Source organism: Thamnophis sirtalis, unplaced genomic scaffold (assembly GCF_051295495.1).
Source record: "Thamnophis sirtalis isolate CommonGarterSnake01/CBP01778 unplaced genomic scaffold, rThaSir2_p1.2 scaffold_15, whole genome shotgun sequence".
NCBI lineage: Eukaryota > Metazoa > Chordata > Lepidosauria > Squamata > Natricidae > Thamnophis > Thamnophis sirtalis.
Window position 1 is genome coordinate 17,596,038 of NW_028261395.1, and position 115,625 is coordinate 17,711,662.

Here is a 115,625-nt window from a genome sequence, read left to right on the forward strand (position 1 = left end):
TTAGTTCTTGGTTGTTTCTCTCTTTGATTAGTTTGCATCCATTGCTTCTTGTCCTGCCCTCAGCTTCTTTGGAGAATAGCTTGACTTCCTCTTCTTTGTGGCAGTCCCTCAAATATTAGAACAATGTTAACAGTGTTCTCTTTGTTACAGTAAACACACCTAAAATTCCCCAAATCACTCATCCTACCCTTAGTCTCCAGCCACCTAACCATCTTTGTTGCTCTTCTCTGCACTCTTTCTAGAGTCTCAACATTTTTTTGTACCATGATAACCAGAGTTGTACACACTATTCCAAGTGTGGTCTTACCAAGGCATTATAAAGCTGTAATATCACTTCTTAACAAAGAAGTCTTGATAAAGACCATCAGTTGGTGCGCCCTTCACCAGCTTTTTTTTTAAAAAAAATCATCATTTTTATAACACGACGTATTATTGGTACAGGACACTCTCAAAAATGGACAAGAGAATTTAAAATGTTTCCTGGAAATTTAATCAGACTGAGGGTACTGTTTTTCATCTTTGGAAGACATGCAAGAAAGAAAATATTGGGATCAAGTGAGTATTTTGATTCAGAAGATTTTGAAAGCGAATGTATAATTGAAAACTGATTTAGAGACTGGAGGCTAAAACATACAAAGAAGGTTTGCAGGAATTGGGTATGTCTAGTTTAATGAAAAGAAGAAGTTGGGTGGCATGATAGCAGTTTTCCAATATTTGAGGGGCTGCCCCAAAGAAGATGGGGTCAACCTATTCTCCAAAGCACCTGAAGGCAGGACAAGAAGCAACGGATGGTAACTAATCAAGGAAAGAAGCAACCTAGAAATAATGAGAAATCTCTTGATAGTGAGAACAATTAACATTGGAATTGCTTGCCTTCAGAAGTTGTGCTCCATCCCTGGAGGCTTTTAAGAAGAGATCAGACAGCCACATATCTGGAATAGTATAGAGCAGTGGGTTGCACTAGAAGACCTCCAAGGTCCCTCCAACTCTGTTGTTCTGTTATTCTGAACCTGTCCATCCACCTTAACCATAATCTTCCCCTTCTTCTAATTCTCTCAATCTTGCCAAGCATAGCTTTTTTATTTTTCCCGATACATATTAGATGCCCAAAATAGATGAGCTTCTGTTTCCCTCTCATCACCTTGAGGGACTAGTTGTTTCTTTCTGTTTAACATTAACCCAGATTTCCCGCTTTTTTGTTGTCTAATTAGCCCTTCTGTTTCTTTTTCACTTGTAGCTAATGAAGTGACATTGTGTACATATCAAAATGTGTTAAATGCATTTACCTCCAACTTTTATTCTAGCTGCCAACTGTTCTGTGCCTGCCAGACATATAACAAATTTGCTGTATGTTAGTTACATGGATGTAGGGACGATTTGCATCCTTGTCTAATTTTGTTGATTCTCATTATGAATTGCCCTGTTTCTCTTAAGCATAGTTCTTATAACAGCTTCTTGTACATTGCAAAAATTCGTCATAAGAATAATCACACATTTCGGCAAACCCTTTAGTCATAATGTATTCTGCAATCTTGCATGATCTATATAAATTGTGTAGTTATAGAGTAGAAAATAAAGCAAATGAAAACTTCCTTCTTAATTTCTCTTGCTCCCACCTTCCTTTTAATATTTTGGAATTTGCCTACCACCTACCATTAGTTACCATGGATTCTAGGCAGTTTATAATTTTACATTACTTACACTTACTGTGTTCCAAAAAAGATTGGGCCAGAAGGACAATCTATATATAGGCAAGTTGGCAAGCTATTTATGTTTTTTAATGTATTTACATTAAGTTAATTGCCATCGGAGAAGCTTCTTCCAACTTCTGTTTCCACTATCCTAACAAACATGTTCATTGAGATGAAGTCTAACTCATCGCAAATCTACCATACTGGCCATAGGAGGAAAAGAAAAGAAAAGAAAAGAAAAGAAAGGAAAGGAAAGGAAAGGAAAGGAAAGGAAAGGAAAGGAAAGGAAAGGAAAGGAAAAATGAAATAATGGCAAAAGCTATGCTGGGTTCTGGAGGCAGCAAGCCATTCCACTGATTAATGGTTCTCACCATCAGGAAATTATTTCTTAGTTCTAAGATCTAGGTTGGATCTTTCTCTGATAAGCTTTCATCTTTATCCTGCCCTCAGGTGCTTTGGAGAATGTCAATCTCTTATTCTTTGTAGCAGTCCCTTGATATTGTAATACAATTATCCTATCATCCTCAATCCTTCTCTTCATTAGACTACCTAGTTTCCTGAATTATTCATCATACATTTTAGCTTCCAGGGCCCTAATAATCTTTGTTGCTCTTCTCTGCACTCTTAACAGAATCTTAATATCATATATATATATATAGCTCAAATGGTTAACTCCCTGCCTGGGAGGCAATAGAGCACAGGTTCGAATCCCAGTAAGGATATGGCTAGCTGATGAGAGCTAAATAGCTTGAAATAGATCTATACTAGTCTTCCTTTATTTATTTATCAGCACAAATAAAAAACACAAATATAACAAAGGCAACAGTAAAAATATTGGGTTTCTGTCTGGATGGACTCTTGTGACGAGCCTAATGACAGAGAGTGGAAGTGTGACCTTCCTCCCACACTTGGGCATACCAGGGGTTGTGACTTTAAGTATATACCTCCCACCCTGGCTGGCTGATAAAAGGAGTCGTTCTCTGTAGCTCAAATGGTTAACTCCCTGCCTGGGGAGGCAATAGAGCACAGGTTCGAATCCCAGTAAGGATATGGCTAGCTGATGAGAGCTAAATAGCTTGAAATAGATCTTCCTTTATTTATTTATCAGCACAAATAAAAAACATATATATATATATATATATATATATATATATATATATATATATATATATATATATATATATATATATATATATATATATATATATATATATATATATATATATATATATATATATATGATATTTTTTTATTTGTGCTGATAAATAAATAAAGGGAGACTAGTATAGATCTATTTCAAGCTATTTAGCTCTCATCAGCTAGCCATACCCTTACTGGGATTTGAACCTGGGCTATATTACATCCTAGGCAAACTTCTTAGCCATTAGGCCACAGGCTCTTATCCGTTATCAGCGAAGCCAGGGTGAAAGGTATCTATTAGATTTTTTACAACCCCTGGTAAGCCCCAATTATGGGAGGAAGCTAACTGCTTCCATCATCTGTCTATCGGCTCGTCACAAGAGTCCATCACGACAGAAACCCAACATTTTTACTGTTGCCTTTGTTATATTTGTGGTTTTTTTATTTGTGCTGAAAAAAATCTTATATATATATATATATATATATATATATATATATATATATATATATATATATATATATATATATATATATATATATATATATATATATATATATATATATATATATATATATATATATATATATATATATTAAGAGCCAAGGTGGCGCAGTGGTTAAATGCAGCACTGCAGGCTACTGCTAGATCAGCAGGTCAGCGGTTCAAATCTCACCGGCTCAGGGTTGACTCAGCCTTCCATCCTTCCGAGGTGGGTAAAATGAGGACCCAGATTGTTGGGGGCAATATGCTGACTCTCTGTAAACCGCTTAGAGAGACCTGAAGGCCTATGAAGCGGTATATAAGTCTACTGCTATTGCTATATAGTGGTAGCCAAAACTGGATGTATTATTCCAAGTGTGGTCTTACCAAGACAATATAAAGTGGTACTCCGCCATGGTGATACAGCATTTAGAATTGCAATATTGCATGTTGACTCTGCCTACTGCCAGGAATTCAATCCTGATTGGCTCAAGGTTGACTCAGCCTTCCATCCTTCTGAGGTCGGTAAAATGAGAACCCAGATTATTGGGGGGCAATAGGGTGACTCTATAAAACCACTTAGAGAGTGCTGTAAAAGCACTGTGAAAGTGGTATATACAGTTAGTCTAAGTGCTAGTCCTACTAACACTTCACTTGACCTTGATATTCTCTCTCCCTATTGATGCAGTGTAGGACTGTGTTGGGTTTTTTGCCAGGTGCAGCACACTGCTGGCTCATATTTAAGTGATTGTCCACTAGGACTCTGAGATCTCTTTCACAGTTACTGCTGCTGAGCCATGTATCCCCTATTCTATACTTGGTTTCTCTTATCTACATGTAAAACTTTATTTTTCTCTACATTGAATTTCATTTTGTTAGGTAGGACCCAGTCTTCAAGTCTGTCAAGTTCCCTCTGGACATTGAACATATCTTCTAAAATGTTGGCTATTCCCCCCTAGTTTGGTGTCATACCATTACCATGTGTTATTCTTGGTTGTGGGTCTGACACCAAAAGAAGAAACCAAATCAACCCTATATGGAAACACTTTTTTCTCAGAAGTCAACTGAGAAAGTCACAAATGGGACTTTGCGACCAACATAAATACACGCTACTTGCCAAGCACCCAAATTTTGATCAGGTGCACTTATAACCACTGCTGCTGCAGTGGTTATAAGTGCAAGAACCAATCCCTTTTTTCAGTTCTGTTGTAACTTTGAATGGTCTTTAAACAAATGGTTGTAAGTTGAGGACCACCCATAGGAGGCAGTCATTCCTAAACTGAACTGAAGTTGGTTCTTTGATGAGAAGTGAAATGTTTTCAAGAGGGAAAAAAACCCGAAGAAAGTCCAGTTGTCTTTTGAAAAAAGCACCTTTGGGACAGTCGTTCCTAAGCAATTGTTCATGGAAGCAGAAATAATTAAGAATGAAAAAACAATGACAGAAATTTGCACATTTTTTTCTGAGCCCAGAATGTTCACAAGAGAAACTTTGTAGTTCTTCATCCAGACATTTCATTTTAACGTATGCTGATTAGTGTACATTCAAAGTGACAATAAAGTTTATTCTAGTCTAATCTAGTCTAGTCTACATTCTGTTCTACCCTACCCTACTCTATTCTATTCTATTCTATTCTATTCTAGGATTCTTACCAGCTGAGGGTAAGTAAATAAATAAATGGATTACTTTTGTAAAAGAAGAACATGCAGAGCCTGGGGGGCATGGAGTCAAAAGAGGATTCAGCCTAGAATCCTTCCATTATCACAAATGCTCCAAGTCCAGCCCTTCCTTGAATCTCATTGACTCTTATCTAGTGCCAATTTAGTGCTGACCATTAGTTAACTAGATTCTTGTGTATAAGCTTGAGCAATAAAACTTATTAACAGGAACTTAACCTACAGTCCTGATTCTTTGCACCTGACAACTTTTGTTTAATGCCAACAACCTGAACAATGCTATTTAACTTAAAGCTTAACAAAGACCTCGATTCTCCATTCTCTGGTACCTTTCCACTACACTGAATTCAGAAGCATCCCACATTAATTGAGGTCTCTTCAATTTACCCGTGAGCCAATATTGACCTTAATTAACTCCACACAATGCACTGAGAACATGTGTCTTCTAGCAAGTCCTGGTTAAATGATCTGATTGCATTAATTAGTGTACATTCATTATTGTGCCTATCACCAGGTGCCTTGCTATCTGCAGAAGTTTGAAAAGCACCTTCCTATTTTAATTATAGAAATCTGAGCCTTTGAAGTTAACATATTTTTAGCTATTATTACTATAAGGAAGAGCTGCGGTGGCACAGTGATTAGATTGCAGTAATGCAACTACTTCTGCTGATCATCAACTGCCTGCAGTTTGGCAGATCGAATCTCACCAGGCACAAGGCTGACTCAGCCCATCGTTCCAAGATGGGTAAAATGAGGACCCAGATTGTTGGGGGAAATACACTGACTCTGTAAACCGCTTAGAGAGGGCTGTAAACACTATGAAATGGTATATAAGTCTAAGTCCTATTGCTATTGCTTACTAAAAACACATCTCACTTCTAAGTATTTCTGCAAGAGAGCTGTTCAGAAAAGGCAGGGCAACAGGAGATCTATGAACAAATGTCCCTATACATTTGCAATGCGCTCTACATGGGGCAGCCCTTGAAGAGCAGTTGGAGACTTCAGCTCGTCCAGAATGCAGCCGCGTGAGTGATTGTGGGTGCACCTCAGTACACCCATGTTACACCTATCCTCCGCGAGCTGCACTGGTTACCGATTGGTCTCCGGATACGCTTCAAGGTGCTAGTCGTCACTTATAAAGCCCTTCATGGTATTGGACCTGGGTACTTGAGAGACCGCCTGCTGCCAATTACCTCCCAAAGACCCGTTAGATCTCACAGGGTTGGCCTCCTCCGGGCTCCGTCTACCAGCCAATGTCATCTGGCTACTACCCGGGGGAGGGCCTTCTCTGTGGCAGCTCCGGCCCTTTGGAACGAACTCCCCACAGAGATTTGGACCCTCACCTCTCTCCAGGCCTTCCGAAAAGCCGTTAAAACCTGGCTGTGTCGGTAGGCCTGGGGTCGATGAGTTCCCTTCCCCTCTCGAATCGTGTGGCTGTTGGTTGTTTTTTAAATGCCCTGTACTTTTGAAGTTTTTGTGTTTTTCCCTTCCCCTCCTTCGGGTTTGTGCGCCGCCCTGAGTCCTGCAGGGAATAGGGTGGCATATAAATAAAATGAAACTCAAACTCAAATTTCACAAGTGCATCAGTAAAGCTAATTTTGATTTCATTTAAGCCTTTGAACTACCAGCGCATACTCATTTATGTCGTTTATTCTGAATGACAATGTGCCACAGTGGTCAGATATAATTGTCACCCATTAAATGCACCCTTTGGTTATAGACTACATTTTTAATAGAAACAGTTCCATTAATGGCTTGATGAACACTAAATGTAGTAATTTATATACATAAATCAGTACTTAAATACTCTGGTGGATATGCATAATGTTTCTCATCGTGATCTTATTTTGTGTTTTTTGACAGAAGATGTCAGAATTCTGGCATTATTTTTTGAATGCTCTTTTCTCTGTTAAAATATTCATGTTTAGCATTAAAGGAAAACCACATTGTATGACTTGTGTTTGATTTTTTTTAATTTATATATTAAGTAGTGTACTGCCTCTTTTTCAAGAGATCAAAGTGGTGTGAGTAACATGTCTTACAACACATCTTACACCACAAGAGACATGGTGGCACAGTGGTTAGAATGCAGAATTGCAGACTGATTCTGCTCACTGCCAGGAGTTCGATCCTGACCGGCTCAAGATTGACTCAGCTTTCCATCCTTCTGAGGTTGATTAAATGAGGACTCAGATTGTTGGGGGCCATAGGCTGACTCTGTAAACTGCTTAGAGAGGGCTGTAAAGCACTATCAAACAGTATATAAGCCTAAATACTAAGTGCTACACCAGTTTCTTCCAGACAAAAATTCAGTAAGTTAGGTTGGGTTGAGGGAGGATACGTATAGCGTAAGAGGAAGACACTTGCTGTGACCAACCATGTTTCAACTTGCTGTGTACTTCCCATGTTGGAAACAGAAACCATAAACTGTTTCGCTGGGTCTCCATCCCATTTCTGTTGGAGGCACCATTTAAGGTGCTTTGAGGTTGACAGGATTAGCTGGTGACATCACCATTGCCCAGGGGATACTCATGGGACCTCCTTCAAGTCTCCACCAAGGAGTTGGAGTGAGTGATGGGAGTTGATCCTTCCAAGCAGCAACACTTGGGTCTTGCTAACCTCCAGCCCAGCACCCTAACCTTGTGAACCAACATGTTCCTGTTTCTCTGGGTATAATTACTTTTACCCAGTCCCCTGCCCCTCTGTATATGTTTTTTCTTCCATGATACTTGTAGGTTTTGGACGCATGAATTTGCTTGAATAACTCTGGCATCAGCATCTTAACTAATTGGACGTTATACTTTTTACCAACTCAACTCCTTCACTCTTTCAATATCTTTAGTTCTATGGATCCAAATTCTTAGAGCCGAGGTGGTGCAGTGGTTAAATGCAGCACTGCAGGCTACTTCAGCTGACTGCAGTTCTGCAGTTCGGCTGTTCAAATCTCACCGGCTCAGGGTTGACTCAGCCTTCCATCCTTCCGAGCTGGGTAAAATGAGGACCCGGATTGTTGTTGGGGGCAATATGCTGACTCTGTAAACCGCTTAGAGAGGGCTGAAAGCCCTATGAAGCGGTATATAAGTCTAACTGCTATTGCTATTGCTATTGCTTAGTGCTCATGTTTGTCCACGCTCTTGTGAGCAACATATTCATTACATGATAAAGGGAGGTGAAAGAATTTAGGGGATTTTTTGTAGATAAGAGTTTATCCAGAACGGTTTTAGGTAATGAATTAGTGAGTCATCTTTTGTTCATTCTCCACTTCAGGGAGAGCTTCAGCACTTAAATGGACTACAGAAGTTATTGAACAAGGCAATCAGTGCTTCGCAGTGTGACCTACTTGCTGGTTGCTATAGAAATCAGGTGTTTCACTGCTTGGGCTTCCTGAATGGCCCTCACAAGTTTTTGTTTATAGAACAATGAGGACAGATCAGATTAAAAATCACAGAACAAGTGCAACCAAAAGACAGGGACCATTAATGACGGGGTTGGGACTTTCTTGGCAGCTGACGAATGGATCAAAATGAAAGAAACTCCAACTCTCTCCTCCTCCAGTCCCTGCACTGTTGCGGAGGAGAGTCAGTTTTGAAGGGGTGTATTTTTGTCCAAGTGTCAGGGAAACCTCAGTTGAAAATAATCGGTCCTAAAATAATTTTCTTCTAAATATCAATACTTATTTTTCTGTGCAAAATATAAAGCCATTCTCTATTCTCTCTCTCTCTCTCCCTCTCCCTCCCTCTCAACTTATCCATCTACCATGTCTGTCTGTCTGCTCCTGGTATGATGAAAAGCTGTATAAAACAGATGGTTTGCATCCAAGACAGAAAGGGACTGAGTTACTTAGTACTAAATTCAGGGGTTTTCTGGAGAAGCATTTAAATTAAATAATGAAGGCAGAGTGTTAAATTATATGGAATATTTCTGCCCCAGCTATCAACTGTCCAGTTGGTGAATCCAGAAAAGAAATTCCTGGGACATTATTTTACCAAGAGTATAAAACTTTACTGGAAAAAAAACACATTGGCACTGTAGGAAGTTATCACCCAGCCCTCTCCCAGAAAAATGAAATGTCCTAGGAAATATTGAAAAGGCAAAATATTTCTCTGGATGTGAAAAGAAAGAAACATGTTTTAAAAGACAGAATAGCTTCCTGTAGCTTCCTGCCCATCCCCACTTTGTCAATGGGCCATTAAGAAGGCCAAGCTGATCCATTTTACATAATAAAGACTTCTCCACTTCAGCTCCAGGGGGATGGGATTAAAGCATGATAATATTGGCCCTTTACTCAACTGACCACATGGCATCTGAGAACTCAACCAAACCTGGATTCAAAACGCAGCCTAAAGAATTGTCCCTGCATGGCCCCATGGGGGTCTGACAACCAATCAGGATACAAGCTCAAGATCAAAGGCCAGAGAGGGGATAAAACCAGGGACTCAGCATCTCAGGCCTTCCTTCTCTTCTTCTCCACCAACATTGAAGCATGTGGTCACCTTTTTTGTTCAGAGCTCAAGCCATGTGGCCCAGTCCACCAGTAAACCATCTTTCCAAGCAGCCTCCATGTCTCCAGTGTCTTTTTCTCCACTTGGAGCCAAACCCAGAAGGACCATTTCTTTCATCAGCACAGAAGCAGCGAAACCAGTTCTGGTTTTCTGAATTAAGCTATCATGGTTTGGGTTGAAAGGCTACTTCCGAAAACCACAAGAAGTTGTTCTTGCTTGGTTGACGTTTCCATCTGCTACGGTAAGACTCCTCTCAGCCTACATATTCATTTCTAATTGACTAGCTTTTTATCTCGACTTTATTGTTTTTATAAGTAACTCAAGGTGGCCAACCTACCTAATACTACTTCCTCCTCACAACAGCAAACCTGTGAGGTGGGTTGGACTGAGAGAGCACGACTGGCCCAAAAGTTCAAAACCTTCAGCAGGTTTTTAAATATACACCTCTTAAAACTTGTTACAGAAAAGGTATTTTGAAAATAAGAGAATCATAGCATCCATAGCCAACCTGTTTGAGACCTCAAAAAACACCCCTCAATTGTGCCTTCTGTGTAAGCAGAACCCCACTCAAATAAATGCTAAATAATTTCATGTAATATCTGGTTCTAGAATGTTATTTTTGGTGCAGAATAGAGTTGGTCTGATGAGGTTTTCTCCCCAATGTTATAATAATCTGAGAAACTATCCACTAGGAAAAAAACATTCTGCAGAGGTCTTGCACAACATTCCACCAGAAGGTAGAATCAAAAAGTCAGAAGAGACATGGATGGCCACTAATCTAATCTTCTGCTCAGCGTAGGATCTGTGATGCAAGTTGCAGCTTAAAACGTTACTGACAGATGGTTTCTTGTCTTTGCTTCAGTTTTTCCAGAGGATCAGAGGCCACCACTTCCCTGAGCAGATGGTGCCACAGTTGAGTAACTTTTAATGTTTGGAAGTTTGTCCCAAAGTTAAGTGTTTCTCCCACTGTTCATCCAACTCTAGTTAATGGAGTTACTAAAGACAGAAAATTCACATTGACTATAATGTCTGGGGCCTACAATCTCATTTTTGTCTGGGTGTGTGTACCTGGAAAAATGCCAGGTGCACTGATGGCACTAAATAAATAAAATAAGACTTCTAGTCCAACCCCCTGCTCAAATAGTAGATCCTATACTAACCTTTTTGCCATCACATGGCAAAAGCGGGGGGAGAACAGAGGGGATGGCTCATGTGTGCCCTCCCTGCACATGCAACACCCCCATGCAAGTATGTGCGTGCAATTCCCTCCATGTACATATGCATGCACGACCACCACCCCATGTGCGTATGCATGTGCACCCTCCCACTTTCCCCCTGCTTTTGGTGCACGATGGCACAGTGGACCAGTTTTTCACCCTCTCCAGGTTCCAGAGGCTTTCGGGGAGCCTGGGGAGTGTGAAAACAGCCTTCCCCCACCCCAGCCCTCTGGAGACTGGAAACGGCTATTTTCTGACTTCCAGATTGCCCATAGGGAAGCCTCCTGAAGCCTCCGGAGGGAGAAAACTGGCCCAATGCAAAAAGCAGCTGAAAATGAAGGCCGAAATCAGCTGGCACACATGTGTGCTGGAGCTGACAGGGCAATGCCTCAAGTGCCCTAAGAAATGGCTCTGTGTGCCATAGGTTTGCCATCATGGTCCTATACCATTCTGGACCAATGGCTATCCAGTCTCATTTGAAAAGCCTCCAGGGATGGAGCACCCACAACTTCTGGAGGCAAGTTGTTCCACTGGTTAATTGTTCACACTGTCAGGAAATTTCCCCTAAGTTTTAGGTGGGATCTCTCTTTGATAAGCTTCCATCTGTTACTTCTTGATCTATCCTCATGTTATTTAGAGACTAGAAATCACAAACCACTGTTTGCATTCCTTTAATGTAGTATTGTTTGACACATTCCATCTTCCTCGTTAGTTCAGCTTTTATTCTTATAAGCCACCCTGTTGATAGGTTTGGTCTTTCTCAGATCATCTATGACAGGGGTGTCAAACTCACGTCATCACAACAGCATCACATGACATATTAGGACTTTTTCCCCCTTCCCTAAATCGGGTGTGAGTGTGGCCACACGTGATGCATCTGGCCTGCAGGCCACAAGTTTGACAGCCCTAATCTAAGACACGTTGAAGAGGAAATAAACCATTAAGAGACGAATTGATACATCAGTAAAAATCTAAAAATCTAATCAAACAACCCTTGTGGTTCTGAATGACCCTATTTAGACCTTAAGTGATAGTCTTGAAGAGAAGGGAGTTTTAGATGGAATGTTTTATTTAAAATGTACCTAACATGTTCCATCCTTTATCTTCTGTGCCCAAGGAGCAAATCTATTGCATGAGTTGGGTTGTCAAAGACCCTGAAATCAAAACTTGATGATGTGGTGCTTGCACAGAATTACAAATGCCAATAATTAGAAAGATGTTAACATTGCGGGTGAACTGATAGAGAGGGGCAGTAAGTCAATTCATCTTAAAAAAAAAATAGAATAGCTTATTATAACCAAAGATTCAATCCTAAGGCATGTGTGGGGCAGGGAGAAATAAAAGGGGAGGAACAGTCACTTCAAGGTGAAGGTGATCTGATCTGTGGGCCTACTGATCACCAGTTGAGTATCAGTTTCTCTGACTCAGTCTCCGACTTCACAAGCTTATCTTCAACTAGACACAAAGACGACCCCCCCCCATGCCATCACTCCACTAAACCCCTAATTCCCACAGCACTCTTGTGTCTAAGGATATTTACCCATTTAGTAGGACTGTATTGTTATTATCCTTCTCCACTTTCCTATTATCTTCTCCTATTTGGTATCTTATGATTTATCACTTTGTTGTTTGTATTTTATGATTTATTATTATCCTATGATTTACAATTTATGATTGATCGTTATTTGTATGTACACTGAGAGCTTGTGTGTACACCGAGAGCTTGTGTTTGTACGTATACTGTATGCTTGTATGTATGCTTCTGCAACAGAGACAAATTATTTGTGCATCCAATCACATTTGGCCAATAAAGAATTCTGTTCTGTTGTTCTACTCTACTCTACTCTATTCTAAATTCTATTCTACCCCACCCTACCCTACCTGTTGTGGCCCAGCAGGAGCCGTTGGAACTGTCACCAGACTCCAACAGCGAGGGGCCCTATGAGTGGCCCTGGAGGATGTGGAGGACCTTGGACTGGGTTCCGACTCTGAGCAGGGTGCAGAGAGACTAGTTGGCCACCAGGTGGTGCCTGAGCCTTGGATCAGTGGGGAGGAGACAAGGGAGGGTGATCCAAAAACCAACAGTGAGTTGTTCCGAGATGCACACCATTGAAGAGCTACTCAGCTGTCAAGAACAATTACGTAATTACAGGAGGTAATTACGCTCAGCTGATGGTCATTAGGCTCCTCTCCAGACTATAAAAAAGACTGCTTGTGCCACCCCTTTCTTGCAGAAGTCAATGCTTTGACTAAGGAGAAACTAACTTGGCAGGCTGGATTGCTGCCAAGATTTGTCGGACTTGCTGCCAAGGTCCTTATCTGTTTGTTTACTTGGCTTTCAGCCACCGAGAGTCTGGTCTTGCTGTTAAAGGACATTCTCATTAAGCGTGTCTCGGCTTTTGTTACTGGACAGAGGAGGGGGTCAGAACACCTACCCTACTCTGTATTCTAGCCTAGCCTAGCCATAGAGTTTAATCTGGTTGTTGAGCTAAAACTCACTCACAATCTATCAATTGCACAACATAGTTCAGCTAGCTAAGAATGTTTCCTGCAAATCAAAGCTACGCAGAACAGTTGATTGCCCCCAACAGCATGAGGTTGCAGTTCACTTTTATATCCATGTGAGTTTAAACGCTTTTCTTCTTCCCGCTTTTCCCATCTTCAAAAGTCATCTTTGCTTTATTCTCTCTGGCTTTGAAGAGTAGTTGTTGACATAATTGATGTGCCACCCTGAGAACTTCAGGCTGTCAGAAGGAGGGGTTGCCTCCTTCCTTTGTTGCTCTACCTTCATCCCTTCCAGCTGTGCACAGAGAAGACAATACTCAGCCATGACAGAAACATACCTGTCATTGGGTTACAACATTCCAATTGGATCAGATGTTAGAGAAATTCTGAGTGTGAATAGATGGAAAAGAGCTAAGGGCAACATCTTTCATCCTATTGATCACTGGAGTTAAATCAATTGAGATGGTTGGCTGGTTAGAGTGCTCCTATGCTTCTTCCTCATTCTCCATGAATCTCTACTACATATTGGAAGCAGATAATGAAAATAATTTGGATATTCCAAATCTCTCCTACGTCTCTCCTACAATCTCCAATGCAGCATTGCATTTGTTGGAAAATGCAGAAAAGTCAAACTATTTTATATTCCTATTTTAACAATCTTTCTGAACTTACTGGATTTTTTTTTCTCTTATAGTTACTTCATGCAGATCTCCATAAGTGTCAGCAAGCTATGGCAAACCAACTCCTTAAAGTTGCTGAGAAAACGGCTATAGTCTGCTATAGTCACTGCTGTTGTTTCTTTGCCAGAATCCTGACACTATCCTCTGAGTGAACAATTTATCATTTGCAAGTCTCCAATATTGTTTTGTCCAATTATTCATATGGCCAACAGCTGAATTTGATAGAGGTGGTGCTCCACCAATAGAACATAGCATCAAAAAGCTGGAAAGGACCTCAGAGGTCTTCTAGTCCAGTCCCCTGTTCAAGGTAAGAGACCTTATACCAGTGATGGCTAACCTTTATAATGCAATGCGGCCTTCCCCCTGCGCATGCACACATGACCCCAGTGCTCCCCCCGCCCCATGCATGTGTGACCCCCCCTCCACTCCCCCATGAATGTGTGACCACTGCCTGTTTTTGGTCCCAGGAGGCTTCAGTGAGGCCCATTTTGGGCCTAGCAGGCCTCCCTGAAGCCTCTTGGAAAAAAAGTGGGGCATGCTCCCATGATCCCCCACGGCCACACATGTGCATGCAACCCGCCACCCCACGCACATGCATGTGCATCTCCCACATGCGTGCAGACACCCAAAAATCAGTTGGCCATCTGGAAGCACATGCACGGTGGAGCTGAGCTGGGTGACAGCTCACGTGCCCAGAGAGAGGGCTCCGTGTGCCACCTGTGGCATGCATGCCATAGGTTCACCATCGTGGCCTTATACCATCTCAGTCAAATGATTGTCTGGTCTATTTTTGAAAACCTGCTGTGATGAAGCACCCACCACTCCAGGAGGCAAGTTGTTTCATTCATTAATTGTTCTCACTACCAGGAAGTTCCTCTTTATTTCCAGGTTGGATGTCCCTCTGACGAGTTCCCCCCCCCCCCACCAATTACTTCTTGATCTGCCTTCAACTGCTTTGGACAATGAGTCTTCTCTGTGACAGCCTCAACTACTGGAAGACATTTCTCTGGCACCCTTCATCCTTCTCTACTACCTACTGTAGTTCCCTCAACCCTACATCATATAATTTAGGCTCCAGATCCTTTATCATCTTTGTAGAAGAGCACAGTGGCTCGTATAGTTAAACGCTGGGTTGGAGGTCAGCAAACCTGCATTTGAGACCCAAGTGCTGCTGTGGGGTAGGGTGAGCTCCCATCTTTCACTCAAGCTCATTCGCTGGACACTGCTAATTTTGGTTTCATCCAGGCAGCATGAAATGATGGTTGTCCCTAATTCCCCAAATTGAAACATTTTTCACCAGTCCACATGTCAGAAACTATCCTCTCTGGCCAGGAATATTCAGCAAACACAACTCAGAATGATTTGTATCCTATGGGAAAACATCTGACACATTGCAAGAACAACTTTTTTTCCTCACCTTGGCAATGTGTTCACTTCATTAGTCCACAAAAATAGGGCTGTAAATTCTCAGAGGAGCATGTGTTTTGAAACCAACTTTACACAAAACAGTAGCACCCAGTCTTCCTAGCAGAGAAAATATCTATTTTAGACAAGATAATTATATAAACAGTGCATTTTTATGGAACTGAATAGCTATATTCAAGCTTCATACAATGTCAGATTATGAAAATTGCATCCCCAAAAAAAACAGCCACAATGAAAAGTTGTAAAACTCAAGCCAAATTATGCACTTTGGCACCATGGAGCCAAGGTGGTGCAGTGGTTAAATGCAGCACTGCAGGCTACTTCAGCTGACTGCAGTTCTGCAGTTCGGCGGTTCAAATCTCACTGGCTCAAGGTTGACTCAGCCTTCCATCCTTCCGAGGTGGGTGAAATGAGGACCCAGACTGTGGGGGCGATATGCTGACTCTGTAAACCGCTTAGAGAGGGCTGAAAGCCCTATGAAGCGGTCTATAAGTCTAACTGCTAACTGCTATGGCGTGATTCTTTTTTTTTCCCTATCTTTTTCTGTGGGTGTGGCTAGGTGGGAAAGAGGTCATGCGAGTGGGTGTGGCCAAACTGACATCACTCACAGCCATGTCCACTCAGTCACATGACCCATCCCACCGAGCCACACCCACAGCAAAAGATAGGGAAATTTTGAATTTCTACCTACCTACCTATTTTCCACCCAGGCCTGGCCTAATCTGTCAAAGGCCTCCCGCATGCCGCCCGCACTTCTTTTGCCAGTCGCACATGTTGCCCTGTTTCCCCTCCTTCAGCGGTCCCGGCCCTAGCCCCGCTTCCTTCCCCACTACCACCTCTTTCTTAGGGCTGCTTACCTCCCACTTGCAGTGGCTGGGCCAGACTCCAGAAGGCAAGCTGACCTCCGGTAGTTTTCGGTGGCCTCCAGAAAGCAGCTGGCCAAGAAATGGCGGCTGGGAAGAGAGAGCACATCCCATTGCCTGCTGCATCAGGGGGACTTCCCCAGGCAAGTCCGAGCAGAGCGACGCATCAGGCAAAGGGATGTGCATGAAAAACAGGGCGGTGACAGCAGGGGTGTTTTTGGAGACCTCCGGTAGTTTTCAGCAGCCTGTGGCCAGCCACCCCCACTAAGAAGTGTCTGGCAAAGAAGTGGCAGCTGGGGGGCTTTTCCCAGTCGCATCACTCTTTTTTTATTTTATTTTTGTACTGGTGTGCAAATACTCAACATGGAGACTTACACATAAATAGAACACAGAACAACAGAAGGGATCTTGGGAGTCTTCTAGTCCAACCCCCTGCTAGAGCAGGAGACCCTTTTCAGATACCATTTCAGACAAATGGTTGTCCAGCCTCTTTTTGAAAGCCTCCAGTGATGGAGCTCCCACAACCTCCGAAGTCAAGCCGTTCCTTTGATTAATTGCTATTACTATTAAGAAATTTCTGCTTAGTTGTAGGTTGCTTCTCTCCTGGATAGGTTTCCATCCATTGTTTCTTCTCTTGCCTTCAGGTGCTGTGATAAACAAGTTGGTCTCCTATTCCTTGTAGCAGTTCTTCAACTATTGAAACACTGCTATCATGTCACCCCTGGTCCTTCTTTTTACCAGACTATACATACCCAGTTCCTGCAATTGTTCTTTGTATGTTTCATGCATTCTCATCTCACTGTTGCCTTGAAGGTTAGGTTGTAATGATAAGCAGGACCACCCTTCACTGAATTGGAGAAATCAGGATGTAGGATTCAAAATGTTATCACAAATTCGTTCAGAATCGTTGATGCTTGTTAAAATTTAGCAGTGAATGTGCAAGCAGTTCTATTGTTGATGTGGGAGGGATATTTGTACTTTTCATTAGACTACACATACCCAATTCCTGTAACTGTTCTTCATATGTTTTAGCCTCCAGTCCCCTAATCATCCTTGTTGCTCTTCTCTGCACTCTTTCCAGAGTCTCAACATCTTTTTTATTTTGTGGTGACCACAACAGGATGCAGTATTCCAAGTGTTGTCTTACTAAGGCTTTGTAAAACCTTATAATTGATTTGACCACCAGATACTGCAGTATAAAATAGTATATGGTGGTCAAATCAAATTGGAAAGGCAATGCAAATTATTGAATCAAATGCCTCCAAATCAAGACCAGATCTACACTTAAAAGACTACATCTAATAATAAACGTAACTCGTTTTTCTAAACTGAATTAGAAATCTGAACCAATCTGAAGATTTCAGTCCAATTGTAGCTAATCAGCTTTAAAGCTTAAACATTTTCTTAAAGTATTCAAAGGTTTCATGTCCAGTGTAAACCTCTAAATACCCATATGGAAATAGGTCTAGTTAATAAGATTTTCTCCCAAGTAAGTGTGCATAGGATTATAACCTTTGGCTAAATGACGTACTGTGAAATTATTCTAATAATCCATGAAATACATAATTTACTAATTTTGCCAAAACTGTATTTTAGAGGAATATAAACTGAAATTACTGAAGAACCCTCTAAGGTGTAAAGACTCCAATCATCAATTCCTATGACAATTACAGATTGGTTTCCTGGGGAAAATAGTGCACATTCCATATTCTTCACTTTTTCAGAAAACAAAACTTTTGTCTGGTATGTGCCAGAGCACTGTCTTCTAAGTTGGCTTTGACCATTATTAGAAGATGCCCTGTTGTTGGGCTACAAGCCCCACTGGGCTACCTTCTCCAAAGTTCTTAGAAAAGCTAGTTTAGTAAAACCTGAAGGACCACAGAAAATTAAACTCCTGATTAATTTACAATAGACTGGGCAGGATGACACTCAGCTTCCATATCTGAAGGCCTTTCGGTTTTTATAGGCAGTTCAGCTTTCAGAGAAGTGGTAAATATGAGATTAAACAAGCCGTTGAAGAGATCATGCATGGCTTATGTGTTCCAGGCTCCAAAGATGTGTTGTAGACCCTTTTTTTCAGGTGGGGGTAATGTCCAATAAGTCTAAATACTCCCACTATCCAAAGAGGAAAGGGTATAGGCATTCCATGTTGTTTTCTCCTGTCAACGCATTTAAATGTTTAAATGCATCCAATTCTTCCTTAATATTCAGGGAAACCAGTTTTAAGGGCTACCATAGAGAGAGGGAAATAGAACATATTTTAGATCTACTTGTGACTATTTTTTTAAAAAAATATACCATCAAATTTAGCAATAACATTCAGTGGATGTGATTTTATATCATGTGTAACCACTTCCTGCAATGTTAGCTATGTTGTAGAATAGCACATTCCTTTTTCCAAACCAATATAAATAACTAGACCAATTTTACAAAAGTCTAAAATAAAGAAATGACATGAGAATCCAGTCTTGACACCAGAGAATGAAAATAATAGCATTTGTTTCTTTGTTTTTATAAATCCACTTAGGTAAATATTTTCAATCTGATAAGAGTTCCTTCTAAAGCAGGCAGTGTCTTCTCCAGATCTTGTAGCATATCAAATGGATTCATTGGATCTGTTCCACAGGAGGAAAACGCCCATCTTCTCTACGCATGGGGTCCAACCAAAGGGTTAAGAAAGAGCAGGAATCCTTAATCCCACCCACCCATACAACTCTACAAACATGGCTTCCATGTAAAAACTCACAAACAATATACTTCCATTTGTCAACATGTACAACATTCCCTGAACTTGTTTTTAGTATCAGCATAAACTTGCAGGCCTTCCTCTCTCATCTCCACACCCTTAATTATTTGGCATCGTGCAACTTCTTTTTTTTTTCTAGGCACTGAAACATTTGGAATGTAACATTCTAACTTCAAAATCCTGTAAAGAAAAAAGAAGGAGGAAAAAATAAAATAGAAACAATGGTCCTGATACGGACATCACTAAAAGGAGGTTGATGTTGCATGCCCTGGTCTTCACCCATCAGCATGCAGAAAAAGGCTGGAGGTGCATGTGTCTCCTTCAAACAAAACAATGTTGAAAAACAATTCTCAAAACTCAGAGCAAGATTTCATCCAGCATTTTAACCAAAGACATATAGCGGCTTTACGTTCTAGGTGAACTCAATGTTTTCTAAGCCTCAGACTTCCTTTCGTTTCCCTTTACAATTGTGGTACAAAGAGTGAAGATCGATTGGTCTTTGTGGATAGTTTTTATCTTGGGAAATAAAAGCCGGACTTCACTGCATCAATATCAGAAATCAGTGTCTTAGCCAGGAAAATCCCAAATATCTAATGAAAAATGGGGGGTGGGGGAGAGAGGGATGGAGAGAGAGAGAGAAATCCAATTTAGAGTAGATAACTGATTTCACATATTTCCCCAAATAACAACAGAAACCAATATTATCTCATTGAATCTTTCATGTCCACAAGGCACAAATGACCAAATTATCCTACCTTGGAGACATTAGGCAAAGACCTAGTTTTCTGGAGAAGGCTCTGATCCTTGGAAAAGTGGAAGGAGGAAGAGGAACAGGGAGGAGGAGGAGGAAGGTGGATGGAGTCAGTTTCAGTGGTGGTGAGTGCACTACAGAAGATCTGAAGGATCAAGCCAGGGGCAGATTGTCATGTAGAACAGGAGTCTAGGCATGCCAGAAACAAGTGCAGTCCCATCCTCTCTCCATGGAACTGATCCCTGGTGCCCAAAGGTTTGGTGGCCGCTGATGTAAAAAATCTGTCTATGTGGTTGCTAAGAGTCAACACGGACCTGATGGCACATAATTGATATTTCATGTTGTTTCATGGCACACAAAGTGATTTGAATTCAAAATGTTCCACTTTCAAATGCCCCATTTCAACTGGGTTAAAAAATAGAAAGTAATGGGTGTCAGATTCTAAAGGTCTATGGATGTTCTTCATGGTTATCCCAAAGGTGTTTTTTTTTCCAAAAGACAATTTGACTTCCCACTTTTTAAAACATTTCACTTCTCATCCAAGAAGCTTCCTGAGAATTGAAGAAACTTCTTGGATGAGAAGCGAAACATTTTCAAAGGAGAAAAAAATAAGAAAGTCCAGTTGCCTTTTTGGGGGAAAAAGCACCTTTGGGACCAGGTTCTAAAGAAAGACCTTCTGGCTGAACCTCTGTCCTGATAGTTCTGAAACTGGAGATGATATTTCTCCAACTTTAAATGATACAGTGGTGTGTTTCCATACTCCTCTGCAGTCTTCTTCTCAAGCTTTTAGAGATGAAAGGAGGGACTGTGATAGGTATGAAATAGAATTGAAGAATTGAGAGATGCCTTCTGGACAGGGCTTGTTATAAATGTATGCAAAACAAGCCGAATTCAGAATAACCTGTTTTCAAACCTCAAGCAGTATGTTTTAACCCCACCAGAAATATTCTGAGCTCAAAACACTTCTAGTAAGATCAGAAAAACCTTGAAACCTGTGTTCAATAATGGAATATTAAAGGGGCATTTAGTCAATTATTATGGTTGAGGGAACTATTTAAATAAGCTAACAATGGAAAGTGAAGTAGGAACATGTAAGGAAAATGGCAGATGTTTAAACAACCACTGTTTTAATAACTGTCCATTAATAAATGGATATATTGCTCAAAAAAGTATAGAATGGTTTTGTCAATTTCTATGCTGCAATTCCATTTCCCTGCAGACATTTGCAATCCCAGGTTTAGAGAGATAGAGACTTTAGTCTCACTCGTATGACAAATCTTCACAATTTATGGGTAACTCCTAATATTTATAAGGGACGCGGTGGCTCAGTGGCTAAGATGCTGAGTTTGTTGATCAGAAAGGTCAGAGGTTTGGCGGTTTGAATTCCTAGCGCTGCGTAACAGAGTGAGCTCCCATTACTTGTCCCAGCTTCTGCCAACCTAGCAGTTCAAAAGCAAATAAAAATGCAAGTAAAAAAATAGGAACCACCTTTGGTGGGAAGGTAACAACGTTCTGTCAGCCTTTGGCATTTAGTCATGACGGCCAAGTGGAAGTCTCCTAACCACAGAGATGTCTTCAGACAGCTCTTTGGTTTTGAAACAGAGATGAACACTGCCCCCTAGAGTCGGGAACGACTAGCACATATGTGTGAGGGGAACTTTTACTTTACCTTACCTAATAATGGGATTCAGCTAACTAACTCTCTGCAGACTTTGTCTGGGAAAGCTGAGATATTTAAAAACAAAAATGTAAACCAAAAGCTCAATCACCCAGAAGCTATGAAAAGAAACCCTTTCTGTTATTGAAATAATTGAAATCTGTGGATTTTTACACAGTCATACCTCTAGAAAAGGTTTAATATATGGAGTCTAATATATGGAAGTTTCCCAAAGCATCATGCAGCTCAGTTCTTTCAACCTGGCCTTTACTATGGCCAAGAATTCATCGGTAGCAAAAGAATGGCAGTATAAAAAAAAGGAAGAGTGGTATACTTCCTCATTCTACATTGCATTCCACTTTAGATAAAGCTCAGCATCTTTGAATGACATCATTACATCTCTAACTTGGTGCCCCTCTGTAAGAAATACACAAATTGCAGTGGTGCTCAGAGGTATTGTTCTACAATTGTTCTGGACAATCGTTCCATGTTCAGGACAAAACTTCACATCAAGTCCTCTTTCCAAGGCTTCTTTTATTCTCAAAATAATGTTAGAAAATGATCCCCCCCAAGCTCATTTGGCCCACAAAACAAGACACATTGTGAAGTTTTCAGCTCAAACTCATTTGTAATGAAATGTGTTGCAGACTGTCTCTTACAGATGAAGGGAATGAGGGTCAATTCTTGGCAAGTTGGGAAATGCTTTAAATATGTAGCCTGCAGTCACTCACCTGCAATAATGAAATTGCAACGAAGGCTCCTGCAACGATATAAATATTTCTGGGCAGCCAGGCTTCCAGGGCAGCGATGCAGCCCCTTGTGAAGATTCGTTCCTCCCAATATGATAAAGACTAGAAGAAGAAAAGGAGATGAGTGAGATGGAGGACCCAAAGGAAGATTAGTACTTGGATGGAGACCCACCAAACAAATTCCAGAGCAAGAGAAGTTTTTGTTTTATTTATTTAAATTATTTTTGTTGGTTGGTTGGTTGTTAGGTAGGTAGGTAGGTAAGTTGATTAGTTGATTGGTTGGTTGGTAGGTGATTGCTGGGTTGACTGGTTAGTTGGTTGTTAGGGTGATTGGTAGATAGGAAGGTAGGTAGGTATGTAGGTAAGTTGGTTGGTTAGTAGGTTAGTAGGTTGATTGGCTGGCTGGCTGATTGGGGTGTGAGTATGGGTAGGTAGGTAGATTGGTTGGTTGGTTGAAAAATTCCTGAAGAAGACAATGGCAAACCATGTCTGTACCGTTGCCAAAAATACAGGTAGTCCTTGACTTATGACCATAATTGGGATCAGAATTTTCATTGTTAAGCCAGGCAATTGTTAAGTGAGATTTCACAACCATTTTTGCCATGGCTGTTAAGCAAATCACTGCACTTAGGTGAAACATGAACTTATTAAGCGAATCTGGCTTCCCTCATTCACTTTGCTTGTCAGAAGACAGTTGGGAAGTTTGCAAAGGCCAATCCAATCACGTGACCCGGGATGCTACAACCATCATATATACACGCCAGTTGCCATCACCTGGATTTTGATCATGTGACCATAGGGATGCTGACATGGTTGTAAGTCTGAGGACCAATTGTAAGTTATCTTTTTCAGCCCCGTTGCAACTTCAAATGATCGCTAAATGAATGATTGTAAGTTGAGAATTAGCTGTACTACCTGGATGTGAAACAACCAACCAATGTGGTGACATTCATATTTTTTTCCAATAAAAAGAATACTCAAACAACAAGAACAGGAAATGATCTGCTTTGCTTAATAAAAAGCTTACAATGGTTTTCCTACAAAAGCTAGTTTTAGCCAAGTAAACCTCATATTTGGGCCCTTTGCCAGCAAGTGTCATCAACACGATGGATATGTGTGTTACTCAGCAAAACTCCTCCAAACTGTTACCAACAATCTATCAGATAGCCAGAAATGAGCTGAATTGAACTGAATGGATGTGGACACAAATAACCATCCATGGACATTTCTTTGGGCAATCTTGGAGAGTGTCTCTTTCTTCCACCAACATCATCACCCTAAATATTTTTTGACTCAACCAAACCATCCTGCAGAACCCAAACAGCAGAAAGAAAATTGGTGGTTGCCAGACAGAAAGCAAAACTGAGAACAATTGGATTTTGGTGTGGGATTTAACTAGGCACCATGCCAGCTTGCCGTGATAAATAAAGGGGAGCTGGAGGAAAATGCTTCCCATCAATCCATAAGGGACAAGACAAAAAACCTATTGTGTATTTCTCAAAATTAAACATGGGAGGGAGCATTCTGAAAGTTAGCTTGATCCTTACAAGGCATCCAAAGCTCTAAGCAAAATGGCAATTTACCCCAGTTCTGAGAATCACAAGGTTCAAGGAACAAATCTGTTAAAACACTACAGGCCTCTGATGCTGCTTCAGTTCACCAGCTGTACAAAAAAAACCACACCACACCAGCAGGGAGGTAAGAAGTCTTCCATGCTTTAGAGCTGCAGTGGCGCAGTGGTTAGAATGTAGTACTGCAGGCTACTTCTGCTGCCTGCCGGCTGCCTGTAATTCAGCAGTTCAAATCTCACTAGGCTCAAGATTGACTCAGCCTTCCATCCTTCTGAGGTCGGTAAAATGAGGACATTGTTGGGGAAAAGAGGCTGACTCTGTAAATCACTTCAAGAGCGATTTACAAAGCACTGTGAAGCGGTATAAAAGTCTGCTATTGCTACTTAAGTCTGTGCTGAACCCAAATGACTGAAAGATCTACCCATTGGCCAAGCTGCTGGTGATTTGGTAAAGGCTAACAAAATGAAAGTGCAAAAATGAAATCAACGCCTTTCCTACACGGGAATTAACATGTTTCACCAGCTAATCGTTTGCTTTATTCCATTTTTTCCCCCAAGATCCCCTTTCTTCTACAACAGGGGTTCCCAATCCATGAACCAGCACCAGTCCCTGGCAGGCCAGTCCATGCAAACAAGCAAAGTCTCATCTGTGGGACATAGGCAGCATATGAAACCATTCCCCGCTCCGGTCCACAGAAAAACCCTCACTCCAGGGAACCAGTCCCTGCCCCCCAAAAGTTTGTGGGCCACTGTCTACAGAACACTGGGATGGTGAAAGGATGTGAGAAATGAGGGAAGGGAGAATTAAGAAATACTCACCATATTTCTGACATCGTAGCCACACTGGGTATTCACCACATTTTGCTGAAGGGAGAGAAGAAAAGGAGTTGACATAACTTCTCACAACGCTTTAGGGAAGAGATTTATTTCACCTTTTCACCAAGGATTCTCAATGACACCGTTTTTGCTCCAATTTTCCAACATAGCAATCACCCTCTGATTGTTGGATGCAGTGAAGCTCTGTAATCCTTTGCAGTTAATCTAAATCAATTCTGTAAATTGATCAATCTGGTAAAAAGTTTAAGCATCAAACAGGCTTCTCTGGCATTGCAAATAAGGGAACATCCACATCGGTCATTCGTAGATGGCTGTACAGTTGTTAAATTCATACATCTGCAAATGTTAACATACTGACTAGGGAGCCCTCAAACAGCAAAACACAGGACAGGACAGGACGTTGGATCAACCAATCAACAGGTGTGACGAGCATCTGTACACAATGCCCAGTTGGGCCTTGGGAGGTGTTTGCATTGACCCATCTGTGGCCATCTGCAACCAATGCTAACCCTAACCCTTTGCAGTATAGGTATGTAGCAAGAGTTATGGGCAGTTGTGGGCAATTCTATCAATCAGCCTTTTACGCATGTGGCATGATCAATTCTTATGCCAGAGACCAAAGCTGAAACATGTTTAGTGTTCCTGGAAAATGATGATGTAGCATCCATTTATTTTCAATGTATCATTTGTGGATTTTTTGATTTAAAAAATACGGATAAGGAACAAGTAAAAAAATGTATGATAAAGAGAGCCAAAACACACACCCTGCACAGGTGCACAAGCCTCACTGAAGCTTCCAGGAGGCATATTGGGCCGTTTTTCTCTCTCCTGAAGCCTCTAGAGGGTTCAAGAGGCAAAAAACAGCCCAGCGTGCAAACCAGAAGTCCATTCCCAAACTTCTGGTTTGTGAGTTGGGCCATTTTTTGCCCTCCAGAGGCTTCCCTGAGGGCAGAAAATGGCCAAAAATCAAGGCCGAAAATCAGGTGGCTAGCGCACGCATGTGTGCTGGAGCTGACAGGGCAACACCTCCTGTGCCCTCAGAAATGGCTCCACATACCATCTGTGGCACACATGCCATAGGTTTGCCATCACAGGTCTAGAATATATAAAGGGGCATCAAATTTATGTTGACAATGATGGGATATTTTGTCATTATTTGGTGAACGCGTAAAAAAACCTGTAAAATTCTGGATTTTGATATATACCCTGAGTCAGAAGATTTTAAAGATTAATATGTAATTGAGGCCAGAAGTCTTCCTCTTGGGACTGATGGACAATCCATGTAAATAAAGCAATGGAACTTTGTTTTTATATATGATAACCACAACAAAGTTACTGTATGCACAAAGATAGATTTGGTATTGTCCACAATAGAGGAATGGTTGGTGAAGATGATGGAAATTGCTGAAATAGCTAAATTGACTTCTTTGATTAGAGAAAAGCTGTTGAGACCCTAGAAAAATGCAGAGAAGAACAACAAAGATGATTAGGGGATGGGAGGATAAAATATATGAAGAATGGTTGCAGGAATTATTAGGTCTTGTCTAATGAAAAGAAGGACCAGAGAGGACATGATAACAGTGCTCCAATATCTGAGGGGTTGTCACAAAGGAGAGGTGGTCAACCTATTTTCCAAAGCACCTGAAAGCAGGACAACAATTAATGGATGGAAACTAAGGAGAAATTTCCTGGCAGTGAGAACAATGAATCAGTGGAACAGAAGTTCCCTCCAGAAGTTGTGGATGCTCCATCACTGGAGGTTTTAAAAAGAGATTGGACAACCATTTGTCTGAAATGGGATAGGGTTTCCTGCCTGATCAAGGGTTCAGATTAGACTATTGAAAGTCTTCTAGTCCTTCTCTCCATGAACACCTTGCTTAGGCAGGAAACTCTATACCATTCCAGAAAAATGGTTGTCCAATCTGTCTGAAAACTTTCAATGTTAGAGCAATCCAGAATTTCTGGAGGCAAGTTGTTCCACTGATTCATTATTCTCACTGTCAGGAAATTTCTCCTTAGTTCTAGGTTGCTTCTCTCTTTGATTAGTTTCCATCCGTTGTGTCTTGTCTTGTCTTCAGGTGCTTTGGAGAATAAGTTGGGGCAAGGAGACAGGAAGTAGCTCACTGCAGGATCTGGGATACAACAGGAAAAGGGGACTCCGCATCTTTCCCGACTTTTGCTCGCACTGCTACAGTTGAAATAAATGTTGAGGTTCCAATCGTTTGGACTCTGAGCACCACAACATTGGTTCTGCAAGAGAGGAAACAAAAGAGAGAAAATGCATTTGAGCATCTGATATACACAACAACTACGGAGAGAGAGCATGAAGAAGGTAAGCAACATCAGACTGCTTTAGAACAGCATTCCACAGCAGAAGCTAGACAACAAAATCAACATAGCATCCTAGGAAAAGCAATGAATCAGAATACAGCTGGAAGGGACCATGGAGGTCTTCTAGTCCAGTTCCCTGATCAAGCATTTACCATTAAAAAACAGGTGGCTGTCCAATCTTTTCTTAAAAGCCTCCAGTGATGAAGCACCAGCAACTTTTGAAGGAAAGCTGTTCCATTGTCCTCACTGTTAGGATTTATAAAGTGGTACTAATACTGCACGTGATTTTGGTTCTGTGCTTCTGATTATACAATCAAGCACTATTAGCTTTTTTGCCTGCTGCCGCACATGTCTGGCTCATGTTTAAGTGATTGTTCACTAGGACTCTAAGGTCCCACTCACAGTTACTGTTTTTGAGTAAGCTATACTTGTACCTTTGGTTTTTCTTGTCTACATGTAAAACCTTGCTTCTGGTAGTATGACCTACCAGAAAAATGGGACTTATGACCTGGATCCAAATTTCAAGTGTCGCCCTGCCACCATAATAACATGGCCACACTTCAGATACTTAGCACATAGCCATATTTTTGGTCATTTGTAGTGTCCCCTGGTCACATGACCCCATGTTGTGATGGTTTTGTCTTCCTTCCAGTTTTGGATTTCCTTCCAGTTTTCTGCAAAACCGCACTCTTGCACACAATGGGTTTTGGCTAAACCACTGTAGCATTCACTTAGCACCACTTTATTTGCTTAATGACCTCTGTAAAGATTTTTAAATCACGTGACTGACCTGTTTTATGACCATCACAACTTACAACTATAATGGGTAGGCTTCATTATATTCGTAACTCAAGGATGTAATAATTTAATTTAATTTAAAACAAAATGTGATGTAGATCAGCCACAGTTAACCCAACAACCTACCATTTTTTGCAATGAATCAATGAGGTTCTGCAAGTCAATGTCATCTCTGTAGGCCTTAATGTTGTTTTTGAAGAAAGTTTCTACTCGGTCTTTCACCCAGTCCTGGAACAAGAACGCCAGAACAGCCAAGGCCAACTCCAGAATGAAAATAACGACAATGGTCCCACAGAACTACAGCAAAGAAAGAAGGAATGGAGAGAGAAAAAGAGACAACCAATTTTAGGAAGGGGAAGAATGCGTCCATCACAAACAGAAGGCCAGTTGAGGGATTCTTGGTGCTCTCTGAACTTGGTTGCAGATGTTTCATGACCCAAACTAGGTAACATCATCAGTGCTAGTCATCATCATGAACCTCAACTAGTTTACCTAGTTTGGGACATGAAACGTCTGCAAGAAGACAACCAAGCTCAAAGAGCACCAAGGATTCCTCATTTCAACTCTGAGCTACAAATATTCTCCTGTATTGGGAGCCAGTTGGTTTTCAACAGTGCTCCAGGGAATTCAAGATGATCTTTAGGAGATTTAACAGATTTAACAGATTAACAAAGTTGGAAGGGATCTTGTAGCTCATCTAGTCCAACCCACCACCACCCAAGCAGGAGACCCTACACAATTTCTGACAAACGGCAGTCAAATATCTTCTTGAAAGTCTCAAGTGATGAAGCTCCCACAATTTCTGAAGGCAACTTCTGTTCCATTGGTTGATTGTTCTCACTGTCAGAAAGTTTCTTGTTTCTAGGTTGAATCCCTTCTTGGTCAATTTCCATCCATTATTCCTTGTCGGGCCTTCAGGTGATTTTGAAAATGGCTTGACCCCCTCCTCTCTGTGGCAGCCCCTCAAATATTGGAACACTGTCTCCCCTGGCCTTTCTCTTCACTAGACGAGCCATGTCCGGTTCCTGTAACCATTCTTCATACGTTTTAGTCCACTAATCATCCTGGTTGCTCTTCTCTGCACTCTTTCTAGAGTCTCAACATCTTTTTTATAGTGTGGTGACCAAAACTAGACGCAGTACCCTAGCTGTGGTCTTACCAGGGCTTTATAGATGCCGCTCTGGGAGTACGCTCTATGGTTGTGGGCTGCAGAGTGTACAACCATAGAGCGTACTCTCAGAGCGGCATCTGTCCTCTGTTGCGGCTTCCAAAGCACAGAGGTAGGATACCGCTCTGGGAGTACACTCTACATAGAGCATACTTCCAGAGTGGCATCCGTCCTCCGTGCTTTGAAAGCCGCAAAAAAACCCAAGTGGTGGGCGGCGCCAGCAGTGGAGATGCCCTGGCTCTGTAGATACTGTAGAGTTAGCCAAGGGCATCATGAGCCTGCAAGTCGCGCGAGCGGGGAGCAGAAAAGCCACTTGCACAACCCCCCTCTCCAGCCATGCAGAGCCCAATTCACTCACCTAGGGGCATTCCGAAGACGCCCAGCCACGGAGGGCTGTGAACAGGTGCTTGCATTGCTTGGTGCTTTCCGGGTACCGCTAGGTCGGTCAGTGGCACTGTGCCTGGCTGGAAAGGGGGGTTGCCGGGCAGCTGCTCGCGAGCGTGGTCACCTCATGGCTGCTGTGTTGCTGCTGCGACAGCGCAACACAGCCATTCGACCCCGAGGCTCTGCCCGGCTCTTTGGGAGCCCGGTCACAAGGGAGAAGCCGCCCGGCAACCCAAAAACACTAAGCCCCCCCCCCCCCTTAATAAGCCTAAGGCCATATTTCGTGGGTCAAAAAAATATAAGATCCTGTCATATTTTGGGGAAAACATGGTGTGTTGAAAAATGAAATAAGACTGGTTTGGCATGATCTGTTTTTAACAAACCCGTGCTGGCTGCTAGTTATTACTTTACTCATTTCTAGGTGTTGGCAGATCTGTTTTTTAATTTTCTTTTCCAGTATTTTCCCTGGTATTGATGTTAGGCTGATTAGTACAGACCAATCTAACCTGAGTCTGGTTTTTTTTTTTCCCTTTTGGAAGGTGGGAACCACATCAGCTCTTTTCCAGTCCTCTGGAAAGGTCATCAGCAATTTAATGGGAAGATTATTCCATGGAATTGGCCAACCACATGGAAAGGATCAAACTGCTCCAATTAATTGAGGGTGTAGATAATTCCCGGCTGTGATATATCTTGGCTGTTCCCCATGATTTTTTTAAGATAATTTTTTAGTTTGGCTCTGGATTTTATAGATGGAAAAGGTTCCCCCAAAGACAAAATGTCTGAAAATCAAGAAAAAAAGGCATCTGTCTATTTTCACAAGGAAAATAAAAAACTCGCCATGACCTCTCCACCCCAGGAAAACCTCCTGCATGGTGGCATCAACTAACACCCCATGCTTTGCTTGTAGCAATCTTCAAAATCTATTAAGGTATCGTGCCATAATTCACAGCCTTGGACAACAAGGAAAGCTAGATAGAGAAAATTGCTTCTTTGAAAAAAATGGGAGCAGGTCTGTAATAACGCATATGTCAGATTGATTTGAGCCAGGAGACAAACTGAATTGGTAACAAAGAGAGAAACTGAGGCCTTTGAAGCTGCTTGCCATTCTTTTTTGTTTCTTCTACCTCGCGGTTGATCGGCCAATTAATGTGCATCCCAAAGAGGCAATATTGTTACAGTTAGGATTCAAATTTTGCTTCATTTTATGTTTTATCGCTGCAGAAGCTTCGCTTTCAGCAATTTCCAAGATATAAAATTGCAGTAAATAAATAAGTGGATAAATGCAACAGAAAAGTATAGCGTCATAGTGATGGCCAATCACTTTACCTATCAAAAAGAAGGCCTCTTCTCTGATATTCTGAAAAATTGGGATTGTGCTGAAATGGATAGATTAACCTTAAAAATTAAAGATAAAGAAGACTCGAAATATGGAATACATTTTATGAATGGATAGTGACAAGAGGTAGAAATGAGAGGGAAAATAAGTTTACGAATGTCAATAAATGTTAGTCTGACTATAGTAAGGGAAAATTGTAACTAGGCTAATGTAAGTAGAAATTTAATTAAAGTTCTTTTTTTTCTTTTTTGGTCATACCACTAGTTACCGTTATTATATTATTTTTATTGTTATTAGCCTGTGTGTTAAGATCTACTATCAACTTTTTTTGGCTCTGCTTTATTTGCAATTGTTATCTTGACATAGCACTGTCTTTTCAATTAAAATAATGAAAAATAATGAAAACGCCCCATTGGGACAGCCATGACCTGGGTGGCTGAGAATCTTCAGTTGGCTAATATTATTAGGAACATTCAAGGTATGAATTCAATTGCCCCAACAAGGCAAAAACAAAACCTCATGCTTAGGTTTGGTGGAAGGGTTTCTCAGTCATACTGAATTCTAAGAATTTGTTTAAAGAATGTAGGCTGAAACTACTTTCTCATGTAAGTGAGTTTGTGCTCAGACTTTGAAACCTGGTTTGATTCTGTACTTTATTTTCTCCTATAGAGACAACCACACAAAGAGCTTAATCTCTTTTCCAGAATAATTCGAAACAGAAACGAATATAGCAATAGCAGTAGACTTATATACCGCTTCATAGGGCTTTCAGCCCTCTCTAAGCGGTTTACAGAGAGTCAGCATATTGCCCCCAACAATCTGGGTCCTCATTTTACCCACCTCGGAAGGATGGAAGGCTGAGTCAACCCTGAGCCGGTGAGATTTGAACCGCTGAACTGCTGATCTAGCAGTAGCCTGCAGTGCTGCATTTAACCACTGCGCCACCTTGGCTCAATATGTATCATACCAGTGACATTAGCAGCAATCTAATTACATATACTTCCTTATATATTTGATCACCTGGTTCTTTCCAATTGTGCTGGGATTACAACCCCCAGTATTCCCAAAAGGAGAACCAAAGGTTGAGTAGTCTGAAAACTACTTTGAGAAAGTCATGTTCAATGAAAATTAAAATTTTCTAAGGCGTTGTTCAGAAGTTTCCAACTAAGTGACAGCCTTTCAGTAATGCTGTTAGAATTAGTATGCAAAGAAATAGATGGCCATTAGGTGGCAGGAATGTTGCTGCCATCTGATGGTGGTTTGGACTTTTGGATAGGGTAGTCCAGTTCTGCACAAGTGGTTCTCCCCCCGCCCCTGACAAAAATACATCAGAGTCCGGCAACTTACAAATTTCAAAAGGCAAATATTTTCACGCAGGGCTCCCACGCAGCCGGCAAACCCCAGAATGAACATCACCCCTCCAACGAACAAGATAAGGAACACAGGATCAAAGCCATGCAGGCGAGTCATTTTGGATAGGTCAGACAGCACACCCTAAAATGGAACACAAACAAACAAGGATGAAGTCCTGCTGAAGCTTCACATGTGACAAACAATGCAGACATTCCCAATGACAATCCAAAGTGCCATGAGCATGCCAGTGTTCTACAAAAGTACAGAAAATGTTTAACCTTCTGACCACAAGTGCAAAGTCCTATTTTCCAAGAGTTTCACTTCATTTACTATCTTTTTTTTTAAAAAAAATTGTTTTATTTAAAACAAATATAACATCCTTCTTTACATACTGTAGAAAGTGTATCAGTTGGTTACAAAAAGACTTTCGTGCATTTCTTCCACAGTCAACAAACATAATTCATATTAACTCAAGTATTTTAACTCAAATATTTATACATATCACCATTATATCTCCATTTTCATTTGACTATAATTGTTTAAGCGTCCTTCATCATAAAATATACCAAAATTTAATACATAACCACATACTGGCCTTTCAATTACTATTTCTAAAATCCTCCATTAACACTAAATCCTTATGTCCTATTCTAGCTAAACATCCATAATATTTAATAATAAAGTTTTCTAATCCTCTTTTCCAAATCACTGTTTAAAATTTACATCCAGTTTCCTTATGTTATACCCATACCTATATATATGTTGTTATTCTTATCGATCCTTTATTTGACTATATCCTGTATCATAATATTTTCCCCCTAATAATCAAAACTTTAACTGTATCTAGATTGGTTCTTTTTTTATTAACCTTGATGTATAATCCAAAGGGATTTCTAATCCTCCTTACATGGGTACCATTCAATATTCATATCCAATTATACTCATCATAACACTACACATTGTATACATTAGTAACATTACTAGTAACATTATCAATTATTTATTTAAACTATATCTATTGTCAATAAATTTCACTAGGTTTAACTAGTTTTAAATTCTATTCTTCCGTCTATCAACCTGTATCTTTCCAATAGCAAAACAGTCTCATATCTTCTGCCATTTGTAGTGCCAGTCCTCTAATCATCTTCTTGATCAACTTTGTATGGATTCCTCTTAGCAACTCCTTGCTTATAAGATCTCTCGTTTAATATTGATGCCCTTCTTCTGTTTCTTTAGTCAGCTTATCTTTCATTGTCAGTAGTGTTATCAATACTATTGCTAATAAAATTTCTCTCTTTAAATCCATAGATTCTTTGGGTTTTTTTTTCTTCTTTTGTATCTTGCCCTCTGGGATAAATTTCGCCTACATTTAATTCCTCTTTCAGTATTCCACTCTTTCCATTTTCAGAGACAAACCAATCACCATAAATATCAGCAGGTTTAATCTCTTTATATTCATTTTCCACTTCACTTTTTTGAGTTTTAACCACCACGTTTTGCATTTGATAAACATCCTCAACGTCTTCATCATATTTTGCTGTTATATGCTCTAAGTCTTCCAGCTTCTTCTCTATCCTCTCATATGTATTTGATAATTTCTGTATTTCTGAAAATATCTTTTGCAAGCTTAAGATTTGTGTTTGCTTTTGAAATTGTGCAATTCTCTCCAGCTAACAAACACAGCTGCTCTAGCTTGGAAGGTTAATAAAATGAAACATAGATTCACAAAAAGTTTTATTTTCACTTTTCTCTGGTTAAAGATATAAAGATATACTTCAAAGGGACATCTGTATGCTTCCCTTCTTATCACTCTCTATAACCAAGCAGTGCCAAGCCAAAACAATCTGTGAAAGGAAAAAAATGTTCCATTTCCAATACACAAATTCCAATACACAAACCTTCCAGCCTGCCAGTAGCAGTGTTATTGTTGCAAATTTCCTTATTTCTTTTGTATCTTTTTTGTATTTCAAGTTAGAAAAAAGAGTCCAATCTTTAAATGGGTTAGAAAAACACCCACAGCAATGAAAGAGGAAAACTTTAGTCCAACGCTCCGGCTATTGAGAAATAACAGCGATAGATTCCAGGCGACCAGGACCCCGAACATGACAACGGAGGGGTCCTTGCAAGCGATCAACATTCAGGCTTCCTGGGGAGGTAATTATTTGAGGAGGGGGCTGCCTTCGGGTGGCCCCTGGACGGCGTTACCTCCCTCGGTGATTTTTCCTTCGAACAGCTGGGCGGCGGCGGTGGCGGCGTTGCGCGAGCGGCGGCAGCTTCGGCCCCGCTGCCTCAGGAGGCTGCCCCGCTACCCTGGGAGGCTTGATTCGTGCCCTGAACAGAGGGTAGGGAACTGTATGGAAGTGCCTGTTTGGATTGGAGGACTGACTCTCTACCCTCACCGCAACTTTGGTGCTTTGTACTACGGCCCTACTGATTGCTCCCTTTCGAACAGCTGGGCGGCGGCGGTGGCGGCGTTACACGAGCGGCGGTGGCTTTGGCCCCGCTGTCTCAAGAGGCTGCCCCGCTACCCTGGGAGGCTTGATTTGTGCCCTGAACAGAGGGTAGGGAACTGTATGGAAGTGCCTGTTTGGCCTAGAGGACTAGCTCTTTACCCCCACCGCAACTTTGCTGCTTTGTACTGCGGCCCTGCTGATTGCTTCCTTTCCCCCTGGCACGGCATCTCCTTTGTGTTTTGCCGCTGCTTTCACTGGGCTCTGCAACGTTTTATTTATCATCTATCCACCTGGACTGTGATCCCAGGATTTCAACGACAAGCTCTTTGTTGTGTTGGGTACCATCTGTTGCTGCTGCTGCCTCAGGAGGGCCACGTTAGGCAAAATCGTCCACCGGATCATCTTGCATTGGACACCATTGCTCCGGAAAGGCAGCATATGTGGACCTCTGACTCCCTCCAGTGGCCATTACCGACACTTCCTCCATCTTTTGGCTGGTTTCATCATTTTTACCATCTTTATCATCTTTACCGCCTCTTTAATTACCATCTACTTACCCCTCCTATAATTACATCTATAATTACATCTGTTGGGCCTCTCCACATACGAACTAACTATACCCATCTGGTTAATACTACCCCTCGTCGTCCCAGGGAAACCATCTCAACTACCCAGACTTTGCCTTTACTGACATTATTGACAAATCGGACTTTAACATCTTTGACGATTTCTTTTAATCGCCTGGACTTTTGGGACCTTCCCAACTACATAAGAAGGGAAGAAAGGCTACTTCCCCTTCTATATATACTCTTTTATAAGATCTACGCACGCTGCGCAAACTTTTAAATGGTATGGTGAGTGCATGTGATTGTATGTGTGAATTGGATGATCCCACTTTTATTACCCTATGACTCTTGTATTTTATGTGTTTTTTAATTATTACGTGGGGACTGCTTGAGTGTATAAATGAGTGTGCTTGATTCGGAGGACCTGCCGGGAATTGCGGGGGCTATGGGGGTGGCTGAGGGGACTAAAGATACGGGAGAGGGTCGGGGTATTGCGGTCGTGACAGGGAGGGGCAGATACGGCGGGGACTTTAGGGCAGGCCATTACCGGGGAAGGAGGGTTCGCTACATCACAGAGATCCCTCCTTCCGGCCCTAGGAGCCCCACTCCAAGACCAGATGGCGCAAGTAATCAGGACCCTGGTCTCAGGCTGTTGTCGCTAAATGCCAGGTCTGTTGTACATAAAGCACCTCTCGTCCGGGACTTAATTTTGGACGAGAGGGCAGACCTGGCATGTATTACTGAGACCTGGCTGGGCCCAGAGGGAGGAGTCCCCCTTGTAGAACTGTGCCCAGAAGGTTTTCAGGTGCTGCATCAGCCGAGAGCCCAGGGAAGGGGTGGGGGTGTGGCCGCTGTTATCCGGGAGTCGTTAGTTCCTCGTAGGGTCCCTGCTCCGGAGATTGTCGGGTGTGAGTCTTTGCTGTTAAAGTTGGACCTCAAGGGTCAAGTGGGTTTGCTGCTAACGTACCTGCCTCCCAACAGCGTTGCAGCAGCCCTCCCCTCGCTCCTCGAGTCAGTAGCCGAGCTGGCAATTGAGTTCCCTAGGTTGATGGTCCTGGGGGACTTTAATTTGCCGTCGCTCGGTGAAAACTCTGATGGGGCGCAGGAGTTCATGGCTTCCATGACAGCCATGGGCTTGACTCAAGTAATCCGAGGCCCAACCCATTCAGCGGGACACATGCTTGACCTCGTATTTCTCTCGGAGCAGTGGATGTGTGATCTTGGTCTGAGGGGGAGTGACATCATACCCCTGTCGTGGTCAGACCATTGCCTACTGAGGCTCGACTTCCGGAGGCCAAACCCCCACTGTAGGGAGGAGGAACCGACCAGGTGGTTCCGCCCCAGGCGTCTTATGGAGCCAGTAAGGTTCCAGACAGAGCTTGGGGTTATTCCTGATACTTTCGCCCACAGTCCGGTAGAGACTCTGGCTGCTGCGTGGCATTCGGCAGCGTCAGAGGCCCTCGACCGGATTGCGCCACTGCGGCCCCTCCGAGGCGGCGGATCCCGGAGACCCCCTTGGTTCACCGAGGAGCTCCGGGAGATGAAGCGCCAGAGGAGATGCCTAGAGCACCGTTGGAGGTCCGATAAGTCCGCATCGAACCGAGCAATGGTAACCACCTGCACCAGGGAATATACTAGGGCACTTAGGGCAGCTAAAAGATCACACATAGCCTCCCTGGTCGCATCCGCTGAGTCTCGCCCAGCCGCCCTGTTTAGGATAACCCGCTCCCTATTGAACAAAAGGGAGGCGGGGGAACCCTTGCAGGGCAGAGCTGAAGAATATGCCCAATTCTTAGCGGACAAAATTGCTCGGTTTCGGACGGACTTGGACTCCTCACCCGCAGTTCCAGCCGAGACTCAGGGGGACCAAGTTCAACAGCTCTGGGTTGAGTTTCAGGAGGTTACCCCCGGGGATGTGGACAAGGCCATGAGAGCTGTGAGTTCCTCCACCTGTGCTCTGGATCCGTGTCCCTCATGGCTGGTTTCTAACTGCAGTGAGGTGACACGAGGCTGGATCCAGGCGGTTGTAACTGCCTCTCTTCGGGAGGGGAACTTCCCCGCCGCACTGAAAGCGGCGGTGGTGAGACCCCTCCTGAAGAAGCCATCCCTAGATCCAGCTGTCCTTAACAACTATCGCCCGGTCTCCAACCTCCCCTTTTTGGGGAAGGTTGTTGAGAAGGTGGTGGCCTTCCAGCTCCAACGGTCCTTGGAGGAAGCAGACTACCTAGACCCCTTCCAGTCAGGCTTCAGACCCGGTTACAGCACTGAAACCGCCTTGGTCGCATTGATGGATGATCTTTGGAGAGCCAGAGATGAAGGACATCCCTCCATCCTGGTCCTCCTTGACCTCTCAGCGGCTTTCGATACCATCGACCATGGTATCCTTCTGCAAAGACTGCGGGAGGTGGGAGTGGGAGGCACCGTGTTACGGTGGTTCTCCTCCTACCTCTCGGACAGGTCGCAGTCGGTGTTAGTGGGAGGGCAGAGATCGTCCCCAAGGCCCCTGAAATACGGGGTGCCGCAGGGTTCGGTCTTATCCCCCCTACTATTTAACATTTACATGAAACCGCTGGGAGAGATCATCCGTAGGCACGGGATTAGATACCATCAATACGCGGACGATACTCAATTGTATCTGTCCGCCCCGTGCCAAATCAATGAAGCGGTTGACGTAATGGACCGGGGGCTTGAAGCCGTCATGGAGTGGATGAGGATTAACAAGCTTGTGCTCAACCCAGAAAAGACCGAGTGGCTGTTGTGTTTTCCTCCCAAAAATTTGGCCACTAATCCAACACTCAGGCTGGGGGGTCAAATTTTATACCCCTCAGAGAGGGTTCGCAACTTGGGAGTCCTCCTGGATCCACAGCTGTCATTCGACCATCATATAGCGGCTGTGACCAGGGGGGCATTCGCCCAGGTACGCCTGGTGCGCCAGTTGCGACCCTACCTGAACCGGGAGGCCCTCACAACAGTCACTCGGGCCCTCGTGATTTCTAGGCTGGAATACTGCAACGTGCTCTACATGGGGCTGCCCTTGAGGAGCATCCGGCGACTTCAGCTAGTGCAGAACGCAGCCGCGCGAGTGATCGCGGGTGCACCCCGATTCACCCGCATTACACCTATCCTCCGCGAGCTGCGCTGGCTACCTGTCGATCTCCGGATGCGCTTCAAGGTGCTACTGATCACCCATAAAGCCCTACATGGCAGTGGATCTGGATACTTGAGAGACCGCCTTCTGCCAATTACCTCCCTACGACCTATAAGATCCCAGAGGTTAGGCCTCCTCCGCATTCCATCGGCCAGCCAGTGTCGGCTGGCAACCACAAGGAGGAGGGCCTTCTCAGCAGCGGCCCCGACCCTTTGGAACGAGCTCCCCGTAGAGATTCGCACCCTCTCCACCGTCCAGGCCTTCCGCACAGCCTTGAAGAACTGGCTCGCCCGTCAGGCCTGGGGATAAGGACCATTACCCCGCCCGAATGTTGTATGCATGTTGCTTATTATTTTATTATGTGTTGTCGTCTTAGTGTTGTATTCCCCCCCCCCCTGGTTTTCTGTGAGCCGCCCTGAGTCCCCTCAGGGAAAAGGGCGGCCTACAAATAAAATCAAATGATAAATGAAATGATAAATGATAGGTTACAGAGAACAATAAAAGAAAAAATACAAGAAGAAAACTTAATCCATTCATTTTAAAAGAGTTGCATAAATTCCATCTATGAAGATAGCATTAAAAAGTAAGATAACCACTGCCCAAAACCATTCCAAATTTAATTCTGCCGCTTGATTCTTCTGTTCTCCAATTTAGATTAATTTTAAGTTTTTTTATAGGCAGTCTCTTTTTAAAACAATAAAAGTCCCTCACCAGCTGGAAACACTTTTTCTTTCTGTATCCTTCCGTTTTGGAGCCGCCCCAAGTTCGTCAGCCTTGGCTCGATTTTTTGTCGCTGGCTTGAAGAACTTCTCTTGCATCGATCAGGGACTTTGCGATGTCCCTGAGATCAGCAAGATGTATTCTTCCTGTTCACCATCTCTTCAGAATGGTTTAGGTCCAATTGGAACCACCACCCCCAGCGGCAAAAGTATTGGCTGCGGTCTCGGAGCATTGAGACCACACGTCCGTATCATCGCAATGTTGGCTCCTCCTAGTTTACTCTCTTTATTTTTTTTTTTGTAAATGTGTTTTTATTTTCCATTTTCATTTTCATACAATCACATATATACTGTGCAGAACCGGGGCCATATAACATTAAACAATAAACACAGCCATTCCTCTTGTCAATAATACCCCCAAAAATAGAAACCCAATGTACCTCTTCGACCCTCCATACACCCTTTCTTTCGCCCCCCTCCAACTTTCCATCTTCCCTCTAGTTTACTCTCTTTAAATAGGTTTATGGGGATAGAGCAGGGAATGCAAATTGGTTCTATGGTGGAAGGGGAGAAATGGCAGGATGGGTGGCCAAAAATTGTATAGTTAGATGAATGAATCAATCAATCAATAGACCATCAATCCCATGAATTGCCCCCTTCAAAAAATCATCAATCTCTTTGTAATATGTATCAGGTTTCTATGATCAAACAGTCTGCATATTGTCCTTCCTTCCTTCTTTCCTTCCTTGCTTCCTTCCTTCCTTCCTTCCTTCCTTCCTTCCTTTTTCCTCCTTCTCCTGCTCCTCCTCCATCATCATTCATTTTACAAACATTTCTTAGCAAACTAGTGCTGCTAAGGACACTTTTCTCTTTCCAGGATTGTATTAGGGGTATGACAGAATTCTTATTACACTAAAAGGTTCACTTGTATTTATTAATCAAATTTGTATAGCCATCCATCTCACCCAAAGCAACCGAGGCTCATTTTAATGTTGGATTGTGAATGAATCCAATTCTGTAATGGAAAAATAGGACTCTGAATAAGAATACTCAAATGAAGGCCTAATGCAGGATTTTTAAATAGGCAAATGGATTTTCAGAATAAACGAGGAGAGAAAAGAAAATGTTACTTGCCAGATGCTGTTCCCAAAAGGAATGTGTTTTAACATTTTCCTTAGGCAAGGGGGCAGGTCTCATTTGCTTCAATATTTTAAACCTTTGGTCCAACAAAATGCAACTTATTATTTATTTTGAATTTTGAAGGGGGGCCTTTTAATTATTTGCCATGCACCCATAAAGCACAGTGCAATTCTTTTTTTCACTGAGATTTTTTTTTTTAATCCTTTCAGTCACTTTCCAAAAAGACACAAGAGAGATGGCCCTCATCTCTCACATAATTCTCTTGAGTTTTGCACAATGATGTTTTTCAAGAAACAAATTTACTGGAAACCAGGTCATTGTTCAACTAATAAATCCAGAGGTTTTTGATCAGTGTGGCCTTGATGACAAACCAAGTTTATCACTGGCCAAGGAGCCTCAGAAAGCTGAGAACAAGAAATCTGAGAATGAGGAAATATAAGAAGCCTCCACTAGATGGAGCAAAGGAGCTGAAGATGGCACAGAGTGATTTTATTGCTCTTTGGGGCAGGGTTTGCTGGTGTTCTGTAGAGGTTTCCTGCTTCTGTGACAACAAAGCCAAATAGCTGTTCACTTGATGGCTGTTCATTAACTAGCCCTTCTCAACAAAGAAGCCATCAATTCTCTAGAGTTGCTTGTTTTTAGAAACCATAAAGCATAAAAGCAATCATAAAACACTCAGTTAGAAAGAGCTGCTTAAGCTAAGACTGCAGAAACAACAGAGGAAAGGATTGTGAAGATGGCAGAACCACAGAAATGGTTGAATTAACTTCCCTGATCCGGGAGGGAACACAACTATTTTTTATAAAGGACTGGAAATCTTTTATGGAGTTTCTGCTGAACAGAGATACAAATCAAATTTCTGAATTTACTTTTTAATAAGGGATGAATAAAAGGAGAAGGGAACCATGTTATGTTATTTAGAAATGGAGAAACCTTTTCAAGTATATTTATAACTGCCATCAAGAAGATGAGACACAACTTTTTAAAGTTTCTTTTCTTCATTTTCTATTGTTTTCAACTCACTCCTTCCTTCCTTGCTCTTCCCTTCCTTTTCTATATTTTAATGTTGATCTTTTAACTTTGTGCGTGTGTGTGTGTGCGTGTAAAAGAATAAGCTACACGCACACTCCTCAGTGCAAAAACTACAGTGCAGGAAACAACCTAAAAAGATTAAGATAGATAACCTAGTCTACTTTCAGCTTGAACACACCCAATGAATTAGAGACTACCACCTGAGAAGCTTTTGGTAACATCCAAGTGGAGTCACCTTCTTCTGTATATGTCCTTTTAAGTATTTGAAGACCATGACCATGTTCTTCTTTAGTCTTCTCAAGGTTAAACATTTCCAATTCTTATGTATCGTATTTTTCAGAGTATAAGACGCACCCTTTTCCCTCAAAAAAGAAGGTGAAAATCTGGGTGCATCTTATACACTGAATACAGCATTTTTGGCCTCCTGAAACCCTGCCCCCTTCACAAAATGGCTGTGCATAGCCTTTAGGAGGCTTCCAGAGTGCACCTGGGGGCTGGGGAGGGCAAAAATGAGTGAAAAACGGGCCATTCCCCCCCAACCCCCAGGAGAACACACCCCCAAGCTCTCCCTACCCCCGGGCATGTGTGGCAGAGACCTGAAAATCAGATGGCCAGCAGGAGGCACACACATGCAAAGTGGAACTAAGCTGGGGCAACAGCTTGTGTGCCCGCAGCGAGGGCTGTGCGTGCCACATGTGGCACATGTGCCATAGGTTCACCATCACATGTTTAGATCCTATGATGGTTAAAAGGAATTCACTTGCTTACCTTTTCACTCCATGCCCAAAGACCAGCTCCAAGAAAGGCAACACCAGCTAACTAAAAAGAAAAAAGAAAAACATAACATAGATATTATTTTGTGCAACCGATACAAAACAGTCAGCAAGCACCAGTTACAGAAGGGGCAGAAGTAAAAGCTGCTCCGTGTGATTTCTCTGTAAATGTTTTAGGTCTATGATGCACGTTGGGGGACAAAAAGAACATGCCATAGCAAATTTGCATCAACGAGATCCACACTGGATGTGAGTTGTCTATTAGAGATAATGCAATCATTGTATGCTGGATAACTTGGCTCAAACCTCTGCAATTCCAACAGTGGTGACAAATAGCCAATATCCATACTGGAGGTTGGAAGGAAAAGGATGGAAACTGTTGTGGCCCACCAGCTGATCTGGCAGCAGATTTGGACAGCGAGGAGGTGGGGGAGGAACTTGGACCACTCCTGGAGTCTGCAGAAGGCTCTGATGAGGGCTCTGAGTCAGAGGCAGAGATGGGATCAGGACCATATGACAGTTGTCTGCTACCTTCGGAGTCGGAAATCAGTGGAGCAGAACAGCTGGAGCCTGTCCCCAGTGTGCACATGCACAGAGCTGCCAGATGAAGGGAACAGCTAAGGAACAAGGGTCCACTTGGGAATAACGCCACAGGTGTATGGTGAATGGCCCCTCCCATAGGGAATAAAGAGGAGCGAAAGAGGAGTGGAGTTTGCAGGAGACAATTAGTTCAATTCATTAGGGTGAAGATCTGTTCCTGACTTCTTGCCAAGTATTGTCTGCTACAGCATGGCATTCGGAAGATATCGGCCTGGCAGCTCTCCAAGCCTGATAAAGGTCTGTAGCTGTGAAATCTCTTGAAAGACTGTTGGCCAGGACTTTGCTGGAGAGGAATTCACTTTAAACTAAATAAAAGGGGTTTTATCAGGACGAGAAGTCGGCTTCGTGCTTTTGGCAAGCCTAGGTCAGAACAGAAATAAAACTCACCATTTTATAAAGATTGTACAAAGCTAGGGTGTGGAATATTCTGGGCAACCAATCTCAGAAAGACTACTCAACTGTACGGAAACAAGCAAGAGAAGTGAAGCCAGAGAAGAGAAGCAAGTAGTACGGCTGTATTACTATTATCCTTCTCATCTTCCCTATTACCTTCTCCTATTAGTATCTTACAGTTTATTATTTTGTTGCTTGTATGTACACCCGGGAGTTTTTGCACTGGAGACAAATTCCTTGTGTGCCCAATCACACTTGACCAATGAAAATTATTCTAATTCTATCCAAAGAAGAGCGAAGCTTGCTAATTGGAAATATGTGGGAAGGAAGGAAGATAGGCCAGGTTTCCTGCATCAAGTGGGAGTTATGAAAGGAAATTGTGACATTAAAAAAAGAAACATTGGATTAGCTAAAAAAAACGAAGGAGAACAAGGACTCCATCTGGTAGTTGGAGGCTTACAGGAAGAGAGGGAAGTCTCTGGGATGAGATAACAGATCATACCAAGTCAATTCTTCTGCTATCTTTTTTTAACAAAGGCCATTCTCACTTTCCAAAGGCCAGGGAGACAGCTGAGCTAGCAAGTCAGCATGGCCTTCCTGAGCCCTCTTATTTGCTGACTCCACAAAACTATTGGGAAAGAGAAATTCTGCAAGTAAGTTGTCCACATGCTTTCAACTCTTTTAACTTCAGACAAGAATATTCCTTGAGCAAAAAAAAAAAAAGGACTCTTCCAACCTAAGAACATTTCTGGAAGGGTCAGAACACTTTATGCATGAGAAGCAACTGATTCAAGCTTGAATATTGCAAGGTCAACAGGTCATAGCAATCCCAACAGATGAATTCTTTTGTCCTTTCTCCAGTAATCACTTTTCTGAAGGGTGACAGAAGGGGAGACATATTAATCCACAATGTGAAGAGAGAACTTTGAGTAACTGGTGGCAAAATTGTGTGGACCAGTCAAGGAACTAATTTATACTTTTACCAAAAAATAGTAATAATACATCCTTTGATTCCAAAATCTATTTGTTGAGGAGTGTGTTAAATTGAACCATTCTATCTCACGTACTTGTTTTCTGTAGAAGAGAATTTTCTTATCTATTCCCCATATAAGAGGAATAAATACGAGTCTACGGAAGAGAAAGTAATGTAGCAAAAGAGCAAAGGGGGGGAGGAGGAGGAATACAGACAGATAATAGGTAAATAGATAGGTAGGTGAATAGGTAGATAGACAGACAGCCGTACACAGAGACAGAGAGACATACTTTCAGATAGGACTGGGAACTATTGCATTAGAACCAATTTCCTCTGCTAACCAGAGTAGACACTGAGATGCGATACATGTTTTATTTTTCCATCACACTGGTAGATGCTCCACCCAGTCAGTTCAAAGGAAGTTTATTTTGAGCTCAAAACAATCAGCACAGCTGGGCACCATTTCTGCTAATTCACTGTTGCATAAAGTCAGAGAAGAAAACAGAATTTTCATGTGAAAATTTTGGAATCAAAAACGCTCCAGAGGAAGACCTTCATAAATTAAATGTCAGGTTTTTTTTTTAATATTCCTACTGTGCTTCTATATAAGATAGCAATGGGTAGAAACTAACCAAGGAGAGAAGCAACCTAGAACTAAGAAGAAATGTCGTAATGGTGAGAGCAATCAACCAATGGAACAGCTTGCCTTCAGAAGTTGTGAATGTTCCTTCCTTTCTTCCTTCAGACCCTTTGTTTTCCACTTTTCTCCTGACATGCAGATTAGTCAGGACATCATGAACGTGTGGAAGAGAGAGGAAAAAATGGAGTTCTAATTAGGTGCAGTTTCCAAACAAGGAAATCAAAATTTCTATTTACTAAGGTAAAGGTTCCCCTCGCATATACGTGCTAGTCGTTCCTGACTCTAGGGGGCGGTGTTCATCTCTGTTTCAAAGCCGAAGAGCCAGTGGCATCCAAAGACGTCTCTGTGGTCATGTGGCCAGCATGACTAAATGCCGAAGGCACCCGGAACGCTGTTCCCTTCCCACCAAAGGTGGTCCCTATTTTTCTACTTGTATTTTTGCATGTTTTCAAACTGCTAGGTTGGCAGAAGCTGGGACAAGTAATAGGAGCTCACTCTGTTATGTAGCGCTGGGGATTCAAACCGCCGAACTGCCGACCTTTCTGATCGACAAGCTCAGCATCTTAGCTATTGAGCCACTGCGTTCCTCTTCTATTTAATATGAAGTGAAAGGATACAATAAGTTCTGGCTTCTTTTTTTAGTCTAATTATAGTTTCTCATTAGCTGAAAGGATCCCTTCTCAAGATCCAGCTGGCTAAGGACCAGAATGCATTCAAGGTTTCTGCTTCAGCAAATGGACATGGCTGCTGTTTTCCTGCTAACAGATGTTTCTTGAGAGTACATGTATAATCATTTGGTTTTGCTTTGCCTGGGAAGATACAACATTATTTCTATTCTGTCTAGATGCACCTAGAGTACCGCATCCAGTTTTGGTCAGCACACTATAAAAAAGATGTTGAGGCTATAAGAAGAGTGCAGAGAAGAGCCACAAAGATGATTAGGGGGCTGAAGGCTAAAACATATGAAGATTGGTTGCAGGAACTGGGCATGTCTAGTGAAGTGAAGGACCAGAGGAGACATGAAAGCAGTGTCCCAATATTTGAGGGGCTGCCACAGAGAAGAAGGGATCAACATATTTTTGAAAGCACCTGAAGGCCAGACAAGGAACAATGGATGGAAACTGGTCAAGGAGAGATTCAACCTGGAAATAAGGAGAATTTTTTTGATAGTGAGAACAATCAATGCATGGAACAGAAGTTGCCTTTGGAAACTGGAAGCCAGCTGTTCTTAGGGTTTCTGCCGTACATGCACAGGGGCGGAGGGCACATGCACAGGGGGCACTCGCATTGCATTTTGGGGCCTCGTGCAGTGCCCCCATGCCCCATTTTGGCTTTCAGGTTGGTGCAAGAGGCCTTCCAGGCTTAAAACGGGACACGGAGGGACACGCTTTCAGCATGCAATGACAAAAAGGTTAGCCATCACTAGTCTAGTCTAATGAAAAAGTCACATGAAGTGCAAGTACCACTTTGTAAAGCCTTAGCAAACCACACCTGGAATACTGCATCCAGGTTTGGTCACATTATAAAAAAGATGTTGAGATTTTGGAAAAAATGCAGAGAAGGGCAACTAAGATGACTAAAGGCCTGAAGACAAAAACATATGAAGAACGGTTGCAGGAACTATGGCTAGTCTAAAGAAAAGAAGAATGAGAGGTGACATGATAGCAGTGTTGCGATATTTGAAGGGCTGCCACAAAGAAGAGGGGGTCAACTTGTTCTCCAGAACACCCAGAGGGCAGGACAAGAAGCAACCTTTGCATAACTTTATTTGGTGCACCAGCAGTACAATTTCCTGGATTAGGACCCCATAATTCAATCACCTATGCCCTGATCCCCTTCACCTACTGCAATGCACTCTACACTGGGATTCCCTTAAAGACCCCTCAAGAAGCTTGAGCAGGTTCAACAGAATGCAACAGCAAACCCTCAAAAAAAGACTTATCAAGCAATTTGAAGATGACTGCAATGTACGCAGAAGATCCAAGGTTATGCACATAAATTTATCTTTTCAAATTACAGAAGGCTGGAAGATAAGGACCCAGACCAGCATTAAATCTTGAAACTCTAGTGATATATGCAGAGTCAGTCCATTCCTCTGGATATCATTAATTAAGTTCCATGTATGGAAATTACAGGCAATGAACTTAAGTCCAATTCTTTGATTGGAAGATATTTAGGCCAACAAAAGGCTAACCGTTAGTTTACTACATTGATGTGGTTTATGAGATAGACATTTTTTATCATTCAGCAATTGCTCCCTGATAGAACACAAATATTTGTTGCAATAATTGGTCATCCAATTTTTACATCAGAGGATGCACCTAAACCAAGATTGAAAAATACTTCTCAAAGCAGAGATTATTTTAAATGATTTAGACAGCTACTGTGGCATCCCCTTTCACTGGGAACTGACCAGGATTTCCTAACAGCAACAAACATTTTCACAGCTGCACTGAAATATCATCCACATAACACTAGGTCAACAAACAGTTTTGTTGATACCATTGCATTACCCAGAAACCATTTCACCAAATACCATATTTTTTGGAGTATAAGACGTACCAAGGTTTTGAAGAGGCAAATTTTAAAAAAAGTAGGTAGGTAGGTAGGTAGAAGGATAGAGAGGGAGAGAAAGAGAGAGAAATACAGTAGGTAGGTAGGGAGAGAGAGAGAGTTGTTAGGTAGATAGGTAGATAAAAGAATATATATATAGAGAGAAAGAGAGAGTAATACAGTAGATAGGTAGGGAGAGAGAGAGAGTAGTTAGGTAGATAGGTAGATAAAAGAATATATATATAGAGAGAAAGAGAGAGTAATACAGTAGATAGGTAGGGAGAGAGAGAGTAGTTAGGTAGATAGGTAGATAAAGGGATAGAGAAAGAGAAATAGAGAGAGAAATACAGTAGATAGGTAGGGAGAGAGAGAGGGTGGGTGGGTGGGTAGGTAAGTAAAGGGATAGAAGAGAGAGAGAAATACAGTAGGTAGGGAGGGGGAGAGAGAGAGAGAGAGTTGTTAGGTAGGTAGGTAGATAAAAGAATATATATAGAGAGAGAAAGAGAGAGTAATACAGTAGATAGGTAGGGAGAGAGAAAGAGTAGTTAGGTAGATAGGTAGATAAAGGGATAGAGAGAGAGAAATAGAGAGAGAAATACAGTAGATAGGTAGGGAGAGAGAGAGTAGTTAGGTAGATCGGTAGATAAAGGGATAGAGAAAGAGAAATAGAGAGAGAAATACAGTAGATAGGTAGGGAGAGAGAGTGGGTGGGTGGGTAGGTAAGTAAAGGGATAGAAGAGAGAGAGAAATACAGTAGGTAGGGAGGGGGAGAGAGAGAGAGAGAGTTGTTAGGTAGGTAGGTAGATAAAAGAATATATATAGAGAGAGAAAGAGAGAGTAATACAGTAGATAGGTAGGGAGAGAGAAAGAGTAGTTAGGTAGATAGGTAGATAAAGGGATAGAGAGAGAGAAATAGAGAGAGAAATACAGTAGATAGGTAGGGAGAGAGAGAGTAGTTAGGTAGATCGGTAGATAAAGGGATAGAGAAAGAGAAATAGAGAGAGAAATACAGTAGATAGGTAGGGAGAGAGAGTGGGTGGGTGGGTAGGTAAGTAAAGGGATAGAAGAGAGAGAGAAATACAGTAGGTAGGGAGGGGGAGAGAGAGAGTTGTTAGGTAGGTAGGTAGATAAAAGAATATATATAGAGAGAGAAAGAGAGAGTAATACAGTAGATAGGTAGGGAGAGAGAGAGAGTAGTTAGGTAGATAGGTAGATAAAGGGATAGAGAGAGAGAAATAGAGAGAGAAATACAGTAGATAGGTAGGGAGAGAGAGAGGGTGGGTGGGTGGGTAGGTAGGTAAAGGGATAGAAGAGAGAGAGAAATACAGTAGGTAGGGAGAGAGAGAGAGAGAGAGAGAGAGAGAGAGTTGTTAGGTAGGTAGGTAGGTAGATAAAAGAATATATAGAGAGAGAGAAAGAGAGAGAGAGTAATACAGTAGATAGGTAAGGAAAGAGAGGGAGTAGTTAGGTAGATAGGTAGATAAAGGGAGAGAGAGAGAGAGAAATACAGTAGATAGGTAGGGAGAACGAGAGAGTAGTTAGGTAGATAGGTAGATAAAGAGATAGAGAGAGAGAAATAGAGAGAGAAATACAGTAGATAGATAGGGAGAGAAAGAGAGGGTAGGTAGGTAGGTAGGTAAGTAGGTAGGTAGGTAAAGGGATAGAAGAGAGAGAGAAATACAGTAGGTAGGTAGGGAGAGAGAGTATAGGTAAGTAGGTAGGTAGGTAGAGGGAGAGAGAGAGAGAAATTTAGTAGATAGGTAGGGAGAGAGAGAGTAGTTAGGTAGGTTGATAAAGAGAAGAGAGAGAGAAATACAGTAGGTAGTGAGAGAGAGAGAGAGAGAGAGTAGGTAGGTAGGTAGGTAGAGGGATAGAGAGAGAGAGAGAGAGAGAGAGAAATACAGTAGATGGGTAGGTGTTTCTGCTGGCACAGCACTTGATCAATGTAATTCTCATCAATCAGTTAAAGAGCTTTCCAAAAGGAAAAAAAAGGGTTTTGCACTCTGCAAACCTCATGAAAACGGCCCATTTTTCATGAAAATGGGCCCATTTCCCCCCTCAAAAAAGGCATGAATAGGTTGTGGGTGGGGCTTGCAGAGTGCTCCCAGGGGGGCAAAAACAAGCAAAAAAAGGCAATTTTTTGCAAAAACAGGACCATTTTTTGTCAAAAAAATTGCATGCATGGCAATTATGGATGCTTATAGAGTGGTTGTGGGGGCTGGGGGGAGAGGCAAAAAACGCCCTGGTTTTTTTGTTCATTTCTGCCCTCCCCAGCCCTCAGGAGCTCTCTGAAAGCCTCCATAAGGCGTTGGTGACGGGGCGGGGCTTTGGGAGGCAAAAAATGCTGTATTCGATGTATAAAACGCACCCAGATTTTCAGCCTCTTTTTTGAGGAAAAATGGTGTATCATACTCCGAAAAACATCGTACTTCTTTCCATACCTCACCTTTCTTTATTCTTTTTTCATGAAAGAGATGAGCACCAGCAAGAGGGATAGACTTGATTAGTGTAGCAATGAATGCATCATTGGAAGACCTGAAAGGTCAGGTTAGGAACAGGTCATCATAGAGAAAATACAACTATGTGGTTGCTTAATAGCAGTTAGACTTATATACCGCTTCATAGGGCTTTGAGCCCTCTCTAAGCGGTTTACAGAGTCGGCATATTGCCCGCACAATCTGGGTCCTCATTTTACCCACCTCGGAAGGATGGAAGGCTGAGTCAGCCCTGAGCCGGTGAGATTTGAACCACCAAACTGCAGAACTAGCAGTCAGCTGAAGTGGTTGCAGTACTGCACCCTAACCACTACGCCACCTCAGCTCTTCAGCCATAGTCTTAATTCTAATTCTTGTCCAAACACCTAACACAATGAAGATCCTTTGAGTTGAATTTGACTTGTGGATTCATAAACGCATACATGCAGGATTCTTAGAACAATGGGGGAGGGATTTCCTGTATACCAATGGCTGAGCTCCAAATATAATCTTTGGACATATTATGCAAACTTCTAACTTTCTTGAGAAGTCAATCTAGGAGAGATGGAAAGTAAGGGAAAATGATGACCAGCAACAAGATTGATGGACGCCATTACAGAAGTTGATAGGCACATCTTTGGAAGACTTGAAGGACCAGGTCCAGAACAGATTATCCTGGAGAAGATCCATCTGTATGATCACCAGAGGAGCACCCAAACAAAGGCTTTGCTTTTAACAGCTTATTCTTCGCACACAACTATGACTTGTGCAGCTTTCCTTCAGAAGCTGTGTTTCAGGAGTCTATGACAATTTGCTGCAGTCAAAGTGCCACAGACAACTCGCCATGGTCAACTTGCCGTGGCCAACTCACTGTGAGACAACTTGCTATAGCAAACAACTTGTTGCAGAACAAGAGTTACACTAATTATCAAAGAAATGGTGAAATGGAATCATTAAAGAAAGGATGCAAAAGAAGGGACAGAATGAAATGTGAATGATAAAAATTAAATTATTTTATTTATTTTAAATAATTGAATTGTTAAATTATCCCATGGCGAGTTGACCCATCATGAGTTGGCCATGGTGACTTGTCCCATGGTGGGTTGACCATGGCAAGTTGTCTCATTCTAGTGTCCTCAATGCTATTCATGACACACATAGAAGAGACTTCAGTTCAGTCTGAAACCTGATCTAAAGTGTCACTTATTGCACAGACAAAGATTAAACTGTATCCTTCTGAAAATCAAAGAAAAAAAAAAGAACAATGCCATAACCCTTTGAACTCTCTCTACGGAAATCAAGTAGCTATTCGAAAAGGCCAGACTGCTGCACTTGGGAGACAGGAAGTAACTGTAGATCTGCATACTCATAAAAGTGGAAACAACCTGGAATTGCTCAAATAGGTGGATGAAGGGACACAAATCCAATGGCCGCAACTTGTCCTTTCTGCTTAGGTGTTAAACAAGCCTTGTAAAGTACCAAGGGAACAAGATCCAACCTTTGATTGGTGCATTGAATATATACTATTTTTCTAAACAGTACAGTGGAATTCCTTTAGAGGTGCGGTTTTAAAATATATTTTGGATACATTATGTGAGGATTTTAGCTCTTTGGAAAAGCCTCCAATGCTGAGAAAGTAAAAGTAAGAAAGAAGATCATGTGTAGGAGATGACTAGGCTGAGCCCGAGGGATGGAGGGGTCAAATGCATCATCAGTCTTGAATCTCTTCATGCACACAAGAGATTATAGTCCAGCCCACCTTGAATTCCATTGACTCTTGTCTACCACCTATTTGCTTTGAGCATTAGCAATTATGATTCTTGTACAGAGCTTAAGTTATCAAAAAATCGATGTAGGAATAGAGGAAACATTATGTAAAGTCATGTGCAGTAAAATGCCATGATCTCAGTAGCTGGTTACCTTGAAAATACCTATGAGCTCACCTAATTAGTAGAAGCAGATGTGAGACCTTTCCTCTGAAAGGTTACGTACAGACATGTGCATTAGACGGCCATGAGCTCAGTGACCGATTACCTCAACTGTTTATTAGAGATAGGCTGTACCAGGGAGTTATGTGGACCTTCTACCTTGGCTGGGATGGTCTGCAAGATTGACAAGGGAAATAAGAGAGAATATACTAATAAGATGCTGTTGCTACCCTGCTTTTGCTTTGCTTGTTAAAACTGTATAAAAGCCAAATAAACTCTGAGTAAGGCAGACAGACATTTTGGACACCACTACTGTGAAGGATTTCTGAAACCTACAAACCTATATATTCATTTGAACTGCACCGTGGACTCCTGATTTCCTGTGCTTGACATGATGAACTATCAAGGTGGGAGCTACACAGATCTCAGGGGAAACCTTATTTCAGAGGGTAAAAAAATTAGACAGTCCAAAGTCTTAGTTATGGTATTGTTCTTTGTTCTTTAATTTGCAGAAGGATACAGTTTAATCTGTACAATTGCCATGGTGATGAATACACTTCGGGAAGACCTGAAGGGAGAAATCATCTTGGAGATCAACCTATGTGATTTCTAAGAGTTGACACTGACTTGATGGCAATTGAACAATTCAATCAATCAATCCCATATTTTCTCCCAGCTGGAAACCTGCAGCCTCTGTCCTTAAGGAAAATAATTCAAAACTAATAAAGGCACTGTTTTCAGCAAACTGTCCTTCACCAAGTATTGGAGGTTCCTGATCTGCTGGACTCCAGCTTCATGAGGACTCTGTCAGTCAACAAAACAAATCAGCAGAGATTCTCTTAAGAATTGTCATTTCCTTAGTGGAAGTCAGGAAAGAAGCTGGCAGAACTCATAACCCTGATGTAGAAACATGATTTAATGGCCACAGGGTGCTTACAGTATGCACAACACTTCAGTGGTGATTCCCAAAAATGCCTTCGAGACACACTCAAATTTAACACCTGTCCGCAACTCTTCTAAAGAGCTTTATCTTTCCTTGGAAAGTGCATGCTTCTCTTTGTCCTCGGCAGCTGTTGTGCTATCCTAAAAAAGCTAAGGTTGGCCAAGGTTAGCCAAGAAAACATGCCATAAAACTAACACTGAGACTGTCATAAGAGATCTCCTTTTGATGTATGACCTCCAGGACTGCCTAATTTTGCTCCCAGGAATATCAGATCTGGATTATATATCAGTAAAATTCTTCCGAAGCGCTGACCGTCTGGAGGGAATGCCATATAGAAAGCTATGCCACACATAGTTTCCGGTCATCTCCTTCCTCCCTGTTTACAATGGAAGTATGGGCTTTCTAAACTGCTTTTAAATCTATTTTAGGGCACCGGCTAGCTTTTGTGAATTTCCTGTCTCAAAATGAGAACCTTTGGCTGCTGATTTTCAATAATGCTGCCCCTGAAATTCAAATTTACAGATGCAGGAGGCCATCCTGCACGCCTGGATGTTCCTGGTGTTGCCCGTCCGACCTAGTGAGCCCCCTGATAAGGCTTCGTTGTTCATCTTGGCAGCCGTCTCCTGAGCAGCAGAGCGGCAGTAGTTGAAACTGGAAGGAAAGCGTGGAGGGAAAGATGGCGACTTCAAACAGCTGATCCGCAGCACTTTTACATCTCGGACGCCTCTTCCCTAGCCAGCCTGCTTGAACTTGTTCGCGCTGAAGGACTGGTGAGCCCTGACGAGCCCTAGTGACTGGTGAGCCTGGAGGGTTTTAACTTTAATCAACTTCTCCTTAAAGAAGGAAGCGTTGGAAGCTTATTGAGATCTTAAGCTTTGGCTGTGCTTGTTGCTGCCTCAGATGCCCCCCCCCCCTTGGTTCTATCTTGCTCACCCTGCTATTCGCTATCTGCCCCTACGGCTTTAGGAAAGACCTGGCCGTTTCGACTGACTGGTGTGCTTGCTAGGGTGGGGAAGAGGACGACCCTCTAAATCCCCTGAACTGAGCCCTGTGTCACTGCGGCCTTCTCTGGACATTGCCCTTTGCCTCCCGCTCCAGCCACTAGGGGAGTAGGATTGTGGCTGAGTTGGTGTGAGAGTAATGGGGGATGGCGACCATGGTGGCAGAGACTGGGCTCCAAAAACATCAGCACTTCCCTCCTCCTCTGCTAAAGTGGCTCAGGCTAGTTCCAAACCTTGGCCCCCTGGATTGGGGCACTTACTCATCCTTAAGACTGCCATCTATGAATTACTGGACTTTCTACTTTTTACATCTTGCCCTGCCTGCATACGGCCGCCTTGTATATCATCCATTTCTGATCGGGCGGCCAAGGACGTTTCCCCAGGACATAGGAGGGGAGAGAAACGGAGTATCTCTCCCCCCCCTTTTCATATTGTTACACATCTAATTGCGCAATTTCTTTAAATAGTATGATGAGTGTATGGGATTGGTTGTGATTGAATGAATGGCCCACTTTTACTATCATATTGTTGTAAATTTTTGTGTTTTTTAACTTTTACGTGGGGACTGTTTGGGGGAGTGCATGGGTATGTATGATTCGGAGGACCTGCCGGGAGATGCGGGGGCCATGGGGGTGGTTGAGGGGACCAGAGACACGGGAGAGGGTCGGGGTATTACGGTCGTAACAGGGAGGGGCAGATATGGCGGGGACTTTAGGGCTGGCCATTACCGGGGAAGGAGGGTTCGCTACATCACAGAGATCCCTCCTTCCGGCCCTATGAGTCCCACTCCGAGACCAGATGGCGCAAGTAGTCAGGACCCTGGACTCAGGCTGCTGTCGCTAAATGCCAGGTCTGTGGTACATAAAGCTCCTCTCGTCCGGGACTTAATTTTAGACGAGAGGGCAGACCTGGCATGTATTACTGAAACCTGGCTGGGCCCAGAGGGAGGAGTCCCCCTTGTAGAGCTGTGCCCAGAAGGATTTCAGGTGCTGCACCAGCCGAGAGCCCAGTGAAGGGGTGGGGGTGTGGCCGTTGTTATCCGGGAGTCGTTAGTTCCTCGTAGGGTCCCTGCTCCGGAGCTTGTCGGGTGTGAGTCCCTGCTGATAAAGTTGGACCTCAAGGGTCAAGTGGGTCTGCTGTTAACGTACCTGCCTCCCAACAGCGTTGCAGCAGCCCTCCCCTCGCTCCTCGAGTCGGTAGCCGAGCTGGCAATTGAGTTCCCTAGGTTGATGGTCCTGGGGGACTTTAATTTGCCTTCGCTCGGCGAAAACTCTGATGGGGCGCAGGAGTTCATGGTTTTCCATGACAGCCATGGGCTTGACCCAAGTAATTCGGGGCCCAACCCATTTGGCGGGTCACATGCTCGACCTCGTATTCCTCTCGGAGCAGTGGATTTGTGATCTTGGTCTGAGGGGTAACGACATCATACCCCTGTCGTGGTCAGACCATTACCTACTGAGGCTCGACTTCCGGAGACCAAACCCCCACTGTAGGGAGGAGGAACCGACCAGGTGGTTCCGCCCCAGGTGACTTATGGAACCGTTAAGGTTCCAGACAGAGCTTGGGGTTATTCCTGATACTTTTGCCCACAGTCCGGTAGAGACTCTGGTTGCTGCCTGGCACTCAGCAGCATCGGAGGCCCTCGACCGGATTGCGCCACTACGGCCCCTCCGAGGCGGCGGATCCCGGAGACCCCCTTGGTTCACCGAGGAACTCCGGGAGATGAAGCGCCGGAGGAGATGCCTAGAGCACCGATGGAGGTCTGATAAGTCCGAATCGAACCGAGCAATGGTAACCACCTGCACCAAGGAGTACACCAGGGCACTTAGGGCAGCGAAAAGATCTCACATAGCCACCTTGGTTGCGTCCGCTGAGTCCCGCCCAGCCGCCCTGTTTAGGATAACCCGCTCCCTATTAAATAAAAGGGAAGCGGGGGAACCCTTGCAGGGCAGAGCTGAGGATTATGCCCAATTCTTAGCGGACAAAATTGCTCGGTTTCGGTCGGACTTAGACTCCATCCCCGCAGTTCCAGCCGAGGCACAAGAGGATCAAGTAGAACATCTCTGGGTTGAGTTTCAGGATGTTACCCCCGGGGATGTGGACAAGGCCATGAGGGCTGTAAGTGCCTCCACCTGCGTACTGGACCCGTGTCCCTCATGGCTGGTTACTAACAGCAGTGAGGTGACACGAGGCTGGATCCAGGCGGTTGTGACCGCCTCTCTTCGGGAGGGGAACTTCCCCGCCGCACTGAAAGCGGCGGTGGTGAGCCCCCTCCTAAAGAAGCCATCTCTGGATCCAGCTGTTCTTAATAACTATCGCCCAGTCTCCAACCTTCCCTTCCTTGGGAAGGTGGTGGAGAAGGTGGTGGCCTTCCAGCTCCAACGGTCCTTGGAGGAAGCAAACTATCTCGACCCCTTCCAGTCAGGCTTCAGACCCAGTTACAGCACAGAAACCGCTTTGGTCGCATTGACCGATGATCTCTGGAGGGCCAGAGATGGAGGACATTCCTCCATCCTGGTCCTCCTTGACCTCTCAGCGGCTTTCGATACCATCGACCATGGTATCCTTCTGCGACGACTGCGGGAGGTGGGAGTGGGAGGCACCGTGTTGCGGTGGTTCTCCTCCTACCTCTCGGACAGGTCGCAGTCGGTGTTAGTGGGGGGGCAGAGATCGTCCCCTAGGCCCCTAACTTATGGGGTGCCTCAGGGCTCGGTCTTATCCCCCCTACTATTCAACATCTACATGAAACCGCTGGGAGAGATCATCCGCAGGCACGGGATCAGATACCATCAATATGCGGACGATACTCAATTGTATCTGTCCGCCCCGTGCCAACTCAATGAAGCGGCAGACGTGATGAACCGAGGCCTTGAAGCCGTTATGGACTGGATGAGGGTTAACAAGCTTGTGCTCAACCCAGAAAAGACCGAGTGGCTGTTGTGTTTCCCTCCCAAAGATTCCACCAATATTCCATCTCTCAGGCTGGGGGGTCAAATTCTATACCCCTCAGAGAGGGTTCGCAACTTGGGAGTCCTCCTGGATCCACAGCTATCGTTTGACCACCACTTGACGGCTGTGACCAGGGGGGCATTCGCCCAGGTTCGCCTGGTGCGCCAGTTGCGACCCTACCTGAATCGGGAGGCTCTCACAACGGTCACCCGGGCCCTTGTGACCTCTAGGCTGGAATACTGCAATGTGCTCTACATGGGGCTGCCCTTGAAGAGCATCCGGCGACTTCAGCTAGTACAGAACGCGGCCGCGTGAGTGATTGTGGGTGCACCTCGGTTCACCCACATAACACCTATCCTCCGCGAGCTGCGCTGGCTACCTGTCGAGCTCCGGATGCGCTTCAAGGTGTTACTAGTCACCCATAAAGCCCTACATGGTAGTGGATCTGGATACTTGAGAGACCGCCTTCTGCCAATTACCTCCCTGCGACCAATAAGATCACATAGATTAGGCCTCCTCCGTATCCCATCGGCCAGCCAATGCCGGCTGGCAACTACAAGGAGGAGGGCCTTCTCAGTAGTAGCCCCGACCCTTTGGAACGAGCTCCCCGTGGAGATTCGTACCCTCTCCACCGTCCAGGCCTTCCGCACAGCCCTTAAGAACTGGCTAGCCCGTCAGGCCTGGGGACAAGGATAGCCGCCCCTCCCGAATGATGAATGTATGTTGCTTACTATTTTATTATATGTTCTATGTCAATGTCTGTATTCCCCCTCCCTGATTTTATGTGAGCCGCCCTGAGTCCCCTCAGGGAAAAGGGCGGCCTACAAATATTAATAAAATCTAAATCTAAAATCTAAACAGAAACAAAAAGGCATCTTGTCTCACAAGGTTGCCCATCTTTTAAACAAACCATTCCCATTGCAGGGGGCCCCCAACTTACGACCACAATCAGGAGCCAAAAATTTCCATTGTTAAGCAAGGCAACTGTTCAGTTGAGTTTTGCCCTATTTTATGACCTTTTTGCAGCCGTCATTAAGTAAAATTGGGTGGCTGTTAAGCCAACCTTGCTTTCTGCATCAATTCTGCTTGTTGGAAGTTGGCTACAAAGGGTTATGAAGGGTGATCACATAGAGACAATGCAACGGTCAAAGTACATGCCAGTTGCCAAATTTTGATCACGTGACCATGGGGATGTTGCAATGGTCATAGGTGTGAAAACGATCAAAAGTCACTTTTTTAGTTCCATTGTATCTTCAAACAGTCACTAAACAAATGGTTGTAAGTCAAGGAACTACCTAGGTACTTTCCTAGGGGTATTGACCTTTAATTGCATAGGTCTATTATATAAGAAAAAGATCTCTCCATTAACAGTCGTATTTCTATATTCTGGCTAATACTCTGAATCAAAATGACGATAAAGTTATTCTACGTTGTAGTCTAATGTAGAATGGCAAGCCTTTCACAATTGCGGCCATCTTTGCCATTAATTACATTTAACAAAATATTATTAATTAGAATCTACGGCTAACATCTCCAAAACACTACTATCTTCTTAACTGCACCTTAGGAAATTATTTCGATGGACCCAAGAGAGCTGTCACCAAAGATGATATTTCTGCAACCACCTTAAAAAAGAAGGAAAATTCAATGCAATCTGTGAAGCATTTATATTCATGAAGAAGACTGCTAGCTAGGACTGTGGCACGAGTTATTTCTTGGCTGAGTGCATCTCTTTCCGTGTTTGCAGAATAATGACAGCAATAATAATATGATTTCAGAACAATGTTCTTGCAAGTTCAGATATGTATCATGGAAACATAGTAACACAGTTGACCAACCTCAGATGATTCCAAAAAAGCTAAGCGGAGCCAGCTCTGCTTAGTACATGGAAATACCAGAGTTGTAAGAAAGACTGGGATTTTTTTAATAAAAAATAACAAATGTATGAATCACTTGGAATCAAGTTCAACTTTAAAAAGTTGTTAATGTTTAACATGCCACAATAAAATTCAAAGTCTATACTATAAAAACTGAGCACAAGATCCTATTCGCTTATTTATTTACTAGGAACAAGCTATAGATTAAAAAAAATATGCAGGGCCAAAATATACCGGAAATCATACATTGTAATGGTGAAGCATCTGAATAGGGGCTTCAGATGGTTGACCTTTTCTGGTTCCAGAAGTAAATGAGAGTCAGAGATGCTTCATACTTGGATAAGACACCAGCTAGAAGGTTTTTTTTTTCCCTTGAAAACATTTTGCTTCTCATCCAATAAACTTCTTCGGTTCAGAACTTCCTGTGGATGATCTCACAAGAAAGCAAGGTCAACCATGGCTGAGAAAATGAAATCAGCACCTTAATGAAATCATAAGGAGGCAGGCTGAATGTGGGTGAGTCTTTATTTTCTCAGTGGCCAAGGTCAAACACACACACAGACTTGGGACTTACCCAGAAGATGATGTTGTAGCTGAAGAGGAGATATTTATACCAACAGCTGATTTCAGCAGAAGGATACCGGTAGTAGTGCATCTTTTAGAGGGCAGCAACTGTGCAGAACCAGAAAGAGAGAATTGCTGGTTAAACAAGAGAGAAGTTACTGGATTTAGCTAACGTAGCTATCCAAATAAGACAGTGTGGTGACGCTCACCTCCCACTTGAAAGGTTGAGAGTTTAGGTAGCAGTAGATATTTCCCTCCTAGGCGCAAAGAAAAAAAAACTGCTGTGAAATCCAGGTAGGTGTCAGTAAGGGCAGCCACCCAGTAAATGCTCAGATACATCCAGTTGCCTTGATTCTACTCCAGATTAAGGGAATCCAGGGTCATAAACAGAGTTGCATGTAGCTATCCAAAAAGTTCAAATTAGGAGAATATCCCCCCAAAAATCTTCAGACCACTGCATTCTAAAGCAAATTTCCAAGGGGTCACATTTATATATGAAATTTGAATGGTGTCCAAGAGATCTCTTTGCACTTGTTCTACTTTTTGGGGAGGAGGAGGGAGCCTATATTCTCCTTTTGGGAACATTGATTAAAGGCATCAGAAAGAAAAAAGAAAGAAAAGCTGAAGCGATGAAACAAAAACCTAGAAATAAACATGACTAGGACATCAAAAGCTGTTAAGCTTTTATTTTTTTCATGTAATTATTCACTACTATAATGAAAATTTATTGCGCAAAACACAACATCATGTAACATGATCACTCCCTACCCTAATGAAACAAAAAAAATTAAGAATAAATCTTTCAGAATAAAGAAATGACTTTGGTTAATAGAAGTATGGATTAAAATATTTCTGCTATTATCTATCCTAAGGTAACAAATCCAGGTAAACAAACTGCGTTTCTCCCTCCAGAATGCAAGGAAACTGAAGACCGAGATCAATGTTTCTGATAATTAAAATTATGTGCAATTTTATCAAAACTTCAGCTGTTAGCATTTCCCCTACTTGCAATCACATCTGCCTTATTTCTCATGCCAAATTTCAGATGGAAAGGATAACATGCCAACACCTTTTCTCCAAAAATATCTACCATACCAGAGGCTGAAAATCTGGGTGCGTCTTATACACTAAATACAGGATTTTTTACCTACCAAAGCCCCACTCCCTTCATCAAAATGGCCGTACATATCCTTTAAGAGCCTTGCAGAGTGCTCCTGGAGGGCAGAAATGAGTGAAAAATGGGCCAGGTTTTTTGCCCAATTTTGCCTCCCCAGCCCCCAGGACCACTCTATAAGCCTCCTAAAGGCTACGCATGCCCTTTTTTTGACAAAAAGTGGGCCGGTTTTTGCTGATTTTTTCCCCCCAGGAGCACTTTACAAGCCTCCTAAAGGCTATTCATGTCCCTTTTTTAAAAAATGGGCCATTTTTGGAAGGTCTGCAGAGTTCTTGCAAAAACTTTTTTTTAAAATTGCCTCTTCAAAACCTTGATGCAACTTCCGGTGGGCGGAGCCTGACAGGGGGTTGTTATTTTTAACAGCTCTGGAATCTTGGCATTGTTAAACTGTCTAAACAGCAATCTATCAAGCTGTTTAGCAATTTATTTACCCTCTCTTCGGGCTTAGAAGAGAGCGGTGAGAAGCTATGCATCAGGAGCTTTCCAACTAGCCCTTTCAGCCTAAATGCTGGGAGGAAGGGGGAGGGCACTGGCTGCAGCATGGCAGCTCTGAGCTGGAATTCATTCTGCCTTTTGTTGCAGAACGAAGGTTTTCGCTCATCCTCGGCACAAATGATTTACTGTGGTCTTCGAGCCGAGCTGAACCAATATTGGTGAACATCTAATTGTATGTATAAATCCTTAGCTCCGTCTGCAAAGAATTCCTTCTACTAATTACTTGTTGAAAGTTCTATGAAAAATGGCGCCGAGCTGTGTAGGAGGGGCGTGACTCGGGCAGAATTTTTGCGAAGTCTAAAAGTGATGTATTACCAAGAAGTGATTTATTATCAAACCAAATAGCAATTACTGCATAATTGGACTGCTTGGACTTTTTAACTGACTAAAGAAGATTAAACTTGAGATGGCTTCTAAGCAAAAATTTCCCCCACTCCTCCCCCCGCATCAAAAAGTGCCAGAAATTCACCAGTGCCTTCTGCTAAATTACAATCATTACTCCCTTCTACTTCTGCAGAGGACCCCTTGACAAGGGAAATTCTGCAGAAGGAATTAATCGATGCGTTAAAAAATCATGCTGTTATGATGGAAGCAAAACTTAAGGAAGAGATAGCTGCTTCTAACAAACAGATGTCTGAAGAACTTAGGGCATGTAACCAAATGATTAGCGGGGACTTTCTGATGGCTCTGAATTCGCTAGCTGGTTATGCATTTGGACTTGAAGAAAAGTTAGAAGATCTTAGTGATTCTAATACAAACTTGGTAATGAAGATGGAGGCGGTCCAGCAAAAGGTCAGCGATGCAGAAAATGAAATCATAATGCTACAGTATAGGCAAATGGAATTTGCTTTAAGGATAAGGGGCCTCCCTGAAAATACACAAGAGAACCTGAAACAGACTCTCTCTGAAGCCTTCGACCTGATGGCGGGAAGGTCAGGAAGGAATCTTGATTGGCAAATCGAAAAGGTTTACCACATTAATTCCGGGCTGGCAAAACAAAAACAATTACCAAGAGATATAGTGGTCTACTTCGCCACTAGAGATGTGAGAAATATGATATTGCAGGAATCCTATAAAAATAAGCTTCAAATCCAGGGTCAGGAGGTGACTGTCTTGAAGGAGATACTACCTAAAATGCTGAGATCTAAGAAAGACTATGCCTTTTTAGTTGAAGAGCTTAAAAATCACCAGATATAGTTTAGATGGGACACACCAGCCAGCATCGCATTTAGCTACCTTGGAAAAAGACATCGCCTCAATACAGTAGGGAAGGCACAAGATTTCTACACCAACGTACTGAAGGGTGGACAACCCCCTTCTTCTAGATCTGGACAAAGAGAACAAGAAGGATATGATGGAAAGCAAACCACTCAAATATTAACAAGGGGGGGATCAACTTGTTCTCTCAGAGGTACAAGAAGCTAAAGAACAAAGACAAGACCGCGTGGTTACTAGACGAATGGAACAGGAATTAAGAAAGCAACGTACACAAGCCACCGTTCATGAGCATACAGGTGTTACATCAGAAGCAGTGGGAGGAGCTAGGCCAAAGATTAAATTCCAAGATGTTCAGATGGCTCTTAAAAAGTTTCAGGGGGCTAATGATGGTAACTAAGTCTCTAATATGGAATGTTAAGCGATTGGATCAATTTAACAGAGGATAGAATACTCAATATTGAAGGGTATGATTTGGTATATGGTTGCTTATTTGCTATATATTAAAAAGGTGGATAAGAATTTTAAAAGTCATATTCTAAGGAATGCCTTACTGTGGTTGGGGAAAAAATCTATATAAAATTATATAGATAAAATGTATAATTATATAGATAAAATGTATAATTACTGACTGTACAGCAGTAGAGATTAACTTGACTTTGCATTTGATAACTGCAGCTAGATTGTTGGTGGCTCAATACTGGAAGAAGGAAGATTTGTCTACTATCCAAGAATGGACATTGAAAATCACAAACTTAGCAGAGATGGCTAAAATATTTGCATATCTCAAGGATAATTCAAACGAGAGATATAAACGAGACTGGGAAAAATGGATTGACTATATTCAAAATAAATATGGGTCTAGGAAATTTCAGATAGCTTATGATTAAGATCAGAAATGATACAAATTGTTTATAGTTAGCATAGCAAGGAGGAGCTAAGCTCAATTCAAAGATGTTATTAATTTTCTACGTTCTCTCTTAAGTATATTTTAAACTGTTTTTGTTGAAGATTTATACCTTGTATTGGTCCTGGGAAGTTAGGGTGGGGGAAGGTTGGGGGGGTTGGGGGAGGGTGGGAGGGAGTGGAGCTTACTAAGTTGGAGGAGGGGTGTTGGATGATTGTACATGTATACTGCTATTTTTTCTTTTTTATGTATATTGAAATGGAATTATAAATACCATCAACACAAAAGGGAGTTTGCCCAGAAGCTGAAATACACCAAGTGAATTAGAGGAAGAGTGGGAAGCAGAGGAGAGAAGAAAGATAGGAAAAGAGGGATAGGAGAAAGGGTAAATGGGGAAGGGGGAAGATGAGATGTATAAGGAAGAGTGGTAAGGGGAAAGAGAAGGAGAAAGGAAGGGGAAGTAGAGTAGAAAATGATGGAGGGAAGACAGGATGTAGAAAGGGGGAGGAGAGAGGGGGACGAAAGTGTTGGATAAGGTATAAATATGGTGTATGGAGAGCAGAAGAGCCAATAACTGGGTTTTTCTTTTTTTTTCTTTGGTAGTTGATGGTAAGATGAATTGATGTAATTACTTAATAATACAACATGATATTGACTATGTAATAGCATACATGTGATTATATGCTATGAAAATGGAAAATAAAAACTTTCTATATAAAAAAATAAAATAAAATAAAGTTTGAGGTTTAAAGAAGAAAAAAAACCTTGATGCGTCTTATACTCCGAAAAATACAGTATATACTTACTAAAACTCTGATTCCTGGAACCTTTAAGTGGCTGAAACATTATACCATTGGGCAAAATATTTTGAACCCAGGGACTTCAAATGGGCCAAAAATCCATATGGAATTGAAATTTGGCAAACGTTACCCAACATTTCATGACAAACATTATCATCATTTACGGCATAATGTACAAAATGTCCTAAAATGTTTTGTGCTGTGACGCTTGACAGTTCAACCTGGGCCTTTTTGAGGAAGAAATTTCTCTGATGTAGCCCAGGTTTTTGAGAGAAGGCAGCATATTGCAAATTCTGTCAATGTTGAAAGCCTTGAAGAATCTGATAAGGAAACATCTCTGAAAAGATGACCGAAGAGGCCACCGGTTGTCTAGTAATGAATTAAAATGATAGCCAAATTGAATGGATTATCTTGCAAAATTGGGAAGCTAATAAATAAATTGTCTGCAACACATACGCAACAACTTCCAGGCATGTGTGAAAGATCAGGAATTTTTATGACTTTGCTTTTAAGGTTCAGCATATTTCTTGCCTTAATTCCTGTGCATTTTTATTTTAAATTAGGATTCGTCATGAATCACATTGAGTGGTGATGTTATTGGGAAACACAGAGTTAACGTGAAGTGCAGGAAATCAGGAGTCAAGATGGTTCAAATGATTGCAAGTTTGTTGCATGCTAAACATTCTCTACAAGAATCTGAACAACTAACAGTCAAAGCAAATTGGCGGTAGGTAAGAGTCAATGGAATTCAAGGTGAGCTGGACTTATATCTCTTATGAGCACAAAAGGACTCAATGACATGCTTGACCGCTCCTTCAGGCTCAGCTTGATCACTTTCTAGTTATCTTTCTTATCTATTGGCAACTGTCTGGGAAGGTTGTAAATGATGATCATATGACCCCAGGATGCCATCATTATTGATACATGCAGATTGCCAAGCACCCAAATTTTAATCACGTGGTTGCAGAGATGCTTTATCTGTCATAAGTGCAAGTTCATAAGTCACTTTTTTTTCACTGCCACTGTTAATTTCCAAGTCACTGAACAAATAGTTGCAAATTGAAAAATACCTTTATAGTAAGAAACATACACACTGAAATGTCACTGTTCAAATGGATACAAGTTTATTTCGTGCTAGTTCTCTACAAGAATCTGAACTACTAACAGTGAAAATCTGGATGTGTCTTATACTTCGAATGTAGCTGCCTGGGTCATCTGGAAAAGGGGCAGGTGAAGCAGACACAGTGCAGGAGGCATAAGGCAAGGTGGCTGGCCCCTCTCGCTTCTCCAGATAACCCAGGTGGAGGGCAGACAGCTTCTGCTCCTGGCCTGGGAGATGGATCCGGCCAGGAGGAATGCACACTCAGTTTTTAAAATCAGGGAGGGAAAAGAACATTTCAGGTGGCAGGCGGTTCTAGGCCGCGCCGCGATTCCCGCAGTTTGGAACCACCCCTCACCTGAAACAGTCTTTTTCCTCCTGGATTGCAAAAATGGGGTATGCATTCTTCCTGGCCAGATCCATGTCCCATTGCCAGCAAACCCCTGCACCTTTGCTGTCTTGGTGCTGATTCTGCATGATTCTGCATTCTTCATTTTTTGAATAGGAAGGAAAAAGAGCACGCCCTTCTCCTCCTTCTCCACCTTCTTTTTTGTTCTTGCCAGATCTGTCTCCCAGGCCAGGAGCAGAAGCCAACCGCCCTACGCCTGGGTTGTCTGGAGAAGGGGGAGACTGAGCAGCAGCTTGCCTTACACAACATCTGCTTTACCTGCCCCTTCTCGGGTGGTTACAGGTGGCCGAAACTGCCGTGCTGCCACCTGAAAACGCTGTTACCGTGATCTCTGCTGCCTGGAACTGCCCGAAAAGGGGCAGGTGAAGTGGGCGTGCAGAGATCATGGTGGCTAGAAAGGAGACATTTTGTTTTCGGGGCTGCCTCTCGGGGTTTCCGCTCCCAGGAGGGCTTAGACGGTGGCGGCTCCTCACATTGCTGGGGAGTGAAGTCATTGTGGCTATTGTCTCCCCTCAGCGGCCCGCCAAGTCTCTGAGGTACCTCTCGCTTGCAGGAGGCGGGCAAGAGCAGCATATACAAAATCCTCTGAGTAACTGGGAAAGAAAGCCGCGCTTGGAACCTGCCGAAAAGCGCTGCTCAAAAAGTACAGCTTTCTTTCCTTTTACTCAGAGGCTTTCATATACGCTGCCCTCCTCCTCCTCCTGCAAATGAGAGGTGCCTCAGAGGCACTAGATTTCTCAGGACGCTAGATTGGGAAATTAAAAACCTGGAATGGGATACAATCAATCTTTGTGGAGAGAAGACTGTTCCTCTCCCCTTCCTCCACCATCACCCCCAATCTGGCCAGATCTGTCATGCAGCAAAGAGATACAGTATCTGAACCCTTTATCTGAAGCTACATGGATGAAAAGTTGGAATGTAAAAGGTGACAAGTTAGTAAAACAATTCCCTGATCAATTTCCCAATAAGCCAAAGCCGCCCCCGCCCCCAATGGGGAAGAGGTGATTAGTTATGCTTATGTTAACTATCTACATTATTCTCGTCACAGGATATGCTTTTCTTCTGAGGGGAGGCCGCCTGTCAGGCTTGCAGCCATCTTTTCTTTTGGATTTTTGGCCTGCCACACTTTCTAGCTATATTATTCTACTATGCATTTTCTACTGTGGGAAAATGGGAGGGGGGATTGTGCAGAGTTAAGATGCTATGTAGCCAAAATAAAATTCCTTTCTAGAAAGCCAAGATCATCCTTTGTCTTTGCACCTCTCCATCTGACTGGAACTGGATGGGTGGAACTGCCAGCATGGCAGTGAAAGATTGGACCATATGATGGACTTGTGGGTGTGGGGGCAAGATCTTGAACTTTCAACTAGGTGGGGAAAACTGGGAAGCTTTCGGATTTGGGTTTTCCCAGATGTGCCAACATGGCTCTCTTATTGAATTGGAACTTTGAGGAATGCTTTGCCTTGGAATTTGATTTACTTCTGGATGCTATTTGCAACCCTGACAATGGGGCAAAACCTCACTTAACAACTGTCTCATTTATCAACAGAAATTTTGGCTCAAATTGTGGTCATAAAATCTAGGATTACATGTACAAGAGATATTAATGATGTCCTCTTTATCACTCTGTAGGAAAAGCAGCTATCTCTACAGAGACCATATATTAAAACAAAATCCAACACAACGCATGAAAGTTCAATGAATCCAGGCTGAATTGACAAATAAAATACTGAAAAGAGAAGTTCGGGCACAATCTCAGTTCTGCATTTTGGACCCCAGCCTTTTCCTCTGCAGAGAAACTGTACCCAGCAACCAAACTAGAACTCATATCTAGAAAAATGGCAAAGTGGACCCAGAATACACTAGGAAGAAGATCATCTAGAAAAAGGGAGAGTAAGCACCCTGCCCTGCTCACTTCCTGGCGGATATAGAAACCAACTACTATCACGTTTGCACAAGGGAAACATTTGAGGGTAATATAGCAAGCAGACAGATGTATTTGTACACCATACACACACACACACACAACAGTTTTGTTCTTTTGGTTGTAATGAAATCTCTATTGTGGGTGGCTTTTATAGTTGGGATCCAAATATGGTTTTCTTTCCCAATAGTAGATCTCTGGATAGAAGTGCCACAGGTACACAAAATTAGGAGGAGGAGAAAAGGAGGAGGAGGAGGAGGAGGAGGAGGAGGAGGAGGAGGAGGAGGAGGAGGAGGAGGAGGCGGCTGTATAAAGGGAGTAGAAATGAGGATAGTTAACTTACAGTCTTGTCTGAGCTTCCCTTCCTGTGAACTGTCACCAGCCACTGAGTAAACAGTTGGCAGTTGGGTGGCAAGAAAATGGCTGCCGTGGTCAGGATTCCATCAGTGGCAACAGATAACCAGGGAATGAAAAAACAGAGAGAGATACAGTCCCTTTGATGTTTCTCTCAAATGGTTTGTCCCTTGATCAAACCAATTCAGCTGGGAATTTGTGTCCTATTAGAAACTTTTTTAAAAAAATCTCACACGCGAGAAAGGACCTTCTAATTGTTTAGTTAGTCCTTGACTTACAACCATTCCCTTAGTGATCTTTTTGAAGTTACAACGGCACTGAAAAAAGTGACTGATGACCATTTTTCACACATGCAGCATCCCGAGGGCCACGTGATTAGTATTAGAAGCATGGCTATTGGCATGGATTTGGGGCGGTTGCGGTGTCCTGGAGTCATGCGACCAATTCTTGTGCCCTTCTGATGAAGAAAGTCAAAGGGGAAGCCAGATTAGCTCAACAACCGTGTCACTCACTCAACAGCTGCAGTGGTTAACAACAGTTAACAATGGCAAGGAGATTCACAAAATGGAGCAAAACCCACTTAACTACCATCTTGGTTAGCAATGGAAATTTTGGGCTCAATTGTGCTTGTAAGTTGAGGGCTACAACTCTGCCTTTCCTGCCCTTTTTTAACTCATCTGTAAATCATGTTTTTCTTTTTTCTTGGACATCATTTTAATTTAATGGAGTCCATGTTAGCTTCAAGAGTAAACTATAAATCCTTTAAAAAAAACCTCATAGGATCCCCTCAGAAGGGGAGAGGGAAAGGATTTGCACAGAGTGTATAGCATGTTGGAAGCCCTTAGGACAGTGGCCTCCAAACTTTTGGGGACCAGGGCCCGGTTCCATGGATAGAGGTTTTTCCATGGACTGAAGGTGTGTGTGTTTGTGGCTTCACATGCTGCCTGCATCCCACAGAGGGGGCTTCTCATTTATGCAGCCCAGTTGGTGGCATGCCGTGGCCCCGTGCCGTTCCATGGACCGGGGGATTGGTGACCCTTCCTTAGGACACCAAATGTAAACTTGCAAATACAAAGACTATGACTAAAATGTCATTTCTAAGGCTCTCACGACTAGATGTTTTAATGGTTCACTGTTTTTACTGCTTTTTACTGTTTTTATTCTTTTAAAACGTTATGTGTGATATATGTTTTGAATTGTGAGCCGCCCAGAATCATGGGCCACTATAGAAAGGAAATCAAACATTTCCTAAGACAGATACAAATTCTCTTCTAGAGTGCCCCTGTGAACCAAATCAGACATTTAAGCACGTCAGAAAAAAGAACAACTCCCACCTACAGGGAGAGAAAGAGAGAGAGAGAAATCAGACATTTAAGCACGTCAGAAAAAAGAACAACTCCCACCTACAGGGAGAGAAAGAGAGAGAAATACAGTAGGTAGGGAGAGAGAGAGAGAATAGTTAGGTAGGTAGGTAAATAAAGGGATAGAGAGAGAAACAGAAAGAGAGTCTGTGTAGGTAGGTAGGTAGGTGGATAGAGAGAGAAAAATACAGTAGATAGGTAGGGAGAGAGAGAGTAGGTAGGTTGGTAGGTAGAGGGATAGAGGGGGATTAAATAGAGAGTAGGTAGGTAAATAAAGGGATAGAGAGAGAAACAGAAAGAGAGTCTGTGTAGGTAGGTAGGTAGGTGGATAGAGAGAGAAAAATACAGTAGATAGGTAGGGAGAGAGAGAGTAGGTAGGTTGGTAGGTAGAGGGATAGAGGGGGATTAAATAGAGAGTAGGTAGGTAGATAAAGGGATAGACAAAGAGAGAAAGAGAGAGAGAAATACAGTAGACAGGTAGGGAGAGGGTAGGTAGGTAGGTAGGTAGGTAGGTAGGTAGGTAAAAGGATAGAGAGAGAGAAATACAGTAGATAGGTAGGGAGAGAGTGTGTGTAGGTAGGTAGGATAGAGCGAGAGAAATAGAGATAGAGAGAAATATAGTAGACAGGTAGGTGTTTCTGCTAGCACAGCCCTTGATCAATGTAATTCTCCATAGTGAGGGGGGAGGAGTATCCAAGATGGGTTTGACCTTATCCTCTCGTGATTGGTTTGAGTCAGATAAGCTCTTTGGGCTCCGCCCCCTGGAGGTGAGCCTGCCCAGTTTTCTGACTCAAAACGATCGTGAGATGTTGCTCATTCGAGAGCTCCAGGAATTTACTAGGACCTCCAGTAATTTTCAAAGGATTAAAGAAAATAAACTTGGACCCGGCGAACCCTGCCTCCCTTCATCGCAGCCTCCTCCTGCAACGACCGGATTGCCACAAGCCCTCTGGGGCGGCACGCTGCCCTGGCCATTGAGTGAGGTGGAGTCACTCTGTGAGGACCGTTGCCGGGCAAGCAGGAGAACCGGGCACACATGCCTCCTAGAGGCAGCCCTTGATGAGAGGCTTCTCAGGAGCAGAAGCGCTTCTCCGCTCCCCTCAGCCACGAGGTTTTTTGTTTTTTTTTTAAAAAAGGAAAACCTGTGCTGGCAGCTATCACCAGTGGACAAGGTGAGAGCCGGAAAGGCTCTAAAACAGCTGCGGGAGATGAGCGGCAACCGCATGGCAAGCTTGAAAAGGCAAAAGCCATTCCCATGTGCTCCAGCAAAGAGGAGCCTTTTGAATTTGGAGCCGGGGGCCATCTTGAAGCCACGTGGCCAAGATGGCGGCCCCCAGCAGCTCAGGAGGCCGGCAGGACAACAACCACCACTTGAGGAGACCTACAAAGGTGAGAGCCGATCGCAGAGGCATTAGCCAAGAGCGAGGGAGGCAGCAAAGGGCAAAAAGGAGTTAAAGAGGCAGGTGGTGGATCAACCCCCCCCCCAAGCCGGAAGAACCACCCCCCCCCCTACCTTTCTGGCTGCCAAGTAACAGGAGAAGGCTTCCTCCATAAGAACATTCTCCTTTAATTAGGAGGCTGATCGACATCCCTAGCAAGCTGGGTTTGTCACGGCTATTTCTTGATTCCCCCTTAAGAAAACTCTCCTTTAATTAGGAGACAGAGGGGGGGGGCGAGAGGCTGACCGGCATCCAGCAAGCTCTGTTTGTCACGGCTATTTCTTGATTCCCCCTTAAGAAAACTCTCCTTTAATTAGGAGACAGAGGGGGGGGGGCGAGAGGCTGACCGGCATCCAGCAAGCTCTGTTTGTCATGGCTATTTCTTGATTCCCCCTTAAGAAAACTCTCCTTTAATTAGGAGACAGAGGGGGGGGGGGGGGCGAGAGGCTGACCGGCATCCAGCAAGCTCTGTTTGTCATGGCTATTTCTTGATTCCCCCTTAAGAAAACTCTCCCTTAATTAGGAGACAGAACGGGAGAGGCGAGAGGCTTACTGGCCCCAGTAGCAAAAACTGTGTTTTGTTTTGTTAATCCCAAGCCGGCAGCCCGCTGCAGCCTGGAAAAACGCAGGGGGGGGGGAGAATATTCAGCCCAGCTGCTAAAGTGCAGCTCCCAATGGAGCCCCCAATCAGGTTACTGAAGACCTTCCAAGGGTGGGGGTGACTAGGCAAACGGCTAATGCAATACAATACAATACTATGCAATACAATAGCAGAATGGGAAGGAACCTGCAGGCTTTCTAGCTCAATCCCCTGCCCAGGCAGGATATCCTATACCATCTCAGACAAATGGCTTCCTATGGTTGATTAGGCTGACTCTGTAAACCACCTAGAGAGGGCTGAAAGCCCTATGAAGCGGTATATAAATCTAACTGCTATTGCTATTGTCATTGCCACCCAACAGCCTCTTAAAAACTGTTGGGGCTCTCACAATGTCTGGAGGCAACTTCTGTTCCACTGATTAATTGTTCTAACTGTCATGAAATTTCTCCTCAGCTCTAGGTTGCTTCTCTCCTTGTTTAGTTTCCACCCATTGCTTCTTGTTCTGCACTCAAGTGCCTTAGAGGATAGTCAGGCAGCCTCCTCTCTGTGGCAACCCCAGAGATATTGGAACACTGCTATCACGTCTCCCCTAGTCCTTCCTTCCAGTAGACTAGACCTACCCAGTTCCTGCAACCGTTCTTCATAGGCTTTAGTCTCCAGTACCCTGATCCCCTGTTGCCTTCTCTGCACTCTCCTTAAGAGTCTCCACATCTCTTCTACATCATGGGGACCAAACTGAGTGCAGAATTCCAAGTGTGGCCTCCCAAGACCTTAAAAAGTGGGATTAACACTTCACGGGAGATTGATTCTAGTCCTCTGTTTATGAAGCCAAAAACTGTGTTGCTCTCCTGGCAGCGGTTGCACACTGCTGACCCACATTAAAGGGGTTGTCCACTAGGACTCCCAAGATCCCTTTCACAGTTACTACTGTGGAGCAAGGTATCCTGTACCTGTGCACTTCACCTTCATTGCCTAAAGGTAGAACATTACTTCCTTGAATCCCATTTTCCTAGGTAGTGCCCAATGTTCAAGGGTACCAAGATCCTTCTGTAGCTTTAGCCTGTATCCTGAAGTGTTGGCTATTCCGGCCAGCCGGGGGTTCATCTGCTAACCTGATGACCCACCCCCCCCCCTCATCAGCCGTTAACAAACAAAGAGCTAACAGTCATTCCGGCTCCTTCTTATGACCGCTTGAGATAACAGCAGTTCTTAAAGGAACAGTACTACTATCATGGCATATATTTTGCTATCCCAAATGTTAGCTTACACACCTAACACCCTCATTCAAATCACTGATGAAGATGTTGAAGAGTACTGGGCTCAACACTGGACCTTGGGAGACTCCCTGCACTCTTCCCTCCATGAAGAGGCAGTTCCACTGAGGAGTACAGGTGGGTACACCAGTTACCAAGGCACCTGGGGTGACTAGGTCTAACCCACATTCTTCTACTTACCTAATAGTAGGTTATGGTCTACCTTATCAGGACTTGCTGAAGTCCAAGTTAACTATATCAATGGCATTCCTATGGTCCACTAGGGTTGCCACCGTAATCTAATATGGCCAGTCTGGTATGATGTGTTTTTGACAAACCCATGTGGGCCTTGGGCTCTCGAGACGGTTTTTTCTTCCTTTCTGAAGGGGGGGGGGAAATCACATCAGCAGTTCTATAGTGGTTCTCCAGCACTCCAGGATCTCTGATAGATATAGTTTCAGTTGTTTGGAGAATTTGTCCGCCAGCTCCTTCAGACCCCTGGGTGTAACCCACCCGGTCCTGGGAATTGGACCTTGCCTAAGATAGACAGGCTGCCATTCTTCCCTATCTCATCTTGGGTTCCTAATCTGAATTTGGGATGCTGTTTTTGATAGGTTGGATTGTTTATCCCTTCGGGTAAAGACAGATGCCAAGCACGAGTTAAATAGTTCGGCTTACCCCTGCTGCTTGTCACCTTCGGGCCCCTTCTCCCAGCAAGGGACCAATCGTTTCCTTAATCTTTTTTGGTGTTATCAGGCGGGAAGAGGCCCCCTTTTGTATTTTATTCTATTTCATTATTATTATTGTGGTTGTGGTTCTTGTTGTTATTATTATTAATTTACCTTTGTGGCAGGCCTTTATTGTGAGCCTTAGCTCCCCTCACTCCATCTTTACACTCTAGTGGCCACCCATTAAACTCCGTCTGTGTTTACATTCTGAATATCTCTGCGCTAATCCTAGCCATAGAATCATAGCACCCTTATGGCTTGGGGGGGGGGGGGAGAAAAAGGGCGTTGGTACTTACCTGATACGCCTCTTCTCATAGTGGGGGGAGGAGTATCCAGGATGGGTGTTGACTTTGTCCTCTCATGATTGGATGAGTCAGATAAGCTCTTTGGGTAACGCCCCCTGGCCAGCAGGACTACCCATTCTTTTGACGAAGAGCTCCATCCGACTCGTTGCACCATTCACTCCAGACTCTTAATTCAGTTCTTAGCTTTTATCGTCTTCAACATCAATATTTATATAACTTCATAAAACTGTGAACATAAAACTTAGTCATACAAACATAGTCAGGGAGGGACTGGATACTCCTCCCCCCACTATGAGAAGAGGCGTATCAGGTAAGTACCAACGCCCTTTCTCCATAGTGAGGGGGGAGGAGTATCCAGGATGGGACGTACCAAAGCCTGCACGTCCCTAGGGAGGGAGACCCCAGAGGCCCCATGTCCCCCGCTTGTGCCAGTTGAGGCGTGGGCTCCGCCCTGTGAACCACCTGCAACGCCCTGCGTCCAAGAGGCCCTGCGTCCAAGAGGCTTTTGCCCTGCGGGGTAAAAGAGTCCAGTTTATGGTTCCTAGCAAAGGGAGAGGGGGAAGCCCACGTGGCTGCCCTGCAGATTCCGGCCAGGGCTGTCTGCGTGGCCCAGGCCCTGGATGTGGCTGCGCTCCGCGTGGAGTGAGCTGTGATATGATTGGTGTCTGAAAGCCCTGTGATTGGTATGCAGTGGCAACGCAGGTTTGCAACCACCTACCTATTGTGGTGGAAGTCACCCTGTTACCCAGGCCCCTATTGGAAGGAAACCAACAGAGCTTCGGATTTCCTGACTGGCCTGGTTCTCCTGAGATAATCCTCAGGGCCCTCCTTATGCCCAGAGTGAGCCCCTTCTTTCCCCCCCGTCTGGACAGAAGTTGGGCAAATCAGTTCCTGGGTTTAATGGAAGCAGAAGCCCACCTTGGGATGAAGGGCGTAACCCCACTCTGTCTTAGTGGGGGAAGCAGAGACCCTCCCCGGTGGAGAGCTTGCAGTTCATATATCTGCCTGGCGGGGGGGGATGGCCACCAGAAAGGCCACCGTGAGAATCAGGAACTTAAGGGAAGCTGTTCGTAAAGGCTCAGATGGAGCACCTATTGGAGCGTCCCCTACCCTGTGTAAGTCCCAGGAATGGTACTTGAACGCTGCGTGCGGTTTGGGGTTGGAAGCCCCCTTGAGGAATTGTCTGACCACAGGAAGGTGAGTCGAGCTCTGGTTCCTGCCACGCAGGACAACTGGCGAGAAGTCTGGGACCTGTCTCCTAATTGTGTTAGAAGCTAACCCTCTGTCCCGGCCTGCCTGGAAGAGGTCCAGAATCTGAGGCCCTGAGGCCTGGCTAGGATTGTGCCCCAGGGAATTACACCATGAGGCAGAGGCCTGCCACATGGAGCCATATATACGCTCTGTGGAAGGTGTGCGGGCAGTCTGGAGTCTGCATCACCCTGGGGGGGGGGGGGGAGGGTCTTTCCCCAGGATGCTCCGTTCCAGGAGCTAAGCGGTCAGCTGGAGCCATTGACGGTCTGGGTGCTCCAGCGACCCCTGGTTAAGGGATATTCCCTCCAGGGGGAATCTCCATGGCCTCTCCGTTGAAGGCGACTGGAGCTCTGCAACCACAGTCTCCGGGGCCAGAGAGGCACCAAGAGAACCCCTTCTGCCCCCTCCCGAAGGGTTTCCCATATGACCCTGGGGATCAGGGGTAAGGGCGGAAGGCATACCGACAACCCCTGGTCCAGGGGCTTCGCAGATCGTCCGCCCCTTCTGCCCCCCCCCCCCCCCATGTCTGGTACCTGGAGATGACCCTCAGGAGCTGAGCGTTGAGGGCGTGGCGGATAAGTCGATCTCCGGGTGTCCGAAGCACTCTGCCATTTCCTTGAAGATTGCTGGCTGCAGCTTCCGCTCCAAACTGTCCCCTTGGTCCGGCTGAGCCAGTCGGCTCTGATGTATCCCACCCCTGCTATATGTTCTGCCCTCAGCGAAAGTTGTCTAAATTCATAGGCTATCTGAGGTGCTTCTGCGATCTCTCATAGTCGGGCATCCCATTCTGAGTTTGTGGTGGGTTCTGGCATGGGGACCAGCCTATCTGACCCTTTTTTCCCCCCCGGCCATAAGGGTGCTATGATTCTATGGCTAGGATTAGCGCAGAGATATTCTGAATGTAAACACCGATGGAGTTTAATGGGCGGCCACTAGAGTGTGTGTAACGATGAAGAGAGGGAAGCTAAGGCTCACAATAAGGCCTGCCACAAAGGTAAAATAATAATAATAACAAGAATCACAACAACAATAATAATAATAAAATGAAATACAAAAAGGGGGGGCATCTTCCCGCCTGATAAAACCAAGAAAGATTAAGGAAACAATTGGTCCCTTGCTGGGAGAAAGTGGCCCGAAGGTGACAGGCAGCAGGGGTAGAGCCGAACTATTTAACTCGTGCTTGGCATCTGTCTTTACCAGCAGGGATAAACTATCCAACCTATCAAAAACAGCACCCCAAATTCAGATTAGGGACCCAAGATGAGATAGGGAAGAAATGGTAGCCTGTCTATCTTAGGCAAGGTCCAATTCCCAGGACCGGGTTACACCCCAGGGATCTGAAGGAGCTGGCGGATGAGATCTCCAAACAACTGAAACTATATCTATCAGAGCTCCTGGAGTACCGGAGAACCACTATAGAATTGCTGATGTGATTCCCCCCCTTCAGAAAGTGAGAAAACCGGCTCGAGAGCCCAAAGCCAACATGGGTTTGTCAAAAACAGATCATACTAGACTAGCCATAATGAATGTTGTGTTTTATAGTTAATTTTTTATTCACGTTTCTTTTATGTCTTGTTTTGCACTCCCTTCCCCCATTGTTGTAAGCCGCCCTGAGTCCCTTCAGGGAAAAGGGCGGCCTATAAATGTTCAATAAATCTAAATCTACAAATCTTCTTAGATTACGGTGACAACCCTAGTGGACCATAGGAATGCCATTGATATAGTTAACTTGGACTTCAGCAAGTCCTGATAAGGTAGACCATAACCTACTACTAGATAAAGTAGAAGACTGAGGATTAGACCTAGTCACACCAGGTGCCTTGGTAACTGGTGCACACACCTATACTCCTCAATGGGACTGCCTCTTCATGGAGGGAAGAGTGCAGTGAGTCCCCCAAGGCTCAGGTTGAGCCCAGTACTCTTCAACATCTTCATCAGTGATTTGAATGAGGGTGTTAGGTGTGTAAGCTAACATTTGGGATAGCAAAATAAATGCCATGATAGTAGTACTGTTTCTTTAAGAACTGCTGTTATCTCAAGCGGTCATGAGAAGGAGCCAGAATGACTGTTAGCTCTCTGTTTGTTAAATGCTGATGGGGGGGGGGGGGGTCATCAGGTTAGCAGGTGACCCCAAGCTGGCAGGAATAGCCAACACTTCAGAATACAGGCTAAAGATACAGAAGGATCTTGGTACCCTTGAGCATTGGGCACTACTTAGGGAAATGGGATTCAAAGAGGTAAGGTTCTACCTTTAGGCAACGAAGGTGAAGTGCACAGGTACAGAATACCTTGCTCCACAGTAGTAACTGTGAAGGGGATCTTGGAGTCCTGGTGGACCACCCTTTAATATGAGCCAGCGGTGTGCAATAGCTGCCAGAAAACCTAACACAGTTTTTGGCTGCATAAACAGAGGAATAGAATCAAGCTCCCGTGAAGTGTTCATTCCACCTTATAAGGCCTTGGAAAGGCCAGATTGGAATTCTGCATTCAATTTGGTCACCATGATGTAGAAAGGATGTGGGGGTTCTAGGGAGAGTGCCGAGAAGAGCAACAGAGGGATCAGGCTGGAGGCTAAGGCCTATGAAGAACGGTTGCAGGAATTGGGCAGGTCTAGTTTACTGAAAGGAAAGACTAGTGGAGACGTGATAGTAGTGTTCCAATATCTCAGGGGTTGCCACAGGGAAGAGGCAACCTGATTATCCTCCAAGGCATCTGAGTGCAGAATTAGAAGTAATGGGTGGAATCTAATAAGGAGAGAAGCAACTTAGAACTGGGGAGAAATTTCCTGACAGTTAGACAATTAATCAGTGGAACAACCTGCCTCCGGACGTTGTGAATGCCCCAACAGTGGAAGATTTTTAAGCAGCTGTTGGATGGTAATAGCAATAGCAGTTAGAATTATATACTGCTTCATAGGTCTTTCAGCCCTCTCTAAGTGGTTTACAGAGTCAGCTGTTAACCATTGAGCTACAGGGCTGACTAGTAATGATAGCCATTTGTCTGAAATGGTGTAGGAATTTCTGCTTAGGCGAGGGGTTGGGCTAGAAGACCTACCAGGTTCCTGCCCCTTCTGCTATTGTATTGCATAGTATTGTATTGTATAGCATTTGCTCTTTGCCTATTCACCCCCACCCTTGGAAAGCCTTGGGGGAGGGGGGTAATCTCTAACCTGATTGGAGGTTCTTCTGTCTCTCCCTGGGGGCTGAATACTCTTCCTTGGCTTGGCCACGTGGGCCCCCTCCCCCCTTCTTTCCAAATGGTTTTGCAAGGCAATTGCCATCGCCCCGCCCTCAGAACTTAGCCACAAAAAACAGCTTTTGTTTTGCCTCCTACTCAGGGACTTCCCGCCCCTCCCCCCTCCTTCTCCTACTCAAGGAGAATTTTCTTAAGGGTGAAGGAGACTTAGCCCCCCCCCAAAAAACACAGCTCTTGCTGGAAGCCTTTTTCTGATGGCATTCTCGCCAAGTCTCTTTCTCCTCCTTAAAGGAGAGTGTCCTTAAGGGTGGGGGGGGGCTTTTCCTGTTACTATGCAGTTAGAAAGGGAGAGAACGGGCTTTTAGGCAGGATTTCTGAAGCACCAAGCCGAAGGGAATCCTCCTCTGGGAGGTGAGGAGTTCTCAGGTTGGGGGGGGGGGTTTCGTGCAGTCTTGATTCATCTAGGAAGTAGGGGGGGGGATCCACCGCCTGCCTCTAACTCCCTTAACAAGCCTCCTGTTGGCCCTTTGCTGCATCCCCCGCCCTTGGCTAATGCCTCTGCGATGGTTTCTCACCTTTCAAGGGCTCCACAAGCCTCCGGTTGTGGCTGGAGGGCTGAGAGTTGAGGCTCTGAGCTGCTGGGGGCAGCCATCTTGGACCATGTGGTTTCAAGATGGCCCCGGCTCCAAATTCAAACGGCTCCTCCTTGCTGGAGCACATGGAAATGGCTTTTGCCTTTGCAGGCTTGCCATGGCTGCAGCTCTCTCCCCTGTCTTCCGCAGCTCTTTTTAAGCCTTTCCGGCTCTCACCTTGTCGGCTGCCAGCACAGGTGTTCCAGGGTATTTTAGCCAGCTTCGTGGCTCAACCCGAGGGGAGCAGAGGAGCGCTTCTGCTCCTGATTAGCCTCTGCATTAAGGGCTGCTTCTAGGAAGCATATTGCCCTCTCCTCCTGCCTGCCCGGCAATTGTCCTCCCTGAGTGACTCCGTCTCACTCAGTGGCCAGGGCAGCGTGCCGCCCCAGGGGGCTTGTGGCAGTCCAGTCCTTGCAGGAGGAGGCTGTGTTCGATGAAGGGAGGCAGGATTCGCCGGATCCAAGTTTATTTTCCTTACTCCTTTGTAAATTACTGGAGTTACTGAGTAGTGCAACTTTTCCTTGAGGAGATGAGTCAGAAGAATGGGTAGTCCTGCTGGCCAGGGGGCGTTACCCAAAGAGCTTATCTGACTCATCCAATCATGAGAGGACAAAGTCAACACCCATCCTGGATACTCCTCCCCCCTCACTATGGAGAAAGGGTCAGACAGGCTGGTCCCCATGCCAGAACCCACCACAAACTCAGAATGGGATGCCCGACTATGAGAGATCGCAGAAGCACCTCAGATAGCCTATGAATTTAGACAACATTCGCTGAGGGCAGAACATACAGCAGGGGTGGGTTCATCAGAGCCGGCTGGCTCAACCGGACCAAGGGGACAACTTGGAGCGGAAGCTGCAGCCAGTTGACCGCTTGGCGGTGGAGCGGAGCATCCTGAGGAAAGACCTCTTCCCCCCCAGGGTGATAAGGACTATCCAGGCCGCCCGCAGGCCCTCCACAGAGCGCATCTATGGCTCCACGTGACGGGCCTTTGACTCTTGGTGCAACTCCCGGGGGTCCAACCCCATCCAGGCTACGGTGCCTCAGGCTCTGGACTTCCTCCAGGCGGGCCTGGATAGAGGGGTAGCTCCTAACACAATTAGGAGACAGGTCCCAGCCATCTCATCAGTTCTCCCGTGTGGCAGAAATCAGTGCCTGACACACCATCCCATGGTCAGGCAATTCCTTAAGGGGGCCTCCAACCTCAGACCACCTACGGTACACAGGTACCCTTCCTGGGATTTACACAGGGTATTGGACGCTCTAACGGGTGCCCCATTTGAGCCATTACAAGCAGTTTCCCTTAAGTTCCTGACCCTGAAGGTGGCTTTCCTGGTGGCCATCACTTCCGCCAGGCGGATATCCGAACTGCAGGCGCTGTCCACCAGGGAGGATCTCTGTGTCTTCCACCAAGATAGGGCGGTGTTACGGCTGGATCCATCCTTCATTCCCAAGGTGTGCTCCTGCTTCCATCGAGCCCGGGAACTGATTTTGCCCAACTTCGGTCCAGATCCTTCTCACCCATTGGAGAGGAAGTGGCACACTCTGGACGTTAGGAGGGCTCTGAGGATTTTCCTCAGGAGAACCAGGCCAAACAGGAAATCCGAAGCCCTGTTTGTCTCCTTCCAACCAGGATCCCTGGGTAATAAGGTAACTTCCACCACTATCGGCAGGTGGCTGCGAACCTGCATTGCCACTGCTTACCAATCGCAGGGGTTACGGACACCAAATCATATCACAGCCCACTCCACACGGAGTGCAGCCACATCCACGGCCTGGGCCACACAAGCATCCCTGGCCGAAATCTGCAGGGCAGCCACGTGGGCTTCCCCCTCTCCCTTTGTTAGGAACTATAAGTTGGACTCCTTTGCCTCGGCAGAGGCCTCGTTCGGCCGCAGGGTGTTGCAGGCGGTTCACAGGGCTGGACCCATGCCTCAACAGGCCTGAGTGGGGGACATATGGTCTCAGGGATCTCCCTCCCTAGGGACGTGCAGGCTTTGGTACGTCCCATCCTGGATACTCCTCCCCCCTCACTATGGAGAAAGGGCGTTGGTACTTACCTGATACGCCTCTTCTCATAGTGGGGGGAGGAGTATCCAGTCCCTCCCTGACTAGGTTTGTACAACTAAGTTTTATGTTCATTGTTATATTGTTATTTAATTATTGATGTTGAAGACAAAAAAACAAAAAAAAAAAAAAAAAAAAAACACCTGAATCAAGAGTCTGGAGTGAATGATGCAACGAGTCGGAGAGAGCTTTTCGTCATAAAACTGGGCAGGCTCACCTCCAGGGGGCGGAGCCCAAAGAGCTTATCTGACTCAAACCAATCACGAGAGGATAAGGTCAAACCCATCCTGGATACTCCTCCCCCCACTATGAGAAGAGGCGTATCAGGTAAGTACCAACGCCCTTTCTCATCAATTAGTTAAAGAGCTTTCCAAAAGGAAAAAAAAGATCTTGCACTCTGCAAACCTTCCCAAAACAGCCCGTTTTTTACAAAAACTGGCCCATTTTTTTATTCATAAAAAGGCATGAATAGCCTTGGGGGGGCTTGCAGAGTGCTCCTGGGGGCTGGGGAGCAAAAAGTGAGCAAAAAATGGCCCATTTTCCACAAAAAATGGCCCATTTTTTGTCAAAAAAAATTGCATGCATAGCCTTATAGAGCTTATAGTGTGTGGCTGGGGGATGGGGGGTTCATTTCTGGTTTTTGTTCATTTCTGCCCTCCCCAGCCCCCAGAAGCTCTCTGAAAGCCTCAATAAGGGTATGCACAGCCATTTTGGTGAAGGGGGCGAGGCTTCAGGAGGTAAAAAATGCTGTATTCAGTGTATAAGATGCACCCTTATTTTCAGCCTCTTTTTTGAGGGAAAAAGGTATGTCTTATACTTCGAAAAATATGGTAAATATTTAGGGAAATACTTAGCAGGAAAGATTGTCCGAAGTTTAGCCTAACAATGACACCACTCAACTGGGGTTGGAGACACAGGTCAGGAAAAAAAACGTAGCCTTCTTTGTGACACAATGGGCTTTTGAACATTTCAGAAGAATCTGTACAATGTCACTCAAGGCCCCAAGCAACGGCTGAGGAAGGAATGGCACAGCAGCCAAGTTCTCCCACTCAACTTCTGATAGAACACAAGTGTTGAAGGAAACATTTTCCTCCTTAATTTATAAAGGCCTAGACTGCAGTTACTTTCAAAACAGGAAAGAACCAAAAGGCCTATTTTTGTGCGCACATCCCAACTCTCAAACTGCCAGCTGGCAAGGTCTCCTGGACCTTAAAATACAGGTTGTCCTTCACCTTCGAGGACAATTGAGCCCCAAATGTCTGTTGCTAGGTGAAACATTTGTTCAGACCCCATTTTACAACTTTTTTGCCAATGTTAAGTGAATCATTGTGGTTGTTATGTTAGGAACATGGTTGTTCACTGAACCTGGCTTCCCCATTTGACTTGGCTTGTCAGAAGGTCAGAAAGGGGGATCAGTTGACCCCCTAGGATGCTGCAATCGTCATAAATGAGTCAGTTGCCTAGTGTCTGAATTTTGGTCACAGGAGACTGCTGCAATGGTCGTAAGTGTGAAAAACAGTCATAAGTCACTTTTTTCAGTGCCATTGTAATGTTGAACAGTCAGTGAATGAACTGTTGTAAATCAAGAATTATCTGTACTGCTTCAAAAGCGTAAAATAAAACTTAACTGGCAACGCCCAGCACTTGGAAAGTCAGCATGCTTTCACAATGTGGTTGTATTATGCAAGCACTAAATCTTATTTCCCGTCTTTTTCTTCAGATGTTTGCATCCTATCTATGTTTCCTGGTAATCAAGTTTCTCTGAGCTGTGATGTGAGCAAAACTGCATCACATCTCATTGGGCCCCATCTTCTCATCTTCCCTTCTGTGTTTCCTCACCGACTCCAACTGACCGGATGAGCCTCCTGTCCACTCTTCTCTGGTTATTTTAGCCTTACTTAGGAGCATCTCTCCAGCAACCAGACACGGAATGGTGAAATTGTGTAGATGAGGAAGGAAGCCGCCCAGGACACAAACAGCATTGTGCTTCACTTCTCAGCAACGAATGGAGCAAAGTGACTTCCTCCAATTGAGGAGGCAGGTGGGGCAATGGAGCCATTCACCATTAGAGGAGGAAGAGGATGCGTAAGACAAATGTGGCAAAACAAGTGATATTTTTTTGTCTTGGTTACAAAACTTATTCTTGTTCAAAATCAATCTACAATCTCAAAAAGGGATTCCACACCTCAACTCTGTTCATAGTGAAAGGTAGCTCCATTCTACCTTGAAGAAACAAAAAGACTATGGAGGACATGATAGCAGTCTTCCAATAATTGAGGGGCTGCCACAAAGAAGAGGGGATCAACCTATTCTCCAAAGCACCTGAAGGCAAAACAAGAAGCAATGGATGGAAACTAATCAAAGAGAGAAGCAACCTAGAACTAAGGAGAAATTTAATAAACAGAATACACAATAAACCAGCGGAACAACTTGCCTCCAAAAGTTGTGGATGCTTGAAGACAGGAGGTTTTTAAGAAGAGATTGGGCAGTCAATTGTCTGAAATGGTGTAGGCCAGTGATGGCAAACCTTTTTGTTTGGTTGGTTGCCCAGAGAAGGCTCCTTCTGCAACTCACACACATGCGTGCCATAGGTTCGCCATCACGGGTGTAGGTTTTTCCTACTTAAGCAGCGGGTCTGACTAGAAGTCCTCCAAGTTCCCTTCCAACTCTCATTCTCCCATGAAAATAAAAATTAAATATCTGGCAGATTTCCAATGGAGAAAACTAGCTACATTTCCAAATGGCATATACATTTTTTTTCTTATTTCACTGATTTAGAATACACACAGAGACAAACACACACATTCACCACTCTTTTACTACCTGTGCGTAATTGGCAGGCAGGAACTACAACAATTGAATAATAAAACTCCCTGCTCTGAAATATTCTCTACTCCTTCAATCACATCTTTCCTATAACTGGACCCCTTTAATTCTAATCAGACTAAAATTCCCCCCCCCTCAAAAAAAAATCACAATTCTAGAGTATGTTGAGTATTCTCATCTCAGTTCCGAGATAAAAAATGAAAATGATTTGGCTTGCAACTTCCCAAACAGTCTGACTGCTGAGTTGCAATATTTTACACCAACCAATTGAGTATAGGAAATGACCAGGCTTAGCCTGAGGGATGGGTGAAAGTCTCAAATCCCTTTGTGCCCACAAGATATCTAGGTCTAGCCCACTTTGAGTTCTGTTGACTCTTATCTCCCACCAAGTCACTTTGATCGTTAGTAGATCAGATTCTTGTAGTGAGCTAGCTTGGATTCAACTCATATTCATTTGAACCACCTCGGTTCCTTATTTCTTGTGCCCGACATCTGGTCGACAAGCACAAACCCTGTTCTGCTGATCACTTCGCCTCTTGTCTGATCAGTGAATTTCTTATGCTATGTGAACTTCCTTCTCTGACCCATCCGAAGCCTCCTGTAGTCCCAGGCAAAACTGCTTAGGAGCTCTTAGATTGTAGAAAGAAATCTCACAATGATCTGGTGGCAGCTCCTCCTTGGCGTCAAGGGAAGAAGATGCCAACAAGCTTAACCCAACTTTCCTTTCTACATAGGTCCACATACGTATGTTAGAACCCCCCCCCTCCCAAGCCATGTAGGATCAGCTTCAATACTAGGCTACCTAAGTTGCAATAGTAAAGTAACTTGCTCGTACTAGGAATACAGGAGTAACATATATTGGTGACCCAAGAAGAAAAGAGAGAAAGATGACTGAGAACAAGAGATTTTTTTTCTCTTACTTTCTTTCCTTCTTATTTGCAACCACAGCTGTTATTGAGAGTACAAATAGCTCTGCAGAAGTCATAAAACAAGAGCTTGCAATTATTCTGCTTTGGCAATGAGTGGAGTAAAAAAATTCACTCTTTTTTTTCTATGTTGGAATTTGTTAAAGAAATCTGCGATATCATAGAATTAATTAGTCACATCAGGAAGGAGTACAATACAGGGCAAAATATAAATCTGATTATTAATCAACTGTAAAATAAATGTAATTAGCAATCCTCCCAAGTAATTATATATGGATGTGGCTCATGCAGAGGGTTTTTCAAACACAAATAGTTAAATCATTCTGAGCAGTTTAGAGACTGTGTGAAATTCAGTTGTTCAAGCCATTGGCAAGTACACCAATTAGGAACATTAAAAGTTGGGAATTTAAACCAAATTAAGGGTAGTTCATTAATTTCCTCTCTTAATAAATTATCCATTTCGGCTCTTTTTAGGCACCCATTATACTTGCAGAATGTACAATTGATGGAGATATGTAAGATACCATTACCTGCTCCTGTTTCTTAGAGAAAATCTGCAGAGATCCTTAATAGTAACACATTTCACCAGCATTGTAAATTTGATAATTGGGGCTCTGGGGTTGCCATAAAGAAGAGGGAGTCAAACACCAGACGGCATGACAAGAAGCAAGGGGTGGAAACCAATCAAGGAGAGAAGCAACTTAGAACTAAGGAGAAATTTTCTGCCAGAACAATTAACCGGTAGAACAGCTTGCCACCAGAAGTTGTGAATGCTCCAACACTGGAAGTTTTTAAGAAGAGATTGAATAGCTCTTTGTCTAAAATGGTATAGGGTTTCCTACCTGAGCAGGGGGTTGGACTAGAAGACCTCCAAGGTCCCTTCCAACTCTGTTATTCTATTCTGTTCTGTTCTGTTCCTAATCCCTTCTTTTCTACTCTACTCTATTCTGCATTCTCTTCTACTCTCTTCTACTCTGAAGAGCAAAGACATAAAACATTATGGAAACTGCTACTATCAAGACCAAACCCAGCCTGTTGTTCCTGTTTCCTTCTCTTTGAAAAAAGAAAATATTTTGCAATGGAGAAGTTGAGCAAGGAAGACAGCTAGATCTGGAAAGTCAGATGTACAGTTGTGTCAAAAGATTCAACTGAAGTCATTCTGCAAAGGTTGTCAGAAGAGAAAAAGCTGATAAAAAGAGAAGCATGTTTTAAAAAGGTTTTAGAAGTACTGTTTTTTTAAACTAAAAAATTACTCACTGAGACACTATTCCCAGTTTAACTAAGAAGAATTCTCAGTGGGAAACATTTGGGACCAATCTTAAAAAGGAAGTAAGGGAGGGTCTGGAAGCCAGAGACAATATTCCAAAATCTTCCTAGAGAAATATAAGATTCAGCTGGAGAGAGCTTGCATCCATGTCCAGATTTAAAGAGATATTTTAAACAAGGTTGCATGCATGGAAGGCTTGGGAGGCATAAAGCTGAAGATTTGCAGTTCTGCCTTTTTCATTGTGTTTCTCCTAATAACAGCTCTACAATGAAGGGCTAGAAAAGAGTTACAAGCAAAATAAAACAGTCTCTTTTAAGGCAGTCCTGTTTCTCCCTTGAAAGTCATTTGGACACTTTCAGAACTGCAGCTTCCAAATCCAAATATGGTTCATAACAAACACATAACAAACATTGTGGACACAAATTTCTGGGATGGTTAGAACATCTTTGGAAAACAGATTTCCAAAAAGAGACAGACCACCCCCTCCCCATCCATCAAGCTTTTGAAAACACAGTGATCCAAGGAATACAAAATTCCTATTTTGCATCTCCATATCAGAAGCCCTCTAAGTAAGAAGGCCTTTGGAGATATTTTTTTTAAAGAGCCTTTAAACATAAACAGAGATTTGGGGCCTTGAGTTCCTGTAATTTTTTCACAGGCTCTAAGCTTTTTAGCAAATCAAGGTCAGCCTTGGGAAACATCACAGACCATCTGCATATTTTTCTAGTCAATAATATAAAAGTGGTTTATCGCTCTCTTCTTCTGGGTTCTTCTGTCAGGGTTTCAGATGCAGCACAGCTTTTCACGATCAGTGGAAGCCACCTAAGTTCCCAGCCTGAGTAAAATTTTCACGAAAACGCTCAATCAAACTGCTCTGTCGGGAGAACCAGGCGGGTAGAAACTGAGGCAAACCAGGTTGTGGAACAACCACCATTTATAGAGCAACAGAATAGCTAACAGTAAGGCAACTCCAGAAATCGGCAACAATTCCATGGCTGACAGCTCTTTATATAGTAACTGTCAGACGGGGCAACTAATAGGAATGCTGCAATCTCCCGGCTAGCGCATCTTAACCAATCAGAGCAGCCTCCAGGCCAGCTGGCTTTGACAGGCATTGTAACTGCAAGGACTTAGCACTCCTTCCCTCCTGGATGGCGCATGCATAGTCCTGTAAGTAGGCGGGCCGTTGGCGACTCCACCCTGAGCGGCTCAGTCCTGGGGCGGAGGTCGAAGGAAGAGGACATTCTGGTTCATCCTCCAGAGTGGCTGGAGACTGTGCAGCAACTTCAACTGGAGGCTCCACCCCCATAGGCAGGCCCATTTCAAAAGGTAAGTCCTACGACAAGAATGATTCAGGAGTCAGCCTTGGGGTATCTACAGGAGGATCGGGGTTGTGCCAGTAGGCATCGTCAGGTGTTTCATTGTGCTGGGGTGTTTCTTGTGTGGCTACCAAAGTCCTGAGGTTTTTCTGTGCATAGCTGGGATGCAAATGGTCCAGGGTGGTCTGGAGCTGTTGTCCCATCAACATTTTGGTGGGGCTTCTATTAGGAAGCAGGCAGGGAGTTGAATGTTGGACCAGAAGGAAGGTGGCTATTTTTTCAGGCCAGTTCCTGGGTCCCATTGTCCCTAATGCTTCTTTGATTGAAAGGATAGTGTGTTTGGCTTGGCCATTACTGGCTGGATGAAAGGAGGCTATTAAGGCATGGTGGATTGTGAGGAACAATTGGAATATGGTGGAAGTCAACTGGGGCCCATTATCTGATACTAGGGTGTCTGGCAACCCATGGGTGGTGAACAAACTTTGCAAGACCCAGATCATGGCCTCAGAGGTGGTGGACGCCACAAGTGCCAGATCTACCCACTTTGAATAGGCATCCACCATGATCAGGAAGGTCTGCCAATGGAAGGGGCCTGCGAAATCCATGTGCATTTGTGACCATAGGGCCCAGGGTATTTCCCAGACCCTGAGAGGTGCCGCTAGTGGCAATGGCCTGAATAGCTGGCAAGGATGGCATTCGGCTACCCACTCAGTAATGGCCAGGACTAAATTGGGCCACCAAACGTAACTCCAACTGAGGGTCTTCATCCTGACCATGCCAGGAAGGCCTTGGTGTAGTCATTTGAGGACTTCCTTGCGGAGTTCTGGGAGCACCACCACTCTGCTTCCCCATAGCAGGCAGTCTTTCAGTACTGAAAGTTCCTGCTGTCTCCTGCGGTATGGCAGGAACTCCACAGGTACCTATACTTGTGGCCACCCCCTGCGCACCCAGTCCAAAACTTGTGCGATTATTCGGCCTTTGCTTGAGTGCTGAGCAATGTCGGCCAACAAAAGGAGAACCTCGAGGTCATCTATTAGGAGGACCGTTGAGATGGGGGCTGGATCATGGACAGTGCTTGGGAGTGGCAATGGCTAAGGGCGTCTGCGTGTCCCAAATCCTTGTCTGGGTGATAGACCAGGTGGTAGCTGTAGGCAGCTAGAAATACTGTCCACCTTGACATGCGAGGGGGCAGTATCTGGGGGGTTTTTCAGTCGCCTGATAGGAGACCTAAATGTGACTTGTGGTCCGTGACAAGCTCAAAGGAACACCCACAGATGTAGTCATGGAATCTTTTGATTCCTGCTACCGCTGCAAGTGCCTCCTTATCTGGCTGTAATTTCTCTTAGCCATAGAGAGAGTTCTTGAAAAATAGGCAGTAGGGGCCTATGCCCCATTAGGGAGCCTAATTCTATAGGGCGAGGTGTCCCACACCAAAACCAAAGGCACCTTATCACTATATTGGACAAGTACAGCTGTGGACGTAAGAAGGTCTTTCACAGCCACAAAATCCTCAGCTTTGCATTTTAACCACTTCCAGGTTTCTGAGCTATCTAATAGTCTGTGGAGAGGCTCAGCCACTGAAGCTTTGTGTAACAGAAAGACGGCGTAAAAATTCAATAGCCCCAGAAATGCCTGTAACTTTGCTTTATTGGCAGGAGTTGGAGCTTTCTTGATGGTCTCTACCTTAGAAGAGGTTGGATGAAACCCCTTCGAATCAATTAGGTAGCCTAGGAACTCCACCTTAGGAACCCTAATTCTGCACTTGCAGCGTTTTAACTTTAGCCCTGCTTTCTTGAAGTGGGCCAGGACTGTCCTTAGTCTTTCAATGAGTACTGATTGACAGCAGGCAGATATCAGAACATCATCAAAATATGGCACCATACCTGGGAGCCCTTGGAGCAACCACTCCATGAGGCTCTGAAATATCCCAGGGGCCACGCTCACTCCAAACTGGAGGCGGTCACATCATCAACAGGGAGCTGCTGATAGGCCTGCACCAGATCTAGTTTTGCAAAGATGTTGCTTTGTCCCAGGGAGTGGAGAAGGTGCTGCACTACTGGGACAGGATATGGGTTGGACTGCAAGGCTTTATTAATTGAGCACTTGTAGTCAGCACATATCCTAATAGACCCATCAGCCTTAATGGGGATTACTATGGGGGTCTCCCATTTAGAATGGTCGACCAGCTTGAGAATGCCTTGGGCAATTAATTTATCCAGCTCCTCCTCCATCTTAGCACGAAGTGTGAAGGGCACCCGCTGGGGCTTTAAGCATATGGGTGCAACCTGGGGGTCCAAATTAAAAGAAATACCGGTCCCCTTATATTTACCCAATGATTCCTCAAAGATGTCTGTGAACTCCCTGTCAGCTGTCAAAGTCATCTGTGGTAGTAGCATGGATGCCAGTAATTGAGAGACCTAGGGTTCTGAACCAATCTAACCCTAATAGGCTAGGCAGGGCGTTGCTCACGATGATTAGGGGTAGATGGCCTTTGAAACTGGAACATTCAACATGAAGGGAGCCACTTCTTTCAATAGAAATTGGATTTTCCTGGTAGTCTCTCAGCTTTACCCCGCAGTGGTAGAGGCGTTTCTTGGAGATGGATGGCAGCAGATGCTTGAGGGTGTTCCAAGAGACAATGGATTTAGATGAGCCAGTGTCCACTTCCATCTTGCATGGAGCACCCTCAATCTGAATGGTGAGCTAGATTATATTGCTGCTTGTGTTCATTGTGGCACTGCTGACTGCCAAGTCAAGGTGGCTGATGTCACGGTTGATGGCAAAACAGTCATCTCATGGCCTCATCATCTTCTTATTAGGTCTTCTACTGCTGGGCTGGTCAGTTGGAGGGTCAGTGGCCAGTAGAGTAGCTCGGCAGACTTTGGCCAAATGTCCTTTTTTGCTGCACCTCTGGAAAATTGCTGATTTGAACACGCAAGTCACCCAGGGATGGTTCCTGACACAGGAACCCAGCCTGGGGCATTCTTTTGGCGGGAGTCCATCGCTTGCCAGGGGCTGTTCTGAGGTGACTAATGTCATCTTCCTCCTTGGACGTCTCGTACTGGTCAAGCTCATCTTGATGCACCATAGAGGTTTGCTGGGATGCGTTGTTGTTGGATGGAACCTTTGGATTTCCACCATAGACTTATCAGACATCTCGGAGGCTTGGGCTTCATCCATGGTGGACTGCAAGTTGAATTCCATGCAGGCTAGCAGGCGGCGTTGGAGCCTCATGTTTCTAACCCTACAAACTAGTTGGTCCAGCAGGATCTCGTCCAAATCACAGAACTCACAGTAGAGAGCAGCTGTCCAGAGGGAGGCCATGTATTGATTTATGGTCTCCCCTTCTCTCTGGGTTCGCTGCCAGAACACATGCTGCCTGACGATGCATGAGGGAGCCAGGGCATAGTAGTTCTTGAGTTGTTCTAAGAGGGTCTCTAATGGCATGGTATGCACGGGTTGAGGAGCAGTTAAGGCTCGGGCTGTGACGAACATTTCTTGGCCACAGGAACTCAAGAAGTAGCCTTGCTTGCATCCGCTTGACAGCTCCATGAAATCATTGGATTCTAAAAAGCACTCAAACCACTCTAAATATGCATTTAGACAGACTACATGCTGTGAAAGTGGGCATAGCAGCCATCCTGACAAGGATGGACTGTATTGAGGAAATTGCCTTAGTGTGACAGTCTGTCAGAGTTAGCGTTCAGCTCTTGATCGGTGGCTTTGCTCAGGCAGTTTCCTCAGATCAATCCTACCTTCGTCACCAGTGCTCTGTCGGGAGAACCAGGCAGGTAGAATCTGAGGAAATCAGGTTGTGGAACAACAACCATTTATTGAGCAACAGAATAGCTAACAGTAAGGCAACTCCAGAAACTGGCAACAACAATTCCCTGGCTGACAGCTCTTTGTATAGTAGCTATCAGATGGGGCAACCAATAGGGATGCTCCCGCCCAGGAATGCTCCCGTCCAGAGGCTAGTATATCTTAGCCAACCAGCGCAGCTTCCAGGCCAGCTGGCTTTGATAGGCAACTGTGAGGACTTAGCACAAACCTTGGCCTACTTGAAGATGGGTGGGCTTCAATTTCTAGAATTCCCCAGCTAGCCCATTAGGAATTGAAGTCCACCCATCTACAAGGAGGGCAAGGTTAAGAAACACTGGTCTATTGTTCTACAGAGATTCTCCCGTGACCCGTCAAAACCGCGGAGGACAAAATCGCGCTCGACGAAAGCGCGCATGTGACGTCATCACAGCGCGACGAAAAAAATTAAAAATTGAAATAAAATTAAAGCAAGCCGATTCACATAGAGGTAAGGGTTAGGGTTAGGGTTAGGGTTAGGTTAAGGGTTAGGGTTAGGTTTAGAGCGTTAGGGTTACGTTTAGTGTTAGGTTAAGGGTTAGCATTAGGTTTAGCGTTACGTTAACGGTTAGGTTTAGGGTTAGATTTAGGGTTAGGTTAAGGGTTAGGTTTAGGGTTAGGTTTAGGTTTGGGGGGGTTAGGGCAAGGTTTTCGCTTTATTTTTACATTTTTCGATCACAGCGCGATGTTTTCGTCGCGCTGTGATGACGTCAAATGCGCGCTTTCGTCGAGCGCAATTTTGTACTCCGCGGTTTTGTGGTGGAACCAGATTCTCCATCATCCAAAAGAGGTCATGGCTGTCCCAATGGTGTTTTCCCCAAAGGCAACTGGACTTTTCTTGTATTTTTCTTTGAAAATGTTTTGCTTCTTGTCCAAGAGGCTTCTTCAGAAGTAAAGAAGTAGCTTCTCGAATGAGAAATGAAATGTTTTCAAGGAGGGGGGGGGAACCCAAGAAAGTCCAGTTGCCTTTTGGAAATATATCTTTGGGATGACTGGTTTATCGGTTTAAAATGTAAGGAATGCAGACACGACAAAGATGTAAATGAGTGCTTTTTATACGGAAGGTCTGGGCTCTTCTTTCTGCGCTGTTGTTTTCCTTTTAAATATTAGCTGAGTTGAGCCTGCTTTAAAGAACGCACTGTGGTTTTGTGTCTCCACCACCTTAAAACCACATCGTCTTTTTCAGCCTCTGAGCAAAAGGGTGCTCAGTTCATTGCAACTTGCCAAGATAATGACTTCGGGCAACACAAACCTGATCCCCAAATATCTCTTGTTATGGCCTTCTGTATTTTTAATAAATCCTTCTCTGTTATACAAGACCATAATGCATCCACGAACCGGAAGGAATCGGGAATTTACACTGAATTTACCAACAGTTGGAAGCACTTGGGGGTGGGAATCTCTGGAGTCGCAAAATAATTCAATTTTTGTGGTTGCTATTCTTGTATGTCTTCACTGTAAAAGTTTTAATAGGCCTGTATGTCTACTCACACCCTCATTTCCTCCACTTCCTCCTTAAAGAAACACACAAGAAAGAAGGTGAACATCCGGTTCCCTCCCCATTTCATGCAATTAACCCCTCCCCTTGAAAGAGCAGTGGGCATGTTGTGATCATAGTGAACAGTAAAGATGAAGAGACCTTGGAGTCCTAGTGAAGGATCCCTTAAACATGAGCCAGCCATGTACAGCAGCAGCCAAAAAAGCTAATACAGTCCTTGGTTGCACAATCATAGGCATAGAATCAAAATCACAGGAAGCTTTAGTACAGCTTTATAAAACCTTAGTAAGGCCACACCTGGAACACTGCATCCTGTTTTGGTCACCACATTACAAAAAAATTTTTTTTTGAGATTTTGGAAAAGAGCAACTAAGATGATCAAAGGCCTGGAGACTAAAAGATAATAAGAACCATTGCAGGAATTGGGTATGGCTAGTTTAAAGAAAAAGAATAGGAGTGACATGATAAGTCTTCCAGTATTTGAGGGGCTGCCCCAAAGAAGAGGGGGACAACCTATTCTCCTAAGCACCTGAAGGCAGGACAAGAAACCATGGATGGAAACTAATCAAGGAGAGAAGCAACCTAAAATTAAGGAGAAATGTCCTAACAGTGAGGACAATTAACCAGTGGGACAAATTGCCTTCAGAAGTTGTGGTTGCTCCATCACGGGAAGTTTTTAAGAAGAGATTGGACAGCCAACTTGTATAGAGTATAGGGTCTCTTGCTCAAGCAGAGGGTTGGAGTAGAAGACCTCCAAGGTCCCTTCCAGCTCTATTTGGAAAAAAATGGTTAAAACATCTTCAGTTTAAAAAGAAGCTATAGTCTATCCACTTTAAGAGGTTACTTGGCAAAAGTATACTGTATGGCTATTTTCTGAATAATACTAATCCATGGGTTGGGTCAACTCACATCAAAGAAAACTTTGCATGAATGTTGCCATGATAAACTATGAGCTGTTCTAAGTCCTCACTAGTCTAGCCTCCCAAAGTAACTTAAACATGTAAATTCATGCAGTATATCAGAGTTTTTGTTACTCTTTCCCCCTCCCCCAGTCTGAGAACACCACTTTGTTTTGAATATCACATCAGGAATTGCAAATCTCATTACTTAATCATTTCTCCCCACTATCGCTCCATCCGATCAAGCATTTCAAGTTGGTTAGAATGATTTGGAAATCTAGGAGGCACAGCAAGGATTTTAGGGGTCACACTTGAGACTTCAAGTGACAACTAAAGGTGGAAGCCCATGGCCTACTCTAGTTCAAAGAAGGACTAGCAGTGTCATGGTAGCACTATTTCAATATCTGAGGAGCTGCCCCAAAGAAGAAGGGGTCAACTTAATTTAGGACAAGAAACCTTCCTAACAGTGAGGACAATCAACCAATGGAACAGCTTGTACAACCACCATTGAGCCCAAAATTTCTGTTGCTAAGCAACACAACTGTTAAGTCAATTTTGTCCCATTTCACAGCCTTCCTTGCCACACTGGTTAAGTGAATCCCTGCAGTTGTTAAGTTAATCACCTGGTTGTTAAGTGAATCTGGCTTCTTGATAGACTTTGTTTGTCAGAGAGTCCGAGAAGGGGATCATGTGACAATTCTATTTATCTCATATAGATCAACCTGTCGTGACCCTGTCGTGGTCAGACCATTGCCTGCTGAGGCTCGACTTCCGGAGGCCAAACCCCCACTGTAGGGAGGAGGAACCGACCAGGTGGTTCCGCCCCAGGCGTCTTATGGAGCCATCAAGGTTCCAGACAGAGCTTGGGGTTATTCCTGACACTCTCGCCCACAGTCCGGTGGAGACTCTGGCTGCTGCGTGGCACTCGGCAGCGTCAGAGGCCCTCGACCGGATTGCGCCACTGCGGCCCCTCCGAGGCGGCGGATCCCGGAGGCCTCCTTGGTTCACCGAGGAGCTCCGGGAAATGAAGCGCCGGAGGAGATGCCTAGAGCACTGTTGGAGGTCCGATAAGTCCGAATCGAACCGAGCAATGGTAACCACCTGCACCAGGGAATATACTAGGGCACTTAGGGCAGCTAAAAGATCACACATAGCCTCCCTGGTTGCATCCGCTGAGTCCCGGCCAGCCGCCCTGTTCAGGATAACCCGCTCCCTATTAAACAAAAGGGAGACGGGGGAACCCCTGCAGGGCAGAGCTGAAGAATATGCCCAATTCTTAGCGGACAAAATTGCTCGGTTTCGGTCGGACTTGGACTCCACACCCGCAGTTCCAGCCGAGGCACAGGGGGACCAAGTAGAACAGCTCTGGGTTGAGTTTCAGGACGTTATCCCCGGGGATGTGGACAAGGCCATGAGAGCTGTAAGTTCCTCCACCTGTGTTCTGGATCCGTGTCCCTCATGGCTGGTTGCTAACTGCAGTGAGGTGACACGAGGCTGGATCCAGGCGGTTGTGACCGCCTCCCTTCGGGAGGGGAACTTCCCCGCCTCATTGAAAGAGGCGGTGGTGAGACCCCTCCTGAAGAAACCATCCTTGGATCCAGCTGTTCTTAACAGCTATCGCCCGGTCTCCAACCTCCCCTTTCTGGGGAAGGTTGTTGAGAAGGTGGTGGCCTTTCAGCTCCAACGGTCCTTGGAGGAAGCAAACTACCTAGACCCCTTCCAGTCTGGCTTCAGACCTGGTTACAGCACAGAAACCGCTTTGGTCGCATTGATGGATGATCTTTGGAGAGCCAGAGATGAAGGACATCCCTCCATCCTGGTCCTCCTTGACCTCTCAGCGGCTTTCGATACCATCGACCATGGTATCCTTCTGCGACGACTGCGGGAGGTGGGAGTGGGAGGCACCGTGTTACGGTGGTTCTCCTCCTACCTCTCGGACAGGTCGCAGTCGGTGTTAGTGGGAGGGCAGAGATCGTCCCCAAGGCCCCTAAATTATGGGGTGCCGCAGGGTTCGGTCTTATCCCCCCTACTATTCAACATCTACATGAAACCGCTGGGAGAGATCATCCGCAGGCACGGGATTAGATACCATCAATATGCGGACGATACTCAATTGTATCTGTCCGCCCCGTGCCAAATCAATGAAGCGGTTGACGTGATGGGCCGGGGTCTTGAGGCCGTTATGGACTGGATGAGAATTAACAAGCTTGTGCTCAACCCAGAAAAGACCGAGTGGCTGTTGTGTTTCCCTCCCAAAGATTTGGCCAACATTCCAACACTCAGGCTGGGGGGTCAAATTTTACACCCCTCAGAGAGGGTTCGCAATCTGGGAGTCCTCCTGGATCCACAGCTGTCATTCGACCACCATTTAGCGGCTGTGACCAGGGGGGCATTCGCCCAGGTACGCCTGGTGCGCCAGTTGCGACCCTACCTGAACCGGGAGGCACTCACAACAGTCACTCGGGCCCTTGTGATCTCTAGGCTGGAATACTGCAATGTGCTCTACATGGGGCTGCCCTTGAGGAGCATCCGGCGACTTCAGTTAGTGCAGAACGCGGCCGCGCGAGTGATTGCGGGTGCACCCCGATTCACCCGCATAACACCTATCCTCCGCGAGCTGCGCTGGCTACCTGTCGATCTCCGGATGCGCTTCAAGGTGCTTTTACTCACCCATAAAGCCCTACATGGCAGTGGATCTGGATACTTGAGAGACCGCCTTCTGCCGATTACCTCCCTACGACCTATAAGATCGCATAGACTGGGCCTCCTCCGCATTCCATCGGCCAGCCAGTGTCGGCTGGCAACTACAAGGAGGAGGGCCTTTTCAGCAGTCGCCCCGACCCTTTGGAACGAGCTCCCCGTGGAGATTCGTACCCTCTCCACCGTCCAAGCCTTCCGCATAGCCTTGAAGAACTGGCTCGCCCGTCAGGCCTGGGGATAAGGACCGCTACCCCGCCCGAATATTGAATGTATGGTGTCGATTTTATTATATGTTGTCGTCTTAATGTTGTATTCCCCCTCCCTTGGTTTTCTGTGAGCCGCCCTGAGTCCCCTCAGGGAAAAGGGCGGCCTACAAATGTCAATAAAACCTATAAAAAAAACCTAAACCTTTCTCTTCTTTAGTCCAAGAGCAATGTAGAACATTTTTTTGCAGAGAAATGTCAGACTTGCAGAGTGGTATTATTATTATTTTTATTTTAGGTTCCAATATTCTGCAAGTTTATTTGAAACTGACATTCAACGATAACTAGGGAAGAAGTGGAAATATATAAAGAGGAAAAGTAGCCCAGGTTTCTCTATCCAAAATGTGGCAATCTTATCTACTAATCCAAACAATGAATTAATTCCAGTAAGGGGAGTAAAGTATATTTCAATGAGATCATCGTGACTAGTTAGAAATGATGATCTGATTGAAACGTACTGTACTCCTCTTACAGGAATTGCACCCATGTGCAAAACCAGGCATACATGCAATCCTTAGACTCGCTTAGTGTTGCAACCGTGTCTTGCATTGACTACAAATACTGGCTAGCATTAATACGTTCACTAAAACATGAGTTTACAAAGTTTTACAAGTTTACAAAGCCTACTTCATTCTAATTATGATTTAACAGGAATACAGAATTGGAAGGGACCTTGGAGGTCTTCCAGTCCAACCCCCTGCTCAGGCAGGAAACCCTATCCCATTTCAGACAAATAGTTATCCAAGCATTCCATGTATTCTCTGACTGATATGTAACAAATATGCATGCCAGCAACCTGATTCAACTCATAAAATATAGAATAGGGTTGGAAGGGACCTTGGAGGTTTTCTAGTCCTTGCTCAAGCAGGAGAACCTACGCTATTCTGGACAAATGACTGTCCAGGCTCTTCTTAAAAATCTCCAGTGATGGAGCACCCACAACTTCTGGTAGCAAGCTGTTCAACTGGTTAATTGTTTTCACTGTTAGGAAGTTTATCCTTAACTCCAGGTTGCTTCTCTCTTTGGTTAGTTTCCATCCGTTGCTTCTTGTCCTGCCTTCAGGTGCTTTGGAGAATATGTTGACCTCTTCTCCTTTGTGGCAGCCCCTGAGATATTGGAAGACTGCCATCATGTCTCCCCTAGTCCTTCTTTTCACTAGACAGGTCAAACCCAGTTCTTGCAATTGTTCATGTCTTAGCCTCCAGCCTCCTATTCATCTTTCTTGCTCTTCTCAAAAATATGGAAATGTGTACGTTTTGTCAGTGCAGTTATAACTTTGAGCCAGGGTGAACTTGACATAAGTGTTCATCCCTCTCCTGATCTGTTATCCAGTTCAGCAGGATTTTTTTTTAATGGAGCCTCCAAATTATAACCTTTCACTGTGTTTCCCAAAAAACAGTTTGCAAGTGTATTATTTTTAGTAAAGCCAGCAACAATGCTATCATTTGCAAAAGATACAAAAAAAACATTCACAGGCAAAACACAAAGTTTTTATGGACTGAAACAGAATGGCAAAAGGTGTCTGGTATTTCCCATTTGGATTTTAATCCAAAACTATATAAATTTGACAGAATAAAGCTATAAATAAAACCTGGTTAAACCTATGGTTTTGAGTGATTGTTATAAGGGAAAATTAAGGTCAACTGAAGTTAATCAGGAATTGGGCATGTCTAGTCTAAAGAAAAGAAGAATTAGGGGTGACACAATAGCAGTGTTCCAATACTTAAGGGGCTGACGCAATGAGGAGGGGGACAATCTATTCTCCAAAGCATCTGAAGGCAGGACAAGAAGCAGTGGAAGGAAACTAATCAAGGAGAGAAGCAACCTAGACCCAAGAAGAAATTTCCTTACAGTGAGAACAATTAATCAGTGGAAGACTTATCTCTAGAAGTTGTGGGTGCTCCAACACTTGAGGTTTTAAAGAAGAGATTGGGCAACCATTTGTCTGAAATGGTATATGGTCTCCTGGTTGAGCAGAGGGTTGGATTAGAAGACAGAATAACCAAGTTGGAAGAGGTTTGGAGGTCTTCTAGTCCAACCCCTTCCAAGATCTCTTCCAATTCTGTTATTCTGTTGATCATACCATGCCACTCCCATTTAATACTCACAAAATTGAAGGTGTGAGGAAGAAGTTATAAAATGAACCCTACCTTGTGAAGGTTCCTCTCAAAACCTTATGTTAAGTACACAGATGGGTTCTTGCTGACTTTCCCTTTCAATGTCTCTGAGTCTCTGAGACAGTGCTCCTGATTTAAGGAATTTATCTTCAAATTAGAGCTGGACCACAAAGGACTTTCTTTGCATAAAAATACATACAGTGATATTAAAATGCAGTTCTGCAGCTGCTAAGACACTGAGAATACAACCACTGGCCAGACTAGAGAAAGCCCAAAAGTGTGAGGATCTACTTAGATGTTGATTCCACCATAATTCCAAAGAAAAGAGTTTGACCAGTCTGGGAAGCATAACAGTTTTAGATCCTTGTGGGCAAAATTCAAAAAATCAAGACAAAGGGTCTTTCAAATGAAGCTGGACTGCATGGGCACATCAATGTAATTTGTCCTGGTAGCACTGCATAAATCCTGTGCCATTGACTTCTTCTGGGATGTCATCTTGTCTTTCCAACCAGCTTTTGGTCTTGTATTTTTGTGGTATCCAACAACTTTTTTCAGCCTTGCTTTTGGCTTTTGGAGATCAGCCAAGTCAACTGACATTCTCCCAATGCTAGTCCTATCTGAGCAGTGAAGCTGCAGGGAAGGGCTGAAACAGAGATAAGGCTTTCCCACCCTTCTGCTGATTCATCTTCCTTAAGCAACACAGCTAAACATTTTGACAACAGCTCACAATACTTCTACAGTAGAACAGGTTGGGAAAGAACCCATATATCCCAAAGATGGGGGGGATGAGTTTCCAAAAGGCAACTGGGGTTCCTTTCGGGGGGGTTTCTTTGAAAACATTTCACTTCCCATCTAAGAAGCTTCTTCAGTTCAGAACCAGAAGCTTCTTGAATGAGAAGTGAAATGTTTTCAGAGAACAAAACCAAGCAAGTGCAGTTGCCTTTTGGAAAAAGCACCTTTGGGATAACCATGACCTGGATGATGGAGAATCTCCATAGCCAAAGACCCAGTATAGATCATGCAAATAATAGCGAGCACTTTCAGAAGTTTCCTTCAGAAGTTCAGTTGAAAGTTTCTTGCAGAATTTCCTTCCATGAACCTTAGATCTACTGCATTGGGGACCTATAGGAAGGGAGACAAGGCCAAATTTGATGGAATCAACCTGTCCTTTTCACCTAGAGCAGGGATGTCCAACCTTGGCAACTTTAAGACCAGTGTGGACTTCAACACACTGCATGGGTAATTCTGGGAGTTGAAGTCCACAAATCTTAAACTTGCCAAGGTTGGACACCCCTGGCCTAAAGCGTAGCCTACCACCAGCAGTCTTTTTAGAAAAGATGGGGATAACCTGTTCTTTGGATTACCTTTAGGAAAGACTCAATTGAAGCCCAACTCAAAAGCATGTAAGCACCTACGTTTTCCTTCAATGATAAGAATAAGAGAGCTCTTACACATTGCTCTCCGTGGAGCTATTCTCTTGAAGCTGAAATAAAAGTAACATAGTACAGGAAATTTCTCTGGATGCTCAAATCCTTATTTCAGCACCTGTCCCAAATTAGGAAATCCAGGGGAGAAATGCCAAAGGCTGCTAACAAAGCAATAAAGACTCACTCAGTGTTCTCTTAGCCATAATACAGCTGATGCATGGTTTGCAAGCCATCCTTGTCTTACCACCATTCTTTAATGACCAAAGTTATGATGGTGCTGGGGGGGGGGGGAATATTTCCGGTCCTCGTGCTTACAACTGTCCCAGCATCTTCACGGTGGGAGGATCAAAATTTTGGCAAGCATTTACAACCGTTGCAACTTCCAGAAGTCACATGATCCCCTTTGTCTCTCTCTCTCTCTCACACACACACACACACACTACCAGGGGGCTTGCAAGAAACAAAGTAGGAGGGGAAATAGGATTCACTTAATAATCATGATGATTCCTTTAACTACCATAGCAAATTATGGACTAGGATTTGAGGTAATCCCAGTCCATAATGAGGCCTCAAATTAAGACAAGCCAATGATAGCATATATGGGATCTCAATCCCTTCCAGCCTATTGTCAAGCTTAACCCCCAAAGACAGATGAGTCACTTAAATATACTCCCCAAAACATCAATCATTATTCACTGATAAGGCGAGAACTACCGTATTTTTCAGACATAAGACGCACCTTTTTCCCCCAAAGAAGAGGGAGAAAATCTGGGTGTGTCTAATGCATTGAATACAGCATTTTTGCCTTCCGAAACCCCGCTCCCTTCACAAAAATGGATGTGCAGAAGTTTAGAAGGCCTGCAAAGTGCTCCTGGGGGCTGGGGAGGACAAACACAAGCAAAAAACAGGCCACTTTTTCCTCACTTCCCCCCCCCCCCAGTTCCCAAGAGCACTCTACAATCTTCCTAAAGGCTATGCATGCCCTTTTTTGGCAAAAAACAGGGGCATTTTCATGAAACAATGGCGTTTTTTTGCTCATTTTTGCCCCCCCCCCCCCAGCCTCCAGGAGCACTTTACAAGCCTCTCAAACTCTCTATATGCCCCTTTTTTCACAAAAAAAATGAGATGTGCAGAGGGTTTGGGAGGTCTGCAGAGTGCAAAAACTTTTTTTTTTAATTTACCTCTTCAAAATCTTGGTGTGTCTTATACTCCGAAAAATACGGTAACTCTTTAGAGGCAGGAATGGCCAGGCTTATCCCATGAAATTCATCATCCTTTGGTTATATTCTTGTCAAAATTTCATAGCTAACTACATTATTTCCTATCAATTTCCTTCTCCAGTACTGTTTGGGTTGTTTTTTGACTGCATTTTTTTTATTTGAAATGTGTTTTTATTCATTTATCAAGCTCTAAGTATAAAATACAAAAATGCAAAGAAAAAAATTAGGGTAAAATAAGGGAAGTGGAAGAGAGAAAAATGTAGGGTAGAATCAGGGGTGGGTTTCTCGCCCCTTTCCAACCGGTTCGGTTGGAACGGGGCTGGCGGTGTCCTCGTGCACGCGTGCGGTGCACGCATGCGTACTAGCATCTGTGCGAGGCTCCAACTGCTCCTGGAGGATCGCGCAGGCGCTGTATGCATCCTGCGTATGCGTGGAAGCGCAGAACTCGTCAAAACCGGGTAAGGAGCGCGGGCGGGCGGGTCGGCCCTTCGCCGTTCCCGGAAGTTACTTACTTCCGGGTTCGACGACCAACCGGTTCGCAGGGACCGCCGTGAACTGGTTGAAACCCACCCCTGGGTAGAAGGGATTCAGGAGGGAAGCATTAACTTCCAACTCCTTTGGGCTCAGTAGAATAAGATAACACAAAACCTCAACATTTTGCATAATAATATATACTAACCACTCACTTTTGCATCATAATACATACTAGCTATTTCTTACTTTTGTATAATAATGTATGCTAGCCATTTCTATAACAATAAACCTATCTAATTGGCAAAATCCCAAAGTTTCAATTTTTTTCCACCTCAATTCCAAAGTCCAGAAACTGTTTCCAACTAGAAACAAAAGTGATTATATATGAAGAGGGGGCAGAAATTTCAATGCACACCGTTCTTTCTCCATCACTTTCAAACCAATTAACCAAGTGGATCACTCATACTCGAGCTATCGGAATATCTCTGAAAGAATCCTGGGTGGATTTGACTTTTTTATGAGCAGACGCCAATAAAACGATTGTTCCCTGCCAAAGTTAGAAATCCTGTGACAAACTTGCAAAAGTATATTAGACACATTTCAGTTTAAGCTGGTTCTTGCCTGTCTAATCGATGGATTCAATTGTATTTATTGGGATCCCGTTTTTTTATTATTTTGACAAATGACACAAGGTGGTGAACATGACTTCCTCCTCCTATTTTCCCCATAACAACCACCCTGTGTGGAGGGCTGAGAGAGAATGACTGGCCCAAAGTCACCCAGCTGGCTTTCATGCCTAACCTGGGACTAGAACTCACTGTCTCCCACTTTGTAGCCTGGTGAGTTTACAACTAGACGAGAGCAAACTGGCGCTCTAGAAGATGCTTCTGAGGACAACCCTTCTTGTAGCTTTCAGTCTTGATTAATAAAACAAAATGAAATCTAAAAGGAGTAACAACCAGCCTCTCCTCTCAGAAACTGAAACAACTGCACTGCTACCTTCCTAAGTGTGAGTCACTTGCCAAGTTTCTGAATTTTGATCACATGACCATGAGGATGTTTGCAATGCTCATAAGTCACCTTTTTTTCCAGTGATGTTGCAACTTCAAATGTTCGCTAAATGAGCTATTGTAAACTGAGGACTTCCTATATCTTGGACAGTCAAGAAAACAAGGAAATAGGTCATTGAACAAACCAAGCCAGAGTTTTCACTCAAGGCATTAATGATCGACCAGACTCTAATTATCCTACTTTGGACACCCAATGCGAAGACCCAGTTCTCTGAAGAAAGTTCTGCTTGGAAAAGGTGGGAGGAAACAGGAGGAGAAGACAACCAACAGCAAGATCCATGTTGTCCGCTATGATGGTGATGGGTGCAACCTTTAGAAGATCTGAAACACCACATTAGGAATGGATCTTCATGGAGAAAATCTATCTTCATGGTGGCGCAGTGGTTAGAGTGCAGTACTGCAGGTACTTCTGCTGACTGTTGGCTGCCTGCAATTTGGCAGTTCAAATACCACCAGTCTCAAGGTTGACTCGGCCTTCCATCCTTCCGAGGTGGGTAAAATGAGGGCCAAGATTGTTGGGGGCAAGATGCTGACTCTGTATATCGCTTAGAGAAGGCTGTAGAAGCACTGTGAAGCGATATATAAGTCTAAGTGCTATTGCTATCAGCTATGATTTGATGCCACCTAATCAAAGTCAACCAAGGTTGATCCAAGAAGCCAGTTAGCACCTGAATGGGGCAAATCATCAGGAAATTTCCCCCAAATGAATTGTCACCTTCTTGCTAACTCTACTAAGGGAAATTGCATGGCGTGGAAGAAGGGTTTTAGAGGCAAACCTGGAGGCCAAACAATGGAGCAGAAAGTGAAACTAGAATCAAGGAAGGAGGCTGCCTTCTGGCAGATTTTGAGATATGAACTAAGCACACCCTCCCCCTGCATTTATTTTAAGAGTTACTGAGAAAACTAGCAAAGCAGGCTGCTGTAAAAGAGATGCCTTTGGGGAAAATTAGCCTGGGGAAAAAAATGAATCAAGGCTTTACAATGCCACGAAATGAAACCTATATTTATCTCAGGAAAAGAGGAAAAAAGAGCTGAATTATGCATTAAAAGGTTAGCTCCAGCCATAAATGCGCTCACTCTGCCTTTAAAAATGTTGATGGAGACAAACTTTCAAATCTCTTCATTGAAACTTCATGTTATCAAGCCAAGCCCGCCTTAGCAACAGCGTGCAAATTGCAGAGCCCCTGTACACCTGCACAAAATTAGCACATCAAACAATAATTATCTTTCTGTATGTTGGGTTCTCATTGTAAACATGGGAACATCTTCAAACCTGCTATTGGTGGGTGAAGTCTGAAGTGGTCAACGTTAGATAGGGTTGAACCACTTTTTTTGAGCAGTTTGAATTTGGACTCAACAACCAACCACGAGAATGGTCAGAGAATTCAGACAACCTAGATTTAACACATTTGGTATCAGGGGCTCAGCTGAAAATAAATTTCCCATTCCTGTTTTCCGGCGTACTCAAATCACTCGACAACGTAGATCAGAGGTTCTCAACCTGTGGGTCGTGACTCCTTTGGGGGTCGAACTACCCTTTCACAGGGGTCGCCTATTTTCAAAAAAATATGGAAAATATAAAATAATTTTATGGTTGGGGGTCACCACAACATGAGGAACTGTATTAAAGGGTCGCGGCATTAGGAAGGGTGAGACCCACTGTCCTAGACTATTCGATGTCTCTTCGCACCATAAAAAAACGCCACAAAAAGAACTTAGGTAATATCTTGATGTGTTATCCCAACTTTCAAAGTCTTTGCAGGTGGCGGCACCTGTTCAAAGTCCTCTGGGCTGGAAAACCAAGCAAAGTCCCAGGCCTAGTTTGTGCATTGATGGAAGACCATCAACAGAGCTCTGATCCATGGTTAACCTGGAAAGTTGGGGGAAGAAATCCTTTTTTAAAAATCACAGCAAATCAGTTCAATAGTATTCTCAAGAGGTAGGTAATGGCAGCCCATGAAATTTCCTGGAGTTAAGCTCGGCTCAAGAATTTCTTTAGTTATGATATCCTGTATATCCCTCCCTTTTTAACTTCTATATCAACCCCCTGATCGATCTCTTACAGAACCCTGATCTGCGTCCTCCTAACCTAGCACAACGCAAAATTCCAATTCTCCTCTATGCCGGACAATACTGCTATTATTTCACAAACTCCTGTATAAACAAGATGATACTCAGAGCTGTGAAAGGCTGTTTCTTCTCCAACAATGCCCACAACAAAGATTATGATTATCTAGAAGCGTTATTAGGGCCCTACATCAATATTTGTTTCAAAGTTGGCAAGTTTGAGATGTACAGACTTCAACTCCAGGAATTCCCTAGCCAAATCTGGATGTTGAAGTACACACGTCTCAACGTTTCCACATTTGGAAGAACACTGTGGTACATGAGACCTCTTTGTATCGACAAGGAGATGCAAAATCTTGTGGTGCCAAGGCTGCATAATCAGTCCCAAACCTCAAGATAAATTCAAGGTGCTTTTAAACCAACTCAAGGGGAGCATTATTCCATATGTTATTTAACAGAGTTGGAAGGGACCTTGTAGGTCATCTAGTCCAGCGGTCACCAACTGGTGGTCCATGGACCACCAATGGTCCGCAAGAAAATTCTGGTGGTCAACGGAAAAATTATTTGCACTTTTATATTGCACTAAATACTATTTATCTTTTTAAAAAATCCATATTGGTGATCTGCTGGGTTTAAAATTATGAATTCAGTAGTCCCTGAGGTCCGAAAGCTGGTGACTCCTTGATCTAGTCCAACCCCCTGCTCAAGCAGGAGGCCCTATACCATTTCAGACAAAGTGGCTGTCCATGCCGCTTCTTTTTTTTACAGAACAGAGTTGGAAGGGACATTGTAGGTCATCCAGTCCAACCCCACCTCTGCCCAAGCAGGAGACTCTACACCATTTCTGACAGATGGCAATCAGTCCATTAAACATATGTTCATATGTTTAACATATGTTCACAAAACCCCTTTATCCAGGGTGTGAGGGGGGAAAACCCTCAAGCAGCATCTACACAATACTTTAGCTGATAGGATCCCATCCAAGCTAATTCAGCCACCCAGAAAAGTTGGATTAAGGGATCTCAACCCAAGTGACCTGAAGTTGTAATAATTCTAATTGCACTGATTTCAACAAAAGGCAGCTGAACTTCAAATTGTAGGTCTTTCCACCCTGACCATTGTAAGTTGTATTGCAAAATACAGGGATTCCTAAACTTACAACAGTTCATTTAGTGACCAATGTTACAAAGGCACTAGAAAGAAAATGACTTATGACCATTTTTCACACTTTTGATAGCTGCAGCTGCCCCACGATCACGTCATTAAAATTCAAATGCTCAGCAACTGATTCATATTTATGATTAATCTAGTGTATTGGGTGGGGGCATTTCATGTGATCTCCTCTTGCAACCTTCTGGCAAGCAAAGTCTGGGGGGGGGGAAGCCAGATTCACTTAACAACGGCGTGATTAACTGAACAGTTGCATAGTCACTTAACAACTGAAGCAAGAAAGGCCGTAAGATGAAGCAAAGCTCATTTAACAACTGGGTCGCTTACCAACTGCAGTTGTAAGTTGAGGACTGCCAGCACAAACCTTTCCACCACCGGGACCCAATAAAAGGCTGCCTACCCCTCTGGGGTTTCCCTCCCTGTCAATCAGTGGCAGAACCAAATCAAATTCAGCTTAAATGTAATCATTCCACTTCTGCAGAGGACCCATGGTACCTTAAAGTTTTTCCACTATTAAGGGGTGCAAGCTGAGAAATCATTCTGTTCCCCCCACTCCTACTAAACTTACTCATGCGACTGCAATGGAAATATTGAGTGGATTTTTGGAATTAATACGTATAACTGATTGGGACCTGAACAAAAAAAAATGGCTTTTTGTTTGAGTTATTTACTCCAGTTCCAGAATTCCCTACCAGTGAGGCTCCTGGCTCAGCCCAGCCCAAATCTCACAATTACTCTTGGGGGAGAAGGGCTGTTTAAGGGAGCAGAGATCCTCATGGATTTCAGAGGAAAAGACAAAGGAAGAAGCCAGAAGGCACCCTTGACCTGATCCCTTCTATCTAGATCTTTGCCAGGACAAGGAGCCCAACTCTTCTCCAAAAATTGCTTGGGAATCCCAACGGGTGACTGAAGAGTCAAGACCGGGCAGGTCAAAGTTTCGACGAAACTCAGGAAATGGGAAAACCTTTGAAGGGGGTGGGGGGAGCAGGATTCCGTTTCCCCACATTCAACAAAGCCCCACATTCAACAAAGAGATTCAACCAGCAGCATCCAGGAAGAGGAAGTTTCAGGTTTGTTGAAGGTAAAGGAGGGCGGGGAGCGGAACGAAGAGCGAGAGAAGCCACAGCCCGCAACCATTCGGAACCGGCCCTCCCAAACCCGAACCGCCGTTCGAAACGAGCCCGAAACGAAGCGCGGTTCCCAGGTCCCAAACGGCAGCTTCCAGGTGTATTCCGAACCGCCGCCGCCCTTCAGAAGAGCGGATCGTTTCCTGCGGGCGACGGGCGGAGCCACCTGGGCCTCGAAGTCACGGCTTGGAAGGGAGGGTGGGGGTGGAGAACAAGGCCAGGGACCCCCACCCACCCACCCCCTCCATCGCGCCATTGGGAGGAACAAAGGAAACCTCTCCCCCACCCAACCCCGAAGAGGCGGGTTCGGCCTTAAAGCGAAGGGTTTACAGAGGAAGGAAGGACCCCCACCCCATCAGAAAGAGGGCAGAAAGACCCCCGCCTTACCGCTGGAGTAGCCTGGGAGGAACTGGGGAACTTTGCGCCAAGTTGGCTCGGCTTTTTCAAGCTTGTGGCCGGCGCCAACGGGGTCCCATCGGCTCCTCTTCCTCGCCGGGTCAGGGGGAGAGCACGAAAGCCGCCGGGAAACGGGGGTCCGCCCCGCCGCCTCCGCCCTGCTGGCCGAGCAAACAAGCCTCTCGGGGACCGCTTTGGCCACGCCCGATGGCCGAGCCGCCCCAGCGCCCGCCCCGCCTGCTTGCCTGCCTGCCTCCGCCGCGGAGGAGTGCTCGCTTCGGAGCTCGCAAAGACAAACCCAGGAATCGTTCCGTCCGGGAACATCGCGGCTGTCGCATTGGGATGCCCCCACCCCCAAAACGGGAAGCGTTGTGGGCTGCGGGGAAGTTGGGCCAAGGAGGGCTTGGAGAGGAGGCCACCAGGAAAGGCCAACCTCTTTGCTAGTCTGTAAGTGGGAGGTGGGGGCAACCCTTCCCTCTCTTTAGATGGGCTGGCAAGAAATAGAAAATAAATATTTTTAGAATGTTTTTGTTAGAATAGGATAGGGTAGGGGAAGGAGACAGGAAGGGAAGAGAAAGGGACCTTTGAGATCTTCTAGTCCAGCCCCCTACTGGAACATAATACATCTAGTGCTCTTTGTTCAGCTTATTTTCCCTACAACCACCCTGTGAGTTGAGTCGGGTTGAGAGGGAGTGACTACCCAGTGGCTTTCATGTCTAAGGAGAACTCTGCCATCTCCTGGTGATTGGCCCAAAATCACCCAGCTGGCTTCCATGCCTCAGCCACTGGACCAGACTGTTTCTTTCAACTGTAGTTAATGCCATGGGTACCAAGATCCCTCGATTTCACAGCTACTGAGAAATCAACATCCAGAAAAGTGGATGTTCCACCTTCTTCTCAGCTTTGCCAAGAATCTACTACAAGCAGCCCATGATCTCCAATAAGGTGGTAGTATTTACAGGGATATTCTAACAATCCTTCTTAAGCTCTCCATCCTTTTGACGGGTTGTCCTTCCTTTCTTCTGGGTGGCTTTCAAGGCCTAAAACCATATTTTCTCTTTGTAGTCCATTATCCACTTCCCAAAATATGGGAGTTTGGTGGCTGGACATTATCTCAAGGGGTAACCATCCTTTTTGGGATCCATCACAGACAGGGCCTCAAGATCAAGAGGGGCCTACATTCAAATTGTTAGCAAAATTAAAATTACACTATTCTAAAAACAGTGAACACTAAAACACTGAACCGAAAATAAGGAGAAATTCTACGCATATGACTAATAAACAAACATAAAAATGTATTGGTTAAGATTGTTCCAGCGCCGCGGCAGTTGGGGAGCCCGCCCATGTTCCCGGCACCGGCGGTTGGGCGAGAGGCATGGCCGCTCCCAGTAGCCGCCCCGTCGACGCGGAGCCCACCAGCGGCCAGGCAGGTGCGGGCGAGGGGGCCGAGCCGGGCAGCTGAGCGCAGCAGGGGAGGCGGCTGGCCTCGCTGCCTTTGCCGCAGAGCAGAGCCGCCCTCCGTCGGGAGGCCAGCTATATATATTGATATATATTGATATATATCACAGTAATGATGTATTTTATTGTCTCTCGTGTAATTTACAAACTTAAAAATGGGAAGTGAAAGGGCCTCATAAGTGGAATAGCCTAGGGCCTCTTTTCATCTAAATCCGGCCCTGATCACGGATTGACCAACTCTCATTGTTATTAACTTTTAAGAGCCACCTTCAATCCACCATGTGAAGGCGCCTTCTTTTTCTAGCACAGATGATGTTAGTTGGTTGGGTAATGAAATGTAATGCCTGCAAGAAAACAGCCAGAGCATCAAGGACCTCCTCCTCCTCCTCCACAAACCCTTCTCTCTTCTAGCACTGATGATGTTACAAATAATCTTTATTAGCTCCTCCTTCCTTTTGCTTTTCCTCAATTCCAAGCTCGTGGACCAAAACTACATTACTCCTGGAAAATTAATTGCTTTAACTATTCTGACCTTGCCTGTCCATCTTTGGCTGTTCTTCAGCCCAGAGGAACCAAGCCAAGTGTCTCATTATCATCTTTTCCATCTTCAATTCATTATTTCAGTGTATTAGTGGAAGTTAGCTGTGCAATTAAAAAGCAGTTTGGGGGGGGGAGGAGACTTCCTTCACCCTGTGTCCATCTGTCACTTCTTCACTGCATCTTGAGAATTTTCCAGCTGTATGTTGTGCAGTGGTGGAAAGTTAACATCTGGAAGGCAATGAATGAAAAGTAAAGTGGATTGGAAATAAAAAGCAGAGCCAGGTTTAATTCTCTGCACCCCCACTGCTTGTTTGCTGATTGTTCTGCTGAACATGCTCTATTCTATTATTAAGTATATACACACATGTATTAATACTTTTAACTAAGCTAGAACAGGATAGAAAAATAAATGAAAATTCTTTGGGTTGACCAGCAGAGGGCACTATTGTAACAACATTAGCAACAACGTTTGTAAGTAGGATAAATAAGTTTTTCTAAATACTGCTAAGGATATCCATATTTTAATCCATCAATTGGTGGAATAGTTTTCAGTTCCTGAGTTGAGTTTTCATTCATACTTGCTAAAAGGAAAGAGAATTCAAAAAGGCATCAATGACACTATTGTTACTTATTTATTTGTTATTATTTATTATTGCTAATTTAAAAGACGAAAATTAAGGTGGAAATTCAATGTATTCTGAAACAATCTAACTGGCCTGTAACAAAGAGGCATGCCAGGAAACTGATTCATTTCACAGGATATAGAATAAGGTTGGAAGGGACATTGGAGGTCTTCTAGTCCAACCCCTCTACCTGTGGTAGATCCTACACCCATGATCGCGAACCTGTGGCACACAGAGCCCTCACTGCAAGCACGTGAGCTGTCGCCCCAGCTCAGCTCCACTGCGCATGCGCCTCCCACCAGGCACCTGATTTTGGGGTCTCTGCCATGCGTGCGCTGGGGTGGGGGAGTGCAAGGTTTGTGTGGTGCACACACAGGCAGCCCATTTTTGGTTCCAGGAAGCTGCGGAGAAGCCTACTAGGACCAAAATAGGGTGCTGGCAGGGCTGTCATGGGGGCATCTGTGGAGGGGAGCACAGGGGGTCATGCATGCACGTTCAGGAGGTGGGGTGTGCATTGCATGTGCATTACATTATTGGTGCAGGCGTGCATGTGGGAGCTGTCATGTTTATGCGCATTTTTGGCATGTGACAACAAAAAGGTTAGCCATCTCTGTCCTACACCATTCCTGACTTCCTTTGAGCTTGATTAGATGGATACACATGATCATAGAAAGAATAATAGAACAGAATAACTGTTAGATTTGGGGTTGAATGAAACCACACTGAATATTCTTCAAGTAAAGCTCTTTATTATAAGTCAAAAGTAACACCAGCAAAACAGTCTGGCTGACAGCTCTCCTTTTATAGGCAATCATTTTAAACCAATTCTCCCACGTAAACAGCGGACCTGACTGAAGACTTCAGCTCTTGGCTTCAGGAACTAAGTACAATTTCTAACAATGATAGAGTTGGAAGGGACATTGCCCAACCTTCTACCCAAGGAGGAGATCCTATTCCACCCTGTCCAATCTCTTCTTGAAAACCTGCAGGGATGGAGCAAGCCACAACTTCAGGAGGCAAGTTGTTCCACTGATTGATTGTTCCCATAGTCAGGAAATTTTTCCTTAATTCTAGGTTGGATCTCTCTTTAATGAGCTTCCACCTTCCTCCTCCGCCCTTCTGGTGTTTTGAAGAATAAGTTGACTCCCTCATCTCAAGTAGACATACCTAGTTCCCTGAATCATTGAGGGAAAATAAATTATTGGTTTTTAAAAAATCATATGGTGTATGCCTCCAGACCCCTGACCATTTTAGTTACTCTTCCCTGTACTCTTTCTAAGACTTCCCACAGTCGCTAAGCCATTAGTCATGAGCTAAGGACTACCTGTATCACACTTAATGCCATTCCATAGCTCCTCATAGAAATCTGCCTGAAATCCATCAAAATGCTAGAAATAGAACCTAAATAAGAAGTATGTCACTAGTCGGTAATAATAATTTAAACTCCTCTGTTTTGCTAATTTGAAAAAACTGAGATAAAAGACCTGGCTAATACTTATACCCATTAAATGACAGAAATGGCCGCCAGGACAGAACATTTTAAAAAAGAGGAAAAAAGTACATGGATGTAATCCCAAAACTGGATTGCAGCTTTAAGGAGTATTTAATTGTTACATCTTTTCATTCAAGACAGAACATGATGTTGAGACATCCACCCACAAAAGAAAGGCTTCCAACACTTTATCCTCTTTCAAATGCATACCTTGTCATTTTTAATCTTGATCTGATGTAATCTAATATTTTCAGAAATAGATATTAAATATTCTTAGCTGCCTCAGGTGGGACGGTTCACACAATACTTGTGTATTGGCTAAAATCTGCATTCTGACTAATGGGAGGGGTCTCTACTGCTTTAATTCTGCTTGCCTTGCCGAAGGGGATTCAGACGTTGCTTTGAGCTTAATGTTTTCACTTTGGCTTAATAAAAGCTTCCTTTTGAAATACTTCGTTTCAAGAGTCTTCACTTTCTCAAGTTAGAAGGAGAGCAATCCTTACAGAAAGCAAAGTCTGTACAATGGTCAACCCCGAGAAGCAATCTTCTCTCTACCAAGGAGACCCTGCAAACCATGTCAGAGCAAAACAGTGAGCAGGGGGAAGCTGAATGTTGGAGGGAGACATCAACCCGCCCCTCTAACCAGAGGCTTGTACCCTGTTGGAGGGAATGAGGTGACTTTGGAGGACCCCAAAAAGCCCCGCTGTTTGATTGGCATTGGGAAGACAGCTGGGACAGGAGAACAGAGGAATCATCCTCACCCACGGTAACCAAAACCTGGGGTAGAAAATGGAGCTAGCAGCCCCCTCTGACCAGGAGGAACTAAATAAAGCATTGCTGAGAGAGGATCGTCTGAAGAAACATATAACGCAGTTGGTGGTGGAGATTCTGGAAAATCTCAACATCCGGGGTGGGGGAACAGAATGGCAGCAGCCGCAGATAAAGCCAGGGGGCCCACCCCCCTCTAGGCTCACTGATCAAGCGGATGGCACAGCAGCAGCAGCAGGGGGCAGAGCAAACCCTTCCCTAGGCGGCACACACACTGGGACCCATTCCCAATCGACCCCGAGCCCCACAAGTGAAAAGAAAAACTCCTTCCCTTGGGGTGAAGTTTGATGGAGGTCCGCAACAATTGGGATTCTTTGTGACACATGTGCTCATCTACATGCAAAGGTACGGGTGTGATTTCCAAACCCAAGGATCTTGAGTGCGAGTTGTTACCCTAGCCCTGGAAGGAGCCACTGCCAGATAGATGGTGGCCTTACATAATGCTGATGCACCAAAACTGCGGGACTTCAACTGTTTCATGATGGCCCTGCGATGACATTTTGAGGACCCCTTCACAGATCACAAAGCACACGACCACATTAAAATTGTGAAGCATGGATGGCAGCCAGTGGCAGAGTATACTGAAGAATTCCAAGACCTGGCGTGTAATGTGAACTGGCCAGAGGATATCCTGGTAAGCTGTTTCAAGGATGGACTGAGTGATAACATCTACAATGCCTGCGTTGCCTGAGGTGCACCGAACCACCTACATGAATGGTAACTCTCAGTTGAAGAGACTGAGATCAATATGGCCAGAAACCAGTACTGAGTGGGACGAGCGTGGAAGAAATCCACACCTCAATGGAAGTAAGAGCCTTTCAATCCGCATTCTTCTCCGAAACTCTCACCCTGTTTCAAGTGTGGAAAGGAGGGGCATCGAGCTGCAGAATGCCGTTCTCAAGCACCGGCTAGGAAACCAGAGCACCCATTGGGGGGGAAACCTACGAAACCTGGCCAGCGCGGGAAGGAGACGGCCCTGAGGAGCAGGGAGATCATAGAGTTTCCACCCCTCCCCTCTTTGAGGAGGAAACTCTGGCTTCTCAGCAGGAGGAACCAAATTCAGGATGCACCTGCTGTTTGATCAGCCCAATTCTGGTAGGAAAGTTGAGGATTAATGTAGGAAAACTGAAAAGCCCATTGCTTTTTTCCAACTAGAAAGGTCAATAGCAGAGGGGAGCCAGCTTCTTTTGCCACTGAGCCTCTACAGATAGGCATCAGGAGCCATGAATAAATACTTACATTTATAGTGGCATCTGGCATGGAATGGCTGCAAGTCTTGGATCTTGCATGGCTGAAAAAATGTAACCCCAAAATTAATTGGAAGCAAGGTACCATAAAAGTGCAGGTGCATATGACTTTTGCTGAGAATCCACATAAAGAAACTGAGGGGGCAGAGCACTGAGAAACAGCAATGGCTGCTTACACCATGCCAACCCATGGCTCAAAACGTCTCTGTGTGGATTTTAGAAATTTAAAAACAATCAGTGTGGAGAGCATGTACCCTTCTCCCTTATAAAAAACATGCTAGCAAACCTCACTAAAGGGGGGGGGGATCAAAGCTGGACTTAATGGAGGCTTACTACCACATCAGAATTAAGGAGGGGGATGAGTGGGTGTTTAACACCCCCCCCTTGGGTGCTACCAATTCAAAGTGCACCCATTTGGGCTACAGGGGCCTCAGCACTGTTTAGGCAATTAATAAATGAAGTGCTACATGAACATTTGTATAAGGGGATCTTGGTTTATTTAGATGACATTTTGATATATACCAAGACCAAAGCAGAACATGTAAAACTAGCCCAGGCTGTTCTAAACAAACTCCACTCCACCAAACTCTCCACTAAACTCTCTGAATGTGAATTCCATCAAAAAAATTAGTTAGAGTACTGCATTTCATACCAAGGCGTAAAAATGGACCATCTAAAAGTGCAGGTGGTACTTGGTTGGGGACCACCACACACACGTAAACAGTTACAAAGTGTTAATTCATAAAGCATTTCCATGTTTGTTATCAAGTTGCCATGGTAAGGAAAGCGGGGGAGCACATTCCACGCATACCTTCGGTTAGAGTTGGATCTCAAATTACTATAGCAGGCTTGTGAGGTGTGGAATTTTACAACCTTCTGCTGCACCTTGTTGGAGAATGTGATTTATGACACAGACTGAGGGGAGGGGAGAAACAGGGGCAAGGTTCAGCCATAACCTAAGTGAAGTCAGATCTGACTGCAATGGGGCATTGCTGAAATGGTGTGCATAATAAATGACTGGATTTCTTTTGAAACTTGGCTCAAGGCTCATGAATTAATTAGAGCATTTTTCAGAAACCTGACACAAAGCTTCCTGGGATTCGCCAACTTTTATCACCAGTTTATTCCCACTTTCGCTCAGATTTCCCTCCCCATCACTAAGCTTTTAAAAATGAAAGGGGAGGGTAACCCAAAATCGAAGTAGCCTTTGACCTGGACAATGGAATGCCAAGCTGCATTTGAAAAACTTAAATGGCTGTTTTCAGCAGAGCCAATTCTAAAGCACCTGGACACAGAGAAACCATTCATCATACAAGTTTCTATCTTTTCACAGGTGGATCTCTCCTTTTTCTAAGAAAGGCAGCATGTCAGATCCCTAAAAGTGATATTGCCATTCGTTTAGGAAAAGGGGGGCTTGGAGTCAATTTATTAGCAGTGCCTATGACAACTGATATTTTACAATTGGCTTCCCGGCACCAAAGCACCCAGAGATCTCCTCACCTTGGGGGGGGGGGATGTTTATGATGGCCACGTGGAATGGTTCACTTTAATGTTTAACGGAAGATAGCCATGGGAATGTATGCTTATCCGGTTCTCAGGGCAGCTTGTAAAGGAACCACCTTCACACTTGTGTATTGGTTAAAATCTGCATTCTGATTAATGGAAGGGGTCTCTACTCCTTTAATTCTACTTGCTTTGCCGAAGGGGATTCAGACATTGCTTTGAACTTATTGTTTTCATTCTGCTTAATAAAAGCTTCCTTCTGAAATACTTCATTTCAAGAGTCTTCACTTTCATAAGTTAGAAGGAGAGGGGTTAGACTAGAAGACCTCACAGGTCCCTTCCAACTAATTATTGTGGTTGCTAGAGGCCAAACTCACAGCAGGCAACAGCACGTGGGCTCATCTCAAACACCTAAGCAGAGTTTACCCTGGTGGCTCTTTGGCTGGAAGAACATGAAAAAAACACCACTGCCACTGTGGGCCAGGTATCTATCTTGAAAAATAGACCATGAGTAATTATTTTGAATAATTGGCTTGAAAACACAACTAGGGGGCATAAGTAAGACTGGAAATTGAGCTGACTCAAAGGAGATTTTCTTTTATGTTCTCTAGATCAGCGTAGATACTACGGTATTTACTATACACGTCATCCAGTTCACCACCTGCAGATTACTCACTAATACAGTGGGAAGAGAGACCTGCCTGCAGGAAAGGATTTAACCAGAGATTTCCTAACTTGTATTTCTACAAGCCTGAATTCTGTATCAGTTCTGGAGATCAGTTCTTTTCTTTGCTCCAAGTAGTAAACCCAATTTAATAGCAGTAATGCCTACAGTAACAGATCATCTCAGTCTGGAATCAACCATCTTCTGAACCACACGTCACACAGCTGAAACATTTTCATGTTGTTGTTTTTCCTCCCGTCATTGACGAAAACTTTGGAGAATTTGGAACTCCACCTCTTATGTTGGTCCTAATGAATCTCCTTAACCATCATGCAGACAAGAGTCCATAACAACCAAAAAAGAAACAAACCCCAATGGAAGGATTGGAAAAATAGAGGTTTATAAGCAGTGGTATTGCAGAACTATGCTTGAGTGGTGGTTTCTAATAATTCATTGATTCCTTGGGATTTTTGTGACTTCTTCTGACAGACTGAAAGTAACATACTTTCATTTAACCATTTGTTTGTGTACATGATGTACTTTGTGGTTACTTAAAACAATGTTTTAACAAAGTTTGTAAATAAATTGGTTGAATTTGTGGAAATGCAGCCTTAAGAGAACCTTAATAAATGCATGTTGTTAAATAGGGTGGCTTACTACTTACTCTTACTACTTACTGTTAAATAAAGGCTTACAATGCTGTCCAGGGTTATGTCTTTTTTGTTTTAATGTCGGAAGATAATTTGCTTAAACCAGGCGTACTGAAATGTAAAAGAATATGTCCCTTTCCCACTGTACCAAATATCCCCTTGGTGCCAATAGACTGCACGAGTGGGTGTAAAAATATGCATTT

General features: G+C 44.2%; 1 protein-coding gene across 2 annotated transcripts; it reads right to left on the reverse strand.

Annotated features, from left to right (window-relative positions):
- Positions 1-18,660: 18,660 nt before the first annotated feature.
- Positions 18,661-106,608, reverse strand: TSPAN14 (tetraspanin 14). 2 transcript variants are annotated; one of them, XM_087702353.1, is made up of 9 exons: positions 106,409-106,608; positions 58,595-58,692; positions 41,685-41,735; positions 31,853-31,999; positions 27,744-27,914; positions 26,613-26,738; positions 24,471-24,515; positions 22,064-22,183; positions 18,661-19,514 (listed from the first exon to the last, which is right to left on the reverse strand). In XM_087702353.1, exons 2-9 carry the CDS (start codon positions 58,673-58,675, stop codon positions 19,437-19,439), a joined length of 819 nt encoding a protein of 272 aa, XP_087558479.1. In that variant the 5' UTR covers positions 58,676-58,692; positions 106,409-106,608; the 3' UTR covers positions 18,661-19,436. The 2 variants fall into 2 exon arrangements, with proteins under 2 accessions (XP_087558479.1, XP_087558480.1); XM_087702354.1 differs by lacking the exon at positions 106,409-106,608 and adding an exon at positions 44,362-44,423.
- Between the last annotated feature and the right edge of the window lie 9,017 nt (positions 106,609-115,625).

Bases quoted from the DNA above. Each gene is read 5' to 3' on its own strand.
- TSPAN14 (XM_087702353.1), bottom strand. From the start codon at position 58,675: ATGCACTACTACCGGTATCCTTCTGCTGAAATCAGCTGTTGGTATAAA. The intron at 41,736-58,594 runs GTAAGTCCCAAG...TTTTCTTTTTAG, and splicing joins GCTACAACATCATCTTCTGG to TTAGCTGGTGTTGCCTTTCT. The intron at 22,184-24,470 runs GTGAGTATTTCT...TTCTTCTTCTAG, and splicing joins GCTACGATGTCAGAAATATG to TCTTTATCATATTGGGAGGA.